Source organism: Natator depressus, chromosome 2 (assembly GCF_965152275.1).
Source record: "Natator depressus isolate rNatDep1 chromosome 2, rNatDep2.hap1, whole genome shotgun sequence".
NCBI classification, from domain to species: domain Eukaryota; kingdom Metazoa; phylum Chordata; order Testudines; family Cheloniidae; genus Natator; species Natator depressus.
The window spans coordinates 249,140,541-249,257,020 of record NC_134235.1 but is presented as its reverse complement, the minus strand read 5'-3'; the positions used below and the strand labels follow the sequence as shown (position 1 = coordinate 249,257,020).

Sequence of the window (116,480 nt, the reverse complement as noted above, 5' to 3'; positions counted from 1 at the left end):
GATTTTAGAAGGATACTCTCCATTCCATAATCCAAGTCATTAATGAAAATAGTACCAGCCCTAGAAAGGACCCTAGGTACAGTATCAGCCCTTGGAAGGACCCATGTGGGACCCCACAAGATATGTCCTCCCTGTTTGACAGTGCACCTTTAATAACTACTCTTTCAGTATAGTCTTTCAACCAATTGTGCACCCACTTTATAGTAATTTCATCTAGACCACATTTTCCTAGTTTGCTTATAAGAATGTCATGTGGGAACTGTGCAAAAGCCTTACTAATACTTCACACTTCTAACACATTTCATCAATAGACTCATAAATTTTAAGGTCAGAAGGGACCATCATGATCATCTAGTCTGACCTCCTGCACATTGCAGGCCACAGAAGCTCACCCACCCACTCCTGTAATAGACTCCTAACCTCTGGCTGAGTTACTGAAGTCCTCAAATCACGATTTAAAGACTTCAAATTACAGAGAATCCACCATTTACACTAGTTTAAACCTGCAAGTGAGCCAGGCCCCATGCTGCAGAGGAAGGTGAAAAAACCCCAGTCTCTCCCAATCTGACCCAAGAGAAAATTCCTTCCTAACCCCAAATACGGCAATCAGATCCTGAGAATGTGGGCAAGACCCACCAGCCAGATACCTGGGAAAAAATTCTCTGTAGTAACTCAGAGCCCTCCCCATCTAGTGTCCCATCACTGGATATTTGCTGCTAGCAGCTGCACATCAGCTACATGCCCTTGTAGGCCATCTCATCGTACCATCCCCTCCATAAACTTATCAAGCTCAGTCTTAAAGCCAGTTAGGTGTTTTGCCCCCACTGCTCCCCTGGAAACGCTGTTTCATAGGTCTCAGAATGTTTTACAAAGGAGAGCAGGTAAAATTTCTCCCCATTTTACACACAGAATAACTGAAAGGCAGGAAAATTAAATGAGGTAGAGCCAAGACCAGATTCCAGAATTTCCAACTCTTGACTCCCAAGCCTATACCTTATCTACTGGAGCATGCAGCCCCTATGGTTCACAGTTTACAGTCCCAGGTGCACACACACTGAAAGGAGATTGATGTGCACAAGTTTCTTCATTGTGAATCTTTCCTACTTTTTAAAGATATTTGGCAAAGATGCAACAATTAGATTGGGAGGGCTGAGTGGAAAATGCATAGAATAATCCTGAATGTAAAGTCTGGATGGAATTATTTTCATGACCGATCAACATGATGGCGTTCCTTTAAAATTTAAGATTACTACATAAACCAATATCTTCCAATCCTTTGTTCACCTGACTGTTTTGTTCAATGGTGTTTTGTACTTCACTGTGTTTTTTGGCAAAGATTCAATTGCTCAACCTTAAGTAAACATTACCTTCAATTGAACAGTTCTTGTCATTAAATGTTTTCTGAAGTTCAGTACACACTGAATGTATCTTAAAACAAGTTGATCGAAATCTACAACTCTGAATGCACCAAGCAGTGAAAGGGGCTGCTATAGGTACCAAAAAGTTATTACTTCACTTAGGAACATTTTAAATGTTGCAAACTTGATTCTCTTCTTTGCAAACATAATGAAGGACGTCTCTTGCTTCTGCCTATTGTCTTCCTTGTGGAAACAGATGGTGCAAACTTACAAATATATCTGTGGTATTTTCTCACTGACTCATACAGCAGAGCAACAGGATTCAGACTGTGACAGGCAGCCAACCAAGATGGACGTAAGCTTACTTGAGGAGCAGTATGACTGTATAAAACAGAAGCAAAAGCTGCAAACACACATTATTGTGTTTAAAACAGGTATGCTTCAGATTCATAGGCCAAACCTGACAAATGTAGAGGGGTAAAGGGAACTCCTTTAAGTCTTCATTAACTTAAGATATTTTTGAATGCTTATGCACAGCTTGCAAGGAAAGCACAAAGTGGACTGCTTTCATGTTGCGGATGTCTTTGTTTCTTTGTTAATTCCACTGAAAAGTAGTCTAATGGTTAACAAATATATTAGAAGAGGAAGCAGTGAAACACTTTTTAATGTTTGTTTGAGGTGATTTTATGTATTTTAAGATAGAGTGTTATGTAAGTTGCATGCAATTCTTGATATCACAAATGTTAATTTTCACAGGTACTAATTACTTAGTGTTAATTGACGATAATATTTGCAGCATATAGCTCTTGTCAGATTTCTGCTTTCCTTAATGCTTCCATATGGTTAACCTAACAATACCGTCTTGCACCTTTTGTTCTTCCTGTTTTAACCTGTTCCATGAAGCCTGTCCTAAAAGACTAACCAAGGCAGCAGCAAAAATCAAATGCCTAGCAGAAGTTAGGCTTTAGTTTAAAATGAGCTAAATTATACTTGGAATCACCAGCATAACTTTAATGTGCTAGCTTCAGACAGAGATGTGCCTGGTGGAAGTGGTTTCACTGTATATTATTTTGAATATGAGCCCACAGGAAAACAAAAGACATGTGACACTTAGCTGCCACATCAGACAGGTTTTGGTATAACCAGTATTAGCAACATTTTTAAAGTTTATATTAGAATACTGTTTACAAATATTATATTGCTTTGCTTCTCTTTTCTTTCTAAGCTGATCTGAAGAGCCATGAAACTAAACAAAGTAATTTAAGTTTCTTTAGTTAAATAGTTGCAACATGAATAGAATTAATGTGATTTAACAGAGTTTGGTGTTTATTTCAGAGGTGAGTAAAATAAATCTGATAAACTCAGAAGCCCCAAACCTGTGTCCAAACCAAATTTGGTGTGTGTCAAAATAATTTAGCCTATTTCTTACTTTACATTTTCCTGTGCATTTTTCTGCAGTTCTGGATTCTGGCTGGATGTAGAAGTGCTGAAAAAATTACAAATTAAATAATAATATGTAATAGATGCAGTTCTATATCTCCTTTCATCCAAGGGCATTGAAACATAAATATTAATTAACCCTATGAAGAGGAAAAGTATATACATACAGAAGAACCAGTTTATCCAACAATACAAAACAGTTTAGGAGAGGAAGTGAAATGCACTGTATCCAAATGAAATTCCAGAAAGACTGCAAATAAATTGACTGTAATTATATGAGTTAAAATTTGGCCAGCACACCAAAACACAATCATTCAGACACAGGAAACTGTTGATGGAATAACTTTTGGGAGGGCAGCAAATTTATATTACAGAGGATGGCTACACAGGTGGCTCTGTTCCTCTTTCTCTGAGAGATCCCAGGCGGTAACATTGGGTAACTGTTCTTCTGTCTAAGAGCACTGTCCAGCAGGGTACTAAGCTTTTATTTAATATTTATGTTATAGTAGTTCCTAGATGCACCAATCAGGTACTAGACACTATACAGAGGCACACACCCTTACTAAGCTTTCTTGTTTGACATATATATAGGGCTATTAGGAGGGTTAGTGTTACTGCTTGAGGCACCTTTAAAGTTCCTTTGCTGCATGGATTTTGGCAGGGCTGAGGTTCTGGTTCCATGTTTTTAAGGTTAACAAACTGGGGAGCTTATTGAATACCCAACTGCTTATGAGTATTCAGGTTATTCAGGTAGCAGTAATTTCCATCCGTGCATGGAAAGATTGCTGCATTCTTTTTCAAATGTGGACCTTGCCACAATTATCCACACCTTTGCTACCTTGAGGATGGGTTCTGCTACTCTCCATAAGGTTACATATTCCAGCCACCAAAACACTGCTGCTAGAGCAAAAGGAAGCAACCTACTTAGCAAGCAGTGTTTTGCACCAACAGCAAAGTATACCTACAGGCGATCTCCATGGCAATCAGATGATTTCCAGGTGAAGTTTAAGTGTGGGATTTTCAAAGGAGCATACAAGAGTTAGGCTCCCAAATCCCACTGTAGTTCAGTGAAAGTTGGGCACTTAACTCGCTTATGACACTTTGAAAATCCCAAAATAAACAACATTTATTGTGTTGCCCAATAAATCCCTAAATTGTATGGATCCTGCCTATTTGTTCCACGACACACTCATAAGAAAATTAGGGAAATGTCTAGCTGAGATTACTATCATGTAGGTACACAAATGGTTGAAAAACTGCACTCAGAGAATAGTTATCAATGGTATTCTGTCAAAGCAGAAGGGCATATCTAGAGGGGTCCCAGAGGGGTCTGTCTGTCTATCAAGTACTATTCAATATTTTCCTTGATGACTTTGATAATGGAGCAGAGTATGCTTATAAAATTTGCAGATGACACCAAGCTGTGAGAAATTACTAGCCCTTTGGAGGGCAGGATTAAAATTCATAAGGACTTTGAATAATTGGAAAATTGATCTGAAATCAACAAGATAAAATTCAATACAGATAAGTGTGAAGTACTTCACTTAAAAAGGAAGGACAAATCAAATGCAGAACCACAAAATGGAGAATAACTGGCTTGGCAGTAGGATTGCTCCAAAGGATCTGGGGGCTATAGTGCATCACAAATAGAATATAAACCAATGATGTATTGCTGTTGCAAAAAGGCTAATATCCTTCTGGAGTGTATTAACAAGAGTGTTGTATGTAAGACATGAGAGGTAATTGTCTCATAGACTTTAAGGCCAGAAGGGACCATTGTGATCATCTATCCTAATCTCTGCACATCACAGGCCACAGAACCTCACCCACCCACTCCTATAACAGACCCAACTGTCCCGCTCTACTCAGCACTGGAGAGGTCTCAACTGGACTACTATGTCCAGTTTTGGGCAACACATTTTAGGAAAAATGTGGACAAATGGGAGAGAGTCCAGAGAAGAACAACAAAAATAATAAAAGGTTTGGAAAACCTGACCTATGAGGAAAGGTTAAAAAAACTGGGCATATCTAGTCTTAAGAAAAGAAGACTGATCGGGGACTTGATAACAGTCTTCAAATATGTTAAGGGCTGTTATAAAGATGACAGTGATCAGTTGTGCTCCATGTCCACTGAAAAGAGGTCAAGAAGAAATGGGCTTAATCTGCAAGAAGGTAGATTTAAGTTAGCTATTAGGAAAAACGTTCTAGCTATAAGGGCAATTAAGTACTGGAATAGGTTACCAAGGGAGGTTGTGCAATCCCCATCATTTGAGGTTTTTAAGAACAAGTTGGACAAACACCTGTCAGGGATGATCTTGGTTTACTTGGTCCTGCCTCAGCATGGGGTATGGACTAGATGACCTCTCAAGGTCTCTTCCAGCCTTTTATTTCAATGATTATATTTGAGACTGCCTCTCCTCCCATGGTAACAAAGTAATTGTGATCATCCAAAACTTCCTCCTGGTTTAGTCGGGATGGGACTGGCAGAAAGACATTCTGTGATGAGTCTTGGCTCTAGATGGTCACTTCCCACCTCTGTTGGCCCAAGCCCTGATATGGTGACTTTTAGAACACTTTCTAGATTTACTGGTTCTCCCAGGTTTTCAACTGGTGAGTAAGTAGGGGAGTCATCTGATAATGTAACTTCCTTCTGTTCCTTCTTGTGACACACACAGTGACACTTCAGTCTCCTTCTGATATTCAGGAACCAGAGGTGGCAGGCTTTGAAAATCCTCACTCAGGGGAAGAATAGGCCAATAAATTCATTATTTATCATAGACTGGGAAATGAAAGTGTTGCTTACTCTGGGAATTAGACTGAGAGTGGCACCCAAAGTATACAGTAGGAGACAGTCACATACAGTAAGCATATGCCTATAGAAAGCTTCTTCAGAGAGTTTCTAAAGCTCCTGTGAAACGTGATTAACCTGTGTCACTCAGAAACCTTGAAAAATGTAAAGACCCTGCAATCATAGTTCCTTTATTATGAAAGTGCAAGTGAAAAGGCCTAAACAATAAATACACTTGCAATAAAACCATTATATGCACTTGTTAAATAGAAAAAAAGTTCTATTCAGTGCAAGAAGATTTAAATAAAGAACTTACCTTGGAACTTTGGAGAGTATATAATAAACTGCTAATATAACTTACTGCATAACCTCCACAGTTCTGATCACTACTGAGTTCTATGGACTACTGCAGATCCTGAATGTGGGAAAGTGGTATGGCATGTGTATCTTCAAAGCAAAAAACTTTACACCCTCTCTCTGTTTATGTTCAGAGAGAAGAATTTTTAAAAGAAGTATCTTGAAAAAAATAGAGTGTTTTGTTGTTTTGAGTACTACCAGTGAAACAGGTGGATCTGACATACCTTCAAGTATTTCATTGTAAAGACCATTACACCAAAGGAAAACCAATTACAATATTTGTAAAAACACAATCCTGTTCTCTTTCAACAACACTACTTTGATTTCAAATCAAATCAAATCAAGGCTGAAAGGTCTCATTGCACTATCTAGTGCTGTGATCTATTTTAAATGACTGTTTGGATGCTTTTTTGACAAAATATAATCTACACTCTTCTGTCCCCAAAATTTCCATTTGAATAACCTTCAGACTCCTTACTTCAGCAGACACACCTACTGCTAATCATTACAGTAATATAAGACAAGCACACTGCACAACTCCTACGTTAAACAACATTTACACCAACTGAAAATACATTTAATGAGAACTTGTAGAGATGTCAGTAGGAGCCATATGTTTTTAAGGGCTCAACTCCTAGGTCATTTTAAATGTATAGCAGACCATGGGTTTTCAGTAGTTTGATTACTGTATGCTAATAATGCCTTTGCTTTTGCAGTAATTCTGTTCCCTATATCTTGTATGTTACTAACAGTAGTACTTACATAACGCTTTACAAATATTTATTAATGGATCCTCACAACACCTCTCCATGAGATTAGCTAATAAATATTATTCTCTATTTTATAAATGAGAAAACGGAGGCACTGATGTTCAATGACTGGCCCATGGCCTCAGTCAGTGGCAGACACGTTAGGAGAACTCATTCCCAGTCCCTGGTTCAGAAGCTACACCCCGTCATTTTGCTTTAAATAAACACTGTCAGGTTCTTCCCTGACTTTGTCCCCTGTGCAATCTCATTAAATTTGATGGTGTGCAGGAGGAAAGTCAGGGCAGAAAATGGCTCTAGCTGTCTCACTAACTTGAGGCCACAATATATGTAATGCTGCTTTCTTGCCACCTACCTGATTTAAAACAAACAATGTTTCTGTATTAGGTGACTGTGGAAGGCATTTATTTTCAGCTCCCCTTCTTTGGGTCCAGGAACAGCAAAAAAGGAAATCCATAGATGAGAGAAAAAAACAAGATGGCAGATTCTTTACATTTCAGACATTTTGTGCCACTCAGATGACACAAAGTGGCCAGAATTTGGCCCTAAATGGACAGGTGGGAATTTCCTTGGCAGAGGTAAACTGTTTATCTTGACCAGCTAACACATGTTAAAACTACAACTGCCTTGTCTACACTAGAAGTTTACCATGTGATAGTTATGACCTGTCAGGTAACATAAGGTCAAAATATATTTTTTCCTAATGTAGATGAATGCACTGTTGGTAATATAAAGCCTATGACACAGTTGTTTAGTTCCAATTCAATCCGGAAACGGGGCAGCAAAGCACATACACACTAGTCCGTTTGTTATGGTATTTTTAATTTGTATGAATAGTTACATCAAAATCATCAAACAAATAGAACTTTTGTATCTTTGTGACTACAGATCTATCTTCAGCTGAAGAGATTCTGTGTTCATCATAGGAATTCTTTCTCATTGATTATTAAAAATTGAAGATCATCTAGTTTATTATTGGGTTTTATGCTAATGTCAATATTTCCTTTATAAGTCTCCATTATTATTTGATTGACTGATGGAGCACCACTTGGGTACTCAGGACTTTGCAACAACATTTCCCTTCTGCACCCACATACTAAAGGAACTTGCACTCTAATTAGACACAGAGAAAAAGTGCAGACACATTGACCCCTTAGAGCTCCTAAGGTTGAGTTTATGGCATGGAAGTTGGATCTTTAATTTTTGCCAATGTAATAATGTAGAAATATGCGTTTTCTTCACAGGTGAGAATCAGCCTGTTCCTGGGGAATCAATGGTCAATGCCATTTTAATTAATAAGAAAATAAGAAAACCAAAAGAATTTAAAGAACACATTCCTGTCAGAAAGGTCACACTGGAGTTAACTTCCAATGGCAATGTACAAGACAGTTCACCATGGCGTACACACCTGGGAATCCACCGTCTACTACAAGCTGATTGGCAGACGGTTCCAAGTGATCTTGCCCATTGCAAGAATGAACAGATTAGTTTTGACAATGAGAGACTGACTGTGAAGGAAAATGTCATGCTGCCATATGAAAAACCACTAACTGCAAGAGAACGTTCCACAGTATCACTCAATGAACTGGGAAATTCAAGTATGTTAAACAGTCCCACTGAAGAGAATAGCAACTCCATTTCAGACATCTGCCAGAAGCCTCCTTTGAAGTCAGTCTCTTCAGCAATTTGGACACACCAACAGATTTCATCCACAAAATGTACACACATATCCAGCAAACAAAGCTATTACCCTTTCCCTCGGAAAAAAACACCCAGGATCTCAGAAGCTGCAAAAAGACTTGGATTATATGTCTCACCATAAAGAAATTTCAGTAATGTGTAAAGTTTAGTTAAAATTTAAACTAAAATTTCAGTAAACTAATTTTTCAATTCAACTTTTGACTTACTAACTAAGGGGTTACTACTTTATATCGTAAGAATTTGCATGGGCCAATCAACATGTTTTAGAAGTTCACAGAGTGAAAAGTCTGTTAAATGAGTTGCAATGTCATAAAGGGTATTGGACAATAAAGAATTTTTATACCTAGAGCATCATCAGGATTATCCATACCCATTTTTGTACCTTCAAATATAGGAACACCTAATGTTAACTCATTTTGCATTGATTCCTTTTTTTTTCATCTAAATCCAAACTACTGATTTTTGAGGGTCAAGAATTCTATCATAGTGAGATCACAAATCATTTGAAAAAGCTGTAGCAAAGAGTAGGATTTACAAAAACTGCTGATGAAGCAACTGGACTGGATTTCAGTACTGCATAATTCGATTAGCTGTCTGAACAAGCAACAAATGAAGCAGGTTTTAGAACAACAGTGGCAAGGGTGATTAACACGTTCTAGTCAACATGAGGTTTTATTATTCATTTACTTCCACAAATTATTTATGATTGATTTTCCTGTGTGTATCCTAAAACAGTGAATAAAACCATCATAGCATATTTCTGTTGCTGTCCTTAATGGCATTAAATACAGTAAATATCCAAATGCTTTTCCTATTCATAAATCCCACATGCTGTTAATTGTTTCTTCCAGCTGTGAATTAGAAACACACCTGTGCCTTGTGTTGTTGCTGCCATAGTAAGATGAATTATTCAAGTTGTGATATGGTTTTCAATGAAAGAATTGGTGCTAGCTAACATAAACATACAAGATAAATCAGATGTACAGTATGTACTTCCAAGGGACATGGTGAAGAAACAATTTTTTGGGTCATTCCGAGATGGAATGAGCAAAGCCCTAGAAAATACTGAACACTATGGGGAATTATTTTACAGTGGCCAGGGGATGGACTAGAAAACTTAGAACATCTTTCCGTTTCTCACTTCTCATTCTTTGGTACTCTGTGCTAGTAAAAACGTTCTTTACCTTCCAAAATAAGCTATTATGTGCTTCAGTATTAGATTTGGTACTGAGATGTAAACTTTCCATTTGACTTGTTACATAGCCAAAGCTACTAAAGGACTTATCTGTACAGGGAAATTGATCGGCACTTATTTAGTAGACTATTAATTTCATATATCTTAGAGCTTTTATAGCTATGCCAGTATAAATCCCACATGTGGGCACCCTATTCTGGAATAAAAGTAACTTTATTCCATAATTATTCTAGAATAAAGTCACACTGATTCTGGAATGGAGTGTCCACACACAGACTGACATAGCTATAGGGGAATACCAGTTGCCTGTCAACTTTCCCTCTAGACAAGTCTTAAAATGAGTTCTGAGTAAGTGGGGCCCCTGCTTTATGAGACAAACTTCAAGGAAATATAGTTTCCTAATAACCAAAATAATATGATAGCACTTTTATATTAAAACTGGTCTATAAATATTAATGAACACTACACAGAATTAGTTGCTCCAAACTTTTAACAGGATCATCTTAACTGCGCAATATGCTTTGGGATGATTTTTGGCCTAGTTCCCCAATCAGTTTACAGTTAGGGATGATAAACACAGATGTTAAAGCCGAGGGCAAAAACCTCACACAGTTATCAGTGTTTAAGAGCCTGATCCAGCTAAATTAAATTCAAAGGTGGGATAACCAATGACTTCAATGGTAGTTGGACTGGGCAATAAATTAGCCAGCCTCACACAATAGAAGCCAAGAAATCTCCAGTAATTTATTATTTATTAATGTTTTGATTTTTTAAACAATGATCAATTGAAGACAATCTGTTTTTATTAGGTAATAATTAAAAGGCACAGAAAATATAGACGCAGCAAACTCTGAGAGGAGGACATAGCTATGCCAGCATACATTTTAAATGTAGAGCAAGACTTACTCTTTTTAAATTTAAATCTTTGTAGACTTCCTTGCAATTTAGAAAAGGGCAAATTACTACTAGAGACTTTAATATTGTACTTAATATCCTTTTGAGCTGAATGGACAGTTCATTTGTCTTGGAGCTTTTAAATTAAGTTGTATTCATCTCAATAAGGTATTCTCTTTGAGTTGCAAACACTCCATTGAGATAAACTGGTGGCTCATACCTAGAGCTATTGAATCAGGCTGTTGGCAGAGATCATGGGTTAATTTCTAAGGCCTGGTCTACACTTAATCTTAGGTTGACACAGCTACTGCTCTCAAAGGGTTGAAAAATCCACACATCTGTCTGATATAGTTTTGCCAACCGACCTACAGCGATCCTGGAGTTTGTACAGCGATGGAAAAAATCTGTTCCATTGCTCTAGCCTGTATCTACACTACTATGGCACCATACGCACAGAACCGCATAGCTATGCTGGCATAACCACAGAGCATAGATAGCACAGAGCAGCCTACACCAACGGAAGATGCACCCAAGGTGCCTTCATCCTCTACCCCGGGTTGACTATGCAGAGGACCTGGAACAAGACTTTACATTGTGGGAAGTAATGACCAGACTTACAAAAGACCAAAAACACAGACCCAGAAAAAGATGGCATTTGCTATAACTTCCTGAAAAAACAAGACCCCAGTTGCCTGGTATTAACTGCCATTTTCAACAAATGCAAACACTTCTACCGTCCTTCCAGCTTCTGAAAGAAGTCCATGACGGTGTTCGTCTACAAGAAAGGCGAGTGAGACAACTCCAGTAACTGAAGACCCATCTCCCTCTATTCCACCATGTACAAACTGTATGCCAGCTGCCTTGGGGCTAGGATCACAGACTGGTCAGTGAATGGAGGAGCCATCAGCTCCATCCAGAAGGGCTTCAAGTCATGCGAAGGCTGCTATAAACACAACTTTGTCCTTCAGACTGCCAAACACCTGTCAGGGATGGCTCAAGTACAGTTGGTCCTGCCTCAGCACAGGGGGCTGGGATTTGATCACCTCACAATGTCTCTTCCAACCCTGCATTTCTATGATACAGCATACCTCTATTATATCTTTATACTGATATAACTGTGTCCACACTCAGGTTTTACCAGCATAGCTAAAGTCCTACAATTGCAATTGTAGACAAGGCCTAAGGTTTTCCTACAGTGCATATATGCAGCTGCAATTCTGCTGAGGTCTTTCTGAAAGGGGAAGGTATTCTGATGCCTAGTCTACACTTGAAAACCTAGCTACATCACTCAGGACTGTGAAAAATGTCATGCCCTGGGCACAGTAGGTAGCTTTACCTATCTCCCGGTGTAGACATGGCTAGGCAACAGAAGGATTCTTCTGTTGACCTAGCTAACTCCTCTTGAAGAGATGAATTAACACCACCAGAAAAAACCCTTCTGAGGATGTAGGAAGCATCTACACTATGGTTCTACAACAGAAGAGCACAGCTGCTGTAGCACAGACATACCCTGAGGCTATGTCTACACTACAGAGCTTATACTGCCATAGCTATAATGACATAGCCCCCTAGTGAAGATGCAGCATACGCTGATAGGAGTTTTTCAGTATGGGCTGGTCTACACTATGCGGGTGTGTGGGGATTGATCTAAGTTACGCAAATTCAGCTACATAAATAACGTAGCTGAATTCAATGTACTTAGATCTACTCACCGCGGTGTCTTCACTGCGGTGTGTCGCACTTCTCGTTGAGGTGGAGTACCGGAGTTGACACTAGAGCGATCGATGGTCGATTTATCGCGTCTATGCTAGACATGATAAATCAACCCACGCTGGATCGATCGCTGCACGTAGATCCAGTTGGTAGTGTAGACAAGCCCTATAGGAACACCACCTCCCTAAAGGAAATTAGCTATGTCAACAGAAGCACTCTTCTGTTAGCATAGTTGTGCCTACGCTGGAGGAGGGGGGTCGTCAGCATAGCTATGTCACCAGGGGTTGGGGGGTGTTTTTTCTTGTCCCTGAATGACACAGCTATGCCAGTCTATGTTTTAAGTGTAGACTAGGCCTACCTTCCATTTTCTCTGTGCCCACCACAACTTCAAATCACTACTCATTCATAAACTTCCACTGAGCCTTCCTATGCTCGATGGAGCAGTGTTGAGCCTGGGAACGTTTGCAGCTGGTTGTCAGAGCTCATGCTGCCACCTCAGGAGACTCATAGCTGCAGCTGTGCACCACAGGCTGCTCACATGCCCATGAAGATAACAAAAACAGCTGGGAACATCATAGTATTTTACCCCATCCTAACAACTCCAGCCATTTTCTCTGTGTCTCTCCACAATCCCACATCTGCACTCATAATTACACACTACCATGACCATCACTGTTCTCTTTACTATACCATTGACCTGGGCAGGACTTGTAGTGGGCTGGCAGACACTGCGCTCTCAGCAAGGGGTAATGCAATCTCCCTGAGAAACACCTTAGGAGAACAATGAGTTTTAAAACTGCTAAACTTCTTAACAGTTGCCCCAGCACTGCACTTCTCCCTCCCTGCTGAACTCCATTTCTATCTGTAAAATGGGGATAATGATGTTTGCCTCTTTTGTAAGCACTTCTGAGATCTACTGATGGAAAGCACTATAGAAAAACTAGGGATGGGTATGGGACTACACTGCAATTTCTGAGGTATTCATTAGATCTACAACCCAAAAGAATGGTGTGAAGTCTGTGTAGCTTTGCCAGCATAGCTGTGTCCATACTAGGAATTCTTTGCTAGTATAGTATGCCAGTATTTCTATAACAGTGAAGCACTCCTAGTGTATTCATAGCCTTCACTCTTGCATAGAGCCATAGACCTATTTCTTAAAAAACAGGTAAATATCCTACAGGTCAGGAGACTGAGGCAATTTGCCCAAGGTCACAAGGCAGGTCATTGGCACAGCCAGAGCTCCTGAATCCCAGTTCAGTGTCCTCTTCACTGCACTGTGCTACCTGTGGGATTCACATTTAAAAGGTTGCAGGGTGCAGCATCAGCTATCCTGGTTACATTCACAATGTTGCCTAAACAGGGTTTGTCTACACAGGGAAATTGACCAGCCTCGCTCTTCTGGAGTAGCTCAATTACACCATAATAAGGATGTTGGAATAGCTAATGCTGGTGCCACCTTCCCCCAGGCAGACAAGGCCAGAGAGAATTTTCACGGGGAGAGGATCCCCCAGGGCTCCTACACGCGCAGATGGGGCCTATGAGAGGAAGCTGTAATGGCCTCCCCTCCTCGCAAGAGAGGAGACACGAGCAGCGGGAGGAAACCTCGGCAAAGCAGGGCACGTCAGAAGAAGGGAAATGGCTCTTTCCTGGGGTCTGTCCCGTTCCCGCCCCCGCCTCTTTTTTACCACGGCGGGGGCTGGGCCTCACCAGACCCCCACCCTCGGCCCTAGCCAGATGGCGCCCCCTAGGGGAGCGCAGGGATATGAGGCTAAGAGAGTTCACGTTCCCTGCACACGTGAGATTCGTTCCACGCACCCTTCGCCGCTTCCGGGCCTCCGTAGGGAGCCGGCTGCCCCGCCCCCCCGCTGACCGTGCGAACGCAGCGTAAACAAACGGCCAGGAGCCCGCCGCGCAGCAACAGGTGCACAGGTGAGCGATCCCTGGCGGGTGGGGGCGGGGCCTTCCCGCCCCTGGGAGAGACTCAGCCACGCGCTGGCGCAGCTGGGCCCCTCCCCCGCCCCCTCCTCAACTGTCCCCGCCCCCTACTGCCTCTGCCGCCGCCGCGGGGGGACGCAGGCGTTGTGTTGCCCGGTGCCCCCTCCACACACACACACACACTCGCGGCTCCTCCCCCTCCGGGAGGACCCTGCCCCGTGACCCACATACCCTGCAAGGGGATCGCGGCACCGGCCACTGAGAAGCAGCCACCGCTGGGGCCCAAGACGGCAGCTGGGCTGGGGGCTCGTCTGCACTAGTGGAGGCCGGGCCCATCGCTCGCTCCTCGCGAGTGGCTTTACCGCTGTGACACCCGGTGTTAGGCAGACAGGCGTGGTTAGGTTAGAGGTGGGGAGAGGCTTAGATGAGTGGGTAACCCTTCCCCCGCTCGGGGAGTGAGCTGCAGACCTGAGGTCTAGATGATGCTTCAAAATTAGATCGACACTTATGTGGCTCAGGGCTGTGACGAATTTCTTGCTCTGAGTGTCGCTGTTAGGTCGACCTAGGGCCCAGTGAATTCTTTCATCGATGTAGGTAGTGCCTCTTGGCCCAGCTCTACGCTGCCTATAACTACGTGGCTCGGGGTGTGGAACATTCACACCCATAAGCGACACAGTTACACCGACCTAATTCCCCCTGTGAGCAGCGCCGGGTCGATGGGAGAGCTCTTCCCGTCTACATAGCTACCGCCTCTCCTGGAGCTGGAGGGCCTATGCTGACGGGAGAAGCCCTCCCGTTGGCCTAGGTAGCATCTTCACTGAACGCTAACAGCGCTACTGGGGCAGTGTAAGTGTAGGCGAGCCCTTGGAAAGATGGATTAACCACATCAACGGAAATGCGCTTCGCATCACTCTTGGAAACGTCTGCACTGTGACACTGTAGTGGTGCCCATATGGTGGCTGTAGTGTAGACATAGTCTGAGCATTTTACTAGTGTATACAGGTCCTTACAGAGCATAGCATACTACCCTACTCTTACTATATTTGGATACTTTTTATTTAAAAATACACCCAACTTCTGGAACGGGTAGTACTTTTTATCACTATAGCTGCATATCCTAAAGACAATGACAGTACCATTCCCCTCCCCCCCCCCGAATAACTAATCTCTCATTTCCATTAGGCTTGACTCCTTGGCATGGTTAAGTAGATCAGTGCCACAAAGATCAAGTTGCATTTGATTATCTGCAAATGGTTATGGGCAGGATTAGCCACTGCCACAGAAAGGGAAAATGTAGAGCTATAATTATTTTAGTACTTACATACCTGTCTGCACTTATGAAATACCCGTCACTGCTGTATCATTCTTTCACTGAAGCTGGGATGCTAGATTTGAAGGAGCAGTGGCTGTACAGGCCAGGCTTCTCTGGGAAAGTCCAGGTCTGCATGCCTAGTAGAGAATCTGCAGTGTATGGGTCCAAGTCCTTCCATGGAACTTCTAACATTAACCACCATGACACTACTGTGGTCTCTAGGTCCCAGGAGACCATGCCACATCAGCTTCCCCCTTGAGCTGCCATACCGCCTCACTTTGAGCAAAGCCCAAGTTATTGTGTTTTGCTCAGCCAGCTTTCAGCACGTAGCCCCTGCTCCCCTCCCTCTATGTGGCTGCCAAATCTCATTTCTTTACCGATTTGCTCTTGTGTGTCATCTAGAAGAGGGGAGCAACTGATTCTGTGACTGCTTTTTATTCATAAACATCTGATGTTACATTCAAAACATCCATTGGGAAATACCCCCATAATTTTATTGAAAACAGCTTTGGGAAATACCCCATAGCTTTTAGTGACGCATCACGAAAGTGAAAGTTGAAAAATTCCAGGAACATTAATGTCGGACGATGGAGAGGTATGTCTAAATGTTTTGTTAAGGATTCTGTTTTGAATACTGCAGTTTACTAGTCATGAATGAATATTAATAGTAAGATCAGAAAATGGCTCTCAACTTTCTGTTTAATAAACATGGATGATTTTTATAGGTTAAAAAGTTTGCTTGAACCTTTGCCTTTACAAAAGTGAAACTACTTTGTTTTTTATAGAGATATTCTTAAGATAATTGTTAGAACAGGAGTAAAATACATTTAACTTAGGATTTTTCAGTCCCTTTTTTCTGTTTTAATAGTTTAATAAAAATCACAACTAAGCTTGATTTACAAAACTATACCAAAAATTGTTGATAGTATAGCCACTGTATGTATGATCAGTTTTCAGATTCAGTTTGTATTTAAAATTCTGCACATTGATGTTAGTATATGCTCCAATGTGACAAGTATATTTTGAAGACTTAGGGAAATGGAAGCTGTTACAAAAAGAACAGATCTGGAGTTTTAGTAAAACATCTAAAGGAGGTTTGCATGTAGATACAGTGTAACAATTTGAGATTTTTAATCTGGTCTCAACAAATGTCATAGTCTCTGTTACTTGGATAATTTATTATTTAAGGCAATATATGTTAAGTAAAATATCTGCTATAAAATGATTTCCAGAATTCAAAAAAGATAAAAATAGTAAATAATAATGGGGTAAATGAATTTAAAGCTGCCTAAAAAAGAATTGCTTGTGTGCAGATGAAAACATAGGGAGAAGACTGTATTAGTAATACCCCCTTTGCTTTATTCTTATGTGACTGTGTTAGGCCCTTTACTCTTAAGCCTGGAGAAGGGCTACTACAAAATAATAGAAACAAAACGGACAGGGCAGCTTACATCAATTTCTGCACAATTTACTTTTCTATTTAAAAACAAAACAGTTTCTTGTCTTTGTGGTTGCAAAGAAGCTTCCAAATGTCATCCAAGTGTAAATTGATTTAGTGTCAATCAGATTACAGGGAGACTGTCTCCTGGCAAGGGTAGCCTTTGCCTACAAGTTAGGTTTATGTTTTTAGGAAGGGAGGACCTTTTCAAAATCAAATATTAATAGAAACGTTTCTAATTTTTTCCCCATTTCCCATGAACTGTTTCTAGCACTGTCCTAATATACAAGATCGGAAAGTGAAGCTATCTACAAGCAAAAGAGAAACTGATCAATCTATTTTTACCATGCAGTTTTAGAGGAATGAATGTGTAAATGCCAACATTTAAAAAAACTTTCCATGTAAGCTGAGGAATACTTTTTCTAAATAAGCTTGGGTGTCTAGGGTCCAAAAGTCACCCACCAGAAGCCTTCATGTGCATTCAGGTTTTTCCCTTGTATCTCCTCCATTTCTACCTCCTCCCTCTTTCCACTACCTTGGTTTCCTATTTTACCAGGATGTGACTCCTCTAACTTGGTAGGTCAATATTAGCTGTTCAAGAGTTTTAGTCGTCCGTCCCCCGTCCGTCCGTGCCCCCCCCCCCCCCCCCCCCGGGCCTGCTTTCACTCTTCCTGTTCTGGCTGAGGCAGAGATAGAGTGTTAGAGTCACAAAGCAATTTATTAACACAAAGTAAAGGTTGCCTGGCAGTATCTCATGCCTTTTCATAACATCAAATACAGCAAAACATAACTCTTTATTTGCTGGTATTCAGAGGCTAAGGTACATACTAGTGCAACCTTAACTCTGCCCCTCCTGAGGTTGACAGTAGCCACTGCGGAATTATCTGCATGCGCCTCAGCTGTTTTTGTTTTTTTTTACGTGTAGCTGTGTTGAATGGTGGAGGGATTAGTGGGATAAATTTGTCAGAGCTGTGATTGTGATATGAGGTGATCTGCGGGGCCCTGCCCTTTGGGAGCAGAGTCTCTGAGTGCCTCTGCCTGCCCCTCACCTTCAGTGTGTACACTGAGGGATGCAGTTTGCCTCATTTCAGGGCTGAGTTGTGTAGAGTGTCAGTAGCTGTGCCCAGGATTGTCACCAGTGAAGTAGGATGCATGAGTGGTATGTGAGTGTTATGGTGGGTAAATGAAAGCATAGTAGTGGTAGATAAAATCCTGTTTGTTAAGGTGAAGCGGGGGGTGTAAAATGGATTAGGCATTTGAGTAGCAACATGCCCAGCAGTTATTCTCACGTATCAGCATAGAGCATGTGTAATTCATTATCTTTCAGAAAATACTTGCAGCCCTTTCTAAATTATCTGTACAAATTAGCAGGACACATTTCCCAAAAGTAGAAAAATCCCTCAACAGAGTCAGTTGCAGCATGACTAAAGGTCATTCCCAGGCTTCTGCCAAGGGTAGGGTTTGAATTTATAGTGTACGTGTGAAGCTCAGCTTCAATGATATCTGCACTATGTCCCCTGGAGCCACCAAATTACTGTGACAATGGATTGCCTACACACCCTCATGCATAGACTTGCTGCACATGTGCGTTTCAATCTCTGGCTTGTGAGTTTTATCACATACTGTTCTAGACAGCTGAACTCTTCCATATTAACTTTTTCAGTATTGCTTTGCCAAAGGGACAGTGGGTGCCATGCACCAGCTGAGATAAAATGTCAAGTGAATGAGATCGGGGGGGGGACAAGTAGAGCCATGGTTTGAACTCCGGGTATGTGGAAAAAAGAAATAAAAAGAACCTGTTGATTTTGTAAAATGCTGGCTTTTTTGGAGGGCTGTATCTCAGGAACCCCTTGCTGAAATGACCCCAAATTTGGACCACTAACACTACCCAGCACCCTCATGAGGCACAGAAATTTTTAAGACAAGCTGAGTAAGCGTGCCGATGATAGAGTTGATCTTTACACAGAAAGTGCTGCTCGACCTTCAGTATAGCAGAGTTGGCACTTCGATATAATGAGTGTTCTGATTTGGTTCAGTGGGGGCAGGAGCTTAACTGAGGTAATAGCCTCCTGCTTATCCAACCAGTGAGAGAGTGAACTCCAGCAGAGAGCAGGAATTGAAACTATTCCTTAGCTTCCCGCTGTTGCTACAAGCTGCCAACATTCCAGAATGGTAGCTAGATAGGTTAGTAAAGACAGAGCAGTCATGGCCAAAACCAGGACTGTTGGCAGTTAAGAAAATGGAGAAAAAATAGAACATGTATGGTTAAAAAAGTGATTTAAAAATTCTTTTAGTTTTTATAATCTAAGATGTCACTGGTACCCTAGAAAACATTGGGCCCTGGTCCTCCAGCTAGCTCTGTGGAGACCCAGGGGTTAACCTGCGTGGAGCCAGCGGCAGGAGCAGGGTCTTTGGTTTTTTTAATATATTATTTTTAACCTATGAATTTGCCTTATAAACAGTGAAATTACAATAAAGAGAAGTATATAAAAGCAAACTAAAGAAAATACTGTAGAATTGTTAGTAAATTTCCATCTCCAAGTTTAAATGAAATTTGCAGAGTTAGTTCATTTATTGGTTTGATATTGTACTTCACTTGTTTGGTTATTTATATTTAAAAACTGCATTACTGATGTTTTGCTGGCAGCCATTATCTTGCTGAAATCAACACTTGCCAACAAAGTTCCATCCTCCTGTGCAACTGGTGTAATAAAAAGAAAAAATGTTAATGTTTAAATAGAAAAGTTTTCCCAATTATTCGATAATTATCAGAGCACAGTAAAAATTGAATTAGAAATTGTAAATTTGCTTTTAGTGTATTTTTAAAATACTATATTAAATGCAGTCTTCCTACAGAACTTTGAATAATACAGTGCATGTTCCCTGAGGCCCAAATCCTCAAAGATATTTAGGTGATTTAAGTAAAAATAGTGGGAGGTAGATGTCAAAATATCTTTGAGGATCTGGGCCTGAGTTAAACAAGGTCTTTTGATTCATCAGAGAAACAACCATGCAAACAGATTAATTAGTTTTTTCATTTTTCCTATTGTGTTTTGTATTAAAGAATGGCGCAAAAGAAATACCTTGCAGCAAAACTTAAAAACTGCTTAAGAGAAGACAAAATTCAGCTTTGGAAACCTCCATACACAAATGAAAATAAAGAAGCTGGTCTGGAGTTGAAGGTACGTATTCTGCCTCACTGTTCTGTGGTCATTTTTTTCACTTTTATTTCATACATGGCACATTTTACTATTTTATGGTTTACTAATGTATGTTCTTTTATTTTTCTGTTAGGAGCTTGCACAGAAATATTCAGCCAAGGTGAATCTCAGTGAAAATGAAACGGAGTGCATTCTTGAAGAAATAAGATGTGAAGCAATTGAACGTGGAACAGGAAATGAAGCTTATAAGACAACAGGGGTTGCAAAACTTGAAGTGGTTTTGCCTCCTAAGATGAAAAAAGTAAGTCTGTGTACATTAAAGTTATGAAAAGAAGCATAACTAAAATCTATAGTAAAGTCCATACAACTTTAATTCTGTATCTGGTGCAAAACATTTCATTGGTGCAAAAAAGCTAAATCGGTTGGAGGAGGGGGGAATTCAGTTCAGTCATAAAACTATCTAGAAAAAAAATAAAGAAAACACATTGCAGCTTTTCCCTCTTTAGGGTCATTCAGGAACAAATTCTGAATGGAAAAAAATGAACCAAATTTAACTTGATCTTTTCTGATCTCACCATCCAAGTTAAAAGTGAATGTATGGTGCTCATTCAGTTTTACAACTTATATAAAACATCTAAAATTGTCAGTATATGGATATTGTTCTTTGTTGAATCACAGTTTTAATTATAAACAAAATCCTTATTTAGGCACAGTAAGTAACCCCAAAACAACACCATCTTTTGTCATGTAAAGGACACTTAGGACAACTGTCTTCACTAGGGCTGTCAATTAATCTCAGTTAACTCAAGTGATTAACGCAAAACAAATTAACTAGATTAAAAAAAAGTCACGATTAAACAATAATAGAATGCCAATTTAAATATAAATATTTTGGATGTTTTCTGCATTTTCAAATATATTTATTTCAGTTACAATACAGAATACAAGGTGTACAATGCTCGTTCTATATTTTTGTTTAAAATATTTACGCTGTAAAAAAGATAAACAAAAGAAATAGTATTTTTCAATTCCTCATACAAGTACCATAGTGCAATCTCTTTATCGTGAAAGTGCAACTTACAAATGTTTACGTCGACACCTGAAAGTGAGAACAGGCGTTCACATGGCATTGTTGTAGCTGGTGTTGCAAGGTATTTACGTGCTGGATATGCTGAACGTTCATATGTCCCTTCATGCTTCGACCACCATTCCAGAGGACATGCTTCCATGCTAAATTTAAATTTTGTATTCTCTTATTGTTTAATGTTGTGATGATCACAACTATTTTTTTTAACTTGTGATTAATTGAAATTTTTTTTAATTTAACTATGATATACCTATATACCTGGGTAATACTGTAAATTATAAACTTAGCTACTTTAAATGGTAGGTGTCCGGCTTTTAATGATGCAGCCTGCAGATATGCTTGCATTGGTTAAACTATGGGTCAGCTAACTACTTTCCCAAACTAGCCATCTGAAGCAACTTAGGTTGAACTGACTAAGTCCATTGCTTGAACTTGACACAGAGTGGAAAAAATAATTTGTCTAGTGTGTCTTGTACACTTGGCCATGTTACAAAACCACCAGATAGATGACTCAGCATAGTTGGGAACTTTTCTTCAAGAAATATCAGGTCAGAACTCTATTACTGTATATGACTATATAGCTGGATAGATGAGTACATCCATGGACACCATGCTCATGTGCCTGCCTGAAGTCAGCACTGTTAGTCCCTGGTTTTCACGGTTCCTGACAAAAATGACTAAATTTTCCTCAACATTTAAAAAAAAAATCATCTTATTTTATAGACACACCAGTTGCAGCTCCATAGTTAAGGCTGAGTTCCACACTTTAAAGCAGGGATTTAAGCTCTTGTTTTATGTACAAAGAACAATTGCAACCTCTGTTTAAAAGAAAATTTACTCTGTTTTCTGAATGAATTTACTTTTGCAAGTAAATCTGTTGATATTTACTAAAAAAGGAGTATTTTTAAAAAACATTTAGCACCCTCTGTCAGACCTTTTCTTGTTCCAAATGATCTCAGCTCAGATATTATCTACACAAAAATTGTTTCTTGACTAGATCTAGTACAATGGATAGCTTTTTTTATTAAAGAAGTTAGAATTAGTCTTCATGACTGAAAGTTTATCATTCAGCAGAGGCTGCACAATAATCTTCATAGAAATTAACAACAAACTCTTTCAAAGTGGCTGCAGTTTCCTATTTTTAATGTGATTGAGGCCACGGGTTGCTCTTCGTGGGGCTTGCCTGCATGGGGAAATTTACGGATCTATTTATGCAGCTATAAAATTGTACCACTGTCATTATATTGATATAATTCCTTTTATTAGTCCCTAGACACTTTTATTCTGTAACATATAGTGATATAATTTCCCAGATAGACAGACCCTTAGCAAAGATGACCACCACCTCCATTCAGCAACTTTCTGTTTCCTGACTGCATCGTGGAGTGGGTCAAGATCACTTCACTCCCATTGATAACAGTAGAAGGCAGTTTCCATCACTGCTGAGGGCAGTCTGTGCTCTTATTCGTATTGACAACAATGGCATCCGTTTTGAAAGATGCAGTACTTAGTGTTTCTGAAGGAGATTTTATGTGCCAGCCTCTGCTGAAAGATAAATTTTTATGAAAAATATTGGGGTGGGAGGGGAGGAGAAATCTTACTGGTAAAACTTTAGTTGAAAAAACTGCATTGGAATAGCTCTACTCAATGGCGAGTGCGGTATGGGTGCAGGGTATGCACCCTAAACAACCTTAACTCTGCTCTGTAGCATCACTGTGAGGAAAAACAATCTAATATGTCTCTGTCTAATCTGGGTCCACGAACGTTAATAGGCTTTAATTATAATCTGACTATTCTGTGGCATGACAAAAAAAAGCAGAGTTAAGGTTGAGTGCCTTAATTGTGCATTTCAATAACTTAACTTGTTTGGATTTGAGTTAACCATAACTCTGAATTTCCTGGCTTTATAATGATTATTTGGGGATAATTACAGCATCCCTGTAAATCATTACTATGTGTACTCTCAACCTTACTGCTATTTTAACATAGTTTTTGTCTGGAAATAAAGAGAGAAATTGTGGCTGCTCTAAAGTAGTTAATTAAGAAAATGCCCAAAGTACCTGTATACCATAACTTTTAAAAAATATTTACATTAGACCAGAAAAAACATGCTGGAGACTAAATTGATCATCACTGGCGAGGAACTGAGATCCCAGTAAGTATTATAACCTTTGTCTTTTTTCCCTTTTAAATGGTTAGTGTCCTCTTTTGGTTTTGGCTCATCGTGATTTATTACAGTATGTCCTAGTTCGGGGATCTCAAACTTTCATAGGGTGGAGCACATCTTGATAGTGTGTGTCTCATGAACACATCTTGTTTATGACAATATAACATCTCTGTAGTTACTATGGCAATTGCTTACTTGGAAAAGTCTTGATTTAACATGAAGAAACAAGGTGAAAGGTTAGCACCACATGACAAGCTAGTTCGCCATGGACCACTATAGGCCATTAGTGGTCCATGGACATAGTTTGAGAATTGCCATTCTAAATCAATAACTACTAGAGCTTCTGAGATTACAAAGTGTTTTCCCTTACAATATATGCCATGTACGGATGCCTTCCAACTACTTGGTCTATCCTGTCCACTTTCCTGGCTGCTCTGCTCTCCCCTTCTCAATACTTTGGGCTTCTGTTTTTCTGGGTTCATTGATTTCATTTTTCAGGGTTTATTTTTAGCAATTTTTGAGTTTCATGTAAATGCCCCAAAATCAGGTTTTTGGGGGGAATTTCTCTTTGTATATACTGCAATGAGTAATGTATATTATTTACATTACTCATTACATAAGATATACTGTAGTAAATACTCTTTGCAATGTTCCCTATTGCAGTTTAACACGGTACTGTTTTAAAGCACACTATGGAACCTTTAGTGCACACCAGCAGGGTCTGTGTGGACCAATTAATGAGCAACACATTAGTGCCCTTTAGAAATCACATCCCTGTAGTTTGCATTACTGTTTAATGTAGACAAGCCCTTAGATACAAGGAATGATTTCTACCGTTTTTCCATTGTTTATTGGATAAACATGTTTTTTTTTCTTTTTATTGGGGGTGTTCTATTGCTGTTTATTGATTCAAATCTAAAATCAGAAACCATATCAATAACCTCTCTTCTCCTCACTTGCTATGGTGAGTTTGTGTCCAGTTACTAGTAATGTTATTTTATCTTCAAGCAGACTTATAGTAAAAGTTTGAAGCCAGTTACAAATATATAACATTTTAATTTTTATTGCAATATGTTGCCAAAATATTTCATATCAAAATGAGACAAGAAGGTATTTATACTTTGGAATTAACTACTTTATTTCACAGGATTGCACAGATGAATGGATTTCAAGAAAAATGTATCAAAATAATTATAAATAAGAAGCAGCTTGACCTTGGTATGTATCACCAATTGAATATATGTTTTATTTATTTTGTAATTATGTCTTTCTTAGAAATCATCTTTCTTGTAATTTGTAATTCTTGTAATTTTGAAATCTTGAAATCATGGTGTAAATGGAGAGAAAGGGTGGACCAATGGTTAGGGCAGTAGCTTGGGCCATCAGGAACCTGGGTTCAGTTTCCTGCCCCCTTTTATCACAGACTTCCTGTGTGACCCTGGGCCTTAGGCTCTCTGTGCCTCAGTTCCCCCATCTGTGAAACAGGGATAAAAGCTCTTTCCTACCTCACAGGAGTGTTGTGAGGGTAAATACATTTAAAAAGATTGTCAGATGTCTGACGTGTTTTCCCCTCGGGTGCCACTTGGAACTGGGGTACTACTAAGTATGCTTGACCCACGAGCTTGGGCTCTCTTTACACTACTGATGAGGCAGGCCGGCCAAGCCCTCCCTCAGGCTTCAGACTGCACTTAAGCAGCACACATACAGGTAGGGACACACCCAGCTGCAGCTTTACACACACATGCTGAGATCAGCTCTGCCTGGGAAGGCTCAGCTAAAGAACTGCCCAGTACTCCAGTGACCCCTCTGGAGTGAAAACCCAAAATTAGAGAACTGTACAGCATAAACATGTGAAATTTGCCTCCTCCCCCAAGGTGGAGAGATATGCAATAGCGTTTTTGCCCCCCAGTTATGAATTCCACACTCTGGGTTTTACACAAAACAAAAACAAGTTTATTAACTACAAAAGATAGATTTTAAGTGATTATAAGGGATAGCAAACAGATCAAAACAGATTACCTCGCAAACAACACCAACACACAATCTAAGCTTAATATACTATAGAAACTGGTTATAAACAGCAAATTCTCACCCTAAATATTGTTCTAGGCAGATTGCAGAGATTCTTGAAGACCCTTGCTTGCAGCTTAAAACTCCAGATATTCCTTTCACAGGTCAGAAACCCTCTAGTCTGGACTCAGCCCCCCCCCCTCCCCCCCCCCACACAGCTCAGTCTCTGTTTCTCAGTTGTTTTCAGCAGCCATCTTTCTTGGACAGGGAGTTAGTGAAGAACAAACCACAATGATAAGGAGTACTTGTGGCACCTTAGAGACTAACCAATTTATTTGAGCATAAGCTTTCGTGAGCTACAGCTCACTTCATCGGATGCATACTGTGGAAAGTGTAGAAGATCTTTTTATGCACACAAAGCATGAAAAAATACCTCTTCCCACACCACTCTCCTGCTGGTAATAGCTTATCTAAAGTGATCACTCTCCTTACAATGTGTATGATAATCAAGGTGGGCCATTTCCAGCACAAATCCAGGGTTTAACAAGAACGTCTTGGGGGGGGGGGGGTAGGAAAAAACAAGGGGAAATAGGTTACCTTGCATAATGACTTAGCCACTCCCAGTCTCTATTCAAGCCTAAGTTAATTGTATCCAATTTGCAAATGAATTCCAATTCAACAGTTTCTCGCTGGAGTCTGGATTTGAAGTTTTTTTGTTGTAATATAGCAACTTTCATGTCTGTAATCGCGTGACCAGAGAGGTTGAAGTGTTCTCCGACTGGTTTATGAATGTTATAATTCTTGACATCTGATTTGTGTCCATTTATTCTTTTACGTAGAGACTGTCCAGTTTGACCAATATACATGGCAGAGGGGCATTGCTGGCACATGATGGCATATAGGAGGAGAGTGGGTTTGTGTGTGGGGGGGGGGTGGTGGTGGTGAGAAAACCTGGATTTTTGCTGGAAATGGCCCAACTTGATTATCGTACACATTGTAAGGAGAGTGATCACTTTAGATAAGCTATTACCAGCAGGAGAGTGGGGTGGGAGGAGGTATTTTTTCATGCTTGGTGTGTATAAAAAGATCTTCTACACTTTCCACAGTATGCATCCGATGAAGTGAGCTGTAGCTCACGAAAGCTCATGCTCAAATAAATTGGTTAGTCTCTAAGGTGCCACAAGTACTCCTTTTCTTTTTGCGAATACAGACTAACACAGCTGTTACACTGAAACCACAATGATGTCACTCCCCTGCCTTAAATAGTTTTTGCATATGACTGGAATCCTTTGTCTCCCAGTATGGTTCCCACTCCCAGTTAGTGGAAAAATACTAGTATTATCATGGAGTCCAGTACCAGGTGACCTGGTCACATGACCCTCCAGCCATAACTCAGAGGCTGTTTGTAGCATCCGCAGGAAGACTTTTCAGTGGGTAATTAGCATCTTCAAAGACCTATTGTTTTCCCTAATGGCCCTTCCCAATGGGCCATTCAGACTGATTACATTCTGTCCAGTGGGCGTTCCCCAGGTGTAAACACATTTGTAATAGATGCATAGACAATATTCTTAACTTCAGGTACAAAAATGATACATGCATACAAATAGGATAATCATGTTCAGTAAATCATAACCTTTTCAATGATACCTCACATGACCTATCTGGTATAAAATATCAAAGTTATGCCATAATCATATCATATATAATATCTCTATGAAGAATATGGGGGTGTAGTGTGACAAGATGCTCAGATGCTACAGTAATGGGAGCCATATGAGTATCTTAGATACATAGATAGACAAACACAGAACTGTCTCATCACTTTGGTTCCAATTTTTTTCCCTCGTTGAAATTGTTAACTGTTAACTTCATTGGGAGCAGGAATTAGCCCTGCATGTTTTGAGTAAAAGGACTAGGGTGTTTTAAAATATGGAAGCTTTGGGGGATACAGACCTGATCCTGAAAGATTCTGAATGCCTTTAATTCCCACTGAAGATTTTGGTAACTGAGGTTACTTAGTTGCACGTTGCATTAGTCAGTACTTGAGCCTTTCAGTTTAATATTTGAACAGTAGAGCATGAAATGTAAGACATTTCTGTGAATAATAAACATATCCACACTTAGGCTAGCTAGAATAAACGTATAAGGGGTATCACCCATCACATTAGAGGACATAAGCCAACCACCAAATGTTGGCTTAGGAAGAAGTACCAGATCATGCAAGTGTTAATATGGAGGAGCTGTATTTAGAGGGATGAGTTACCCCTGTATGCTTGTGAGGGGGAAGAAAACCACTTCGAAGTGCTAGTACATTGGCAAATAGTTCTACAGTAATGGAGGGTGTTTAGGAAAATGCATTGTCTTAGGGCTTGTCTACACTGGCAATTAACAGCGCTGCAACTTTCTCACTCGGGTGTGAAAAAACACCCCCCTGAGCGCAGCACTGTGTGCTACGCCTCTCATGGAGGCGACCACACAAGGCACGTTAAAGCGCTGCCACGGCAGCGCTTTAGCATTGCCAGTGTAGACTAGCCCTTAAGTGGTTGCTCCTTTTTGAAGTCTTCGTAGCAGGAATAGCTGTTTTTAAAATGTAGTTATCTGGCAGTACAACATGAAATGTACTGTCTTCATAAATGTAATTTGTTTTGCCTATTAATCATGCTCTGTTTTTCAGGAAAAACACTTGAAGAGCAAGGTATAACGCACAATGTAAAGGTCATGGTGCTTGAGCTAAGACAGAGTGAAGAGGATACCAAAAAAAAAGTTCAGGAAGAAGAAATGCAACATGAAGAAGAGACCATGAAGGAGAAAGAAAGAAAGGAAAGGATGAAAAGAACTAAGAAAGGTTTAGAAATACTGGCAACGAGAGGTATGGGATTTTTACTCTTACGTGCAGTAGAAGACAGCAGTATGAGTTTAAAAAAAACCCCACTTCTATTTAAAAAAAACAAGGCAAAGTGGAAAGATTAGTATAACTTTGGGTTGTGATCTAATCACATCTAAACAAGGTCAAGCCTTGTCAGTACTTGGATGGGAAACCTCCAAGCAAAACCCAAGTGCTGCAGGAAGTGGACTTGGTGATTCATTCATTCCTAAATTGATGCGGAACAAATCCATTGTCATGATCCTAGGAGGCACCATGCTACTTGAAGGTGCCATCTTGCAGATGAAATGTGTAAAACCAGTTTGACCTCTTCTATTTGATCTTGTGAATCTAAGGGTGTTAAAGCCAGTGAACTGGCCAGATTCCATTTTGTGCTATTACATTCTGCCCACTTGAAAATTGGTTTCTCCAGTTGTTTATAGTACTCTTCTTCACTTCTTAAAAGACCTTGTTTGTATAATGCTTGTGTTTCCATAAGAGAGACAAGGTGGGTAAGGTAATATCTTTTATTGGATTAACTTCTGTTGGTGAGAGAGACGAGCTTCCGTGCTTACAGCGAAATTTTCTTCAGTCTGGGAAATGTACTAAGTGAGTCACAGCTGAATATAAGGTGGAACAGATTGTTTAGCCTAAGTTGTTAATACATATTTCAAGGGACCATTCAAGATGAAGTGATTCCTTAGAACATTTTGAGTTTTGAGAAAGGTACTGTATGAATCTGTTGTTAAATGGGGCACTTGAGAGTTAAGATACTGACAGCTCTGAAAACGTGCTTTGTATTTATTGCAGAAATAGCTAGGCCAGAATGATAAATTGTGAGTTGTTATGCCCTTCTGTGTCAGTTACCTCTGTATGACCATAGATGGCCATGATTTCATTATGCAAGGTAGTTCACGTGTCATTCTGGTCCACAGTGAGGCCATTCTCTTCTCCATGAATTTTGATGGAGACTGCTGGCAACTGTGGACCAAGTTAAAGAACCAGTCAATTTGAAAATAGTCATTTTCAAAATGTGAGTTAAGAGTAGTTTCAGGCACTACACCTGCCCAGGATGCCCTTTTGTTAGTTTGAAGTTTTAAATCATTACTGTTTTAAAAATGCTTTTATTTCCTTAGTTTCTGCTTGAAAGACCCACAAATAGAAAACTTAACTGGACTATTCACTAAAGTCCTGTCAAGTGTAAAAGTATACAAACGAGTTTTCTCTAATCTTCTCTTACAATGGGTTGCTTACAACAGTATTAGGTTGTAACAAAAAATGTAAGTAGGTCGAAATGCCCCTCTGTATTGGGTCTGTTAGGCAACTTAGATTTCAGTTCTTCAGTAAGCTGTTTGCAGGTAGATCTCTGCACCTGCATAGACCCCCATAAGCTTAGTTCCAGAAATACTGAGCAAGTATTGGAGAACGATAACAAACTGTCATTGTACAGTTACTCCTGGGGGAATTCTGTGCCACTGCGCAATGCAGAATTTTCCAGAAATTAATGTTGTGCACGCAGAATTTCCTTTCCCCCACAGAAATGGGCTGCAGTGCTGCTAGTGGCCACTGGACTCAGCAGAGCCCAGTTTGCACATAGAAGACAGTGCTGGACGAGGTGGGAGAGGGAGCTAGAGGGTTCCTGGCAGCTGCAGTTCCCAGCATGCCCTGAGGGAAACGGAGGGTGGCATACAGCACTGGTTCTCAACCAGGGGTCCGAGGCCCCTTGCAGGGCTGCAAGCAGGTTTCAGGGGGTCCACCAAGCATGGCTGGCATCAGACTTTCTAGGGCCTAGGGCAGAAAGCCAAATCCCCGCTACATGAGACTGCAGCCGGAGCCCCCGAGCTCCACCACCGGGGGCTGAAGCTGAAGCCTGAGCAGCTTAGCTTTGTGGTGCCCTCAGTGTCATGGTGCCCTAGGCAATTGCCCTCCTTGCTACCCTCTGACAGCAGCCCTGGCTTTTATATGCAGAAGACAGTTGTTGTGGCACAGGTGGGCCGTGGCGTTTTTATAGCATGTTGGGGGGGACCTCAGAAAGAAAAAGGTTGAGAACCCCTGGCATGCAGAAAACTGTGCAAGCCTGGGACCAAGCATCAGGCTGTTTCTCCCTCTAGATCTCTGGGCTCTGCGGGGGAAGGTTTCGGGTGTCTGGGCAAGGGAGTCCCCGCAGCTGGACTGTGGGAGGGAACAGGGACAGTATCTGTGCTGGGGAGGCCCGGCAGCTGGACTCTGCGGGGGACAGGGTGTGGGTATCTGGGATGGGGGGGGGCGCTGTTGAACTCAGGGGAGGACGAGGTTTGGGTGTATTGGCTTGGGGGGGCCTGCAGATGGGCTCTGGGAAGAGGAGTTGTGGGTGTCTGGCCCCCTGCCTGGGATGGGGGTGTTGGGATGGGGCCAGAGAAATAGGAACTGGGTTGTCATAGGGGTTTCTTTAACTCTATTCCCAGGGGAGTTTTTGTGTGTCTGTATTGTTACAGACGTACTTGCTGACAGGTATTTTAAAATAAATTAGCAAAATAATTGAAACTGGCATGATTATGTAGTGTTATTTTGACAAATAAAATTTGCAGAATTTTGCAGAATTTTAAAACCCTGTGCACAGAATTAATTTTTTGGTGCAGAATGCCCCCAGGAATATACAGTGCAGCACTAGAGTATCGAGGATCCGTGGGAAGACTTCACTGGGTCCATTGGCAGGCTCAAGGATCAATCCACACAGCTCATTGCTGGATTGGGGCAAGTCAGTGAATATGAGAGAATAGGAGGGAGTTGAGAACTCGGTTGCCCGGGTTGAAGAAAGTTACAAGACAGAAACTTTGCGTATCTGGAGATTGCAGAGCTTTCCCTGAATGGCATTGGTATATTGGCAAAACATCTTTTCATGTTAAGTCAAACCACAGCAAATAAGAAACAGATCACTGCGTTGCAAGCACCAAAGGGAAACTGAGGAAAACGAATATATTTAGTTTTAGTTGATAAAACCATAGAGAATAAAGCTCGTTATTTTGTATTTCACTGTTACCAGTCTATTACGTGAACTGCATTATGCACCATTGGATATGCAGATGCTTTCCTCTCCTGAATAAGTTCTTTACAGCACACACAATTTAGAATTTCATTCAAAAATTCAGGTTTGAGCTAGGGAGGGGCCCAGATCCTGCAAACAGCTCCATAAAGGCTATTAATGGATCAGATTTCTCATTACACAATTGGTGCCATAATAGAGAACTCTCTCTGGAAGCCACATACACTATTCTACTTCATTTTATTTACAGTTTTTCTTAACAAGATGCGTATTGATATGGCTTTAAGACCACAATCTTACTTTGTTCTTACTGTTGAAGGCATTGATAATGAATTAGTGGACACTCTTTTTTTGTTGCAGATGATTATTTAGATCCAGATACCACTCCATATCTAGATATAGCTAACCAAACTGGAAGATCTATCAAGATTCCTCAGCAAGCCAAAAAAGTAAGTATAACATTTAAGGAAGATATTTAGTGACCTTTTAAATAATCTTCACATGTGGTACTTTAAGTATTATATTGAAATGGTCAAAACTGTTTCTTAAACAATCTCTGTAGATGCCAGCAAAAATGGATTGCTTAATAGAAGTGGTCTTCTGATAAAGGTGAAGCAGAACTGTGCTCCAGTACGTTTGGGAATACTTTGATGTTCTCAGGACAGGCAGTTGTCTAACGTCTGTGATTTCTTGTAGAATCTTTTGTAAAATGTGTTTGCATTTTGTCTTCTTGCCTAGAGCTATACATTAATTTATGTATTTTACGCAGCGCCTATTGTTGTAGCTTCTGGGTGTCTTAGAACAATATAAAACAATTTCTTCATTAGATCTCAGTCAGTTTAAATCACAAGCTATAGGAAATGTGTTAATAGTTAACTCGAAGTATTATTAAACAAATATGACTTCTTTTGTGCCTGGAAAGTCAGCAAGCCTAGGTTCTGGTAGACCATTAGAATGAGAGAATTCCACATCTGGGAGCCTTCAAGTGAGAATGCCTTGCTAGTGGTCCTGGACAATGAAATTCCAGTAACCAACAGCAAGAGCAACTCGCTAGATCTTGACCACTACAACAGAACAATAGAGGAAGAGACAATCTCTTAGATTACTAGATCATTCAGAGTTTTAAGAATCATAACAAACACTTAGAATCACACCCAGAAGCAAAGAAGTAGTTAGCATGGAGCACCAATGCAATGTGTTAATTGTGACCTGATTTCCTCACATGGTGCACAATGTTATTCTGCCCCAGCTGATATTCCTGTATACTTTACAAAGGGAACCCCAAATAGCATATGTACTGCATGTTCTGATGCAACAGTGCAAGAAATGGAAAATCACCGTAAGGATTTTATTCAGTGCTGAGCACAAGACATTAAAGGTACATGGAGAAATCTTGTAGAATGTTTAGATAAAATAATGTTATTTATGATGCCGTTCATTGTCATAGTGCAAGAACCAGAAAGTTTTCAGCAACATTCACTACTTCTGTCATTTAGTTTAGTAGAACTGAAAAAATGAGATTAGATTTTTGGCAAGTGATTCATGGGATTTTATCATCTATTTGGAAATAGTAGGGTTAGTTGGTTATTTTTAAACACTGGCTGGATGCTGTTCTGTACAGTTATGCTCAGTAAGAGACTTATCCTGTTTATGAGTAAATTCTTGAAAACATATTTAGGGTTGAAAATTCTTGAAAACATATTTACTTTAAAAGTAAGGCCGGTGAAATATGTCATGTATCAGTAGCAATCATTGTTTTCAATAAATTGGACAACACAAATGACAAATACATGGGTAGATGGGTGAGAAGAAGCATTAAATGATGGGAGATAATATGGCTTGATGAAGTGTTTTTCCATGGACAACAAATAATGTAAGTTATTTTCTATGACATTTCTTTTTAATTGTGAACATAATAAGGGTTTAATATATTCTTAATCCATTTTCATAGTCCCTTCTATTAGCTATGGGCTATCATGAAAAAGGCAGAGCATTCATGAAGAAAAAAGAATATGCTGTAGCACTGCCATTCTTGCTGGATGCTGATAAACACTTCCGGTAAGAACCTTTCTGAATTGTCATGTGGCTTTTTAGAGTACCAGCCAGTTGTGGGAACAGCATAAGTCATACCACACAGCGTACATTTTACATCAGTGGTTTTCAACCTTTTTTCATTTGTGGACCTCTAAAAAAAAATCAAATGGAGGTGCGGACCCCTTTGGAAATCTTAGACAGTCTGCAGAGCCCAGGTTGAAAATCACTGTTCTATAGTAACAACCACTATTTTACATGGTATTCTTCCACAAGCATGCCACTAGTGGGCAGCGTTTGATAAAATTGCTTTAGTCTAGTCTAATGCAGCCCCCTTTGGTGTCCAAAAAAGTGGTGGTCTCCCCATATGTTTCTGATATGCCAGCACATTCTGAGGGACTTCCCAAGGAGCACAATTTGGATCTTTACATGCCTCCAATGAGGATAATTGGTTTCTATGCCCTCCCAAAAGGTTGGAGTGTTGTAACTCCACTATACTTTTAAAACTGCAGTATCATATGTAGAAACAAGATAAAGTAAAGATAGTGTAGATTTAAGTCAAATGTAATATACCATAATATGATATACCTGGGACTCTCATGACATGAGAGCAGAGCATATTATTTTGATAAATTAAAAAGTAATTTTGTATGTTACATTTATATCAGTGTGATGGTCAGACTGTAGAAATTTTCGGAATGCACATGATATATATGTACACATGCACACAAGTTTTCCTTTTCATGTTTTCCTGTCCCAATTCTTCAATGCAGTAGGGAATGAAGAAGCAACTTAGTTAATATTTTATTGCTGTTTTGCAGTGATTGTGGTAATGAACTTCTGAATACAGTTGATAATTATGCAGTGTTGCAGTTGGATATAGTATGGTGCTACTTCCGTCTAGGACAGCTGGAATGCCTTGATGATGCAGAGAAAAAGCTCGCCACAGCCCACAAATGCTTCAAGAGGTGTTATGGGGAAAACCACGAAAGACTTCTCACAATAAAAGTATGCTGGCATGATTTTAATGAAGGTGGTTTTGATTTGGCAAATATTAATTCTTTGTTCCAGTATTTCAAAACTTTTTTAGGAATATAAAGTTCTCATATGTCCCCTTTAACCTTTACTTTTCACTCTTTCCCGATGTATAATTGTCAATACTGTAAAAGCATTGGACATGCATTGTGAGAATTCAACATAACTGCTTTTCCCACCTCTCTGTATTATTAATGACATTTTCTTCAAACTGCATCACATTTCTGTCTGATGGGGAACTAATGTTAACTGGCTAATTCAGTATATATATATCACCTATGTTGGAATTCCTTCTTAAGTATTACATATTTAGGGTGACCAGGTGTCCCAATATTATCAAGATCATTCCAATATTAGGGGCTTTGTCTTATATAGGCAACTATTCCCCCCCCTCCCCATCCCAATATTTCACAGTTGTTATATATGTTTTCACTGAGTTACATTTTGAACATGCACACTGACAGCTGTCTAGGGGATAGGTCATTGGACTGGGACTCAGGAGAACTAGGTTTTGGTTCTGCCATTGGCCTGCTAGGTGACTTTGGACCAGTCATTTCATCTCTTTGTACCGTGGTTTCCCTGTCTGGAAAATGGGAATTTCCCTGTCTGGAAATTATACTTCCCTCCTTTGTAATGAGCCTTGAGATCTATTGACATAAAAGAAAGGTGATGGTGGTGGTGGTGGTGGTGGTGGTAACATGTTGCCCTAGTTCTTGATCAGAATTTGAAGACTGTTCATATAAATTGGTTAGAGGCTTCTGAAATACTGCTTGAAGTAGTGTTAAACAAAGGAAAGTATTTAAAAAATGTAATTGTTACCCTAAAATTGGTCTCACATTTTGTAGCTTTCTTCTTCTATTCCAGTCTTGAATTATTTGAGGCCTGGCATCATAAAATCATAGAATATCAGGGTTGGAAGGGACCTCAGGAGGTCATCTAGTCAAACCCCCTGCTCAAAGTAGGACCAATCCCCAACTAAATCATCCCAGCCAGGGCTTTGTCAAGCCTGACCTTAAAAACTTCTAAGGAAGGAGATTCCACCACCTCCCTAGGTAATGCATTCCAGTGTTTCACCACCCTCCTAGTGAAAAAGTTTTTCCTAATATCCAACCTAAACCTCCCCCACTGCAACTTGAGACCATTACTCCTTATTCTGTCATCTGCTACCACTGAGAACAGTCTAGAGCCATCCTCTTTGGAACCCCCTTTCAGGTAGTTGAAAGCAGCTATCAAATCCCCGCTCATTCTTCTCTTCCGCAGACTAAACAATCCCAGTTCCCTCAGCCTCTCCTCATAAGTCATGTGTTCCAGTCCCCTAATCATTTTTGTTGCCCTCCGTTGGACGTTTTCCAATTTTTCCACATCCTTCTTGTAGTGTGGGGCCCAAAACTAGACACAGTACTCCAGATGAGGCCTCACCAATGTCGAATAGAGGGGAACAATCACGTCCCTCGATCTGCTGGCAATGCCCCTACTTATACATCCCAAAATGCCATTCGCCTTCTTGGCAACAAGTGCACACTGTTGACTCATATCCAGCTTCTCGTCCACTGTAACCCCTAGGTCCTTTTCTGCAGAACTGCTGCCTAGCCATTCGGTCCCTAGTCTGTAGCGGTGCATGGGATTCTTCCGTCCTAAGTGCAGGACTCTGCACTTGTCCTTGTTGAACCTCATCAGATTTCTTTTGGCCCAATCATCTAATTTGTCTAGGGCCCTCTGTATCGTATCCCTACCCTCCAGTGTATCTACCTCTCCTCCCAGTTTAGTGTCATCTGCAAACTTGCTGAGGGTGCAATCCACACCATCCTCCAGATCATTAATGAAGATATTGAACAAAACCGGCCCGAGGACCGACCTTGGGGCACTCCACTTGATACCGGCTGCCAACTACCAGTTGATCCCGACAATCTAGCCAGCTTTCTATCCACCTTATAGTCCATTCATCCAGCCCATACTTCTTTAACTTGCTGGCAAGAATACTGTGGGAGACCATGTCAAAAGCTTTGCTAAAGTCAAGGAACAACACGCCCACTGCTTTCCCCTCATCCACAGAGCCAGTTATCTTGTCATAGAAGGCAATTAGATTAGTCAGGCATGACTTGCCCTTGGTGAATCCATGCTGACTGTTCCTGATCACTTTCCTCTCCTCTAAGTGCTTCAGAATTGATTCCTTGAGGACCTGCTCCATGATTTTTCCAGGGACTGAGGTGAGTCTGACTGGCCTGTAGTTCCCAGGATCCTCCTCCTTCCCTTTTTTTTAAAGATGGGCACTACATTAGCCTTTTTCCAGTCGTCCGGGACCTCCCCCGATCGCCATGAGTTTTCAAAGATAATGGCCAATGGCTCTGCAATCACATCCGCCAACTCCTTTAGCACTCGGATACAGCGCATCTGGCCCCATGGACTTGTGCTCGTCCAGCTTTTCTAAATAGTCCCGAACCACTTCTTTCTCCACAGAGGCTGGTCAGCTCCTCCCCATGCTGTGCTGCCCAGTGCCCATGAGTTTAAGAATAAAGGAGTAGTCTTTCACTGCAGCACCACAGTTAGCCACACAGTTCTCATTAACAAAGGAAACAAGGCTGAATCTTCTCTTAAAAACACAAACCCCAATACACAGGCATTTAGCAACAGGAGAATGATTCTGCAGGCTTCAAGGGGGTTCATGCAGGCATGAGGCAGGGATGACCAGATGAACCAATAGACATTAAACATCTGTTAAAGTGAACTCTTCCAGCAGGAGGATAGACCAGGGGAATCTTTCACATCACATTATGATGTGAGAAGGTATTCATGTTTATAAATAAATATATATTTAAAAAACCAAGAGTTGTGTGTGTATGTGCGTATGTAATGGATCCAAAGGAGACTCAAATTTGAAACTTTTTAAAAAGTTTCTTCAGTTTTGATTTTAATTTTATATAAAATGTTTTTCTGAATGCCTGATTAAGAGGTTTTCTTTGCTTCTCAGTTTGTTTTCCATAGCATAGTGCAATACATAACAGGATTTAAATAGCTTTTCAGACTTTGATCCCATTATTGGATCCCTGCACCTGTGTGGAACCCCGCTGACTTCAGTGGGGCACCACCCATGTGGATCTGACTGCAAGAACGGGGATAGCGTCTGTAAATTTCACATGCACAAATCTGTAATCCTTTTAGAATGTAAGATTTTTCACCTGCTTGTTGAGTGCCATGACAATTAGCATCTAATGGACTGATGCTCTATTATACACTAACTTTTTTCTTTATTGAAAATTTCTTTAGGGAAGTTCTGGGAGTGAAAAGGTTTTATTTCTAAGGCTTTACCTCCTTCAGGGAATAGGAAACTATCATAATGGCAAAGAAAAAGAGGCTGTTGAACATCTTCAGAAGGTAAGGCATTGCACTAAGCAGCACATCACATTATAGGAACTCATTTGGAAACAGAGCTCACATGTTTTGCCTGATCTTGCATTCTCTACCCCCCTCTTCTTGCCACCTCCCTCCCCCCAATGCACAGGGAATTTGGGAAGGGACCTTTAATATATATGCCAGTGGTGGCGTTGATTTGATTATTCTGTTCTTTCTACATCTAGGCAAATGCTTTGTATCAAGAGCTCTCCATAGATCCTGAGAAAATCAATAATTTGTTACTCCTGGGATTCTCTGCTCAGGAAGCTCGTCTTGGTCTACGAGCTTGTTATGGGAACCTGGAGGAGGCTGCCAGTCTTATTACCAGCAGAAGAGAGGTACGGTGCTGGGAAAGTATTAAACAGGCCCTTGAACAGTATTAAACAGGTCTGAGTACTTATGTTCCAGAATGTACATCTTACATATGTATTGAGACATGAGACAAAGCCAAGGGCTTTCATCAACTCTACATTGGTATTCACGGTGAAACTGAACAATTTGCCATATGTTGTTGCAAGTATGAAATAGAAATTTAAAATTCTAAGGGGCAAATTCTCTCCCACCTGGCACAAGTGTGCAAGGCCTGAAAAAGTAGAACTGCCATGATATTGAAGAGGTACATGAGTATACTTTGCATCAGTTTTTACCACTTAACTGTGCTCTTTGGGAGCACAGATGGGGAATCCAAACCACATAGATTTACCAGCCAAAACTCCCATTTCAGGGTTGGCTGGTATGACACCTCAGAGGCTGCAGTTGTGGCCACAGAGTAGCTACTCACAGTGCTGCACATTCTGGCTTTGGATTGGGAATGCGGGGGAGAAGAATATTTGCTTTGTAAGGGAAGGGGGAGGATGAGAATTTGGCACAATATATTTCTAATTTTAGACCGTTATTTAACTATGATACAGGAGTAGTCAAGTGGAAAGGGACTGAGCTGAACTCCTTGGTTAATTTGCTGGCTCTGATACTGATTGTCCAACCTTGGGCAAGTCATTTTACTTACCTATGTACCCATCTGTAAAACTAATAAAATATCTACCTCACAGGGATCTTAATATGCTTAATAAACTCTGGCCTGATCCTGAGAGAATCCAAAGCATAAAAAAATGTAACATCATTCTGGGATGTATTAGCAGGAGTGTTGTTAGCAAGACACGAGAAGTAATTCTTCAGCTCTACTCAGCGCTGATTAGACCTCAACTGGTGTATTGTTTCCAGTTCTTGGCACCATATTTCCATAAAGATGTGAACAAATTGGAGAAAGTCCAGAGAAGAGCAACAAAAATGATTAAAGGTCAAGAGCACATGACCTATGAGGGAAGATTGAAAAAATTGGGTTTGTTTAGTCTGGATAAGAGAAGACTGAGAGGGGACATAACCAGTTTTGAAGTACCTAAAAGGTTGTTACAAGGAGGAGGGAGATAAATTGTCCTCTTTATTCTCTGAGGATAGGATAAAAAGCAAAGGGCTTAAATTGCAGCAAAGGCAGTTTAGGTTGGCCATTAAGAAAAACTTATTGTCTGGGTTGTTAAGGACTGGAATAAAATGCCTAGGGAGGTTTTGGAATCTCTGTTGTTGGAGATTTTTAAGAGCAGGTTAGACAAACACTAATCAGTGATGGTCTAGATAATATTTAGTCCTGCCAGGGGACTGGACTAGTACAGTATGGCTACAAAATGGTGAATTAGGATTACAAAGTTTGCTAGTGTATATACAACCTTATATTGGAGGAGGGAATGTCTCTTAAAGATCATTGAGCAGCACAAATTTGTTTAAAAAAAAGTTTCCTTTCTCCCTGGAAGATTTGTAAAGATTAAAAAAGTATACAGAAGAAACCACATACACATCTATCAAAGAAGTAATGGATCCTTCTTCTAGTAGAAAGCTGACAGTATTCTTCTACAATACTTAGCTTTGTAATGACCCTGCTTTTATAGGAAAAGGCACAAATAAGGAGAGAGGAAAGAGCTAAGAGGAGGAGGAGATTGGACGATATAAATACCTTGAAAGCTATGGGCTACTCAGAGCGAGCCGCTAAAAAAGCACTTCACCAGGCACAAGGAAACTTGGACAACGCCTTTAAGGTAAATCGCTTTCAAGAATGGTACTCTCATATAGTAGACCTTTTCCACTGGAAGCCATAGAAATACAGCTACCAAAAATGCATGTTTTCTAGACATTTTCTTTTTCTATTACTGACTCACTATGTGATTAAACTTTCACTCTCTAAACTGGTGAATCAGGTTGTCATACTGTCTGGAGTGGCCCATGAGCAAGAATGCCACCCTTCGAGCAGTTTGATTAAAAAGCAGGGCACAAACCCCAGACTGGTTTTGAGTTCTCTATTTAGATTTCACCAACAAGTAACAAGTATAAACTCCTCAGGCACTCTACAGCCTTAACATGGAGTCACAGACAGTCCCCTTGGGCATGCTGATCTATTTTGCCATCCAGGCAAGCTTGACTTTGTGATAGATGGTCACTTTACACAAAAGATCACAAAATATTCAGGTTACTTCTCATCCCAAAGGACCAGTCACTTACCCCAAATCAATTTGCACCTTAGATCTCACACCAAAGACAACACCTGTAACCAGCCCTGTAACAAACTAACTAAAGGTTTATTAACTGGGGAAAAGAAATATTTACAGGGTTAAAGCAGGTAAGCATACACACACAAAAAAGATGCAATCTTAAGTTCAAAGGGTAATAGAAGCTTCTATAATAAACAAGCTTTTATTCCTTTAGGGCTAATCCAAGCCAAGCAGCTTGGGGAATCTCTTGTTTATGTTTAGGACTCTTTGCCCCTCAGAGTCCATAAAGAGACCCTAATTCCTTAGGATCACGAATTTTTATCGTCACCTCCCTAGCGTCCAAGCTGATGGGACAAGCGCTTCTGCGTATAACCTCTTCATGAGTAGGTGTGGGGAACAATTGACAAAATCATTGTTCTACAATGGCCCATTTGGATTCAGTAGTCCTTCCTGATGGGCAGGAGATAACACCTTGGGTAGAAATCCAGCATTTTGCATTAGGTGAAGTTTTTTTTTCCTGTTTGGTGAGTTACATAGTTTCAGAACAGATATTTTACAGTTACAGAGGAAATACTTAAGTAGCACCTTATAGAGGTGAATACAGATAGTATAAGTAGGATTAATACATGCAGCATCCTACAGGCATTCCATAAAGTCTAGATACATCCTATAACAATTATATTTGTTTGACTGTAGTAACCCACAGATAAGCCAGACTGGTTTCCAGCTGTGCATTGGTCAGGGTTCAGTGGTGCCTGGGGCCCTGGCATCAGCTGGCACCTGGTCTGCCAGCATCACATAGGCTCATCCGTTTTTTAAACAGAAGTATTTTTTTATATATTTACGAAGATAAACGCCTGTCCCAACTTCTAGACACTTGACAAAACTTCTAGAACACAAAGGAATACAAAAGTAAATTCAGCAGGCTAGTCTCACTCACATATCAGAAATTAACCTGCTAAACGACTAAAACTTACAAACGCACTCCTGCCCCCAACATACCAGCCCCCACCCATTTCCCCTTCCAAGAAAGCCCTGAAAGCCAATAAATTATGGCTACTCTGGACCAAGGGGAAAATGAAAAACAAAGTCAAAGGCCCTTTAGATGGGGTTCCAGTTTGAGTGTTGCTGTGGTAGGTAGTATTGTACTAGGAGAGGAAGGCCCAGCTAGGTAAGTCACAGCCAACATCTTAAACAACCTGAAAACTAATAGGCAGTCCATGCAGATTCATAGAGCTTAAGACCAGAAGAGGCCAGTTTGATCGTCTAATCTGATCACACTGGTGTCATTTTCTCTCTCTAAAGAAAGGATGACTAGTAGCATTTTTATTTAGACAAAGGCTAATACCTATGGGTACCCTGTTTCCTACATGTAAATTACTATAGGACACTAACTTTCAGTTTATGGACATTCCCATATCAGAAAGAGTAGACATACTAGGACAGAGGTCAGACAAAATCAACAAAACAAGATTTTGGGGCAGGGCAGATTCATTTATGTGGAAAGAACACAATAAAATACTGAAACTTAGCATCTACTGCTCTTAATTTGTTTAACCAATTGTCTTTTAGTATGTGAAGGATATAAACTAGATTCCACTCTCATAGTACAAGTGGGCAGGTACTAGGAATTCAGGCTGATGATCTGCCTAAATTTTCAACAGTGAGATCTGTTAAACACTGAAACAATCTTACAAGGCAAGGGGTGGAAGATGCAAGATACAACATGAGGTATCACAAGATAGGTAAGATAAATTTACTCTAAGGAACAATATGGTGAGGTATTAACTACATGAGCTAATGAGTCTTTTCCAGGTTCTGTAATTGTGTGTACATCTCTTTTGAGGAATACTACAACCTTTTAACTTATACTAATCGCTGTCTCTTTCTGCTTTAGATTCTTCTTGATGAACCTCACTTATTCTTACTAAATGATGATGATAACGCTGATCCTATGGCCCCACACCAGTTTCAAGTTCCGAAGGAAAGTGTTGACCAAGTAAGTTACATGTTTTTCTTAAAGATGGAGTGTAGAGTAGTTTTTTTTTAAAAATCAAACCAGTGTAATTCTGAGGGCTCATTTCATCCCCTTAGCTGTTTAAATATACCATGTTAGATCTTCCTTTGCAAAGCCACAGTCGTGTTCTACCCCCGCCCCACCTCTGGCACTCATCGAATCCCCACTGATCTTCACCTACCACTTGGTGCAAAGTCATGCATGCTACTGAGTAATCCTGGGATGTGAATGCAGATTCTAGAGGACTTGGGTTCTTCTCTGATATGGCGTGGTTTAAAGTGGAGATAAAATTCTCTTTTAATGTTCTGGCTCAGGGATAGGAAATAAGACTTAAAAAAAAAAACCCTAAACATCTTGCAGTATTTGGAGGGGTCAGGGAGAAAACCCTCATCTTTCTTGTGTAGGCAGCTGCCCTGCTCTGGAGCTGTTCAGTACTCAGTGTGATGTCACCAACTGAGAGCATGCTGGGGCATCTCCGTCAGTACATGCCAAAGAGGAGGACAGCACTTCAAAGAATCCGTAATAAGAGGAAATAAACAGGCACATTCAGATTGCTGATGTGGAATACTCTAGACTGTACAAACAAGTCAGTCTCTCAGACTTAGGGATTTTTTGTTTTTTGTTTTTGTCTAGTTGATGTACATGGGTTTTAATCGTGAGTCAGTGGAGGAAGCTCTGAAAGTCTTTCAGGGCAACATTCAGTTAGCTGCACAAACACTTGCTCATTATGGAGGAGTTCTTCCTGCTGAGTTGCAGCTGTCAACCGGACAGACCACTCCATCAGAAGAATCCATTTCATCAAAAGATTCTCCGACAGAGTCTGCAGGTAAGACTTGCGGCATATGACAAATATGGAGGGGGAAATGATTGCTGAATATTGAATAGATTGGATGATTACCTCAAATATCTCAAGAATCGCTCAAGCTTTTAGTAGCATAGTATCTACTAGATAGATGTTATTAGGAGCAGGCTTTGGGCTGTGACAGTGTGCTGTCTGCCCAGCAAAAATAAGGAAAATCAGAGGAAAACAGAACACTTACTAACCAGCTGAGTGAGAGAGAGAGCGAGAAATGCAATCCATAGCTGCTAGGAATGAAATGACTGCTTTAAAACGAACGAGGAGGACTTGTGGCACCTTAGAGACTCACAAATGTATTTGAGCCTAAGCTTTCGTGGGCTAAAACCCAATTCATTGGATGCATGCAGTGGAAAATACAGTAGGTAGATAGATAGATACACAGAGAACATGAAAAAATGGGTATTGCCATGCCCACTACTATGAGAGTGATCAGTTAAGGTGAGCTATTATCAGCAGGAGAAAAAAAACCTTTTGTAGTGGTAATCAGGATGTCCTGTTTCCAACAGTTGACAAGAAGGTGTGAGTAACAGCAGGGGGAGAAAATAAGCATGGGGAAATAGTTTTACTTTGTTTAATGACCCATCCATTCCCAGTCTCTATTCAAGCCTAATTTAATTAAACTATTTCCCCGTGCTTATTTTGAATCCCAATGCTAAAGAATCTCTTGCCCCCTACACTCCACCAATAATATCAGCTTCCACCATCCCTTTGTACCGTCAAAGGGGAGATGTGGAAGACCATCCTTCCCAAACTAGTCCATAAAACAATTATCCTTTCCTCCTTCAAATCCTTCCTTGAGACCTTTCTTCTGTGGAGCCTACAGGAAACTGCCAACTGTTAATGGCTACATGGGTGGCCCATGGGACTTGCCAATGTCTAGTTACCAAACTTTTATTTTTTGTAAAAAGTCTGAGAACCATCAGTCTGAGCCTATAGCTGGCCATTTTAAACCTCTGGTTCAACTGTAGGCTTTGTCCTCCTTCCCCCCTTCCATAGTAGTGTTTGTTACACCTGCCTGATGTGTCTTGTCCTAAATTAGATCGTAAGTTCTTCAGGGCAGAAACCATGGCATCTGATGTGTTTGTACATCACCTACCACTGTGGGAACCCCAATCCTGAATGGGGGCCTTTGGGTTCTACCATCATAGAAGCAATAGTATGCTATGGACTTAATGTGAGTTATGGTCAGAACAGTGATGAAAATGGCACATCCTAATTAAGAGTATGTCTATGCTTAAAACACTACAGCGGCACAGCCGCAATGTGTCAATGTAGACACTCGCTACAGTGACGGTAAAGGTTCTTCAGTTGCTGTAGATAATCCATCTCCCCAAAAAGCGGGAGTTAGGTCAGTGGAAGAATTCTTCCATGCACTGTCTACAATGGGGGTTAGGTCAGCCTAGCTACATGTCTAGGGGTGTTAAAAATCCACACCCCTCAGAGAAGTAGCTATGCAGATGTAAGTTTTTCAGTGTAGACCAGTCCTAAGAGCTGCTCCTTGCTGAGGCCTATCTCAGGGAGTACAAGGACTAGAAATGGTATTAGGCCCTGTGCAAAGGAGGGAGAGAGGCTTACATCATCTCTTCTTTTTCTCCCCTCCACCATCTCCCTAAGTAGTCACAGTTTAACCCCAACTTATTACAATGCTACCTAATGTACAATTAAGGCTTTTCTTACTGCTTAGAAGAATTAGTGCATCTCTCCCCAGACATCCTTTGATGCAAGATAATTTTAACCAATTCTCCAGTGAAAGGTTTATAAAATTAGTGGTGTTGGCAAAAGAGAGTTTCATGGGAAGTTGACTTTTTCAAAGAAAAGATTATTTTTATTTTTTTGTTTTTTGTTTTGTTTGTTTAGGTACTTCTAGTTCATCAACGGATGAAGACATGGAAACAGATGTAGTCAATGAAATCTTAGAGGATATTCCAGAACACGAGGAAGATTATCTGGATTTAACTCTGGAAGAGGAAGAACAGGTTATTAAAGAATACTTAACCTATATGCATGAGGAACAACCCTGAAAACTCATTACCCACCATTCAGTTACATGAAATTACTTTGGCTATATATCACATTTTGGACTCTTGAGTTTGGATTTAGATACCTATATCCTCAAGCTTATCTTTTGCCAAATGCCTTACATTCAGTTAAATTATAGATTAATTATTTAATTATCAATTAATTGTAACAGAGCTCAAAATCTGCTTTTTTTTGGTTTATTATAATTTGTCATAATCAGCATAATGATGAAGCAGAAACAAATATTTTTCTGAAAAACACTGTTTAGTAGAGAGTTGAATATATATTTATATGGGTGTGAAATTAGCCCATTTAATTAATATAGCAAATAAAAGCATTTTACAGCATTTTGCATCATCTGTTTTAAAACAAATTCTACGTTTGTAAATCAGAAACCTAGTTAATACATTTATAGAGCTGTCAGTTTACAAAACCAATTTCCTTCTCTTTGAAGTACTGTTCTCCAAAAGTCACTTACAGATCTGTTGTGTATGAACTGATGATATCTTTTCTTGTCTCTGTTCATGTCAGATGTTGCAACAGCAACTAATAAAAATAAACATATGGCACACCTTGCTTTTATTGAGATGTTTTCCATACTTTATACATAAAAATATTTAAAAGGGGGGGGGCAGTTGGAAGCAGCTGGGGAGGTCCTGCTCCCATCCTTGCCTCGTGCTGATGGGGCTGATTTAAACACTTTTCTGTAAAAAAAATTGGTGGGTATGATGTAGGGACACATTTTGCAATTCATAATCGCACACATTCTCAACAAAATCACTCGTGAGAGCCAAACATGACCCATGGACCATAGATTTGACACTCCTGTCTCTATCTCAATTTTTAGATAATTTAAACATAAGGAGGAGGAAACAAAACACTGGCCAGCTAATAAAGACAGAAATTGGGCCAGGCTCATTTCACCTGTCACTTTGTTGCCTTCAGAAATTTAGCTGAATGTTCCTTCCTAATGCTCTTTATCTTCCTTTTGATTCTAACACTTAGCCCTCTTCTTTTTGGTGTCCCTCCAAATGCAACTGCTGAACAGAGATGTTCCATTTTTGAGATCTGTGGTGGTGCTGTAGCCCTGTTGGTCCCATGAGACTAGAGAGACAACATGGGGGAGGTAATATCTTTTACTGGACCAACTTCTGTTGGTGAGAGAGACAAGCTTTCAGGCTTAAACAGACCGACCTCTTCTTGAGGTCTGGGAAACTGAAGAAGAGCCCTGTGTAAACTCAAAAGCTTGTCTCTCTCACCAACAGAAGTTGGTCCAGTAAAAGATATTATCTCACCTACCTCTTGTGTCCATTTTTGAGAGGCTGTTTTGGAACAGAGAATGTGGTGTAATATTTTTATTAACTTTATTCAAGCAGTAGAGGGACTCAAAGTCCCATCCATTGTGTCGGTCCATTTAAATGGCCCTACTTCAATGAAGAAAACAGTGATTGGGAAAGGAGGGAATATGACAGCAATGTGTGGTGTTCGTAGTCATCTGTATCTAAACCCAGATGAAGCCCCTTCAAAGGTTAGTTTACTGCCTAAGCGGTGTACACAAGTTATTCAGGGGCCTGCTTTTCAGTTTACTCCAGTTAATTCATATGTGCTGGAATTCTAATGAATTAGCCTTCTCTAGAAAACACAAGGACAGTGGCACCTTATGGTCCAGTTAGAACAAGGAGGAAACATGGAACTATAGTTTGGTCCACCAGTATAACAATCTGGAGGGGGTACCTGGTAAGAGTTTTGTCTGCATGAAATGCCGTCTGATAGAGCTAATGGAGGAAAAGATCCGAGGTTTGGAGATGCAGATGGAAAGTCTGGTTGAGTTTAAAAAGGAGTTTGAGCAGATTATGGAGCAAAGACATGACGTATCTGAAGGGAAAAGCTCAGACTTGCAGATGGAAGCGGGACTGAGGAATTCTGAGGGGAGACTGGGTGAGGAAAGTGGTCAGTGGAAGCATGTGACTAAAAGAACCAGGCAGAGGAAAAGACGGGCTAGTGAAGGAGAAATAGAGCTCAAGAACAGGTTTGCAGAGTTGGAAAATGAAGAAGGGGCTCAGCAGGTAGTCACTGAAGGTGGAAGGGCAAGGAAGAAGAGAAGAGCAGCTAGTCCTATAGGAAAAGGGGAAGAGTCAATGGAGACTACACCAAATATGAGCCCCAGGAGGATACAGGATGGGTTGAAGAGGATTACAAGGGAGAATAGGAATGGAAAGAACTTACAGCCAGAGGGAACAGGGGATAGACTGGAGAATAGCACCATCACCAGGAAAAGGCAGGTCTATGTGATCGGGGATTCTTTACTGAGAAGAATAGACAGGCCTGTAACCAGAGCTGATCCAGAGAATAGAAGGGTATGCTGTCTTCCAGGTGCTAAGATACGGGATGTAGACCTGAGGTTGAAAAGGATCCTAAAGGGAGCAGGAAAGAATCCCCTAATTATCCTTCATGTGGGAACAAATGATACTGGTAGATTCTCGCTGGAAAGTATTAAGGGAGACTATGCTAGGCTGGGGAAGACGCTTGAGGAAATCGAGGCTCAGGTGATCTTTAGTGGGATTCTGCCTGTTCCTAGAGAAGGGCAACAAAGGTGTGACAAGATTGTGACTATCAACAGATGGCTTAGGCAGTGGTGCTATAAGGAGGGCTTTGGGATGTATGGCCACTGGGAGGCATTCATGGACAGAGGACAGTTTTTTCTCGAGATGGACTTCATCTGAGTAGGGAAGGAAATAGACTTCTAGGATGGAGGCTGGCACAACTGATTAAGAGAGCTTTAAACTAGGAATCTGGGGGAGATGGTTGGGAGATGTCCAGGTAATCTCCACGCCGGATATTAGCATTGAGAGGGAAGAAAACGAAGTAAGAAAGGATACAGCCGTGGGTAGGAGAATGTATATAAGGAGGAAGGGCAGTGTGGATACCAGTCTAATAGGTTATACGGGCTGTAGAATGACCATGCCTAATAGGGTACAGAATGTGAGCGAGGCCAAACAGCAAAAATTAAGATGTTTGTACACCAGTGTGAGGAGCCTAGGTAACAAAATGGAGGAACTAGAGCTACTGGTGCAGGAAGTGAAACCAGATATTATAGGGATAACAGAAACATGGTGGAACAGTAGCCATGACTGGACTACAGGTACTGAAGGGTGTGTGCTATAGACCTCCGGGATCTAATTTGGATATGGATAGAGCCCTCTTTAATGTTTTTAATAAAGTAAATACTAATGGAAACTGTGTGATCATGGGAAACTTTAACTTCCCAGATACAGACTGGAGGACGAGTGCTAGTAATAATAATAGGGCTCAGATTTTCCTAGATGCGATAGCTGATGGATTCTTCATCAAGTAGTTGCTGAACCAACTAGAGGGGATGCCATTTTAGATTTGGTTTTGGTGAGTAGTGAGGACCTCATAGAAGAAATGGTTGTAAGGGATAATCTTGGTTTGAGTGATCATGATTCAAACTGAATGGAAGGATTAACAAAAATAAATCTTCAACTAGGGTTTTTGATTTCAAAAGGGCTGACTTTCAAAAATTAAGGAAATTAGTTAGAGAAGTGGATTGGACTGAAGAATTTATGGATCTAAAGGCAGAGGAGGCCTGGGATTACTTTAAATCAAAGCTGCAGAAGCTATCAGAAGCCTGCATCCCAAGAAAGGGGAAAAAATTCATCTGCAGGAGTTGTAGACCAAGCTGGATGAGCAAGCATCTCAGAGAGGTGATTAAGAAAAAGCAGAAAGCATACAGGGAGTGGAAGAAGGGAGGGATCAGCAAGGAAAGCTACCTTATTGAGGTCAGAACATGTAGGGATAAATTGAGACAGGCTAAAAGTCAAGTAGAGTTGGACCTTGCAAAGGGAATTAAAACCAATAGTAAAAGGTTCTATAGCCATATAAATAAGAAAACAAAGAAAGAAGAAGTGAGACCGCTAAACACTGAGGATGGAGTGGAGGTCAAGGATAATCTAGGCATGGCCCAATATCTAAACAAATACTTTGCCTCAGTCTTTAATAAGGCTAAAGAGGATCTTAGGGATAATGGTAGCATGACAAATGGGAATGAGGATACCACATCTGAGGTAGAAGCGAAACTCGAACAGCTTAATGGGACTAAATCGGGGGGCCCAGATAATCTTCATCCAAGAATATTAAAGGAATTGGCACACAAAATCGCAAGCCCAATAGCAAGAATTTTTAATGAATCTGTAAACTCAGGGGTTGTACCTTATGATTGGAGAATTGCTGATATAGTTCCTGTTTTTAAGAGAGGGAAAAAAAGTGATCCGGGTAACTACAGGCCTGTTAGTTTGACATCTGTAGTATGCAAGGTCTTGGAAAAAAATTTTGAAGGAGAAGGTAGTTAAGGACATTGAAGTCAATGGTAAATGGGACAAAATACAACATGGTTTTACAAAAGGTAGATCATGCCAAACCAACCTCATCTCCTTCTTTGAGAAAGTAACAGATTTTTTAGACAAAGGAAACACAGTGGATCTAATTTACCTAGATTTCAGTAAGGTGTTTGATACCGTGCCACATGGGGAATTATTGGTTAAATTGGAAAAAATGGGGATCAATATGAAAATTGAAAGGTGGATAAGGAATTGGTTAACAGGGAGACTACAGCGGGTCCTACTGAAAGGTGAACTGTCAGACTGGAGGGAGGTTACCAGTGGAGTTCCTCAGGGATCAGTTTTGGGACCAATCTTATTTAATCTTTTTATTACTGACCTTGGCACAAAAAGTGGGAGTGTGCTAATAAAGTTTGCGGATGATACAAAGCTGGGAGGTATTGCCAATTTAGAGAAGGACCGGGATATCATACAGGAGGATCTGGATGACCTTGTAAACTGGAGTAATAGGATGAAATTTAATAGTGAGAAGTGTAAGTGTATGCATTTAGGGATTAATAACAAGAATTTTAGTTATAAGCTGGGGATGCATCAATTAGAAGTAACGGAGGAGGAGAAGGATCTTGGAGTATTGGTTGATCATAGGATGACTATGAGCCGCCAATGTGATATGGCCATGAAAAAAGCTAATGCGGTCTTGGGATGCATCAGGCAAGGTATTTCCAGTAGGGATAAGGAGGTTTTAGTACTGTTATACAGGGCACTGGTGAGACCTCACCTGGAATACTGTGTGCAGTTCTGGTCTCCCATGTTTAAGAAGGATGAATTCAAACTGGAACAGGTACAGAGAAGGGCTATTAGGATGATTCGAGGAATGGAAAACTTGTCTTATGAAAGGAGACTCAAGGATCTTGGCTTGTTTAGCCGAACTAAAAGAAGGTTGAGGGGAGATATGATTGCTCTCTATAAATATATCAGAGAGATAAATACCGGAGAGGGAGAGGAATTATTTAAGCTCAGTACCAATGTGGACACAAGAACAAATGGATATAAACTGGTCATTGGGAAGTTCAGACTTGAAATTAGACGAAGGTTTCTAACCATCAGAGGAGTGAAGTTTTGGAATAGCCTTCCAAGGGAAGCAGTGGGGGCAAAAGATCTATCTGCCTTTAAGATTAAACTCGATACGTTTATGGAGGAGATGGTATGATGGGATAACATGGTTTTGGTAATTAATTGATCTTTAAATATTCATTGTAAATAGGCCTAATGGCCTGTGATGGGATGTTAGATGGGGTGGGATCTGAGTTATTACAGAAAATTCTTTCCTGGGTATCTGGCTGGTGAATCTTGCCCACATGCTCAGGGTTTAGCTGATGGCCATATTTGGGGTCGGGAAGGAATTTTCCTCCAGGGCAGATTGGAAGAGGCCCTGGAGGTTTTTCGCCTTCCTCTGTAGCATGGGGCACGGGTCACTTGCTGGAGGATTCTCTGCTCCTTGAAGTCTTTAAACCACGATTTGAGGACTTCAATACCTCAGACATAGGTGAGAGGTTTATCGCAGGAGTGGGTGGGTGAGATTCTGTGGCCTGCGTTGTGCAGGAGGTCGGACTAGATGATCATAATGGTCCCTTCTGACCTTAGTATCTATGAATCTTCAAATTCCAGTATGAAGCATGTTTATTTGATTTAGTACAAAGGTTTCTTTTAGTCATGGCAAATATGGATCAGATATTACAGCTCACAGCAATGGTGTAGACAGTGGTATTATTTGTATGGCTTTAATATTTTATATTATTTACAGCTTTTGTACATCAATACAATGGACAGTACAAAAGTTAAATACAATAGTTATGCATTTACGGGAATACTGGTAGCATACCAAAACCCAATAAAGGGTGGCTGGAATGAAACAAACCTGAAAAAGATCAGCTCCGGGACTACCTAGAAACAAATGGAAGAAATATGATGTCCTCCAAGACAGCGGTACAAAGGAAGGACAAGGAAGTGGTTTAGCCCTGAGGGATTTGGGCTTGAGCCTGTGACCGGCTGAGAACTCTCAGCTCGTATTAAAACCAGTGGGAGTTGAGGAGGCTTGGCGCCTGGCAGGATTTGAGCCCTTATTAAATTGATACTGTGTTACCAGATAGAGCTTCCCACCAAATGATGTAGTTGGGGTAGATGGACTCTATAGCTTGATATAGTGCAGAGTGAATAGCAGGAGTGGGGGGACAATTGAGTGTGCATCAGTTTTGATGGAACTGTTCACTTCTCCTGCTTTGTGCTTTCCTTAGGCATTGAAGCTTTGCTTACGCAAGACGGTACAATTTAAAATGAAATGCTTGCCATAGGGAAATTTAAAATTTACTATTGAATGTGTAAGGTCATTCCAACAGAAACAGTTCCACCAGTCATGTAACTAATCCAAATGGCCCATGTGGCAAATAGTGAACAGCTGCCACTGGCAAGTGAGCTGCAGAGTAAGAATTACGCATTGAAGTCTGAGAGTAATTTCAAACATATGGTTGCTACTGTGATCTGCTTACAAGCAAGAGGCAAAACTCAGGTTACTCATTCACCCAACTCTGATCCAAGGGATCATCTCCACCATTTATCGTTCTTTCCCAGCACCATGTGCTGCTGCAGGGCAGCCGGTTCAGTTCATGTAAACATACACAATAGTGTTTTCTTTTAAATTTTCTGTACGGGTGTAGGTGCACTTTACCTAGCAGAGAAAAAAATAAGCCTTTACCTGTCCTCCAGCCCAAACTCCAGTGTATTCATCTGAACTCCTAACACACATCACTGAGCTCGCAGACAGCCCATGAATAGAGTGAGCCTCCTGGCTGTGGAGGAGGGAGCCTGGTAAGAGCCACCATCTTATAAATGTGTCCCCTCAGGACCAATGGTTAATAGCGAGCTGCATAGCAAGATGGAGAAGTGCCTGAACGTGGTAGAGTACGGGGCCAGTCCTGCTTGCAGGTAGGTTCCTAAACCAGCATTTCTAGATGTGTTCACACGTCAAGCTATAATTTCAAGCTGGTGGAGACGGCCCCAGGCTAGCTCTGGACAAGCAAGCACAGGTCATTCACCTGGAGCTGGACATTACACCTCTAGCTTGAAGTGTAGACATACACCTAGTATGAGTTAAACACACAAACTCCAGGCCCAGCCAACAAAGTGGCGGGGGCACCTGCTGGACATAGAAAACAACTGGTAAACAAACACCTGCATAGAAAAGCAGGACTGTGCATGTTTAGTCAAGCAAAAGGAAGGCTGAGAGGGGCAATGATTGCGCTCTATAAATAGATTGCGAGGGGACAGGAGGGGTGCTAATAGCATGGTAGGTGACAAGCAGAGGTGAACCTGGTACCGGTAAGAACCGGTGCACCGTACTGGGGCAGCCCGGCTTCCCCAGGGGGCAATTTAAAGGGCCTGGGGCTCCCAGCAGTGGCTGGAGCCCCAGGCCCTTTAAATTGCCTCCAGAGCCCCGCTGCTGGAGCCCTGGGGTAGCAGCTGCAGGGCTCCGGCGGCTATTTAAAGGACCGGGGCAGTAGAAGCAGGGGAGCCGCAGGGCCCTTTAAATAGCCCCCGGAGCCCTGGGGTAGTGGGGGCTCCAGGGGCTATTTAATGGGCCAGGGCTCCAGCTGCCTCTGCCGCCCCATCCTTTAAATAGCCGCTGGAGCCCCGCCACTTCCCCAGGGCTCCAGCGGCTATTTAAAGGGCCAGGGCAGTAGAAGAGGGGAGCCCCGGGCCCTTTAAATAGACCCCGGAGCCCCGGGCTGCTGCTGCTACCCCGGTGGGGGGGGGCACTTACCTTACAGGGTGGGCTGGGGCTGGCTCTGACCCCCTCAACCCCGCCCCTTCCACTCTAGGCCCCACCCATTCCGGGGGCCAGAGCTGGCCCCAGAGTACCGGTAAGTCACTCGACTTACTTTCACCCCTGGTGACAAGCTACTTAAGCTAAAGGACAATGTTGGCTCAAGGGCAAATGGGGGGTCAACTGGCCATGAACAAATTCAGGCTGGAGATTAGAAGAAGGTTTCTAAGCAGTAGAAGGTTGAGTTAGTATCTTAGTTTGTTTCAAGAACAAGCTGGACAACGTTATGGGTGTAACTGTATGAAGGGGTTACTTGTGATGGTGGGGGGGCAGGGCTCACGTCCATTTTATGCTCATAAAAGCTCATGTTTCAGGGTTTCAGGCAGCCCGCTGGAGGGGGATCAGGAAGGATTTTCCCCCCACCCTCAAAGTAGTCTGGCAGGTTGGGGTTTTTTTTAAATCTTCCTCCAATGCATCTGCGATAACCCTCCCCGCACCCCGCTTCCTGCTTCTGTTGCTCCTCAGCCTTGGGGGTGGGGGGTCATTGTATAGGGAGCTGCTCCCCTGTTCATCTGGACTCCCCCACACCCCATGCCCAAACACACACCCCAGCTGAGCCTCACTCCCCCACCAAGCGCCCACACACACCTGAACTCCCACCCGTCCTGCACCTGGACCATGTCAACAAGCTCCCCCTGCACCCAGACCCTCCCACCCGCACTGAACCCCAACGTGCTGCACCCAGACCAAGCCTCCCTCCCTCAGCACCTTCACCTGGACACACACACAGCCACCCCACAGAGTCCCATTCCCTCTGTACCCAGAACCCCCCAAGAAGCCCCTGTGCATCCAGATTTTCCACTTCTGAACGGCCCACCTCCAGCTTGCCCTACACAGAACCCTCACCCCACACCTGGATCCCCCACACTGAGCCCCTCCACACTTGGATCCTGCAAGGCAGAGCTGCTTGCCTCACACCTGGATCAGTGGCCAGGGCTGGGCATGCAAGTGAGATGCTGTTCTTCTCACTTACTGTCTTGGCACCTGGCATGGAGGGGCAGGGTCCTGGGCCGTGGCCCTTGTGCTGGGTGAGGCTCAGGTGCGGCCCCACTGCCAAATCTGGAGGGGGGCACAGGGTGATCTCCTACCTTTGTGCAGCCAGGGCCCTGTGTTCCCCCCACACCCCCTCCCCCAAGCCATGCTGCAGTCTCCACCTTTATTTATTGACAAAATATGCAGCATTTTAAAATGTTGCAGACAGAATTTTTAGATGTAGAATTTTTTGGCACAGAATTCCCTCGGGAGTATTAGGTGCTTGGCTGGGTCTTGTTCAGGGTCTAACTGCTCACCATATGTGGGGTGGAAGGGGACTTTTCCTCCAGGTCAGGTTGGCAGTGACCATGAGGGTATTTGCTTTCCACTGCAGTACATGGGTAACCAGAATTATCTGGGTCTATCTCAATCATTTCTCTGCCACTGCAGCACCTTGGGCACTGGTGCACCTCAGTCCCTCTTTTCTCTGTCTGCAGCACCTAACAGTCTCCTGTGGGTTGCAATACTTCACGCTAATGTGGGGTGTTGGGTATAGAGGGCTGGTCCTGGATGGCACTGGGGGGGCCTGTGCTATACACAGGGTCAGACTAAGTGAGCTGGTGGTCCCTTGTAGCCTTGAAATCTGAGTATAGCTGTACTGGTCCTGCCACTGGGCAAGGCTAGACTTTCACCACTGCATTTAAGAGAGAGAGAAAAAAGATAGGCCTGTGGCAGCTTGTTTAACTACTTCTAGGACAACCCTCACTGTACGAGACCTGCTACTTTCCCCCAGTGTGAGTCAGCAGGCTTTGACCCAAGACCTTCTGATCCCCAGTCGCCAGCTCTGCTGCTTCCACTACAGGAGCAACTGATCGCAATGTCGGCTGCTATCCTTGTGGCCCAGGCACTATGTGTGGGGTTCAGTGTGGCACAGACTTTGCCCCAGTTTACACACCTATTTGCTAGCCAGTATTAGCATTGTAGGCGTGAGGCTGCCTTGGTTCGCTACTGCGCATTGGGAGGACAGCGTGCTAATGGGTAGGCTGAGCCAAGCCCTTACAGGCAGTGTGACTGAGGAGTGGCACTGCGCTACCGAAGAGCTAGGTTCTGGTCCCAACTTTGCCATCTGTGACTTTATTTGTAAAATGGAGGGTGTCACATTCTCCTGCTTCGGGGGGGAGGAGGGATGAGCTACCTCGCTTACTGATGTAAGCAGTGTCAGGATGAGCTCCACCCTGACATCTGGTGGTGAGGTGTGGCAAGTTGTGGAAAAGAACTTCAGGGGCCGATCTCATTTGCATAGGCACACCCACCCCGCCTAGAATGAGGCCATAGCTGCCCAAATGGTCACTTTGGCTGCTGTGGGATCCCCAGTGTCTCTGTTATTGGGGCAGGAAGAATAAATTGTTATTACCCTGATTATGGGAACTGTGCTTGGAACTGTACTTGGCCTTTTGTTAGGATGGAGGGATTCACCATCAACTAAGTAGCACTCGCTAGGCAAGGGACTTGGGTTCCAAAACTCTATGAATTGACAGAGGCTAGGGATAAGTATTAATACTTGGTGGCATGGGCCTTATATGCTAATTGCACTTCCTCTTCTCTCCACTGTGGAATATCAGAGCTACTTTTGATTCTATTAGGAGTCTAGTTACAGGCTGCAGAGCTCATTTTGGGCCAATGGTGCACCAGCAGTGAGGCTCCTCTACTACAAGCTGAATTCACCTAAGAGCTGAAATCACTGAGCGTTGTGTTAAGTAGTGGGGGAGTCTGAAGATATATTGTGGAGCAGTTTGTGGGACGGCTGGAGTGCCTTGTGGACAGGCTGGTGGAGCAGTTCATTGGACGGCGGGAGCTGCTTGTGGGATGTGGAGCAGAGCAGTTCGTGGACCGGCTGGTGGAGCAGCAGAGCCGAGCAAAGCAGTTCGTGGGGCAGCCGGCGGAGCGAAGGTCAGCTTCAGATCATGTAAGGTGCCCTTTATCTCTCCCCCCCCATCTCCACCCAGGTTGGGAGGTAAAGCTCTGCAGATAAACTTTCGAACTCTAGGGCTGCCCTGACCAGGGACAGAGACTTTTGGGTCATTGGACTTTTGGGACTTTGGGTGATTTGGGGTTGCTGGACTCAAGAACCAAAGGAAAAGGACATGCCCCAATTTGCTTGGGGTGGTTTTTTTTTGCTCATGGGTTGTGTTACGAATCCTGTTGGTGGTGTTTCCCCAACATAATGCCACATTGTTTCTCTCTGTTATTAAAAGGCTTTTTGCTACACTCAGACTCTGTGCTTGCGATAGGGGAAGTATTGCCTCTTGGAGGCGCCCAGCGGGGGTGGTATATATTTGTCCCAGGTCACTGGGTGGGGGCTCGAGCTGGTTTGCATTGTGTTATTGGAATGAATCCCCTAGATATTGAACCCAGCCCTTGTTGCTGCCAACTCTGACGGGCAGAAGGGTTACACTAATAAGGGTTGTGAACTGCAACAGCTAGTGCAAGCCAAGATGTGAAACCAGGGTGTCCTGGCTCCCAGCATAACATACCTTGTGCCAAGGCTGCAGTGTATTTTGTGGCTTTGTCAGTCAAACTCAGTGGATTAAAGCGTTGAGATGTTGGCAGTCATACAGCTGTAGCAGGCAGGACATAAGAATTTAGGGACTGTCCTGCTTCACTAGTAACAGACTTGACTCCAGCCCAGGGGTGACCAACCTGAGCCTGAGAAGGAGCCAGAATTTACCAATGTACATTGCCAAAGAGCCACAGTAATACATCAGCAGCCCCTCAACAGCTTCTCCCAACACCTCCTGCCCACCGGCAGCCCCGCCGATCAGCACTCTCCTCCCTCCACATCATCTGTTTCGTGGTGTGCAGGAGGTTCGGGGGGGTAGGGGGAGGAGTGAGGGCATGGAGTGGGGGGCAGGGCGTGTGGCAGAGCCAGGGGTTGAGCAGTGAGCACCCCCCAGCACATTGGAAAGTTGGTGCCTGTAGCTCTAGCCCCGGAGTCGGGGCCGATCCAAGGAGCCGCATGTGGCTCCGGAGCCACACGTTGGCCACCCCTGCTCCAGCCCATCTAAGCGGGAAAAGCAAGGACATGTTTGTAAAGTTCACATGATTTTTTCCCTATGCTTCTCCCCCCTGTCTGACTGCCATTTGTCTGCAGCCAATCCTATGTATGCAGCAAAAAAATACAAATAAAGGATTCAGTTTTATCTATAGATGCCATGTGTTTATTACCCACTCGCAGAGTATTACAGCATTTATCCGCCACAATACAGAATAAATAAAGCCACAAAAATAAAAACACATGGTTACGTATCTGTTTCATTGATTCTACAAAGTGTGCTATATCGACAACAAAAATATAAGGACACTTGAATGTTTATGGCTCAGTGATTATCAAGGAGCAGTGAACCTGGATGAGACGAGTGCGCCACCCCTAAATTTAGATCAGCCGTTCTCAACCTGCGGCCCAATTAGCGCACAGCTGTGTACTAAAAAAAATTCAAAATTTGCTGCTTTGGTCTGGCGGGGGCAGGGCTGGCTGAGGGGGAGACAGTCTTGCAGCCTGCTGGAGCACTCCTGCCAGCAGGGGGCTGGTGAGTGGGTCTGTGGATAGGTTTGGTGTAGCGGGGGGCCACTGGGCAGTGAGGATGTGGGGGGTCACTGGGAGCTAGGGGTTTACCAGGGTGCTGCAGAACCCCAGGTTTCAGGTGGGGCTCCGCTCCTGGCCCCCCTTCTCAGGTCCTGGCTGCTGGCCCGCTCAGCTCCTGGCCCAGTGCCAGGGCTCCCAGCTGCCCGGCCCCACACAGCAGCACTCGGGTCCCAGCTGCTACCCAGCCCCGCATGGTGGGGTCCAGGTCCAGCTGCTGCCCGGCCCGCACCCAGGGCACCGTTTCTGGCCCCGCTGTGGGCAGGGGTGCTGAGCATAGGGTACTGTGGGCAGTTCGGGGGTGGCACTGTGGTTCTCAACTTGCAGCCCACATAATACACTGTGGGCCGCATAAACAGGTTGAGAACCACTGATTCAGATGCTTTTCCAAACCTACTGCATCCCTTTCCTTCAGGCACACCTAGGTGGTCTCTAGCAATTTCACTCTAGATCTTTACACACCACCACCTCCCTTCCAACAGGTCCCCACCGTCTTCCATGGTAACACCCTTCTACATTCCCATGCTTTTCATTTCAAAGATTCTATGGTCTCCAGGCACTCTCTCTAGCTTTTGTCTGGCTCCTATGGCACCTGTCATGGAATGGGCAGCACCGCTGCCGGGTTCATGAGATGTGAAGGGAGCCCAGGCCGAGCAGAGATGCCAGAGAGCTACTGGGTGGCTGCATTCACTCAACCCCCCCCTCCATCACATCCTTCAGAACCAGCATCCCTGAAGCCTGTTGACTTGCTTTCCAAGCCCCACAACGAGGAAACAAGGCCCTCTCCCCACCAGGGGTACACCCACTGCCATCCTGCTCTCCCACTCGAGCTGTATGGGGAGGAACCGGCCTGAAGTTCAGGTTGGTCGTTTGCTGGAGTTTTTTAAAGCCCATTTAAATCTCTGCTCTGTTGCTGTACGCTCAAGCCCCAGAGAGACTTCAGCCATCTGTGTGCCTCAGCCAAACTCTCCTACATTAAAGTCACTCGGATCAGCGAGAGACAAGGACATTATTACCCCAAAGGGAGCTGAGAAAATTCAATTCAGAGTCATCCTGCAAGGCAGCTTTCGCTTACAACACACTGCGATGGAGCAGAATGTGCAACAGGCAATAGGAAGGGGAGGGAGCCTATTGGCTTATTACTTATTCCTGCCTCTCCTCCTGTCAGGGACCAGCATGATACAGCAGTGGGGTCAAATACCACTGTACAGGGAGGAACTGGGAAAAGGAGACTTAAATACAAATTATAATTACAAACAAACATACAGGGGAAGGCATATCTCATGGACTGCTTTCCACAATGGCTCCTGACCCCATATTGCCCCTGGTCTGTAAGTCATCCACGTAAGTTTACTTTCCATTACAATATACTGTGAGATGCAGTGAGACGTCAGTAATAGTCCGAAGAGAGTAGTTTCATGATTCACAAGAATGTGAACTCTTGACTGAGCACGTTGGGCAATGTAATTTCCCACCCCTTTCCAAGGTCTGGCTTATCTGCACCCAGTGGCACAGCAGATGGCTCAGAAAGTTTGTTCCAGGCAATCACGTTAGTTCAACAGCCTCAAGTTCCCCATTCTCCTGTTGCATTGTGCAGCCAACTCTGTTATTGAAAAGACGAGACAGGCTTCCCTTCTGAGAGCTCTTGCCCGGGACAGACCGCTCCGTCTTCAGGCGATGCTTGTTTCGCTTGCAGATTCCTTGTACATCCCAGATCCTTAGCGTGCCATCATGGGAAGCTGTGTACAATAATTCATTGTGAATCTGGAACAATAGGGTCATACTTAATCCCATACTGCACATTTCAGGGTCACCACAATCAAAATACAGCTTGGAGGTTTAGTCCTTTACATTTAAGGCCCAATTCCCCACTGCAAGTCATAGCACATGGCATTCCAAGCTTTCTAATGCCCAGGTAACTGGCCATGTCAGTTTCCACAGAACATATGGAGAAATCTAAACTAAAACTTGCTGACTGGGATGTTGAGTTTTTCAAAGTAAAATCCCCTCCTCACCTGAATGCAGTTGATGATGAACTTGTGTCCTCGGAAGACCCTCTGCAGGACTCCTGTCCTTGAATTGAAAGCTCGAGCGCTGGCATCACCACTTCCTGTAAACACTAACACAAAGAAGCAATGAGGCCTTTTGAGGATAGCCATGTGACCCATCATAAAAGATCGGTTATTCGAGGAAAACATTTTTTGGGCCCCATTCTCCACTTGCTCATACCAGTTTAGCTTCATGGACACCAGTAAGGTTGCTCCCAATTTAGTCCTGTGTAAATGAGAGAAGGGTCATTCTGGAATGTATTAGCAGGAGGGTTGTAAGCAAGACATAAGAAGTAATTCTTCCACTCTACTCAGCACTGATAAGGCCTCAACTGGAGTACTCCAGCCAGTTCTGGGCACCACTCTTCAGGAAAGATGTAGACAAATTGGAGAAAGTCCAGAGGAGAGCAACAAAAATGATAAAAGATCTAGAAAACATGACCTATGAGGAAAGATTAAACAAACCCTTTTTTTTTTTTCAGTCTGGAGAAGAGAAGACGGGGCGGGGCTGGGGGCATAACAGTCTTCAAGTATGTAAAAGGCTATTATAAAGAGAAGGATGATAAACTGTTCTCCTTAACCATTGAGGACAGGACAAGAAGTAATGGGCTTAAATCGCAATAAGGGAGATTTAGGTCACACATTAGGAAAAGCTTCCTAACTTTAAGGGTAGTTAAGCACTGGAACAAATTACCTAGGGTAGGTGTAGAGTCTCCATTAGTGGAGGTTTTTAAGAACAGGTTAGATAAACACTTGTCAGGGATGGCCTAGATCATACCTTGTCCAGCCTCTATGCATGGTCCCTTCTAGTCCTACATTTCTATGGTCTTTCCCACCATTGCTAAGCACTCTGGAGCTCCAACAGCAGAGTAGTGTAGACAATACACCAGTAGCCACTGATGTTTTAATCGCCATGAAAAATAGGCTTGCTCTGAGCAGGGTTAGATGATGTGGGGCCAGACCCTCAGCTAATGAGAGTCAGCAGAGTTCCATTGAACTTCAGTGGTACTACCTGGATTTACTGTAGCTGAGGATCTGGTCCAGAATTCCAATGTACACAATCCACTGGGAGGAAGAAGTTACTGCACATAACATGAAATGATGGCAAAGGACCCTGTTTTATTAACATGGGTATCTTCCTCCAGGAGATGCTGCCATGCCTCAGGTTCATCCAACCAGCTCCCGGCTTTACCCCTGAAACGTTCCCCTCTCAAAAACATTTGTTTTATTTGTAAAGCAACCAGTTGCTGCTTCTGTGGCTACTTTTGTTGTTCCATGCTACACATTCATTACACTCAGCCTAAATTCCTTCTGGGCTTTGTTTCCCTCACACACACCTCTCATTTTTCAAAGTACTGAGCTCCTCCTCAAGTCTATGGTTCCTTCTCATGTTAAGTCTACCCAACCACGTTAATTGCGCACATTTAGGTTTCCCTTCCTTCTCTCTGTATGTTTCCCTGTCTATACACATGCTTTGACAGTCTCTAGAGTTTCAAAGATTTTTCTGAAGCCTTCACTATCTTTGAACACCATACAGTTCCAGGGGCCCATTCCTTGCTGTAGTATCTTCACTAGTTTCTTCTATTGCATCAAGCAGCGGAGGCAAATACCCTTCTGATTTTGAAAGAAAAACTGCAAACTCCAGTAATTAAGTACAAGTCTAACACTTTCTCTCATAATATATGAAGCACGGCTTTACCACTGTTAGAATAAAGCCTGGGCTTTTCAACCAAAAAAGCTTACTATCAACAGGTAGGATTCCTCTGTGCAGAGATATCACACAAAAGAAAATCCTTTTTCTTCAGCAGTGAAAATGCATCTTCAAGCAACTCTACACATTTCCTTTCAGAAGAGCTGACTTTTTCAATTAACTCTTGTAGCTTAGGATCCTTGAAAGCAATACATCCTTTGAGTGATTTAAGCCACAGGTTAGAGCTGGTATTCCATTACAGTATAGGAGTTTATAGAAATGATTGAAAGTGTCTGTCATGTCTATATTGTATATCACATACTATATGAACTATGGAAGGTTATTATAAATTCAAGCATGATTAGTGATTTTGGGTGCCCAACTTGAGATACTTTCAAGGGGCCTGATTTTCAGAGGGTATATGCTCAGCACCTTTAAGGAGTTTCAGGTTGGGCACACAAAAATCACAAGACTTTTTTAAACATTTCAGACTATGAACAACTAGCTATTAATATGCACAGTAAGGACCATATCAACCAGCTTTAATGGTTGGGGAACATTCTCTTCTAATGGCACCACTTTTCTTAACTATTCCCAGCTCATTGACTTTTGCTACAAATAGAAATTTCTGAACTAAAATAGAAAATAGGTGAAATCAGTGATCCTTGTATTTCATGCCTCATCATAAACTGCCAGTGTGGAAAGTTTTGTGAAACAGAAGGGCATCCAAGGATTCACATTCTGTCTCCAGCCGTCTCATCTCTCAGAACAGATGACAAGGCACTGACTGACTACGGAAAGAGAGGAAATGGACAAACATGGTAGTTCAGTATTATTTACTGGTTCACCAAGCAACCTGTCACCGTACATCTAGTGGCACAAGCTTTGCAGATCTCAAATTAAGCAAGGGCAGGCTGGAGCAGCAACTGCATTGCTCTTAGCGAGTACATTTTAGTTCACTCTTTCTTTCAGGATTTGCCTTTTGACAGGTATCCTTTATTTCCCTGTGAACTGTCATTTTGCATTTAAAGAGATTATTTGTGTAACTGAGCTTCAACAGGGCAATGTAAAATCAAGTTCGGGCCAACATTTAGTTTGTATATAAATAAATTTGTATCCAAACCTACCTACAAACCCAATAGAAACCCCTTTTATGGAGTGTGGAGGGGGGTGGAGAAGAAGGGGTTAAAATTCAGTGCAAGGAGCAGTTCTTAAACAAGATTCCCTGGCAATCTTTGCAACACAAAAACTGCAGCACAGACATCTGAGTTGACTAAATTCATTTTCATTGTCCAAGCCCAAAAATGTAAGAGAGAAACAACAAGCATAACCCGTGAAAGAGAAATTGCACTGAAAAAAAATCTAGTTTTAATAATCTGTGGTGTTATTAGTTACAGAGGCAAAGAGAAGATGACGCATGGTTGTGTGGTTAGGATGCTAGCCTGGCCTTCAAGAGACTTGGATTCAATTCCCAGCTCTGCTGTGGACTTCCTGTGTGACCTTGGGCAAATTGTTTCTTTTCTCTGTTCCCCATCTGCAAAAATAATACTTTGTCTGGCTCGTCTTTTTTCAGCTGTAAGCTCTCTGGAGCAGGCAACGCCTCTGACTATGCATGTGTACAGTGCTGAGCGCAGTGATGCTCTTATCTCTACTGGGGCCTCTAGGCGCTACCGTAACAAATCATATTGTAAACAAATTACTGGTTGTAAGGGGGCAGTTTCTCTTTTACAAGGTTAGAATGGTGTGTTTATTCTTCCCAAACAGGTCCCTAATGTTCTTCATTGCCCACTTGATGTTCTATTTCCCAAATGGGACAAGTCAGCTGTCTCATCAATGGCTGTAATCAATGGCTCCATGTCTAGTTGGCAGCCGGTATCAAGTGGAGTGCCCCAAGGGTCGGTCCTCGGGCCGGTTTTGTTCAATATCTTCATAAATGATCTGGAGGATGGTGTGGATTGCACCCTCAGCAAGTTTGCAGATGACACTAAACTGGGAGGAGAGGTAGATACGCTGGAGGGTAGGGATAGGATACAGAGGGACTGAGACAAATTGGAGGATTGGGCCAAAAGAAATCTGATGAGGTTCAACAAGGACAAGTGCAGAGTCTTGCACTTAGGACGGAAGAATCCCATGCACCGCTACAGACTAGGGACCGAATGGCTCGGCAGCAGTTCTGCAGAAAAGGACCTAGGGGTTACAGTGGACGAGAAGCTGGATATGCGTCAACAGTGTGCCCTTGTTGCCAAGAAGGCCAATGGCATTTTGGGATGTATATGTAGGGGCATTGCCAGCAGATCGAGGGACGTGATCGTTCCCCTCTATTCGACACTGGTGAGGCCTCATCTGGAGTACTGTGTCCAGTTTTGGGCCCCACACTACAAGAAGGATGTGGAAAAATTGGAAAGAGTCCAGCAGAGGGCAACAAAAATGATTAGGGGACTGGAACACACGAGTTATGAGGAGAGGCTGAGGGAACTGGGATTGTTTAGTCTGCGGAAGAGAAGAATGAGCGGGGATTTGATAGCTGCTTTCAACTACCTGAAAGGGGGTTCCAAAGAGGATGGCTCTAGACTGTTCTCAGTGGTAGCAGATGACAGAATAAGGAGTAATGGTCTCAAGTTGCAGTGGGGGAGGTTTAGGTTGGATATTAGGAAAAACTTTTTCACTAGGAGGGTGGTGAAACACTGGAATGCATTACCTAGGGAGGTGGTGGAATCTCCTTCCTTAGAAGTTTTTAAGGTCAGGCTTGACAAAGCCCTGGCTGGGATGATTTAGTTGGGGATTGGTCCTACTTTGAGCAGGGGGTTTGACTAGATGACCTCCTGAGGTCCCTTCCAACCCTGATATTCTATGATTCTATGATTCTCTCGTCAAATCCTTTTAGCTTTTATTATTATATTAAAAGCTAATAATACCCTTGTGAACACCTCTGTCACATGTTTCTCCCAGGTCTGGCTAAATATATCAATGCTGACTGCTTAGTCACAGAGTGTGGAGTGCTATGGAAAGAGAAGGGGATGAAAGAAAAGACAGCAAAGTGTGCAAAATCTGGCAACACTGGGGTGGCAGCTTGGAAAGTTTTATTTGAACTGTGTGTAATCTTTCAAGTGAGCCAATGTCAACTGATTTCCCAGTGAGCTACAGAGCGGGAATTGTTTTGAGACTTTAGTCTTTCTCATGCTCTCATTAAACAAAGAAAGACCTCCCACCCCTTCACCTCTCCTGTCCTCCTCCCCAACAGGAAGTAGGAGTTACAATAGTGAAATCAGACCAGCAGTGTATATAAAAAGAAAAGGAGAACTTGTGGCACCTTAGAGACTAACAAATTTATTAGAGCATAAGCTTTCGTGAGCTTCAGCTCACTTCATCGGATGCATGCAGTGGAAAATATAGTGGGGAGATTTTATATACACAGAGAACATGAAACAATGTGTGTTACCATACAGACTGTAACAAGAGTGATCAGGAAAGGTGAGCTATTACCAGCAGGAGAGCGGGGGGCGGGAGGGAACCTTTTGTAGTGATATATAGTGTATATAGTTCAGTATCATGCCTCTGGGCTTATCTACATGAACACTTTTTAAGTGCCCCAGAACAACTATGAAATCAAGTTAGCTTACTTGATTCTGATCATGACCAACCAGCCAGTGTGGACCAAGGAAAACCATATTCAGCATCATGTCCGCTAATCATTGTTTACCCATGATCTGTATGTCTGAGTAGCTCATATTATTCTTTCCAATGTGCATTACCTTCTATTTGTCAACAGTGAATTTCACCTGCCATTGTACTGCCCTTTCACCTATAGGGACGGACCGTTAGTTCCAAATTACCCTACAACAATGCAGTTAGAGTTATTTGCAGGTATCCTAGTTGAGGCAGATGTGGAAGAGGGAGCTGAAGAGAGAGCAGTGGCCTTGTGGATTGGCTCAGGAAGGGCATTTCTTCCATGTTGCCTGTATGCAAGAAGGTATAGAGACATTTATTGGGCAAATAGCACACCACAGCTACATCACTGGCAGATCAGGCCAGAGGATGATACATAAAAAGGCTCAGGATTAGTGGTGAGCTGGAGCCGGTTTGCACCAGTTTGCATGAACCAGTTGTTAAATTTTGAAGCCGGTTTAGAACCGGTTGTTAAAGGGGTGGGCAAATTCCGGCCCATGGGCCACATCCAGCCCACAGGACCATCCTGTCCGGCCCGCCTGAGCTCCCGGCTGGGGAGGCTCCCCTGGCTTAGAATCCCTTTTTAATTTTTACTCACCCAGCGGCGCTCCGGGTCTTTGGCGGCACTTCGGCGGCGGGTCCTTCGCTCGCTCCGGGTCTTCGGCGGCACGTCCTTCAGTGCCGCCGAAGACCCGCAGCAAGTGAAGGACCCGCCCCCGAAGTGCCGCCAAAGACCCGGAGCGACTGAAGGAATCGGTTCTTCAGATTTTGGCAGCACATCACTGCTCAAGATGATGACTATCTAGGATCAGCGTTATACATAATCCTGAAGCCAAGAACAAGAAGCGTAAATGAGCCATGCTAGAAGAGAGAGCCAACAAAGGGATTCAGAGAGCGGCGAGGATATGGTGAGAAGTGTAGGCTGTAAACTCTCTGAGGCAGGAACTATCTTCATTGTTTGTAGTGCCTAGCACAACGAGGCCTTGATGGGGTTCGTAGGCACAAGACATTACTTATTTGCAGGAATCAGTATGGGAGATTATGAGGGTATGAATAGGAGTTTTAGCTTTCAGGACAAAGTAGACAGAATGTTTTGGAAGGGAAAGGAGCCAGGTTTCACAGATGTACATTTTAGTTTGAGAACAATAAATTGTGCATTACACAAACCCAATATCTTGCTATACCTGCATGCTCTAGTCAGTAGCGTAGCCGGGGGGATGCGGGGGGAGCAGCCACTCCGCCTCTGAGAACAAGTGGTGTCTTTTTAATTTATGGGCACTTTTAAAAATTTTTACTCACCCGGCGGCACTCCGGGTCTTCGGCGGCGGGGGCCTTCGCGCGCTCCGGCTCCTCAGCGGCACTTCGGCAGCGGGGGCCTTCACGCACTCCGGCTCGGCGGGGGCCTTCACTCGCTCCGGGTCCTCAGCAGCATTTCGGCAGCGGGGGCCTTCAGTGCCGCCGGGTGAGTACAGCGGGTGGCACCTTTTTTTATGTCCACTGCCCCTGTACGCTCCACCTAGCTACGCCACTGGCTCTCGTGCTAGCTGGTGCACATGAGGACGGAACCCAGCCACGCTTCCAACCCATCCAGATATACTGTGAGATGTGCAGAAATAAACGGATCCCGCTGCAGCCAGGGAGTAGAAGCAGCTGCATGCACCTGCACTAATGTTCTGCTTGGGAGAAGTGAAGGTGCTTTCAGCAACCGCTCACCAGCAGAGTGAGCGCCATACTTTGGCGCTGAATCTGGTAGCACTAGAGCAGGAGGAAGAGTCAGTGAAGATTTCACAAGATCTCACTCCTCACAGCTATAATGTTACCTTTATTATTCACTTTTAATCAAAGGAAAAACATCCATAAATAGCAGGGAAAATGAGACAAAATTTCTGGAACGGAAACTTACAGATTCCTGCATGGTATTTCAAAGTGCTAACGCTGTGTTTGTGAGTCTTGTATGTTTGGACTTGCTCCCCAGTGTCTGCTAACCAGCACTTCACCGTCTTGTCTGCACTCCCCGAATACAAGTATCGATTCACCAGCTGAGGGGGAAAGAGAAAAGAACATCGGGAATAGCCTCCTGGGAAAATTCAGAGAACTGCACTCAAGTGATTCATCCTCAGTCACATCTTCCAACTGAAAACAAAAGCAAACAGCTTTTAGAGGGGAGTTTCAGCAAAACAGTTCTCTCAGAGCTGAAACAGAATTGCCTGATCCTGTATTCTTTGCACAGCCACGTCCCTCATGGGACTGCTGGGCCCTAAAAATGGTTTCCAAATTTCAAACGAGGGAGAGATTAAGGGCCAGATTCTCTTTTGGTGAAAGTGGGCACATGTCTCTTGAAGTTTATGGAGCTGCATCCACTTGCAGTAGTAGAGAGTTTGGACTAGTTTGTCAGTTTATAAAAGCACTAGACTAAAAACAATTGGGAAATACGTTATGAGATCACAAATTTCAAATTAAAAAAAAAACGTCAAAGAACAAATCCTAAGTAACAAAAAGGCAAATTTTAAAAAACCAAGTCAGAGGCTAATGGGATAACAATGGACAAGGTCAGTGTTTTGAAATACTGTGTTTTCTTTGTAACCGTTTTGGATGTGTTTCCAGTAGTGTTCAATGATGCAATAACATTTTTTAAAAAGCTGTTTTCAGACAGGATCCTAGAAGTGTTTCATAAATTATCTTAGCAATGTAGCAATTAAAACAGTTTCCAATATTATTTGTATTATAGCCATACTGCCTAGAGGCTTCAGCTGAGATCAGGACTTCATTGTGCTAGTCACTGTAAATCCACGTGGTAAGAGACAATCCCTTACAGTCTAAAGGGACAAGACAGGAAGGGCAGGAAAAGGGAAGAGTTACCTCCACCAGACAGATGGGAAACAGAAGCAAAGGGAGATTAAGTGGCTTGTGCAAGATCATGTAGCAAGTCTGTGGCACAGCTGTGAATTAAACCCAGATTTCCTGAGTCATAGTCCAGTGCCTTAGCCACAAGGCCATCCTTCCTCTCATCATCCTTCCCTAATATGGGAAAGATTTCACTGAGTTCTTCTAACATAAAGATAAGGAAATAAACCAAGACAAAACAGGCATCATTAAAATACTAAGATTGTAAACTCTTCAAAACAAGGACTCTGGCTGGGCGCTTGCCTGTAAAGCATCAAGCATGCAGTTGGTGCTACATGACAAAAAAGGAATTTCTCTTACCAAAAGTTCCAATTCAGGAGCCAGGGTAATCACAGTTTCACATATCAGGTTTTTAAGGGCTGGTAGGAACCACCTTGGGACTGATTTAAATACGTAAAGAAAAGGGAGAAACAGGTGGTGATTGGAAGAAAAACAGAACTTGCACAAGGAATAATGGCTTATTTTCCCTACGAGCACACAGGTTTAAAGGCTGTCATGTCCAGAAGCATACCTTAAATTCAGCTGGAGCTGACTGGAACAGTGCACCGGTAAATATTTTCAAAACTTGGCTCCTGTCTGAGTTCCCAACAGTTTCCAACTGGGGGGCTGCAAGCTGGTTTCAGGAGGCCCATATAGCACCTCTTGTGGGGCTGAAGCCCAAAGCCCCTGGGCGCCTCCCATGAGAAATGGGGGTCGGGGGCTCTGGGAAATACTCTGAGAATTTAAGCCCTGTTCAGAAGATAACCCCTCGCCTGATCAAATTCTCTCTGATGTCAAGGGGAGTCCTGCAGAGAGACTGACTGCAAGATATGCACTAACCCAGCTTGACATGGACTTCACTTTTAGGCCATGTCTCTATTCCTATAAAATCACCCATTCCTTCACCATAAAGTAAGTTATTTAAAACACCTCTCCCCCTCCCACACACACACACACACTCCAAGTGGCTATTCAGCCCCTTTGCTCACCTCTGGATTTTGCAGATAAATTTGATTTCCTTCCTGCCCAAAATCCCATTTAGTGTCCTGAGTCAGCTTTGTAGCAAAGGGGTGAATCATATCTTTACTGCTTGTACAGTATTATGAGACCCTCTAATGAAAGATACTTAAAGTGTTTATGATGGAGCTGTGCTGCACTGGACGAGAGTAATGTGACAAACTCACACAGAAGGACAAAGATGCCCTTGAAGACACATGCACAAACCCCACCGAATTCAAGAGTAACTGTGCTCATGCAACTCACTGCAGGCAGAACTTGGTACACAGGACCTCTTCCAAGGCCATGTCTCAGAAGCTCATAAAACACACAATTGCCCAAAAACTAGTAGTTTGAAATTTCACATCTCATTAAATTTCTGATGCATCAGCAGTGGCACTACTATTACATCTCAAGAAGGAAAATGAGGGAGTGACCTGCTGTATAAACAGACTTTGAGCTACACAAATAGCCTGACAGAGCTAATCTGAGCCCTAACCTTAAAACCCAACCTAAGTGGGCATCGAAAACATTGTCACATTTCACTGCTAACTGGAAAAGGATGGCTGGAGTTGGGATCCTGCTGGATTGTTCTTGGCCAACTCATGGTATTTCTGTTCCAAACATCTTACAAGAGGCAGAAACTACTCAACAAGAACAAACACTAAGTTACAGCCTCTTACAGGTACATGCCACTCTGCATTAACGGTACATTAGGTTATAGTGCTTGAGTTCTCCATTTAAGCGGGTGTGAAAACATTTAAGTCAAGCCAAATAACAGCTACGTGCCTTGGTTTGCTCTCCATCTTTATTTCTCTGCTAGAAATACAATGTGGCAAATGAAGGGGGCTTAGCTGGCTCGTCAATGGAACCCACAGTGTAACGGCAGTGAAAACTTTCCCTGAACAGTCCTAGCTGTGATATGAAGGGATGAACTCTAAGAGTGTTTGTGAACTCTAGTTTATTCTTTATTCAGTCTGTAGCCTGTGTAACAAGAAGGGTACCAGTTGTACTGATTTATAGGCTTTTCTATGCTGTTCACAACTACAGTGTATGGGCATCACACCAACTTAATGAAATTAGACCCATAATACCCATTTGATATAGGAAAGTATTATCAGCCTCATTTTACAGCCTGGAAAACTGAAGTATCAACACGTTAAATATTTTTTTGCCAAAGGTCACTCAGGAAGTCTGTGGCTGAATCAGGAACAAATCTCTCAAGTTCCAGTCCTTAACCACAACATGATCCTTCCTCTCATTTTGATGCTGTTTTTGCAATAGGAACTGAACTGAACCCACCATCTCATTGCACCTAGGGCACCTTTCAGCCACCAGTTGGTGATAGCTTTCACAAACGCCCACTGGATTTGAAGCTGTAACCTATGTGGCACTCTGCACCCCAAAGCACCCCATATTTACCATGGTGATGTAATTATGAGATGTTCTGTACAAAGTATGCCGTGAGAGGTATCATTCTAAAAGTCTGGATCTGCTAAACATTAATATCTTGTTGGACTGTATGTGCTATCATTGCATGTGAAGTTATAAAATCTTGCTATGTGTGAGTTATTAAAATATGATGTGAAGCTGGAAATACCCCAAACTAGCCTTTCAGGTACAACAATGGAGTAGCCAGACAGTGTTAATTGCTGTCATCAACACCCATCAAGGGAAGAATCCACTAACACAGGAACTCGGTATAAGGAAGCCTCCTCCCAGGGAGCACGGAGACAATGGAGAATGTTTGGCCAATGGAGGCGAACCCCTTCCTTCCTCCCACCCTACCCCCCTTCACATTTATAGACTTTCCAGCAAACTGGAAGAAACTATAAAATACGGGGAGTGACATCTTGATTTGTCTTCACTCCCCCACAACTCAACACCTGAAAGAACCTACAGAAGACAAAAGACTTTGAAAAGGGGAGGGGAACCCAGGCTGCCAAGCAGATGAAGCCTGCATATCAAGAATCTGTAAGACTGCTTGTACCATCAGTCAGGGTGAGATATTGCTGATTCAAATCCTATCTAGTTTGTATGAGACTTAGATTGCGATTGTTTGATTTCCTAAGTAACCTGCTTTGATCTGTTTGCTATCACTTAAAATCTATCTTTCTGTAGTTAATAAACCTGTTTTATGTTTTATCTTAACCAGGGTGTTTTTGAGTGAAGTGTTTGGGAATCTTAGCTGTGTTAACAAATGCTGGGGCATATCTTCCCCACAGCAGGGGGGAGGGGGACAGAATAATTAATGAGCTTGCACCGTACAAATCCCTGTGCAGTGCAAGATGGTATAATTCTGGGTATATGCTCCAATAGGGGTGCAATGCTGGGGAGCTGGGAAATTGGCTGGTGCCTCCATTGTTGGTCCATGAGTGGCTTAGGTAAAGCACTCAGGTAACTTAGTTGTGTGTGTGGTGCCACCTGCTGTCGTGTTAGGGTGATAACAGGGCCCAGAGGGACTGGCTGTGTGTTGCCAGCAGAGCATGGGGAGAGGGCAACCCAGCTGAATAGTTAGGGGAACACAGCGGTTCCAACAGTTTCCAGGCTTCACCTGGGGATACATCACATCACAACCTAGATCTACCTATAGTACTTGTGTGACACCCATCCCTTTACTATCTGAGTGTCTCTCAACACTCCTGTGAGGCAAGGAATTAATAATATCCCTATTTTATAGATGGGGAATTAGGGAAGAAAAATTAAATGATTTGCCCAAGATCATACAGGAACTTTATGGTGAAGCAGGGAATTGAACGTGGGTCTCAAGTCTCAGGCTAGCACCCTAACCACTAGACCATTCTTCCTAGATGTGAAAGACTCCATATACCATTACTAACTCTTGACTTATCCAATCCTGTTCCTTTATTAAAGCAAAATCTATTTTCATACAAAAACAAACCGTACAGACCAAAGAGAGTGAACTTTAGGGTGATCAGATGTCCCTATTTTACAGGGACAGTCCCAATATTTGGGGCTTTTTCTTATATAGGCACCTATTACCTCCCACCCCCTGTCCTGATTTTTCACACTTGCTGTCTGGCCATGCTAGTGAACTTTCTAGTTTAGTAAGGCCTCACCCGTTTGTTTTTCTGAGTAATATTTGTTTCCAGGGTATAAAATATGGAATAAAATACTTTAGGCAATCTCCTAAAAAACTCACTGGGCTACTGAAATGGAAAAATGACTGCAGCCTCAGGCTTGAAATAGTCTATATCATACAATGCATATCAAGTACACAAAATCCTGTATTAGGTCTTCACTTCAAAATGTCAAATATTCTAATTTTTAATTTATATTTGTTTCATTACAAAGATACAGATGCCTTATGCTGACAAGAGTGCAAATTAATTTCCCATGATTTAGGTGGGAGAGGGGAAAAAAAGAGAAACTTTTACACAACAGCTTTTTTAAATATACCCAAGTCTGTCAACTCCTGATTTATAAGTGATCAGAAGATACAATTACAAATTCTAATCTGTCACTGCCTGGAGAAGCAGCGATATCCTCAGAGCTGTACTTTCCTTGGCTGACTTTGGAGAAGCTTTGTTCGCTTTGGCCAATTTCCCAAGAGAGCTCCTGTCGGGGAAAAGCATAGCAAACCAAGGAGACTTCTAATAGATTAGAGAGCACAGGCTGGGATTGCAGCTCTGATATCAATGAGAAAAGTGGACACTGAAGTGCCTAAATCAAAGAGATCTAAACATTTGAAAACTAGTTAGCTAAAAAAAGGAGATGGCAACCAGCTGCCTGGTTTTAAAGCCTTATTTACAAATGAATTATATGGAGTGGCTATCACTGCATAGCTGGCCAGAACTCCAACCCGTTCACTCACCCCATTGCTGAGAGAGGCATTTCCTCTGCACTCTGTGCTAGCTGAAACACTAGCTCTCACCTAGGACAGATGAATAAAACAAATTTGAGCATACAGGCCACACCATTTTAGATATACTATTGCATGAGAAATTTCAGGCAGACCAGTTTAGTATTAGCAAAATTAGGGCAGGAGCAAAACAAATTATAATGGTAACATTGTTACAGCTTTAGCTATGGTGAGGTCATCTTCGGGGTGGCCCTGCTCTTGGTTGGGGTCTCTAAGACACTACTTTACTACAAACAATACATGAACAACAATGTTCTCATCCAGGCAGCTCTCAAGACTGAAGAGGCCAGTAATGGCTTAATGTTCAGCAGTTTGGTGGATCTGAATATGAACAGCAGCTCAAGATTTCCCTTCTCTTTGTATGACGGCCAAAAATATCTGCAGTACAACTGCCTGGCTGGTACTTATGCCAAGGCTCATAGACATGTGCTTTCCTCTCACAGGTACATCTCTGCCAGAGGAGAACAAATTCACGTCTCATCCCTCCAATCAGATTTGGACAAATATTATTGGTGTCAGTGCATCCACATGTATTCCCAGCCACTCCTGTGTCTCTTCGCTTACCAAATTCCCAATTATCTGCTTACTCACCACTTCACTGGGCCGCATTCCCCAAACTTTTCCGCAGGAGATTCGTTTAAACTGAGCTTGTTAAATTCAGAATCACTAATGGGACCAGTTCCTGAGGTCCAACTATATGAGCTTTCAGCTGAGCTGGCCTTTCAAGATCCTATTCCAACCACATTCATTTTAATGAACAAAAAAATCTCTGCAGACAAGAGGTTGTTTTCTGACAATCAGACTATAGTTATGCTGGCTGGAGTCTCAGAAAGAAACAAACAGTCCAACCCCTCCACTGCAGCTTGATCTCTTGGATTGGTGCTGAAACTATGCTTCTCTAGTACCCCTCAGGTACCGTACAAAAGTACATTACACTGATTTATATGTGCATCACCTGACTAGTTATAAAATAAATACTAAGGCAAATTACAAGATTTAAGAATATTTCAAATCCACTTAACAACTGGACAAGTCGTTCCTCCTCTTGTGATCACACTTGGTCAGGAAATGGAGTGCAGGTGACAATTTAGTAGGTGGCACTCCTCCACCCCTTGCGTTCTAAAATTCAGTACATCTTTAGGGGGACTGCTCTACTAAAGGTGCCATATTTTGGAAGAGACCCAAAGCTAAGTTCCTGCCTGTTTGTGGTTCTGTTGCACTTTTCACCACAGTAGGAATATTTCCTCTGGCTTCCAAGCTAAATCCCAAACTGCATAACTTTGTTCTACGAACCTATGTTCTCAGAAGAACATAGGAGATTCCACACTGGTCAGACCCAGTGGTCTATCTAGTCCAGTATCCCATCTCCAACAGTAGCCAGCACCAAAGCTCAGGGAAAGTGTACACAACAGGGCAATTTTGGAGTGATCCACCCATCTTTCAGTTCTGGCTTCCGTCAGCCAGAAGTTTAGGGTCACCTCAAGCATGGGGTTGAATCCCTGACCATCTTGGATAATACCCATTAATGGACCTATCATCAATGAACTTATCTAGTTCTTTTTCTAACCCAGCTATACTTTTGGCCATCACAACATCCATGGCCATGAGTTTCACAGGCTAATTGTGCCTTGTGTGAAAAAACATTTCCTCTTGTTTGTATTAATCCTGCGGCCTATTAATTTCATTGGATGATCCTTGGTTTGCATATTGTGGGAAAGGGTAAATAACACTTCTCTATTCACTTTCTCCACTCATTCATGATTTTATAGACCTCTATCATATCCCCCCTTAGTTATCTGTTTTCTAAGCTGAACAAACCTAATCTTTTTAGTCTCTCCTCAACAAAAGCCATTCCATATCCTTGATCATTTTTGTGGCCCTTCTCTCAACCTTTTCCAGTTCTATTATATCCTTTTTGAGATAGGGCAATCAGAACTGGACACAGCATTGTAGGTGTGGGCTCACCATGGATTTACATAGTGGTATTATATTTTCCATCTTATTATCTATCCCTTTCCTAATAGTTCCTGCCATACTGTTAGCCCTTTTGACCACTGCTGCATATTGAGCTGAAGTTTTCAGAGAACTATCCACAGTGACTCCAAGATCTTTCTTGAGTAGTAAAAGCTAACCCATCATTTTTATATTATATATTACTGTAGTTGGACTTATTTTTTCTCCACTGTGCATTACTTTGTCCTTATCAATATTGAATTTTATCTGTCATTTCTTGCCCAGTCACCTAGTTTTGAGATCCACCTGTAACTCTTCACAATCTGCTTTGGACTTAACTACCTTGAATAATTCTGTATCATCTGTAAACTTTGCCACCTCACTGTTCACCCCCTTTTCCCAATCATTAATGAATATGCTGAACAGCACAGGTCCCAGTACAGATCCTTGGGAGACCCCACTGTTTACTTCTCTCCATTGTGAAAATTGACCATTTATTCCTACCCTCAGTTTATCATCTTTCAGCAAGTTACTGATCCATAAAAAGACCTTCCCTGTTGTCCCGTGACTACTTAGTTTCCTTATGAGCCTTTGGTGAAGAACCTTGTCACACACTTTCTGAAAATCCAAGTAGAGTATATCAACTGGATCACCCTTGTTCCCATGCTTGTTGACCCCCGCAAAGAATTCTAGTAGATTGGTGAGGCATAATTTCCCTTTTAAAAGCCAGGTTGACACTTCCCCACTAAATCGTATTTATCTATGCGTCTGATAATTCTGTTCTTTAGCACAGTTTCTACCAATTTGTCTGGTACTGAAGGTACGTGTGCCAGCCTACAATTGCCAAGAGATTGACATTGGAGCCCTTAAAAAAAAATCCTTGTTACCTTACATACCTTCCAGTCAGAAGCTGATTTCAGCAATAGATTATGTACTACAGTTAGTAGTTCTGCAGTTTCATATTTGAGTTGCTTCAGAACTCTTGGGTGAATAAACATCGGGTCCTGGTGACTTGTTAAATTTTTCAATTTGTTCTAAAACTTCTTCTATTGACACATAAGTATGGGACAGTACTTCAGATTTGTCACCAAAAAAGGATAGGTCTGATGTGGGTATCTCCTGCACATCACCTGCAGTGAAGACTGATGCAAAGATTACCTTTAGCTTCTCTGCAATGACCTTGTCTTCCAGGAGTGCTCCTTTAACACTGAATGCATCCGATGAAGTGAGCTGTAGCTCACAAAAGCTTATGCTCAAATAAATTTGTTAGTCTCTAAGGTGCCACAAGTACTCCTTTTCTTTTGCAAATACAGACTAACATGGCTGCTACTCTTTAATACCTTTGTCATCTAGTGGCCTTGCTGCCTGTTCGGCATACTTAAAAATATTCTTGTTAGTTTTTATATCTTTAAAGCAAGTTGCTTCTCTGGATTGCATTTTTATACTTTTACACTTAACCTAACAAAGTTTGTGCTCCTTCCTATTATCCTTACTAGGATTTGACTTGCAAATTTTTGCCTCTACTGGCCTCCATTACTCTGCTATTTAACCATGCTGGCATTCTTTTGGTCCTCTTATTGTCTTTTCTGATTTGTGGTATACATTTAGTCTGAACCTCTATGATGGCGTTTTTTAAGTAGTCCAGCATGCTGCCTGCAGGCATTTAACCCTTTTGGCTGCGCTTTTTAATTTCCATATAACAAGCATCCTTGTTTTTGTGTAGTTTCCCTTTTTAAAATAAAATGTTACCATGGCAGTTTTTTTTGTATTATCCCCCCTCCAAGGATATTAAATTTAATTACATTATGGCCACTATTACTGAGCAGTTGAGCCATATGGATCAGATCCTGTGCTCCGTTTAGGTGTAAATCAAGAATTGCCTCTCCCTTTGAGGGTTCCAGGACCAGCTGCTCCAAGAAACACTCATTTATGGTGTCTAGAAATTTTATCTGCATCATGTCCTGAGGTGACATTTACCCAGTCAATAGAAGAATAGTTGAAATCACCCATTATTATTGTACTTTCTGTTTTTAGTCAAGTATGGAATTTCTATCCATAGATATCCTATGGTATAGTTTGTTTGTTTTATTTAAGATTTTTACTAGGGCTGTCGATTAATCGCAGTTAACTCACGCGATTAACTCAAAAAAATTAATCGTGATTAAAAAAATTTATCACAATTATTTGCAGTTTTAATCGCACTGTTAAACAATAGAATACAATTGAAATTTATGAAATATTTTGGATGTTTTTCTACATTTTCATATATATTGTATTCTGTGTTGTAATTGAAACCAAAGTGTATATTATTTTAATTACAAATATTTGTATTTGTATAAAATGATAAACAAAAGAAACAGTATTTTTCAATTCACCTCATTCAAGTACTGTAGTGCAATCCCTTTGTCATGAAAGTGCAACTTACAAATGTAGATTTTTTTTGTTACATAACTGCACTCAAAAACAAAAAAACAGCGTAAAACTTTAGACCCCGCAAGTCCACTCAGTCCTACTTCTTGTTCAGCCAATCGCTCAGACAAGTTTGTTTACATTTACAGGAGATAATGTTGCCCTCTTCTTATTTACAATGCCACCAGAAAGTGAAAACAGGTATTTGCATGGCACTTTTGTAGCTGGCACTGCAAGGTATTTACATGCCAGATATGCTAAACATTCATATGCCCCTTCATGCTTCGGCCACCATTCCAGAGGACATGCCTCCATGCTGATTTTGCTTGTTAAAAAAATAATGCATTAATAAAATTTGTGACTGAACTCCTTGGGGGAGAATTGTATGTCTCCTGCTCTGTTTTACCTGCATTCTGCCATATATTTCATGTTATCGCAGTCTCGGATGATGACCCAGCACGTTATTCATTTTAAGAACACTTTCACTGCAATTTGACAAAACACAAATAAGGTACCAATGTGAGATTTCTAAAGATAGCTACAGCACTTGATCCAAGGTTTAAGAATCTGAAGTGCCCTCCAAAATCTGAGAGGGACAAGGTGTGGAGCATGCTTTCAGAAGTCTTAAAAGAGCAATACTCCGAGGCGAAAACTTGTAATCAAATATAAATATAAAGTGAGCACTGTACACTTTGTATTCTGTGTTGTAATTGAAATCAATATATTTGAAAATGGAGAAAACATCCAAAAATATTTAAATAAATGGTATTCTATTATTGTTTAATCGTGCAATTTTTTTAATCGCTTGACACCCCTAATTTTTACTTTATTTGACTCTATGCTTTCTTTCACATATAATGCCACTCCCCCACCAGCGCAACCTCCTCTTGCAGTGTCATTTTGATAAATACCCACAGAAGCTGTACATCAGTAGTAGATAAAGTAACCTCTGGGGACAGTTGGTAGAGCACCTTGGAAATTCTCAGGTTAAGAGGTACTGTATATATTTAGGGAAGGTTGTCCAAACTGATGTGGTAAGGAAAGCATGTGTTTGGTTATGAATTGAACACGCTCCCTTAGCCATGCCCTGACATTTTTAAATGTATAGGTCTGAATCAGCTGCATCACTACATCCTCCCCAGCTGTCTCCAAGCAGCTGCTGTACCTTCCCTGATGCAGCTGCTCAGTTGCCACGCTGGCTATGTGTTGCACTGCAGGGAGAGGAAAGAGTGAGTAGCTCTAGCTGCTCCACAACCTGGTTAGGTAACAGGCAATGGAAGTCTCAGAGGGAGCAGGTTGGAAGCTTGACTGGCTCTGCGTAATCCAATGGGAGCACCTAGCAAAGGACAGCCCAAGAAAGGGGGAGGGGGGGGCTGAAGAGGTGGTGGGGAAGAAAACCTAAGAACCAACCACCACTCACGGCTCCCTGATTCTACCCCCAGAACAGCCTGGAGGCTACTCTAGCTTGTGCCAGCTGACAGAGATACTCAAGAGACCACATGCCAACTGAGGAAATCCAGAACACAGCCCAATCCTGCCACTTCACTGTCCCCACTCCCCCCAACATGTCTTTTGCACCTGGAGCCACAGGAAATGAAGTATAAAACCTGGGTATTCCAGCTATATTCCCACCAGACACCACCCCCCATATGCCAGGGGAATCTCTGGCAGAGCCTTGCAGGAGGTTTCTGCTCCCTTCTCAGCACCTGAAAAGTGCAAAGGGAACAAGACAGAAAAATCAGCCCCAAAGTACTCACTGTCGCCCCTTGATCTTTCTGAAGCAATATGTCTGGCCCTCAGATTGAAGAGGTCTGACACGACAGATGTATGGTATTCTAAGGCAGGGCCCATGCATGCAGTGCTGCCTATAGCTAAAACTACCTACCACTTTTCATTACAAGTCCATTTTCATTTGCTTACAACCTTGCCGAAATTTAACCGCTTGGACTGAAATTTTCCAGGCTTGGTTTCTGCCTCAGGCCACAGATTTTTGTGAAGTTTCAGCAAAAGCAGCTCAGTTACTTTTGAGAACAAGACTCAGGAAAAGTAGGTTTCTTGAAGAGCTGTAGGGTGAAAACCTGGCTCCACTGAAGTCAATGGCCTATAACCCGTTGAAAGAAATGGGGCCAGAAATTTACCCTACTGCTTAGGGGGTCTGAAGCAGGAATTAAGCATATTAATCATTTTGTTTATTCTCCCCACTTATTTTTGCCCTCTGATTATACCTTTAAGAGCAGTAATTGACTACTAGAGCATCCTCAAAACATGTTCCTGTAATAACAGCACAGAGGGAGCAGAGAAACAACCTTTAACCCCAAAAACGTATCCAAACAAAACAGAGGTTATTTGGTGCCTGCATAATTCAGCTTTAAGTTTTCCCTCTAAGAGAGAGGGACGCGCAAATTCCCATGTTACAATAGCTTTTGGGCCTGTAGGACCTAGCAGCAACCGTCTCCTTTACGAAACAATGGCAACACTTATTAAACAGCGACTAATATATTTTTGCCCTGCAAAGGAGCAGCAATCATTTTACACACCAGTAAACAAGGAGAGAGTTGACTGCATGTGTTTTCCCATGGAAGCTAACACAATACATCTATTTAAGACCATTTGGGCTTGAAATCCCTTAAGTTACAGCCACCAGAGCATGGAATTTCTAAAAATATCCTGTTAAAAATGACTTGTTATCTCAACTATACACTCAGAAGAGAGGAGCAATTTTATCCAAGCCTCCTCATGCCAGATGTCCCCCAAACCTGCCATTTTGTGGCTGGTGGGGAGGGGTTGCCATAGAAACACAGTGAAATATAGATAGCAAGATGTACAAATGAAATAGGATTTTGCTAACCTAAAAACTACACCATGTCTTTTCTTTTCTTCTTTACCATTTCCTGGTTTTCTTCTATCAGTCTGATCAAGCCCTCGGACCGCTACCCCTTCCTACTTCTCCATGTGGGCACCAATGATACTGCCAAGAATGACCCTGAGCAGGTCACTGCAGACTACGTGGCTCTGGGAAGAAGGATAAGGGAGTTTGAGGCGCAAGTGGTGTTCTCATCCATCTTCCCTGTTGAAGGAAAAGGCGCAGGTAGGGACCATCAAATTGTGGAAGTAAATGCGTGGTTACCCGGGTGGTGTTGGAGAGAGCGCTTTGGATTCTTCAACCGTGGGATGTTGTTCCAGGAAGTAGGATTGCTAGGAAGAGATGGGATCCATCTAACAAAGACAGGGAAGAGATCTTCACAGGCAGGCTTGCTAACCTAGTAAGGAAGGCTTTAAACTAGGTTCGATGGGGTGTGGTGACCTAAGCCCTGAGGTAAGTGGGGAAGTAGGATACCGGGAGGAAACACAAGAAGGAGGGTAACAGGGGAGACCTCCTGATTCATACTGAGAAAGTAGGGCAATCGGCTAGTTATCTTAGGTACCTGTACACGAATGCAAGAAGCCTGGGAAACAAGCAGGAAGAACTGGAAGTCCTGGCAGTCAAAGAACTATGATGTGATTGGAATAACAGACTTGGGGGGTAACTCACATGACTGGAGCACTATCATGGATGGGTATAAACTGTTCAGGAAGGACAGGCGGGAGAGAAAAGGGGGAGGAGTTGCAGTGTATATAAGAGAGCAGTATGATTGTTCAGAGCTCCAGGATGAAACTGGAGGAAAGCCTGTTGAGAGTCTTTGGGTTAAGTTTAGAGGCGAGAGCAACAAGGGTGATATTGTGGTGGGCATCTGCTATAGACCACCAGACCAGGAGGATGAGGTAAACAAGGCTTTCTTCGGACAACTAACAGAAGTTTCCAGATCACAGGCCCTGGTTCTCATGGGGACTTCAATCACCCTGACATCTGCTGGGAGAGCAATACAGCAGTTCACAGACAAGCCAGGAAGTTTTTGGAGAGTGTTGGGGACAACTTCCTGGTGCAAGTGCTGGAGGAACCAACTAGGGGTCATATGCCTCTTAACCTGCTGCTTACAAACAGGGAAGAATTGGTAGGGGAAGTAGAAGTGGGTGGCAACCTGGGCAGCAGTGACCATGAGATGGTTGAGTTCAGGATCCTGACAAAAGGAAGAAAGGAGAGCAGCAGAATACGGACCCTGGACTTCAGAAAAGCAGACTTTGACTCCCTCAGGGAACTGATGGGCAGGATCCCCTGGGAGGCTAATATGAGGGGGAAAGCAGTCCAGGAGAGCTGGCTGTATTTTAAAGAAGGCTTATTGAGGGCGCAGAAACAAACCATCCCAATATGCAGAAAGAATAGCAAATATGGCAGGCGACCAGCTTGGCTTAACAGAAAAATCTTTGGTGAGCTTAAACACAAAAAGGAAGCTTACAAGTGGAAACTTGGACAGATGACTAGAGAAGAGCAGCTAGTCCTATAGGAAAAGGGGAAGAGTTAATTGAGATTACACCAAATATGAGCCCCAGGAGGATACAGGATGGGTTAAAGAGGATTACAAGGGAGAATAGGAATAGAAAGAACTTGCAGCCAGAGGGAACAGGGGATAGACCGGAGAATAGCACCGTCACTAGGAAAAGACAGGTCTATGTGATTGGGGACTCTTTACTGAGAAGAATAGATAGGCCTGTAATCAGAGCTGATCCAGAGAATAGGAGGGTGTGCTGTCTTCCAGGTGCTAAGATATGGGATGTAGACCTGAGGTTGAAAAGGATTCTAAAGATAGCGGGAAAGAATCCCCTAATTATCCTTCATGTGGGAACAAATGATACGGCTAAATTCTCGTTGGAAAGTATTAAGGGAGACTATGCTAGGCTGGGGAAGACACTTAAGGAAATTGGGGCTCAGGTGATCTTTAGTGGGATTCTGCCTGTTCCTAGAGAAGGGCAACAAAGGTGTGACAAGATTATGACTATCAACAGATGGCTTAGGCAGTGGTGATATAAAGAGGGCTTTGGGATGTATGGCCACTGGGAGGCATTCATGGATAGAGGACAGTTCTCTCGGGATGGACTTCATCTGAGTAGGGAAGGAAATAGACTTCTAGGATGGAGGCTGGCACAACTGATTAAGAGAGCTTTAAACTAGGAATTAGGGGGAGATGGTTGGGAGATGTCCAGGTCATCTCCACGCCAGAATTTAGCATTGAGAGGAAAGAAAATGAAGTAAGAGTGGATACAGCCATGGGTAGGAGGAAGGGCAGTGTAAATACAAGTCTAATAGGTTATACTGGTAGTAAAATGACCATGCCTAATAGGGTACAGAATGTGAGTGAGGCCAAACAGCAAAAATTAAGATGTTTGTACACTAATGCGAGGAGCCTAGGTAACAAAATGGAGGAACTAGAGCTACTGGTGCAGGAAGTGAAACCAGATATTATAGGGATAACAGAAACATGGTGGAATAGTAGTCATGACTGGACTACAGGTATTGAAGGGTATGTGCTGTTTAGGAAAGACTGAAATAAAGGTAAAAGTGGTGGAGTAGCATTGTATATCAATGATGAGATAGAATGTAAAGAAATAAGAAGCAATGAAATGGATATAACTGAGTCTGTCTGGACAAAAATTAAATTGGGGAAGAAAACTATTAGAGCCTCCCCTGGGATAGTGCTTGGGGTGTGCTATAGACCACCGGGATCTAATTTGAATATGGATAGAGCCCTTTTTAATGTTTTTAATAAAGTAAATACTAATGGAAACTGTGTGATCATGGGAGACTTTAACTTCCCAGATATAGACTGGAGGACGAGTGCTAGTAATAATAATAGGGCTCAGATTTTCCTAGATGCGATAGCTGATGGATTCCTTCAGCAAGTAGTTGCTGAACCGACTAGAGGGGATGCCATTTTAGATTTGGTTTTGGTGAGCAGTGAGGACCTCATAGAAGAAATGGTTGTAGGGGATAATCTTGGCTCAAGTGATCATGAGCTAATTCAGTTCAAACTGAACGGAAGGATTAATAAAAATAAATCTGCAGCTAGGGTTTTTGATTTCAAAAGGGCTGACTTTCAAAAATTAAGGAAATTAGTTAGGGAAGTGGATTGAACTGAAGAATTTATGGATCTAAAGGCAGAGGAGGCCTGGGATTATTTTAAATCAAAGCTGCAGAAGCTATCGGAAGCCTGCATCCCAAGTAAGGAGAAAAAATTCATAGGCAGGCGTTGTAGACCAAGCTGGATGAGCAAGCATCTCAGAGAGGTGATTAAGAAAAAGCAAAAAGCATATAGGGAGTGGAAGAAGGGAGGGATCAGCAAGGAAAGCTACCTTATTGAGGTCAGAACATGTAGGGATAAAGTGAGACAGGCTAAAAGTCAAGTAGAGTTGGACCTTGCAAAGGGAATTAAAACCAATAGTAAAAGGTTCTATAGTCATATAAATAAGAAGAAAACAAAGAAAGAAGAAGTGGGACCGCTAAACACTGAGGATGGAGTGGAGGTCAAGGATAATCTAGGCATGGCCCAATATCTAAATAAATACTTTGCCTCAGTCTTTAATAAGACTAAAGAGGATCTTAGGGATAATGGTAGCATGACAAATGGGAATGAGGATATGGAGGTAGACATTACCATATTTGAGGTAGAAGCGAAACTCAAACAGCTTAATGGGACTAAATCGGGGGGCCCAGATAATCTTCATCCAAGAATATTAAAGGAATTGGCACAAGAAATTGCAAGCCCATTAGCAAGAATTTTTAATGAATCTGTAAACTCAGGGGTTGTACCTTATGATTGGAGAATTGCTAACACAGTTCCTATTTTTAAGAAAGGAAAAAAAAGTGATCCGGGTAATTATAGGCCTGTTAGTTTGACATCTGTAGTATGCAAGGTCTTGGAAAAAATTTTGAAGGAGAAGGTAGTTAAGGACATTGAAGTCAATGGTAAATGGGACAAAATACAACATGGTTTTACAAATGGTAGATCATGCCAAACCAACCTGATCTCCTTCTTTGAGAAAGTAACAGATTTTTTAGACAAAGGAAACGCAGTGGATCTAATCTACCTAGATTTTAGTAAGGCGTTTGATACCTTGCCACATGGGGAATTATTAGTTAAATTGGATAAGATGGGGATCAATAGGAAAATTGAAAGGTGGATGAGGAATTGGTTAAAGGGGAGACCACAACGGGTCCTACTGAAAGGTGAATTGTCAGGCTGGAGAGAGGTTACCAATGGACTTCCTCAAGGATCGGTTTTGGGACCAATCTTATTTAATCTTTTTATTACTGACCTTGGCACAAAAAGTGGGAGTGTGCTAATAAAGTTTGCGGATGATACAAAGCTGGGAGGTATTGCCAATTTAGAGAAGGACAGGGATACCCTACAGGAGGATCTGGATGACCTTGTAAACTGGAGTAATAGTAATAGGATGAAATTCAATAGTCAGAAGTGTAAGGTCATGCACTGAGGGATTAATAACAAGAATTTTAGTTATAAGCTAGGGATGCATCAATTAGAAGTAACGGAGGAGGAAAAGGACCTTGGAGTATTGGTTGATCATAGGATGACTATGAGCCACCAATGTGATATGGCTGTAAAAAAAGCTAATGCGGTCTTGGGATGCATCAGGGGAGGTATTTCCAGTAGGGATAAGGAGGTTTTAGTACCGTTATACAAGGCACTGGTGAGACCTCATCTGCAATACTGTGTGCAGTTCTGGTCTCCCATGTTTAAGAAGGATGAATTCAAACTGGAACAGGTACAGAGAAGGGCTATTAGGATGATCCGACGAATGGAAAACTTGTCTTATGAAAGGAGACTCAGGGAGCTTGGCTTGTTTAGCCTAACTAAAAGAAGGTTGAGGGGAGATATGATTGCTCTCTATAAATATATCAGAGGGATAAATACCAGAGAGGGAGAGGAATTATTTAAGCTCAGTACCAATGTGGACACAAGAACAAATGGATATAAACTGGCCACTAGGTAATTTAGACTAGAAATTATACGAAGGTTTCTAACCATCAGAGGAGTGAAGTTTTGGAATAGCCTTCCAAGGGAAGCAGTGGGGGCAAAAGATCTATCTGGCTTTAAGATTAAACTCGATAAGTTTATGGAGGAGATGGTATGATGGGATAACATGGTTTTGGTAATTAAATATTCATGGTAAATAGGCCCAATGGCCTGTGATGGGCTATTAGATGGGGTGAGATCCGAGTTACCCAGGAAAGAATTTTCTGTAGTATCTGGCTGATGAATCTTGCCCATATGCTCAGGGTTTAGCTGATTGCCATATTTGGGGTTGGGAAGGAATTTTCCTCCAGGGCAGATTGGAAGAGGCCCTGGAGGTTTTTCGCCTTCCTCTGTAGCATGGGGCACGGGTCACTTGCTGGAGGATTCTCTGCTCCTTGAAGTCTTTAAACTACGATTTGAGGACTTCAATAGCACAGATATAGGTGTGAGGGTTTTTTTTGTAGGAGTGGTGGGTGAAATTCTGTGGCCTGCATTGTGCAGGAGGTCAGACTAGATGATCATAATGGTCCCTTCTGACCTAAATATCTATGAATCTATGAGGAGTATAAAAATACTACTCGAGCATGCAGGGGTGTAATCAGGAAGGCCAAAGCACAATTGGAGTTGCAGCTAGCAAGAGATGTAAAGAGTAACAAGAAAGATTTCTACAGGTATGTTAGCAACAAGAACATGGTCAGGGAAAGCGTGGGACTCTTACTGAATGGGGGAGGCAACCTAGTGACAGATGATGTGGAAAAAGCTGACGTACTCAATGCTTTTTTTGCCTCCGTCTTCACTGACAAAGTCAGCTCCCAGACTGCTGCACTGGGCAGCATATTATGGGGAGGAGGTGAGGAGCACACAATGGTGAAAGAACTATTTAAAAAAGGTGGACATGAACAAGTCCATGAGACTGGATCTAATGCATTCGAGGGTGCTGAGGGAGTTGGCTGATGTGATTGCAGAGCCGTTGGCCATTATCTTTGAAAATTCGTGGCAATCAGGGAGGTCCTGGACGATTGGAAAAAAGGCAAATATAGTGCCCATCTTTAAAAAAGGAAAGAAAGAGAATCCAGGGAACTACAGACTGGTCAGCCTCATCTCAGTCCCTGGAAAGATCATGGAGCAGGTCCTCAAGGAATCCATTTTGAAGCACTTGGAGGAGAGGAAGGTGACCAGGAACAGTCAACATGGATTCACCAAGGGCACGTCATGCCTGAATAACCTGACTGCCTTCTATGATGAGATAACTGGATCTGTGGATATGAGAAAAGCAGTGGACATGATATACCCTGACTTTAGCAAATCTTTTGATACAGTCTCCCACAGTATTCTTGCCAGCCAGTTAAAAAAGTATGGATTGGATGAATGGACTATAAGGTGGATAGAAAGCTGGCTAGATCGTTGGGCTCAATGGGTAGCGATCAACGGCTCAAAGTCTAGTTGGCAGCTGGTATCAAGCAGAGTGCCCCAGGGGTCAATCCTGGGGTTGGTTTTGTTCAGCATCTTCATTAATGATCTGGATGATGGGATGGATTGCATCCTTAGCAAGTTCGCGGATGACACTAAGATGGGGGGCAAGGTAGATACGCTGGAGGGTGGGGACAGGGTCCAGAGTAACCTAGACAAATTGGAGGATTAGGCCAAAAGAAATCTGATGAGGTTCAACACGGACAAGTGCAGAATCCCATGCACCGTTACAGGCTGGGGACAGACTGGCTAAGCGGCAGTTCTGCAGAAAAGGACCTGGAGATTACAGTGGACAAGAAGGTGGATATGAGTCAATAGTGTGCCCTTGTTGCCAAGAAGGCTACCAGCATATTGGCTGCATTAGTAGGAGCATTGCCAGCAGATAGAGGGAAGTGATTACTCCCCTCTATTCGGCACTGGTGAGGCCACATCTGGAGTATTGTGTCCAGTTTTGGGCCCCCCACTACAGAAGGGATGTGGACAAATTGGAGAGAGTCCAGCGGAAGGCAACAAAAATGGTTAGGGGGCTGGGGCACGTGACTTATGAGGAAAGGCTGAGGGAACTGGGGTTATTTAGTCTGCAGAAGAGAAGAGTGAGTGGGGGATTTGATAGCAGCCTTCAACTACCTGAAGGGAGGTTCCAAAGAGAATGGAGCTAGGCTGTTCTTAGTGGTGGCAGATAACAGAACAAGAAGAAATGGTCTTAAGTTGCAGTGGAGGAGGTCTAGGTTGGATATTAGGAAAAACTATTTCACTAGGAGAGTGGTGAAGCAGTGGAATGGGTTACCTAGGGAGATGGTGGAATCTCCATCCTTAGAGGTTTTTACGGCCCAGCTTGACAAAGCCCTGGCTGGGATGATTTAGTTGGGGTTGGTTCTGCTTTGAGCAGGGGGTTGGACTAGATGACCTCCTGAGGTCTCTTCCAACCTTAATCTTCTATGATTCTAACTCATATGAATTCCAAGCTCAGAGAGAATCTAGGTAACAGATCTAGGAAAATTAGATCTGCCTTTCCTTTAGCCATACAGAAGCTTAGGAAAGACAGAACAGCTTCTGTGGAAGAGGAGTTGTTTCAAGGTTACAAAATGCCATTATTTCCATTACTATTTATATTTTAACGCCTGGCCAGGGACAGACCCATCTCCCCAAGTTAAAATTATGCTCTCACCCCATTTGCTAAACAAAAATATTACATTAAGAGTTAAAAATAGATTTGATAAAAAGCTCCTTATTACCTTTCATAGAAACATAAGACTGGAGGGGACCTCCCGGGTCATCAAATCCAGTTGCCTGCTACTGGAGACAATCGTGTCATATAATCCCGTTCATATTTTTATCAAGCTCTATTGTTAGATTAAGTTGATTGCCACCGTTACTCCTATTGAAGGCTGCTCCAGAACCTCACTCCTCTGATGTTTAGAAATCTTCTAATTTCTAGCCTAAATTTATTCATGGCTAGTTTATACCCATTTGTTCTTGTGCTAACTTTGTCCTTTAGCTTAAATAGCTCTTCATCCTCCCTGGTATTTATCCCCTGAGGATTTAGAAACCAATCGTATCCCCTCTCGGCCTTCATTTTTCAGAGCTAAACAAGCAAAGCTCTTTTAGTCTCCTCTCATAAGATAGGTTCCCCATTCCCTTGATCATCCAACTAGCCCTTCTCTGCAGCTGTTCCAGTTGGAATTCCTGCCTCGCTTCTCCCTGGGTTTTTGTGCCAAACACCAGTTTCTGGCTACTTTGTGGTCTGAGACTAAAGTTTGTGCTTCTTAGTCACACTTACTGGAACATTTTGTTTCATAGCTTGTCAGTACTGAAGCTTTTTAGCCACGGAGGAGGCAACAACTGGGCAGGTTTCCTGCATGTTATTGCTGTACAGTCTCAGAGGAACCTCTTCTGAGTATAAGGTGGCAGCTCAGTCCCCTTGGCCTATTCAGTTCTTGGCCAAGAATGGTACGATGTGGATAACCACCTCCAGGTGGCAGTATGAAACATACTGGTTCTTACCTCTAGACAGATAACCGATCCTTGATGCTCTTTGAACACTTTTAACTGCTCACCGGTTACAATATTCCATGTTCGGATGGTATAATCTGTGCTGCCAGAAAATAGCTCCCTGTTTGGAGCATCGAGTATAAGGCATAAAACAGCCCCAGTGTGCCCTAGCAGAGTCTGGTAGCAGCGCCCACTCGACACCCACCAGACCTTAACAGTGCAGTCTGTGCTTCCTGTCACCAGGAAGTCTCTGCTCAGTTTCTCCTGCTCCTCCTCTGACTCATCATGAACATCCCTGGAGGAGTAGTGAGCCAGAGTCAGAACACAGTTCCGATGGCCCCGGAATTCCTGGATTTGCTTCTCCTTGTCCACACTCCAGCACCGAGCTGTCCTGTCATAGGAGCCGCTAAATAGATAGTCTTTGGCAACCAGGATCCTGTTAAAAATAAAGAACTAGTATACACATTGTTGCTTTGTGCTTTAACTGCCGCCCCTTCACCCCCGGTGACTGCATAAAGGGTACTGTACCAAGACTGCAATGAAGCACAAGAAGCAACTGTCCTTCAAATAATTGTTCAACCATCAGATATATTAAATATATCAATGTGAGTGCCTCATTGCCACACGCAAGGACATGGCACAGTCCTTCAGAGACTTACCCAGTTACAAGTGAAAACAAACACATTACAAGGCAGAAGACTACTCCATTCAGGGTTCATCCAGGTTTTGGCCTTTGGTATTTGATTCTCTGCTGCTTAACATTTCCATTCCAGTTTAGGACACCATGTTGCTAGCAAGCAACTCTAATTCCCCACTGAACCTGCAAGACGTATCTAGATTTCTGATACACTGACAATGGAAGATTCCCAGGATCATAAGACTTGCCAAACCAGATCAGAGATCCATCTAATCTGCTATCCTATCTTCAACAGTGGCTAACACCAGATGTTTCAGAGGAAGATACAAAAAATCACATAGTGGACAATTATATATGGAATAATTTGCCCATAAAAGAAATTTCTTCCTAATTCCAGCTAATTAGGGGTTATTTATACCCTGAAGAATGAGAGTTTAATCCTCTTACAATTTTTTATCCTCATTTAATTGCTGATGTTTTCATTAACTATATGAATTACATGTAAAAAAACAGGATAAAAAGAATGTTAAAGTTACAAATATAAGCATTCAGAAGTTAGGAAATCCCAGTATTAAGGTTGCATGTGGAACTTTAATTTGTCCCTTCTGCATATACATTATACATAATCACATGCTATCCTTCCCTTCCCTCTCCTCTACCCCCCCAAAAGCCAAAACAAGCCAAAACAAAACCTGCTTCAGCATTCTGAAGTCAGGTAACTTATTTAGGTACCTAAAATAGACTAATTTTGGGAACCCTTTAAAAAATAACCTTGACTAGCAGCGCTACCATGTGTTATTCATTAGTTATCAGTTGCTTTTATAAACTTATTTAGCAGCTCATTTTTCATTATGGCTATTTAGTTGTCCAAATGCCAAAGAAAATAGCCAACAATAACAGCAATTAAACTAATCAAACAGTTAGTTTCCAAGAACTTGGAACCACAAATGATGGTTCCTAAGACCAATTATCACACAACTGTCAGACAAACAGGCAGGTTAAAAACAACTTTTAAAAAAATACATAGTCAAGGATCTCACAAAAAGAGGATGATCATCATTATCCCAGTTTTACAGATAGAGGCTACAGCTACATGAGAGAGCCGTGCACTACAGCGGCGCAGCTGTAAGCTCTCTAATGTAGCTGCTCTACGTAGACGGGAGAGAGCTCTCTCAAAGGCTTCACTACTTCAGCCCTGGCGAGCGGCTGCTCCCTATGCTGGCAGGAGAAGCTCTGCCATCGACATAGTGCTGTCCACACCAGTGCTTATGTTGGTGTAATTTACATCACTCAGGGGGGTGGTTTATTCACACCCTGAGCAACATAAATTGTGCTGACAAAAGCTGTAGTGTAGACATAGCCAGAGAAACTGAAGAACAGAGGGGTTAAGTGACTTCCTTAAACTCTCAAAGGGAGTCAGTGACAGATGTAGGATCAGACACCCAGTCCAGCACTCAGTCCACTGGACAACAGAAGATCTGATCAAAGAGCAGCATGCAGCCCATGAAGTTCTACCCTGCAGTTCATAGCACCTTCACCTTAATGAGGAAAAGAAGGTGGTCCACTTAGATCAAGAAGCCAAATGTCCAAATTAGAGACAGGTCAGGGTGGGTTAGGGTTAGGGATACTTCTAACCACCTTCTTTTCCGTAAGTTAGACATGGCCCTTTGGCACCTGTCAGGCTGCGAAGGCAGCCATCTAAAATGGGCAATGTTTTGGTGTCCCTTTAATTCAAGATGTCATGAAAACTGGCTGACCCAGTATTTGAGCTCTCTCCTCCAACTGTTTACATATTCTGTTACATGCGTGTATTTGTTTTTTCCTTTCAAAACAAATGCTTCAATTGCTCTATTCCTAAATAAGTAAATATTTTCCAGCAATCAGGAGAAACCCTAGGATAACAAGCTAGGGAATATGCAAGTTCAGTAAGAGGTCAGAGTGTAATTTTAAACTTAGTTTTAACAATAAGGAATACATCATTCAAACAGGACCATGTCCTTTTTGCTAACAAGAATGGCTGACATGCTGCTTTTAAAATCTATTTATTACAGGTATCTGCTTTCAACTGAGCAATTTCTTCTAGAATTCCATTCCCAGTGGCAGATTCACCATACTGTGAGCCTTTTGCTGTTCTCCCATCTCCAGTCTATAGCTGTGTCAGCACTGTTGCTAGGATAACTAATTATTACCACAAAGAACATGAGTAGCAGAGAGTCAAAGATTTACACAACCCATTTAGTTGTATAATGGAGATTACCAGATAAATTGTCTTTTTACCAGGATACAAGGTGGGTGAGGTAATATTTTTGTTGGACCAACATCAGTTGGAGAGAGAGACAAGTTTTGAGCTAAACAGAGCTCGTCCTCAGGTCCCACAAAAAATATTACCTCACCCGCCTTGTCTCTCTAACATCCTGTGACCCACAGGGCTACTACAGCACTGCATACAATTTATCTCGTGTCAAGTTACAGAAGCACAATGGAATGATCCTCTTAAATGAAAAATCTGTAGTACCAACCTGTTGACAATTGATGTGTGCCCTCGGTAAATGGCCAGACACTGGCCTGTCATCACATCCCACTTTCTAATTGTGTGATCTGCACTACATGTGAATGCAACCTCATTTTCTAAGTGACAAAAGGTGATGTAGCTTTCATGTCCTAGGAACAATGAGGGAGATAAAAAATATTCAGTATGTTTCAAACAGAACAGGTCGGGCAAGCTGTGACATGCTTTCTTTAGTTTAATTTAAAAAAAAAAAACTTTGAAAGTTTGAAATTGGCCTGATCCAAAACCCCAGACCCTAATACTTTTGCGGCTGCAGTTTAAAAATCCACAACTGAGTTCATCACAAGCAGGAGCTCATGGAAAACATGGCACTTTTAATTTTAAAAGCATGAACTCCATCTTTGATTTACTGCTTCATTGGTATAAGGAATAAATTAAACAGAGGCATAGGTGCTGGAACTAGGGGTGCTGGGAGTGCTGCCGCACCCCAGGGCTTGGAGTAGTAACAACACAAATACATGGTTTCCACATTCCCCACTATAAAAATTGTTCAAGGACCACTGAACAGAGGTATGGTGGACCATTTCAATGATTACTGTCAACCAATTTAAGGCCCATCACTGAGCTTCTTGTTGTTTTAAAGGGTATTACAGAAACAATGAGCCAAATTCATCCTTGGTGTAACTCAACTGAAATCAATTGAGTTCAAATGAGCAATGAATTTGGTTCACTATATAAATACAAGCCTTTTCTCTTCTCTTTTTTAATTTGGTGAAAAAAGTGTATTTCAACATTACCCTCTGGTTTTTTAGACAAACAGCAGCACTGGGCTAGTGCAGGAAATTCTGAAATACAAAAGACTAATTGGAAAGTTTCATTCCCAATCTAATTTAATAAGGTCCAGTGTGAGTGAAATGCAAGCAACTAAAAGAACATGAGTGATGAAAAATAAATCAGCTGTATTCCCCCCCCCATTATTTCTAATAACAAGTAGAAATATTAAATATGCTTTTAATGGCAACAGTATCTCTTTAAGCAAATATAATAGAGAGAAAGAATAAAGGCATTATCATTACTATTTATACAGTGATCAGAGCGTAGTAGGCTTTATAGTCAGATTAAAAACAGACATGGTCCCTGCCCTAAAGAGTTTACACTCAAGCAAAAGTGTGGGAATAGAGGCAAGGAGGAGTAGGGTTACAACATTTAGGTTGAGTTGTTATTTGATTGTACCATTAAGTGTATTTTACTGGGACTCTGTGAGTTCAAGATTCAATTCCCACCAGCTCTGCCATAGCCTTCCAATTTGGCCTTGTCACAAGATCTCTCTGGGCCTTGGTTCCCCATCTGTAAAACAGGGGTATAATACTTTCTCTCCTTCCCCCCACCCACCGCTTCATTTTATCTGTTTAGATTGCTTACTCTTGGGGTAACATCTCTTACTATGCGGCTGTACAGTGCCTAGCACAATGGAACCCCAGTCTCAGCAGGGGCCACTAGGTGCTATGATTATTATTCCAGTAGCTTTGGGGTTTGTTTGGAGGGGTGGGGGAAAGAGGTAGAACATGACAAGCAGAAGAGGTTGGAGGGAAAGAGGAAGGAACAAAGATATAGGGAAAGGAGTGGTAGAGTAGGGAGAGTTATGCAGAAGAGGGAAATGGGAAAGGGTAGAGGTAAGGATCAGGAGGAGAGCAGATGGTAAAATGAGGCAAGCAGACATAGTTAACTGACAGCATTAAAAATATGTGACTTAAAACAAGTGACTAAAGATAGTCAATTAGATATCAGGGGGTAGCTGTGTGAGTCTGTATCCCCAAAAACAACCAGGAGTCCAGTGGCACCTTAAAGACTAACAGATTTATTTGGGCATAAACTTTCATGGGTAAAAAACCCACTTCTTCAGATGCATGGAGTGAAAATTACAGATGCAGGCATTATATGCTGACACATGAAGAGAAGGGAGTTACCTCACAAGTGGAGAACCAGTGTTGACAGGACCAATTCAATCAGGGTGGATGTAGTCCACCCCCAATAATAGATGAGGAGGTGTCAATTCCAGGAGAGGCAAAGCTGCTTTTGTAATGAGCCAGCCACTCCCAGTCCCTATTCAAACCCAAATTAATGGTGTTAAATTTGCAAATGAATTTTAGTTCTGCTGTTTCTCTTTGTAGTCTGTTTCTGAAGTTTTTTTTGTTCAAGTATAGCTACTTTTAAATCTGTTAGCTACTTTTAACAGATTTAAAAGTAACAGATTTAAAAGTAGCTATATAAGCTCCTAGTCAAATACTTATCTAGAAGAGGGACACACGCAATATACTGTCAGACTAACTGTAGACCATGCTGTGCACAGGAATTTGTTTATTGTTAATCTGACAGCATATTGCACATCTTGTCAACTAGAGCATAAATTTTTGCAATGAGACGAATATGTGGCTGACTTCCAGAAAGTCAGAGTCTTTCCAGATGGTATCACAAGTAAAGGTAAACTGAAATGCATTTTAAGTAAATAAAAGATGGCTCTGGGGATTAGTAATGTGATATAGCACTCTTCTAGCTGCTGGCTCAATTCCAACCTAGGTCACGTGACCAAAAGTTGTTACCATCAACAGCCAATGAAAAGTGAGCTTGATGGCCTCAGTCCAATTACCCAAGGACTGTAATGTGCACTGAAAAAAAACCCCACACACACCAAAATTTGGCACCCTTATAAGCAGACTCAACACACTGGTCAAGAATCAGGCCATCTGATCTATACTATGAACCCTTGTACCTATGCTGAGGTTTTGTGAAAACCTTCCACCAGTGCTAGCAAATTTGGGAGTGTGAGTGTAGACATTCACCAGCATCTTGAGCACCATGCTACATAATTCTGCTCTGAGCCGCTTTAGACCAGTGGTTTTAAAACTTCGGGTCACGACCCAGTACTGGGTCATGGAATGCAAGGCACTGGGTCACCTTCCTCAGCACCCAGGTACCATGGCGCCTGGCCAGTAAAAACTAGTGGTTCCTGGCAATGGGAGCTGGGGCAGGCAGGGGGAGGTGCCTGTAGGTGAGAGCGGCTTGCGTGCCTCCGCTTAGGAGGCAGACCTGCTGCTGGCTGCTTCTGTGGTGCCTGCCTCTGCACCCTGGCTGTGCTGCTGACTGGGAGCCACCGGAGGTAAGCCTGTGCCCCAACCCTGCACCCCAATCCCCTGACCCAGCTCAGAGCCCCCCTAAACCCAAAGCCCCCTCCTGCACTCCAAATGCCTCATCCAAGGCCCCACCCCAAAGCCTGAACCCCCAGCCCAGAGCCCTGACCCCCCTCCCTCACCCCAACCCCCTGCCCCAGCCCAGAGCCCCCTCCCACACCCTGAACCCCTCATTCCTGGACCTATGCCAGAGCCCTCACCCCAACCCTCTGCCCCAGCCCTGAGCCCCGTCCCACACCCCAAAGTCCTCATCCCCAGCCCCGTTGGGTCATGGGCATCAACAATTTTCTTCAACTGGGTCACCAGAAAAAAAGTTTGAAAACCACTGATCTAGACAACCTGGTGGCTGAATCACTTCACCACTATCTACAATAGTTATTCTTGGAGGAATTATGCACACATGCAAAGTTCAAGTCCCTGGCAGATTTTTTCCCCCCTGCAGAAAATAGATTCTGCCGGGGAAGTGCTGCAATTACACCTTTCACCCACCAGGGGCTACTGTTGTGCCAGAAGAGGGCAGTTGGCTCATGGGCAGGAGAGGCTGCTTTCCTCACAGCGCCCTGCCTATGGGGACAGGTGAGGAGGCACAGTATATGTGAAGCACTTAGAGGAGAGGAAAGTGATCAGGAACAGTCAGCATGGATTCACCAAGGGCAAGTCATGCCTGACTAATCTAATTGCCTTCTATGACGAGATAACTAGCTCTGTGGATGAGGGGAAAGCAGTGGACGTGTTATTCCTTGACTTTAGCAAAAGCTTTTGATACGGTCTCCCACAGTATTCTTGCCAGCAAGTTAAAGAAGTATGGGCTGGATGAATGGACTGTGAGGTGGGTAGAAAGCTGGCTAGATTGTCAGGCTCAACGGGTGGTGATCAATGGCTCCATGTCTAGTTGGCAGCCGGTATCAAGTGGAGTGCCCCAAGGGTCGGTCCTGCGGCGGTTTTGTTCAATATCTTCATAAATGATCTGGAGGATAGTGTGGATTGCACCCTCAGCAAGTTTGCAGATGACACTAAACTGGGAGGAGAGGTAGATATGCTGGAGGGTAGGGATAGGATACAGAGGGACTTAGACAAATTGGAGGATTGGGCCAAAAGAAATCTGATGAGGTTCAACAAGGACAAGTGCAGAGTCCTGCACTTAGGACGGAAGAATCCCATGCACCGCTACAGACTAGGGACCGAATGGCTCGGCAGCAGTTCTGCAGAGAAGGACCTAGGGGTTACAGTGGACGAGAAGCTGGATATGAGTCAACAGTGTACCCTTGTTGCCAAGAAGGCCAATGGCATTTTGGGATGTATATGTAGGGGCATTGCCAGCAGATTGAGGGACGTGATCATTCCCCTCTCTTCGACATTGGTGAGGCCTCATCTGGAGTACTGTGTCCAGTTTTGGGCCCCACACTACAAGAAGGATGTGGAAAAATTGGAAAGAGTCCAGCGGAGGGCAACAAAAATTATTAGGGGACTGGAACACATGACTTACGAGGAGAGGCTGAGGGAACTGGGGATGTTTAGTCTACGGAAGAGAAGAAAGAGGGGGGATTTGATAGCTGCTTTCAACTACCTGAAAGGGGGTTCCAAAGAGGATGGATCTAGACTGTTCTCAGTGGTAGCAGATGGCAGAACAAGGAGTAATGGTCTCAAGTTGCAGTGGGGGAGGTTTAGGTTGGATATTAGGAAAAAGTTTTTCACTAGGAGGGTAGTGAAACACTGGAATGCGTTACCTAGGGAGGTGGTGGAATCTCCTTCCTTAGAAGTTTTTAAGGTCAGGCTTGACAAAGCCCTGGCTGGGATGATTTAGTTGGGGATCGGTCCTGCTTTGAGCAGGGGGTTGGACTAGATGACCTCCTGAGGTCCCTTCCAACCCTGATATTCTATGATTCTATGTGGGGGATGGACAGAGTAGGGCACATGGGGCTTCTAAGGGGTCACGTTGACTGGGGTTCACAAGAGCTAGTGGGGGGACAGACTGGGGCAGGAACACAGGAGCTAGTGGGTGATAGCATTGAGCCAGGGAGTGGGAGTGCAGGGCCACATGGGGACAGTGGAGGACTGGTGGCTGAGTGGAGGTGCAGGAACACATGGGGACAGAGGCAGATGTGCCTGACTGAATGGGAGAGGCTCGGGGTCAGCCAGGGACTCCATGGGGGAGGCTCCCCAACTCCCTAACAACTCTTCCCAAAAACAACTATTCCACACTTCTCCCACTCCGACGCACACCCAACAAGCCTCCACATTCATTCCTAGGCTGTTTCCCAGCAATTACTTCCCTCTCCCTCAGCTCCTCTCTTATCCCTGACTCCCACAAGCTTTTACACTGTTTCTGAGAGGTGCAGGAAATAAACAGAGCCCTGCAAATCAACGGGTATCTGTTTTATATCCATGGACCATTCTTGCAGATAGCCACTCGGATGCAGATACAAATTTTGTATCCGCGCAGGGCTCTGACGGTAAGAGTCAGGCAGGCAACTGTGAGAAACCATGGCTCGGACTCTCCACCTGCCCTGGGCAGGGCGCCTGGGGTACAGGGACACAGACTGGGGGCTGCTCAGGCCCCACCCAGGGCAGGTGGAAGGTCTGCTGCGACTCCCCACAGCTGGCTCTTAGCATGGCCAGGCTGCGGCTCAAAGGGCCTGCCCCCCACTGGCCGGAGCTGGGTCAGGGAGAGCCATGCTGGCAGCTGTGGGAAGCCCAGGCAGACCCTCCACCTGCTGTGGGGGACCCGAGCAGCCCCCGGCCCGTTTCCCTGACCCCCCAGATCACCTGCCCAGGGCAGGTGGAGGGACCCAGGCTCCCCACAGCTGCAGCTTCCCAACCCAGCTTCGGCCAGTGGGGGACAGGCAGCTGTGGGGAGCCGCAGTGGACCCTCTCATTGCCCATGACTCCGCGGCTCCTCACAGATGCCCGGGTGGCTTGTATCATGGCTAGGCTGTGGCTCCAATGCCCTACCCCCCCGGCCAGAGCCGGGTCGGGAGAGCCGAGTGGGCAGCTGTGGGGAGCTGGCATGGAGTCATGGACCTCCACCTGCCCTGGGTGGGGGGCCCGAGCAGCTCCACAGGTCACCATGCAGCAGTGACCAGTAGCGCTGGAACAGGGGACCAGGAGAGGCCTCGCCCATCCACTCTTCAAAGGGGCGGACCCCTCCTCCTTCCCTTCTTCTTCTCCCACCAAGGTCCCACCCACCCTTCCCCACAGCCAGGCCAGCTGGAGCCCAGCTGGGGAGCTGTGGGGAGCTGCAGCAGACCCTCCACCTGCCTGTGGTGCAGGGGAGGGACTGACAGCAGCCCCCAGCCATGTCCCTGCCCCCCAGGCTCCCTGCCCAGCCAAGGGCAGGTGAAGGGTCCATGACAGCTCCCCGCAGCTGCCCACGTGGCTCTCCATGACCCGGCTCCGGTGAGGAGGGTGGGGGGCCTCAGAGCCTCAGCCAGGCCACAGTGAGTAGAGCCATGCAAATCCGTTGATATCTGTGGATATCCACAGACAACTTTTGTGGATCACAGATCAGATGCAGATACACAGATGCAGATCCAAGCAGGGCTCTCAAAATATGTTTCTTTATTGTAGTTTAAATGAATTATTACTAAAGTTCTGTATTAATATGCCTATTAAGGAATCTATTTGATAAAAACATTTCCTGAATCTTTTTTGTTCTCTATATTGTTACAAAAAGAAAAGGAGTACTTGTGGCACCTTAGAGACTAACAAATTTATTTGAGCATAAGCTTTCATGAGCTACAGCTCACTTCATCGGATGCATTCAGTGGAAAATACAGTGGGAAGATTTATATACATAGAGAACATGAAACAATGGGTGTTACCATACACACTGTAACAAGAGTGATCACTTAAGGTGAGCTATTACCAGCAGGAGAGCAGAGGGGTTGGGCGGAACCTTTTGTAGTGATAATCAAGGTGGGCCATTTCCAGCAGTTGACAAGAACATCTGAGGAACAGTGGGGGGGAGTGGGATAAACATGGGGAAATAGTTTTACTTTGTGTAATGACACATCCACTCCCAGTCTCTATTCAAGCCTAAGTTAATTGTATCCAGTTTGCAAATTAATTCCAATTCAGCAGTCTCTCGTTGGAGTCTGTTTTTGAAGTTCTTTTGTAGAAGTATTGCCACTTTTAGTTCTGTAATCGAGTGACCAGAGAAATTGAAGTGTTCTCCGACTGGTTTTTGAATGTTATAATTCTTGACATCTGATTTGTGTCCATTTATTCTTTTATGTAGAGACTGTCAAGTTTGACCAATGTACATGGCAGAGGGGCATTGCTGGCACATGCTGGCATATATCACATTAGTAGATGTGTTTCAGAGTAACAGCCGTGTTAGTCTGTATTCGCAAAAAGAAAAGGAGTACTTGTGGCACCATAGAGACTAACCAATTTATTTGAGCATGAGCTTTCGTGAGCTCACTCCTTTTCTTATTGGTAGATGTGCAGTTGAACGAGCCTCTGATAGTGTGGCTGATGTGATTAGACCCTATGATGGTGTCCCCTGAATAGATATGTGGACACAGCTGGCAACAGGCTTTGTTGCAAGGATAGGTTCCTGGGTTACTGGTTCTGTTGTGTGGTGGCTGGTGAGTATTTGCCTCAGGTTGGGGGGCTGTCTGTAAGCAAGGACTGGCTTGTCTCCCAAGATCTGTGAGAGTGATGGGTCGTCCTTCAAGATAGGTTGTAGATCCTTGATGATGCGTTGGAGAGGTTTTAGTTGGGGGCTGAAGGTGATGCCTAGTGGCGTTCTGTTATTTTCTTTGTTGGGCCTGTCCTGTAGTAGGTGACTTCTGGGTAATCTTCTGGCTCTGTCAGTCTGTTTCTTTACTTCAGCAGGTGGGTATTGTAGTTGTAAGAATGCTTGATAGAGAGCTTGTAGGTGTTTGTCTTTGTCTGAGGGGTTGGAGCAAATGTGGTTGTATCATAGAGCTTGGCTGTAGACAATGGATCATGTGATGTGGTCTGGATGAAAGCTGGAGGCATGTAGGTAGGAATAGCGGTCAGTAGGTTTCTGGTATAGGGTGGTGTTTATGTGACCATCGCTTATTAGCACCGTAGTGTCCAGGAAATGGATCTCTTGTGTGGACTGGTCCAGGCTGAGGTTGATGGTGGGATGGAAATTGTTGAAATTGTGGTGGAATTCCTCAAGGGCTTCTTTTCCATGGGTCCAGATGATGAAGATGTCATCAATGTAGCGCAAGTAGAGTAGGGGCATTTGGGGACGAGAGCTGAGGAAGCGTTGTTCTAAGTCAGCCATAAAAATGTTGGCATACTGTGGGGCCATGCGGGTACCCATAACAGTGCCACTGATTTGAAGGTATACGTTGTCCCCAAATGTGAAATAGTTATGGGTGAGGACAAAGTCACAAAGTTCAGCCACCAGGTTTGCCGTGACATTATCAGGGATACTGTTCCTGACGGCTTGTAGTCCATCTTTGTGTGGAATGTTGGTGTCGAGGGCTTCTACATCCATAGTGGCCAGGATGGCGTTTTCAGGAAGATCACCAATGGCTTGTAGTTTCCTCAGGAAGTCAGTGGTGTCTCGAAGATAGCTGGGAGTGCTGGTAGTATAGGGCCTGAGGAGGGAGTCTACATAGCCAGACAATCCTGCTGTCAGGGTGCCAATGCCTGAGATGATGGGGCGTTCAGGATTTCCAGGTTTATGGATCTTGGGTAGCAGATAGAATACCCCAGGTCGGGATTCCAGGGATGTGTCTGTGCGGATTTGTTCTTGTGCTTTTTCAGGGAGTTTCTTGAGCAAATACTGTAGTTTCTTTTGGTAACCCTCAGTGGGATCAGAGGGCAATGGCTTGTAGAAAGTGGTGTTGGAGAGCTGCCTAGCAGCCTCTTGTTTATATTCCGACCTATTCATGATGGAGACAGCACCTCCTTTGTCACCCTTTTTGATTATGATGTCAGAGTTGTTTCTGAGGCTGTGGATGGCATTGTGTTCTGCATGGCTGAGGTTATGGGGCAAGTGATGCTGCTTTTCCACAATTTCAGCCCGTACATGTCGGCGGAAGCACTCTATGTAGAAGTCCAGTCTCTTGTTTTGACCTTCAGGAGGGGTCCACCCAGAATCCTTCTTTTTGTAGTCTTGGTAGGAAGGTCTCTGTGGGTTAGTATGTTGTTCAGAGGTGTGTTGGAAATATTCCTTGAGTCAGAGGCGTCGAAAATAGGATTCTAGGTCACCACAGAACTGTATCATGTTCGTGGGGGTGGAAGGACAGAAGGAGAGGCCCCGAGATAGGACAGATTCTTCTGCTGGGCTAAGAGTATAGTTGGATAGATTAACAATATTGCTGGGTGGGTTAAGGGAACCACTGTTGTGGCCCCTTGTGGCATGTAGTAGTTTAGATAGTTTAGTGTCCTTTTTCTTTTGTAGAGAAGCAAAGTGTGTGTTGTAAATGGCTTGTCTAGTTTTCGTAAAGTCCAGCCACGAGGAAGTTTGTGTGGAAGGTTGGTTTTTTATAAGAGTATCCAGTTTTGAGAGCTCATTCTTAATCTTTCCCTGTTTGCTGTAGAGGATGTTGATCAGGTGGTTCCGCAGTTTCTTTGAGAGCGTGTGGCACAAGCTGTCAGCATAGTCTGTGGTATGTAGATTGTAATGGATTTTTTACCTTCAGTCCTTTTGGTATGATGTCCATCTGTTTGCATTTGGAAAGGAAGATGATGTCTGTCTGTATCTGTATGAGTTTTTTCATGAAGTTGATAGATTTCCACTCCATACGGCTAAATTCAGTGCCTTGCATAATGACAGGTTTCAGAATAGCAGCCGTGTTAGTCTGTATTCGCAAAAAGAAAAGGAGTACTTGTGGCACCTTAGAGACTAACAAATTTATTTGAGCATAAGCTTTCGTGAGCTACAGCTCACTTCATCGGATGCATTCAGTGGAAAATACAGTGGGGAGATTTATATACATAGAGAACATGAAACAATGGGTGTACATTGGTCAAACTGGACAGTCTCTACATAAAAGAATAAATGGACACAAATCAGTAGTCAAGAATTATAACATTCAAAAACCAGTTGGAGAACACTTCAATCTCTCTGGTCACTCGATTACAGACCTAAAAGTGGCAATACTTCAACAAAAAAACTTCAAAAACAGACTCCACGAGAGACTGCTGAATTGGAATTAATTTGCAAACTGGATACAATTAACTTAGGCTTGAATAGAGACTGGGAGTGGATGGGTCATTACACAAAGTAAAACTATTTCCCCATGTTTATCCCCCACCCCACCCCACCGTTCCTCAGACGTTCTTGTCAACTGCTGGAAATGGCCCACTTTGATTATCACTACAAAAGGTTCCCCCGCCCACCCCGCTCTCCTGCTGGTAATAGCTCACCTTAAGTGATCACTCTTGTTACAGTGTGTATGGTAACACCCATTGTTTCATGTTCTCTGTGTATATATATCTCCCCACTGTATTTTCCATTGAATGCATCCGATGAAGTGAGCTGTAGCTCACGAAAGCTTATGCTGAAATAAATTTGTTAGTCTCTAAGGTGCCACAAGTACTCCTTTTCTTTTTGCGAATACAGACTAACATGGCTGCTACTCTGAAACCTATATTGTTACAGATATACTTATTGACAGGTATTTTAAAATAAATTAACTAAATAATTGAAACTGGAGTGATTATATTGTGTTATTCTGACTAATAAGATATGCTGAATTTTGAAATATTTTGCGCAGAATTTTTAATGTTTGGGTGCAGAATTCCCCCAGGAGTAAACAGTGCTCTGACCATCATGTACTAGAGTAACAGTGAATAATTCACAAAAACCTCATTGTAGATGAGGCTTCACTGATGGGTTACGGTTGCGGGCACCTTGGTTATGTTGTGGGGGAAGCTTGCAGTGGTGTTTGTTCTGTTGGCAGAGGGCTGTCAATGTGGTGACTTTCACAACACCAAATTTATATGATTTTTTTCATTAAATATGATAAACTGTTTCATGTAGAATTGAAACTAGCCAACATCCGTAAGGGAGATTATGCATGGGTAGAGCCCCAAACCCTAGCAGTAAGTAGGCCTGGTTGTGAATATACCCAACCCTTATTGAGTGGATTGAAAAAGAATTAAAATCCTAAAGGGGTATGCAGGAAGTTATCTAAAGGGCAGCTTTTACACTGGAAATTCAAGATTTCAATTCACAATCCACTCCTGCAGGGTTTCTGCATTCTTTAATCGTTTTGAGGTTAGTCTAGGGATTGTGTACGAAGATGTAAATCTCATTAAACAGGCAAAAACAATTTCAGAAGAAAAAGCCTAGCAGTTTGCATTAGACACATGGAAATGTTTTGTTCTACTGAAGAAAATCCCATTGTTCACTGAGGCCTGTTTCTCAACTGTAAGGTCAAGAAGTTCTGAATAAAAAAAAAAAGTCTCCTGGAAAAAGTGAAGATTTTAAAAGAAAAAAACAGTTACACTTGGGTGAGCAGCTGAGGACTGCAGTGAGGAAGCAGAAATTAAATTGCTGTGTTCTACTCCAGAGGCCAAGTGATTCCTCTGTGCGGTAACATTTGTAACTTGCTTTGGGATGAAAGAGCTTCTAGTTAATATTACTCTTACTGATTCTTAAGCACGATATTTGGCCACTCAACCTGCTCCAGAGACTGGAGAAGATGGAACATGCTATGTCAGGTTTGTCCCATACCTTAGAATAAACTGTACTTGGACTCAGAGCCTGGATAAAAGGGACACATACTGTACCTTGGAAGTGGCCATGGCACTGGCTATCTGCAGTGCTCCAGAGACGTGCAGTGCCATCTTCACTGCCCGTCAGCAGGTGCTGCCCGTCTGGGCTCAGACTGAGCCAGTTGATGCCTCCTCGGTGATCAGAACAGACCTTCAGTGCCGAGCCACTGCTCCCCATCCTGCTGGCCTCAGCACAGGCCCCAGCAAAGGCAGAGGACCCAGACAGGGGTTGACTCACTGACTCCACACCACTCTAGGAAGGTAGTATGAGCCTGCAGCGGGCTCCCAGAGACCAACTTCAGCCATTACTATGGCCCTGAGAAACCAGCAGGCTAGCCTAGTCCCCTGCAAAAATGCACAAGGTCACAGAACAGGACACACAGTACTAACTGATCCTTAGCATGGATAGTTACCCTTTTCCCCTCCCCTGGTCAGGACATATTAAACTAACGGATCCTTGACCCTTCATGAGTAAACATGGGAAATGCAGCAATTCTCACTGCTATAGGCATGGGGCTGAATCTATGTTGCCACCCTGCCCCACACACTTTATTCTGGTTATAAGAAAGGGCTTGATTTTCTGCAGTGAAGAACACTGGTAGCTCCCACTTCTCCCTCTGGCTGGCTGTAGTGCCCATAATCTGGTGTCCTGACCACCCCAGAGGATTCTAATGTACCCTTGAAAGGTTTAAAGCCAGGTCTGACTAGACACAGGGGATTAACACCTTAAAGCAGCACAAAACCCGGCCCTGAACAGAAAATACCCCCCACCCCCCAGACAGAGATCTGTCTCTTCTACAGTTTGCAAAACATGTGTAGCTTGTCATGCCAATGCAGTATTATCAAACTGACCTGACTGGACATGATGTCAGCCCAGGGACCCTTACCCTGGCCCCACAAAACCTGCCCTTTCTAAGCACAGCTCTCTCGCACCCCCCTTGGGAACTAACTCTGCTTTTAGCCCTTATTCACCACCTTCGTGCCAAGTCCTGAGCAGACACATTAGAAAAGAGGTTATATGCCAAAGAGAGCAGTGAGAATGCCCACACCACCTCCTCTCGCGTCCCAGGAGCAGAGGCCAGGGCAGGTTTGTTCCCTGTGGTACAGTTCCTAGTATTGCTATTCAGTGCCCCTCCTCTGCGGTACAGGCCCACAGGTTTCTGCCTGCACCTCCCACCGAGGGGAGAGGAAAACCAGTCAAGGGCTCTCCCCTCTTTCCCTGGCTTATATCCTCACCTTCCCCAACCCCCAAAAAAACCTCAACCTCTGTGTAAAATCAAACAGGATGATAAACCCTGAATGGTTCCTGCCATTAGAGAGCAGACCCCTCTCCATGCCCATCACTGTGCTCAGCCCCCACCCCTCCCCCGCCTCCTGCCCCCAGGAGAGAGAAAATCCCCACCCCCATCTCTGTGCTCATCCCCTCCCACCCCTATGGCTGTGCTGCTCTCCTTCTGCCCTTCCCCCCAACAAGGCGGAGCCCCCTCTCAGCCCCCCCCATGGCTGTGCTGATCCCCTCCTACCCTTCCCCACCCCCAGGGAGGAGCCCCCTCCCAGCCACCCCCCCCATGGCTGTGCTGATCCCCTCCTGCCCTTCCCCACCCCCAGAGAGGAGCCCCCCCAGCCACCCCCCCATGGCTGTGCCGATCCACTCCTACCCTTCCCCACCCCCAGGGAGGAGCCCCCTCCCAGCCACCGCCCCCATGGCTGTGCTGATCCCCTCCTGCCCTTCCCCACCCCCGGGGGGAGCCCCCCCAGCCCCCCCCCCATGACTGTGCTGATCCACTCCTGCCCTTCCCCACCCCCAGGGGGGAGCCTCCCCAGCCACCTCCCCATGGCTGTGTTGATCCCCTCCTGCCCTTCCCCACCCCCAGGGGGCAGCCCCCCCCAGCCACCCCTCCATGGCTGTGCTGATCCCCTCCTACCCTTCCCCACCCCCAGGGGGGAGCCCCCCCAGCCACCCCCCACCATGGCTGTACTGATCCACTCCTGCCCTTCCCCACCCCCAGGGGGGAGCCCCAATCTGAACTGTTCCCCACCATGCCTGTGCTGCTTTTCCCCTCACGCCTCCTTCTTTCCCAGAGAAGACCCCCCGCCATGTTCCCCCTAGAGAGCAGGGGTCCCTCCCCCATGGCGGACCGGTGCTATCTGCCTCGCAGCGATACCTTCCGGCTGTGTGTTCTGCGCCCCCCCCCCCGCCCCCCGCATGCCAGCGCCGCTTCTCTCCTGCCAGACACCCCCCCCCAGGACAGCAACGTCCCCCTCCCCCACGTCTGTGCTGCTTCCCCCGGCCCCCTCCCCCCACGTCTGTGCTGCTTCCTTAACACTCCACTCCCCCTTTGTCGTTGCCGCCCCCTCACAGAGGTGCCCCCCCCACTGGCCAACCCCCAGCAGCTGCCCCCCCATAGGGCTATTTTGCTCCTAATGCCCCCAAGCACCCACCCCTCCCCAAATAGTGCAGCCCGACTCCCCCACATACGACCCCCCCATCTATGTTGTTTCCTTTGACACTCCCCAGGGAAGGAAACACTCCCCTCCCCCCTCCCCAGAGCTGGACCGTCTCCATGTCACCCCAGCCCTTCCCCTTGTCTGTGCTTCCACCCCAGCCCCATGCAGGACACCCCCCCCCGCCCCCACTCACCCCCAATCCGGGTTTCTGACCTCATCATAACCCGCCAGGGCGGGCGAGGAAGATCCCGCGTCCCGGAGCCTGCGGGGCAGAGGCACCCACTTGCTGGAGAAGAGCGGAAAATAAAGCGCCCCCGGGGGGCTCGTCTGCAGGGGGGCAGAGACACGTTCCCGCAGCAGCGAGTTTTGTCCTTTTAACCAAGGGACTTTCTCCCCGCCCCACGGGAGAGGGGCAGGGAAAGTCCGAGGGAAACGCAGCCAAAGTCACCGAGCCTCGCGTGCGGACAGACCCATGTCCCTGCCTGCGGAGGGGCAAGGGGGAAGCCTGGGGGGAGGAGCCCCCCGCCTAGCAGTCCCTGAAACCCTCCACGTTCCCACGCGTGGGTCCTGCTGGGAAGATGCTCGTGGGGATGGTCCTTCGCCCGGGCTGAGCCCCCGGCGCTGTGGTAGCCGCTGCCGTGCAGGGCACAGCGCGGCGAAGAGGTCGGATTCAAGAGGTTTCACGTTCAGCACGATGCCTTTTGTCCGGGTCCTGGCCCCCCTTCAGCTGCGCCCGGCTGAAGAGCTCCATCTGAACTTCGTGCCGAGGCCCCCACAGGCATCCCCAGCCCATTCGCTCTTCAGCCCCTTCCAGCGCCTTCGCCCTGGTTCTCATTAACGCGGTGGTTCAGAGCTCAGCTTGTCTGTCCATCAGCTGCGCAGGGGACCACACCACCCCCTTCAGGCTTCCTCTAGGTCCTAGAGGAAGTTGGCTTCATCACGAGACTTTTTTTTTTTTTTAACACTTCTCTAGCACTTTCCATACTAGGAATCCATGCACTGGTTGCCTCACAACACCCCTGTGACACAAGGAAGCATTCTTTTTTTTACCGTGCCCATAGGCCCCCAACTAAGATCAGAGCTCACTGTGTTGGGCACTGTATAAATATGTAGAAAGAGACCGTCCCAGCACCAAAGAGCTACAGTCTTAGGCCATGTCTACGTTAACACTTATGCCGGCAAAACTTTTGTCACTCAGGGGTGTGACAAAACAGCCCCCCCCCCCCGAGTGACATACATTTTGATGAATGTATCCGATAACGTGAGCTGTAGCTCACGAAAGCTTATGCTCAGATAAATTTGTTAGTCTCTAAGGTGCCACAAGTACTCCTTTTCGTTTTACATTTTGCGGCATAAGCACGCGTGTGCACAGCGCTATGTCATGGGATGGCGTCCCTAGCCTGTTTTTACCAGAAGCTGGGACTGGGTGACAAGCATAGGGTGTGCTCAGCACACACCAGCCATGGTTGTTTGGCAGGGCCATCAATCAGTCGTTTTGCGGCTGGTGGAAGGTGCTAGAGGGAGGGCAGAGAGCAGTGATTGGCGGGTGAGGGGCTCGAGGGAGGGAGCACAGCAGGGGCAGGAAGAGGCAGAGTGAGGGTGGGGTCTCTGGGGAAGGGGCAGATTGTGGGCATGGCCTTGGGGTGGAGCAGGGGTGAAGCATCCACCAGGAAAAATAAAAGTCAGCACCTCTGGTTAAAGCAGATGGATCACTTGATGATTACCTGTTTTGTTCATTCCTTCTGAAGCACCTGGCATTGGCCACTGTCGGAAGACAGGATATTGGGCTACATGGAGACTTTGGTCTGATCCAGTTTGGCCATTCTTAAGTTGGTGGGAGACACTGTCCTGCCAACATATCTACCACTGCTCATTGAGCTGGTTCTATTATGTCGACGGGAGAGCTCTCTCCCATTAGCATAACACGGCTATGCAAGCGATCTCACAGAAGCACAGCTGTGTCAGTACAAGCTTTTAAGTGTAGTCATGGCCTAAATATACAAAGGAGAGAAGGAGAAACAGAGATACAGAAAGGTGAAGTGATTTGATCCAAAAAGTCACACAGCAGGTCAGTGGTACAATCAGGAACAGAATCCAGATTTTTATGTAACAAATGGGAAACTGAGATGCAGAGGATAAATGACTGCCCCAAGTTCACTCAAGAAGTCTGTGGCAGAGGTGGGAACTGAATGCATTTCTCCTGACTCCCAGTCTTTTTAAGCCACACAACCATCCTTCTGGTGCTAGGCAAGATCTCCAAAATACTGTCGGGGACAACCCACTTTATTATTGTGATTGTATTTAGTGACAAAAATACACTAGCCATTTTACAGATACATCAGAAGATAAGTTCCAGGCCCCAAAGGGTTGCTATCTATATAAATTATTCCAATGTAAAGAAATGCACAAATTAAACATACTTCAGAACGAATCATATTCAGTGCAGCACATTATGGCTGACATAAAACAGATCTAATACATTACGCCCACAAAGAAGAACATATGGTTAACTTCTGCTTCTTCTGCTCTCAGTTAGTTACAGTAATGTAAATCTGGAGCAACTCACTGAAGTTAACGTTAAGTTACGACAATGTAAGCCTGATGTGAAAGCAGAATCAAGCCTAATGGCCGTTTTCTGATGACACACATTTCAACACATTCACCAGGACCAAAACTGGGACCCAATTTTTTTTAAATGACCAGTGATTCTGGATGCCCAACTTGAGGGCTGATCACTTGTCCTCTGAAAAATCAGGCCTCTTTAACATGTCTCAATTTGAGCATCCAAAATTCGAGACACCCCAAATCACTAGTTACGTTTGAAAATTTAAGCCTGAGAATCTTTTGGGCTAGGTATAGTTGCAGAAGGTATCCCAGGTTATGGGGAAGCACTGCTATACTATACTGCTGCAGTGTGGATGCAAGGATAAATTCAGGTGCCAGGCATAGACACACATTTTCATTGCACAAGTATAAATCTCCTGCTTAGACTGGGCCATAGGGGATCCCTCTGTTATATCTCAGGTGGCCATGTTTTGGCTTTTGGTGAGCCCTTGGGTGTAGAAATTGTTCTGCCACTTCCTATTTTGAAGAGACATTTCAAGGCTCTGTTTCAAAGGTGGTTTTCCCCTGTGATCATTATTAGTTGTGATGGATAAAATGTTCAAAATTGTCCAAGCTTTTTTGCCCTATTTTTATTACCTTCCCCCAGCCGCTTTCATCTTTTTCTATTGCTTTTATCTGTTTGTTTTTTAGGATTTATTATATTTTATTGTATTTTGTTTGTATACCACACTGCAAGGGAGGAGCAGGAAAAATATCTGTTTGGTTTTGCTATTTAAGGCCCTGATCCTGCAGTGAGCTCTATGTAGGCAGATTCCCTCCCTCTTGCTCAGAGCCCTATTGAAGTCAGCAGGGATCTTCAAGCAAAGAACTCACTGTAGGTTCAGGGGCCAAGCTGGTAAGAGTTTTTAATGCAGATCAGATATGCCTACAGCCTTTAGACATGGGTTTCTTAATGTTTTTTCTGGAGGGGACAATTGTACCAGGGCCCCAAGCTCAGGGTCCCGTCCCCCCCGAACATCTGTAACTGGGGTGGAATGGAGGTTAAATGGAATGGGATGGGGTAGGCCCCAAATTTCTCTCAAGGGCCTGTGACTGGCTCACTCCCCTGCTCTTAACCAGAGAGAGCAGGATCTAGGAGGACACTATAATTGGCTGGGCTCCTCCTCCCCCCCAGACACAACAGGATTGTATGGGTGGAGAGGCCTCTGGTAGTGCATTTTCTTCTGACTTGTGTGAAAGCATGATCTTGCCTGCGTGAACTTGCTTCCTTCTAACACGCAGGACAGGCTTCCAGCCCCAATCGTAAGCTTCATTTGGAGCAGCACTGAGGTAGACTCAGAAAAATAGCATTTTACCTCCTTAGCTGTACTCTGTACAATATGTGAATAATGTTGGACAAACTGCTACTTTTTGTTGGTGTTATTCACTTTTATTCTGAGCACGAGAGGGGGGAAGAGATTATTGCCCCCCTCCTTATTTATATGAGCCAATATAAGTGTATTGCTTCTGGTGTAAGCAGATGGAACGACCACGGACAACAAAGGTTCTTTTGTTACATCAAAGAAGCAGAGCCAATAATGCTCTAGAGTAGTCAGTACTCAAGGCTCCTCTCACCCAACTAAAAACAAAAGAATAAAGTGTCTAGCAATACAAATGAACTTCCCTAGAGGATTAATCCCCTCAGCAATCCAGCTCTCTCTCTGCACATTCCAGCAGAGAGGCTTGTCTAGATACCAGCTAAAAACATCTTTCTACTGCATCCTATCACTCTGCTTCCTAATTCAAGCTGTCAAACCTAATCCATGTCAGAACTGCTAACAATTAAATATTACCTCCCTTCTTCCCCAACCCAAAAGATTTCACAAGCCGAGCAAATCTCTCATGGAAGAGCTGCCAGGACCCAGGAGACTGGTAATGGCATATGACACCTTCCACACTTAGCTCACTCTCTTGACAGCAGCCACATCATGTTAGTGAATGAAAATTGTTACCTTCTGAGGTGTGTTAGGTGGAGTCTCCACTGACATAGCCCCTCAGCAGTGAGGTCTGGTCTAGGCTAGAAAAGTTACACCATCGTAATTACATTGATTTAAAATCACTCTAGTCACGCTAGTTCAAACCCCTAATGTAGATGTACTTAAACCAGTTTCTATCTTGCTAAAATTGGCTTAAACCTTGCTTAAATTGGTTTTGCTTAATTTAGTATGTTAGCAAGAACTAAATTGGTTCAAGTGCATTAGGAATTTGCATTGGTGAAACTGATGAAACTTCTCATGGACGAGGCCTTAGAGATGGTTCTTATAGATAAGAGAAGAGGCATATTGCTTGAGCAATAAGGAAAACCCAGCTCTGTATCTGCTTTATAAATGCCAGTTCCTTAATTTCTTGCACCATCAATTCAGATCCTTTTACCAGCATTAAATTCACTAAAAACTAAGGAAAGAAATAGTAACAATCTCTGTTGGGCCTCCAACCACATCAAACCTCTAACAGAAACTGGTCTTCCTTCAAGCCCCAATGGGATCTGAAAATATTTGTAGGTCAAGAGTGTGGACTCACCTCAACTAATATGTGGAGCAAAGGTTCACATTACTATGCAATGGCATAGGGAATGTAGATCAGGAACTTCTGATCTCCCTCTCCCATAACACAAAAATAAGGAGACATTCAATGAAAGTCAGCAAATTAAAAATGATAAAAGGGAATACTTTTTAGACAATGCATAATCAGATTGTGGAAGTCATTGCCACAGGATGTTGTTGAGGTCAAGAACTTAGCAAGATTCAAAGAGGGAGATATATATATATGGATAACAGGAATATCTATAGTAATTTTATGAGATACCAAAAAAAGTACTAGAAAGGATATAAAACCTCATGTTTTGGGGCGTAAACCAGTCTCTAACTATTAGGGCTTGTCTTCACTACCGGGAGATCGACACTGCTGCAATCAATGCAGCAGGGGTTGATTTAGTGGGTCTAGTGAAGACCCGCTAAATCAATGGCAGAGCGCTCTCCAGCTCCCTGAGAAGATTAAGGTAAGTCGATCAGAAAGCATCTCCTGTCGACGCAGCTCTGTGAAGACACCAGGATAAGTCAACCTAAGCTACGTCGACTCCAGTTACATTATTCATGTAGCTGGAGTAGCGTAACTTAGGTCGACTTACCCCGGTCATGAAAGCAAGCGCTTAGAGGGGTTAGGAGGAGATGCTCCCTCTGCTGGGCAGATTATCCCATATTTGCCTGGGACAGGGTTTCCTGTACTTACCTCTGAAGCATCTGGTGAGAGACAGGACACTGGACTAGGTGGACCACAGATCTGGTCAAGTACGATAATTCTTAGGCTTCTGTACAGTTACTCTGTCCAGGTTCTTTGCAGGTAGGCATGCCCCAGCTTCCTCTCGAGCCTTGCTTGAGTAGAATAGTTTTGCAAATTCTATGCGCAGTCTAGCAGGGTAAAGCCCTGTTGGAGACAATTTCAAAGACTAGGATTTCCTGTCAGTATTCACAAAGGCCCTTTACTTTTTTTGATGAGCTCTAAAGAAGTAGTTCCCAACTAGTGGTAGTTTTTATCACTGGTATTCTAGGTTCCTTCTCCCTATTTTAATGATTTAAGTTATCTGCTAAACTCCAGCACTCCACTGCTACACATGGCACACACTAAAGGGATTTAAAACTAGCTGATAGGTCTCCAAAGGAACCATAAATCGGGCATCATCATCAAGCAGGTTGTTTCCAGTGGAGTCCTGCAGGCAGGGCCGGCTCCAGGCACCAGCGAACCAACCTGGTGCCTGGGGCTGCAAATGTAAAGGGGCGGCAGGATGTCGGGCTCTGGGGCGGCAATCCGCCCTCGGCGGCGGCAGGAATTCGGTGGCCACTCCGTCACAGTGCTTTTCGCACTCGGCGGCAATTCGGCGGCGGGGACGCGACTTCTTCTTTGGTCGCTGGGGGCAATTCGGCAGCTGCACCATCACACCACCTCCATGTTTGGCGGGCAGGATTCCGCCTCCCCATTTGGCGGCAAGTTTGAGGTTTTTTTGCCACTTGGGGGGCAAAAACGCTGGAGCCGGCCCTGCCTGGAGGCATCTGTTTCTGGCCCTACACGAGTTAACACTTTTATCAATGACGTGAAAGAAAACATAACATCATCACTGATAAAGTTTGCAGATGACACAAAAACTGGGGGAGTGGTAAATAATGAAGAGGACAGGTCACTGGTTCAGAGCAATCTGGATCAATTGGTAAACTGGGCACAAGCAAACAACATGTGTTTTAATATGGCTAACTGCAAATGTATGTATCTAGGAACAAAGAATGTAGGTCATACTTACATGATGGGGAACTCTATCCTGGGAAGCAGGGGTCTGTGGTGGATAATCAGCTGCATATGAGCTGCCAGTGCGACACTGGCTAAAAGAACTAATGCAATTCTGGGGTGCATAAACAGGGGAGTCTCAAGTAAGGGTAGAGAGGTATTTTACCTCTGTATTTGGCATTGGTATGACCACAGCTTTAATACTGTGTCAAGTTATGGTGCCCACAATTCAAGAAGGGTTTTGATAAATTGGAGAGGATTCAGAGAAGAGCCACTAGAATGATAGAAACCATGCCTTATAGATACTGAGCTCCTTGAGTCTATCTATTTAGCTGAACAAAAAGAAAGGTAAGGAGTGACTTGATTACAGTTTATAAGAACCTACATGGAGAACAAATATTTAATAAGGGGCTCTTCAGTCTAGCAGAGAAAGGTATAACACAATCCAATAGCTGGAAGTTGAAGCTAAACAAATTCAGACTGAAAATAACTTAAGTTGTAAATTTTTAACTGTGAAGGTAATTAACCATTGGGACATTTTACCAAAGATTGTGGTGGATTCTCCATCACTAACCATTTTTAAATCAAGCTGGATGTTTTTCTAAAAGATCTGCTCTAGGAATTATTTTTTGGGAAGTTCTATGGCCTGTGTTACACAGGAGGGCAGACTAAATGATCACAGTGCTTCCTTCTGGATTTGGAATCTGTGAATCTACCTAGCCACGTGAGCACTAACTCTTGGTGCTTGGTCTGCTCCAAACTCCAGTCTAGTAACCGTAAGAGCAGAGTCTGGAGAAGCACAGATTCCCAGGCAGATGAGAGCTGACCTGAACTAGAGACAGTGGGTTTACTGGGTGCTACAAATGAGGTCTTTTAAGATCTGACCCAAAGCTCACTGAAATCAATGGGAGTCTTGCCATCAACATCAATGGGTTCAGACCCTTAGTATGTTGAATGGATAGAGTTGCCCCAATAGTTTAGGAACTTCTGCTGTATAGTAGACTTCTCTCTCTGCTAACAAACCAATTATAATTTCCAAGAAACTTTCAAGATTATTTTTCCTGATATATAGCCAGTTGTGATCACAGCTGTTCCAGGAAAGGTTATTGCCATCAGCTTCTTCCATTCTATTCTCTGCTAGGACAGGCAGCAGACTTCCCTGCAATATTATTGTATTTCTGGAATGTTACAAAATAACTCAAAATTACAAAACTTTACAAAATTACAAAATATCCTGGAAAAAAACCCTCATTCAATCCTGTTCTACTTTGATAGGAGTCCTCGCTTTCCTTCCAGACAGTAAACTGGCCTCTTGCCCAGACCATATATCTCTTATGACAGTCTCCTTAAGGGCCAACTCTAAATACAAGCCAAAAGAAATGTTTCAAAATGTGATATAAGGGTAACACTTTAGGCCTGATTCTGACCTCACAGTGGTTTTGCAGCATTGCAACTCCTTTGATTTTGGTTGAGTCGCTCCTAATTTACATCTGTGTAAGAGAAAAACTGGGCCTCATGGCTTTGAAATAGGTAATAAAACACATTTTAAAAATAAATAAATAAAAGCCAAGTTGGCTATTCTCATTGCAAATGCCGATCTATACAGTATTTTAACTAATGCATTCATAATATGGAAGTCATAGAATCATAGAATATCAGGGTTGGAAGGGACCTCAGGAGGTCATCTAGTCCAACCCCCTGCTCAAAGCAGGCCCAATCCCCAATTAAATCATCCCAGCCAGGGCTTTGTCAAGCCTGACCTTAAAAATATCTAAGGAAGGAGATTCCACCACCTCCCTAGGTAACGCATTCCAGTGTTTCACTACCCTCCTAGTGAAAAACTTTTTCCTAATATCCAACCTAAACCTCCCCCACTGCAACTTGAGACCATTACTCCTTGTCCTGTCCTCTTCTACCACTGAGAATAGTCTAGAACCATCGTCTCTGGAACCACCTTTCAGGTAGTTGAAAGCAGCTATCAAATCCCCCCTCATTCTTCTCTTCTGCAGACTAAACAATCCCAGTTCCCTCAGCCTCTCCTCATAAGTCATGTGTTCCAGACCCCTAATCATTTTTGTTGCCCTTCGCTGGACTCTCTCCAATTTATCCACATCCTTCTTGTAGTGTGGGGCCCAAAACTGGACACAGTACTCCAGATGAGGCCTCACCAATGTCGAATAGAGGGGAACGATCACGTCCCTCGATCTGCTGGCAATGCCCCTACTTATACATCCCAAAATGCCATTGGCCTTCTTGGCAACAAGGGCACACTGCTGACTCATATCCAGCTTCTCGTCCACTGTCACCCCTAGGTCCTTTTCCGCAGAACTCTGCGGTGAACTCTGAAAGCTGCCTCATTACTTTTTTGCCTTACTTAGTAAGTAATGTGTCCTACAAGAGACCTTACCTCTTAGGCAGGGGATGCACAATGAGCAGCCCCCAGAGCCCTAAATGTAACCCACCATTACCTTCTCCTTGTGACTGATCATTGCTGACCTCCTATCAATTTTCATTGCTGGGAAAGTCAGACGAGCTGATCCAAAACCCATTGATGACAATGAAAAGACTCCCACTGACTTCAGTGAACCTTGGATCAGATCCTTAAGGCTGGATTGTTCCTGCTCCCTAGCACAGCTTTCCAAAAAGGAGTGCGAAATGTCCCAAAGATGTTGGAAGGGGCAGAGAGGAGCTGGGATCAGTGTGCTACAGTGGGAGCAGGCTGCACCATCCCAAAAGATAGCAATGCTTGTCCACTGCTCTGCATGGCATGGATCAGGATGGAGGGCTGTATTTCTATCAGACTTCTGCCTTGGTCAGCATAATTCCCCACCATCCTTCTACTCAGGGCTAAATGTCACAGACTGGTCCTTGGCAAGGAGATACAGATACCAAAAGAGATGAGCATAAGCCCAAACAATCAGACTGGAATCAAAATTTGAGCTGCTTCGATGCAGCAGGCTGGGTTGAGTCCATATAGAAATAATTGGGTCATTTATTTTGTCACAAGAGGTCCATATGATTTTATATGCTGGTTAGACACTCCCCCCCGGCTCCTAACAAACCGGTAACCTGACCCTTAGTATCACAAAGGTCAAGTGCCCCTAGTTTAAGGGAAACTCAGGCTGCCCATTTGATTAGGGAATCCAGTGATGCGCAGCCAACATTTTACTGAAAATTTTAATAAAAGCCCTCCCTAAAGTGTCCTTCCTTTGCTGGTCCACGCGACATGGGGAGGGTAAAATACTTTCCGACGACCCAGCCTCCCAC

General features: G+C 43.4%; 3 protein-coding genes across 6 annotated transcripts; 2 read left to right on the top strand and 1 right to left on the bottom strand.

Moving 5' to 3' along the window:
• Positions 1-1,566: 1,566 nt before the first annotated feature.
• C2H9orf152 (chromosome 2 C9orf152 homolog) lies at positions 1,567-9,072 on the top strand. The gene is given in 3 exon segments (XM_074943435.1): positions 1,567-1,792; positions 7,955-8,472; positions 8,474-9,072. Coding segments are annotated over 3 exon segments (831 nt in total). The 3' UTR covers positions 8,561-9,072.
• A 4,961-nt stretch (positions 9,073-14,033) lies between these two features.
• NUB1 (negative regulator of ubiquitin like proteins 1) lies at positions 14,034-45,666 on the top strand. The gene is made up of 15 exons (XM_074943434.1): positions 14,034-14,142; positions 19,963-20,080; positions 20,193-20,360; positions 23,243-23,301; positions 24,461-24,531; positions 27,998-28,192; positions 31,569-31,657; positions 33,160-33,266; positions 34,061-34,247; positions 37,539-37,646; positions 37,850-38,002; positions 39,605-39,751; positions 42,099-42,200; positions 42,852-43,044; positions 44,935-45,666. Exons 2-15 carry the CDS (start codon positions 19,964-19,966, stop codon positions 45,096-45,098), a joined length of 1,860 nt encoding a protein of 619 aa, XP_074799535.1. The 5' UTR covers positions 14,034-14,142; position 19,963; the 3' UTR covers positions 45,099-45,666.
• Positions 45,667-57,534: 11,868 nt separating this feature from the next.
• Positions 57,535-107,214, bottom strand: WDR86 (WD repeat domain 86). 4 transcript variants are annotated; one of them, XM_074946325.1, is made up of 8 exons: positions 106,528-107,214; positions 103,902-104,231; positions 92,000-92,141; positions 88,856-89,279; positions 73,065-73,124; positions 67,254-67,389; positions 59,962-60,065; positions 57,535-59,710 (listed from the first exon to the last, which is right to left on the bottom strand). In XM_074946325.1, the coding sequence occupies exons 2-8, from the start codon at positions 104,062-104,064 to the stop codon at positions 59,492-59,494; spliced, it is 1,248 nt and encodes a 415-aa protein (XP_074802426.1). In that variant the 5' UTR covers positions 104,065-104,231; positions 106,528-107,214; the 3' UTR covers positions 57,535-59,491. The 4 variants fall into 4 exon arrangements, with proteins under 4 accessions (XP_074802426.1, XP_074802427.1, XP_074802428.1 ...); XM_074946326.1 differs by having other exon boundaries at positions 106,548-107,214; XM_074946328.1 differs by having other exon boundaries at positions 59,521-59,685.
• Positions 107,215-116,480: the final 9,266 nt, after the last annotated feature.

Bases quoted from the DNA above. Each gene is read 5' to 3' on its own strand.
- NUB1 (XM_074943434.1), top strand. From the start codon at position 19,964: ATGGCGCAAAAGAAATACCTTGCAGCAAAACTTAAAAACTGCTTAAGA. The intron at 28,193-31,568 runs GTATGGGATTTT...TTTTTGTTGCAG, and splicing joins AGAAATACTGGCAACGAGAG to ATGATTATTTAGATCCAGAT. The intron at 31,658-33,159 runs GTAAGTATAACA...CCATTTTCATAG, and splicing joins TTCCTCAGCAAGCCAAAAAA to TCCCTTCTATTAGCTATGGG.
- WDR86 (XM_074946325.1), bottom strand. From the start codon at position 104,064: ATGGGGAGCAGTGGCTCGGCACTGAAGGTCTGTTCTGATCACCGAGGA. The intron at 89,280-91,999 runs GTTGGTACTACA...TATTTTTAACAG, and splicing joins CACACATCAATTGTCAACAG to GATCCTGGTTGCCAAAGACT. The intron at 59,711-59,961 runs GTGAGGAGGGGA...CTATTGTTCCAG, and splicing joins TCATCATCAACTGCATTCAG to ATTCACAATGAATTATTGTA.